Raw genomic sequence first — 144179 nt, forward strand, 5'->3', positions numbered from 1 at the left:
GGAAAGCGTGCTGGCGCGCTGGTAAAGCTCCGCAAAAGAGGACTTCGCACACCACTGCCTTCAATCCACCTGGCAAATGTCCGCTCTCTAAACAACAAGATGGATGAGCTGCTTCTCCTCACTGGTAAAAACAGGGACCTCTGTGGATCAGCGGTTCTCTGCTTCACCGAGACATGGCTGAGTGAAAACATCCCGGACTGCGCACTGCTGTTGCCGGGCTTTCAGCTGCTCAGAGCGGATCGCAGCGCGGAGCTATCGGGGAAGAAGCGAGGAGGCGGAATCTGCTTTTATATAAATGAAGGTTGGTACAAAGACGTAAAAGTGCTGGGAAAAACATGTAGTCTGGATCTGGAGTCATTTTCCATAAACTGTAAACCGTTTTATTCACCGAGAGAGTTTTCCTCGTTTATAATAATCGGCTCATATTTTCCACCGCATGGCTGTACCTCTGCTGCTGAAAAACATCTTGCTGAGCTGATTACAGACCTGGAGAAAAAATACACGGACTCTTTCATCATAATACTGGGAGATTTTAACAGAGCAAACCTCTCCCATGAACTCCCCAAATACAGACAGCATATTAAATGTCCCACCAGAGACAAAACATACTGGACCATTGTTACACAGCTTTAAAGGACTCATATCATGCTGTTACTAGGGCTGCTCTGGGTTTTTCGGATCATTATCTAATCCACCTCATCCCAACCTACAGACAGAGACCAAGAGCTTCCAAACCCAAGGTTCACACTGTTAAGAAGTGCACTGAGGAATCAAAGCAAATGCTACAGGCCTGCTTTGAATGCACAGACTGGACTGTTTTTGAAACTTCAGCCACTGACCTAAACCAACTAACTGATGTGGTGACATCAGTTTCTGTGAGGACATGTGTGTGCAGACCAAGACCTTCTGCACCTTTGGGAATAATAAGCCATGGTTTACTCCACACCTCAGGAATCTGCGCAGGGAAAAGGAAGAAGCTCACAGCAGTGGAGATTGGGTGCGGTACAGGCAGGCCAGGAACAGACTTACAAAGGCGATCAAAGCAGCCAGGAGAAGCTACAGTGAGAAGCTTAAGAACAGCCTTTCTACTGGTGATACCTCGGCTGTATGGACCGGTCTGAGAAACCTGATTGCCTATAGGCAGAGTCATCTGCTGGCCAACCGTCTGAACGGCTTCTACTGCAGACATGACAAGAAGCCATTCACACCTCAAATCATCCCCTCCACATCCCATTCAGGAACAAGTTCTTCCCACAAAGCTACCAACCCCCTACCTTCAGATCCTCTGCCTGCACTAAAAATCTCAGAGGAAAATGTAAACAGGCTCTTTCAGCGCATGAAAACAAAGAAAGCTGGAGGACCTGATAACATCTCCCCATCATGCCTGAAAGCCTGTGCAAATCAACTCGATCCGATCTTCACAAGGATCTTCAACAAATCCCTGGAGAAATGTGAGGTCCCCTCCTGCCTCAAACGATCCACCATCATCCCGGTTCCCAAGAAACCCACCATCCTAGGATTAAATGACTACAGGCCTGTAGCCCTGACGTCTGTGGTCATGAAATCCTTTGAGCGGCTGGTGTTGAAGCACCTGAAAGACATCACAGGCCCCTTGCTGGACCCCCTGCAATTTGCATACCGAGCAAACAGGTCGGCAGATGATGCTGTTAACTTAAGTCTACACTTCATCCTGCAACACCTTGACCACCCAGGGACGTACGCCAGGATCCTGTTTGTAGACTTCAGCTCGGCCTTCAACACCATCATACCAGACATCCTCCACCAGAAGCTCACCCAGCTCAACGTCCCAGCCTCCACCTGTCAGTGGATCAACAGCTTCCTGACGGACCGACAGCAGCAGGTGAGACTGGGGAGCATCTTCTCCCGATCCAGATCAATAAGTACTGTTGCCCCCCCGGGATGTGTTCTATCCCCACTCCTCTTCTCCCTGTACACAAATGACTGCACCTCATCGGACTCGTCCATTAAACTCCTTAAGTTTGCAGATGACATCACTGTCATTGGACTGATCCAGGACGGTGATGAGTCTGCATACAGACAGCAGGTGGATCGGCTGGTACACTGGTGTGGTCAGAGCTACCTTGAACTGAATCCACTCAAGACTGTGGAAATGGTGGTTGACCTTCGGAGAACACCACCCCCATACACCCCCCTCACCATCCTCAACAACACTGTATCGGCCGTGAACCATTTCAGGTTCTTAGGAACCACCATCTTTGAGGACCTGAGATGGTCTTCGCACATAGACACTGTTCGAAAGAAGGCCCAGCAGAGACTGTACTTCATGAGGCAACTCAAGAAGTTCAACCTTCCACAGGAGCTGCTGGTCATCTTCTACACTGCCATCATTCAGTCTCTCTTGTCTTCATCCATCTCAGTGTGGTTTGGCTCATCCACAAAACAGGACAGGTCCAGACTGCAACGAATAATCAGGAATGCAGAGAGAATAATCAGGGCTGACCTTCCCTCCATCCAGGACTTATACAGGTCTAGGGTCAGGAAAATCTCTGCAGACCCCACACACCCTGCACATAAACTGTTCAGAGTTTTACCTTCAGGCCGCCGCTACAGAGCACTGTTCACTAAAACCAGCCACCACAGAGACAGTTTCTTCCCCCAGGCTGTTTCTCTGTTGAACATTCAATAGAGTACAAAACAACAGCATACAGATGTTGCAAATGCACCATTTTACTATAAATGTGTATATTGTACATTGTAAATATGTATATTCTGTAATACAAAAACAAAACCAAAGAACAAAGAGCAAAGTGTACCGGAGTCAAATTCCTTGTTTGTATGTACGAACTTGGCAATAAAGCTGATTCTGATTCTGATTCTTGCGTAATGCCCTATTTTGCCACACCTCAGACACACATTGCTTTGTGTGTTTCTGAATCCTCCCCCTCCTCTGCTCCCACAGCCTCTAAATCTTCCCCTCCCCCTTGATGAGTGTGCTGCCACTTGTTGCAATGCTATTAAGCCATCTTGCATTGTGAATGTGTCTGTTTTCCTGTGTGGCTGCGTTTTGTGTGCATGTTGTGCATACTCCAACGCCTGGGTGACAGTACCTGTATCCTGATGAACCCAATGTTGATCTATGCACCGTCTTAGCTCAGGTTTTAATCCCTGCAAAAATGCTCTCTTCAGCTGCTGTTGATATGCCCCGCCTTCTAACTCATTGTATGGTATGGCAGAGTTTGCCCTGAAAACGCATCTCATTCTATCCAAAAAATCTTGTGGGTCTTCCTCATCTTTCTGTTTACATTGTGAGATTTTGCCGTAATCTGCTGTTTGTGTGTATTCTGTTCTGATCCTGTTGTAAAGGATGCGTAAGGCATCTGTTAAACCAGCTGAATTGTGCGCCATTGAATTCCCCTGGGCATCATTTCCAGTGAAATCTCCGGCTACTCTACACCAGCGATGGCCGAACAACTGAGTAAAACACTGGAGCATTTATCTGTCATTAAGATGAAAACTTCCTCTGAGTTCTGTGATGGCTGCTAAAAACTCCTGTACACCTTCCTGTATGGGTGGAATACCTTTTAAAGCGGCAGTTCTGTCTTCCTGTGTCTATGGCCTATACACTATATGGTTTGTGGCAGTGGATTATTAGCGTTACCTATGTTTGGATTTGCTACTTCAACAAGAGGAAATGTGTCTTCCTCTATATTTTTCCCGGATGGGTGATATTTCCGTTCGCAAGCCAGTAGGACATCATTTGGGTATAAGCCGGGGTCAGTAGTGGTTTTCATTTTTTTACTCCTAGTTCGTACGCCTGTGCTGCCCCAGAAATTAGGAGACCAGGAGCTCTGTTCTTCTGTTTTAAAAGGGTTGCTTGATTTATCTGGCTTTCTCTCAGGGGTTTGAGGAGGTGGTGCGGCTGCGCCTTCTTCCTCCTCCTCACGCTGCACCACTGCCTGTGGAGCAGGCGGCTGCGCTCCTGGAGGCTGCCGCCTTTGCTGTCTGAAGGCAGCTGTAGTCTCCTCCTCTGGCCGCACTAAAACTGCGGCTGTTAACTTTTCTTTTCGCTTCTCCCTCTTATCCTGCCTCTGTATGTCTCTCAGCTTGCTCTGTTCCAACCATTTTTCTGAGAGTTTATATTCAACCTTCCTTTGTTCTTTCTTTTGTGTCTTTTTGGTTTTCGTTATTTCTGATTTTAGATCCCCTGTAATTTTAAAACATCCTTTGTGTCTAGTTTGCCCAAAAACCCATGTTTTTTATTCTACCTACAGCAGATCATGCCTGCTCCCTCCCCATAATTCTCCATAAATTTTACATCTCCCTCCAAATTATTTTTCTGTTTACTTTGTTATTTTCCCATTATGTTTTGTGTTAGTTTAATTATAGTATGAATGTCCCAGATCTGCTGTAAGACGGAGCGCTACAGGAGATCCTTCCTGCCCACAGCCATTAACATCTACAACGGCTCTTTGAGGAAACCTTCATAATATGAGCTATAACAACATTTAATTTCCCTTTGGGATTAATAAAGTATTTTTGAATTGAATTTGAATTGAATTGAATAAAAGATCACTGGCATGAGACTTATGGAGAGGACATTAACACGCCCTTCTACTGCGACTAATTTGCAGCGGTGTTAATTTTCTGGAATGAAATCCGACCTTAATCTCCAAAGTCACCAGTACGTAGTTTTAATCTGGGCAAAAGAAAACACAGGACTAGCAGAATCCTACTATGATTCTATTAATATGCTTAGTCCTCCATACACACACACAACATAGTCACACAGTTACTTTCAGGTACCATACAACAGATTTCTGATTTATTTTAACACCATGAGCTCTATCTTCTCCCCTTAACCTATTTTTATAGCGCTTATTCTATCCCTTGCTGGGGAGCAATCCTCAATCGTTTTATTTGACCCCCTTCCTGGCGGGGCCCTACCTAATTTATCGCTATTCCCTTCACGGCGGAATAAAACCTTCCCAATGCAGTGTCCTTAACGGCGACACACTACCAACGACTTTTTCTTATCTTATGTATTGTATTTTCAAACTCTCACCTCGGAGTTGACTTCTTGGTGATTCTCTGGATCCTGTGAGAGTCACCCCGCGCCGAGGAAGGCAATAACCCACTGGCCAAGTGTGAATTCACACACCGGGACTTTCAGCCACTCCGGCTAATGGAGGCTGTGCAGCAGTGCTTCACTCGACGTCAGGCTTCCCCCACGGATCCCAGAGTCACTGTTAAAGCAAAGAAAATAAGGTTATTGAATCTTTCCGGCTGCGGAGGACCAAGTTAATGTTAGGTATTATTAAGTCAACTCAGAGCCAAGAACGATACAGAGTCAGTTTTACTTGCAGCAAGGGTAGCTCACTTTGCAGTGCAGACTACAAAGTTTTGACACCTTATTTCTTTATTTATGTGCACAGTTCAACAGACAGTTCAGACAGTGTGTGTGTGTGTGTGTGTGTGTGTGTGTGTGTGTGTGTGTGTGTATGTGTGAGGCTGAGAAGAGGCTGGTTCTCACAGAATGTGATTCAGCCTCTGGTGTGTGTGTGTACAAATAGATAACGAAGATCCCACACACACAGGGAGGACTGCGTACCAGAGCATGATACAAAGCAGAGTTCAGCTGCACTTAGCACAAAGTTTTTACATGAGTGATAACAAGTTTTCGCACCCATCCAACAATTTACTTAAATTTATATTATTTACATCCATTGTCATGTCTTAAATTTTCAAGATTCTGTTGACTCAAATATTTAAATTTATTCCAGTCTGCCTTATAAAAATTCCATTTCTTATTTATCATTATTTTCTTAACATTTTAGGTCAAACCTGTTCTGATCTTAATGGGATAATTAATGATCACTCCCTATTGTTTTTTTTTTTTATCAATATCCCACTCACAGAACCAGCTAATGAATTTGAAACAAAAGGTAAATTGATAGAAATAAAAGATTTTGTATGTCTTATTGATTGAAGGGGAACAATAATTAATTCTACATTTGAGCAGATGCTCAGCAGAGTCAGTAATTCTATGACCTGTCCATTTTTATCATTTCATTTTCCCCTTAGTGTGCTATCAGCACTAACGTCCCCACACACACACATTCCCCACATTCCTTCCTTCCTTCCTTCCTTCGTTCCATGCATTACAATTCCTCCATCAATTCAATTGATAATGTTTTGCGTGAACAACTATATACTCCAAACTTCACCTTTTCCTGATATTTGATATTGAACTCCTTGCTTTATAAGTATCCTACACCACCCTCCACTTCCTTCTGGTCCATCCCTTCTTAAACTGTCGTAGCCTTTAATAACAAAATCTAATGTTGGTTTTAACCATGTTTTCTGTATACAAATCACCTCTGGTTCTCTTCAAGTCCAATAATATAACATTTAAATTCATGTCCATTAGCTACCAAACTTCTTGCACTCCACTGTAATATTATCATGCATTATCCCCTGGGTTTCCTGTTCTCACCTCTGTTTCCAACCTCTTATTAATATTCTGCCAAGATCTCTCTTTGAAACCCAGAATTTTTTCTCAATTCTGAGTAGCGCTCAGAATGATGGGCAATGTGAGAATACTGGGAAACAAGCTGAATTAACTCCATGCCCTACAAAGGACCCAGCCAGAGTATCAGGATTGCAGTATTATGTTCTCAGTGTTTCTTTTTTTTTTCTACCGTGTCCTGTCCAACGGAAGAGCGCTTGTTGTCTGAGTGCAAAGAAAAAGCCCAACAGATTTATTTTCACAAGTGGGGCATTAAAGCTAACCCTTTAAAGCTCTGCTTGATATTTATAAATTAAACTTTATTTATTTTGGGATTATTTCAATTGTTACAGACTTGGAGACAGAAACGAAAAGGAAAAAAATAAGAAGCACGGAAGAGAGAGAGGTGGGGCAAAAAGGAAAAGGGGAGAGAAGGAGAAAAGAATGGAGGAATAAAAGAAGGATGAAGAGAATACAAGATAACACCCTGCTGCTTGCTTCTACACCTGCAGAAACATTCATATTATTCATATTATCATTCTACACCCGAGCAGATGCAGCCATGGACCCAGAGACCTGAGACCTCAGGACACATCACTCCCCAAGCAGAGGCCAAGGGTCCAGGCCCCGGCAAGCAGCCACCGGAAGTGAGCCAGCACGCACCAAAGCACCCAGCCCCCAGCCCCCACCCCCTGGACACCGAGAACCACAAGTACACCAGCGGGCAGAGACACCAATCACCGGCAGAGAGTGTGGCGGAAATTAACTGATCCAGGAGAGGGAGCAGCGCAAGACCCAACCTGACACAAAAAACAGGCACACAGTCACAATCTCACATTCCCACCCTCATGCATACACATAAAAACACTCACACCCATGCAGCCAACGTAAAGACAAACAACAATGGATATCGTACACTCACTCACACTCCCCATACATACTATATACTCCCAGGCCCAGGTGCCGATACCCCATAGGGACAACCAGACCCAGGAATGTGTGAGGTCTTTGATGTGTAACTCATAATACAATTTGTGCACTTGTACTTAAGAATCTGAAGATGTGTAACTGCTGTTTTGTATTTGTGAAAGACTGAAAAAAAATTCTACAGATACAAAATTCCTATAGCATTACTGTCTGTTATTTCAAATTCACAGTTACGATGCACAAATAGGTGTGCCCCAAAATTACCTTCATGGACAACAGTATGCAATGACAAAGACATTTCGTATGTATTATGTGATCAGATGTTTTTCTTTTTCTTTGCTGGATTGAATGAAAAGCCATTTCACTTTGAAATGTAATTTATTTTGGTTTGATTTTGTAACAGTCTAACCAATGTGTGTGTGTGTGGTGGTGGTGGGTGGGTTGGAGGGTTGGGGGTGGGGGGGTGTTGCAGTATCATTGAAATGTTCATCATACAGTGTACTGTCTATCTTCATGCTTTTGTACTGAGATAGATAAATGTGTATAAGAGGAACTATAAATGAACCAGTTGTTTATTGCTGTCATTTTTATGAGCTACTAAAAAAAAAAAAGTCTAATTAGCCTTTTGGCAACTGGCTCAAAAATCTTACTAAACATGACCACATGCAAAGACAGTCATGCTTTTAAACTGCATACAGTTTATATAGTTTTGTCTTTGTAGTTTTAATGCTCTCAGCCTTGAAAGAGCCTGTGTGATGATAAATTGAAACCACAGCCATCCTTCCTTTCCATTTAGCTGTAACGCTCAATAGAAAAAGCCCCCGAGTCACTTGACTTGAAGGGTGTTTGTCTGAGAGACAACTGGGAGCGATACAAGCCATTACTTTGGGAGTCCAATGAACTGTCTGACACCTACAGAAGAAGAGAGAGAGAGAGAGAGAGAGAAAACTTGAATTTATTTACACACTTACAAAAAAGTTGCGATACATAAGACAGGGAGGTAATAAAATATATAATAAATGGATTCAATGTAAAAGAATAAATCTGCTCATCAGTATCATGAACATACATTCATAGCAACAAAGATAGGTGTGGTTTACAGGTGTATAAAGACTAAAACTCAAGGCAAATTTCTGTTTAGAATAAATACATTTCATTGTACCTTTCGAGCTGTCACCAAGCCTTTTATTAAAAAAAAACCACAAACATATCTGCAAAAATATTCAGTCAACATACTGTATTCTAACACAAACAAGAGAAACTTCAAAAAGTCCAAATTAGAGAAAAACTACATCAAATAAAAAATCAATGGTAACAGCTTTTCTAGTATTTTTATACCTACATGCAGAGGCGTACTTATAATCATAATAATTGGTTTCTTTAAAGATACCTTGGTCATTAATCTACTTTGGACAACCCGGTGCCTAAGTATGTACTAAGATAATGAAGAACTTGGTTACTCTCAAGAATGAGACTTGGACACTAGATTTAGACAGCCTTCTTCTCTCTGTGACTTACATAGCCCATTCAAACGGATTGTGGAAAATTTGAAAGCCTTCTTCAGTGTGTTTCAGTGCTCCTTTGACCCACAGGACCCACAGCTGTCCAGTAACACCACATTTTATCTTCCACCTCAGCCCTAGACCCTTCTGCTTCTACATGTTTGCCTTCAACCATATCAGAACATGCTGATGCTTCCTTTGCCACCCAAGAAGTTAGGCGAAGATGCAACTGGAGAGACTGAATCGGAATAAGGCTGCAGGTCCAGATCATGTCAGCCCTAGAGTCCTGAAGGGCTGTGCAGAGCAGCTCTCTGCAGCACCTCTTCAATCTTAGCCTGGCCCAGAAGAAGGTTCCGGTGTTGTGGAAGACCTCCTGTCTTGTTCCAGTACCCGTCAGTCTTCAATGACTACAGACCTGTTGCCCTGACATCCCACATAATGAAGGTCCTAGAGAGACTCCTGTTGGCCCACCTGAGTAAGCAAACAGTAAACCATCAGGGCCCCCTTCAGTTTGCTTATCGCTGTGGAACTGGAGTTGAAGATGCCATCATACACCTGCTTCAACAAACCCACTGTCATCTGGACAAAGCCAGTAGCACTGTGAGTATCATGTTCTTTGATTTCTCCAGTGCAATCCAACCAGATTTGCTTTGCCAGAAACTCCAGAAGATTGAGGTGGAAGCCTCAACAATCTCTGAAGGGTTGTGAGTCTAACCAGGTAGTCAGCAGCACAGGAGCATCACAGGGGACTGTACTCTCAACATTCCTTTTCACTCTGTACACCTCGGACCTCCAGTACAAGACAGACTCCTGTCATCTGCAGAAATACTCGGATGATTCTGCAGTTGTGGGGTGGATCAGAGATGGACAAGAAGCTGAGTACAGGAAGGTGGTGGACCGCTTTGTGGCATGGTATGGAAACAATCATCTCATCTTGAACATGACTAAAACAAAGGAAATGATTGTAGATTTTAATAGAAACAGGAATAAGTCAAAAACTATTTCCATCTTGGGAGAAGAAGTGGAGGTAGTGGAGGAGTATAAATACCTCGGTGTTCGCCTGGACAACAGACTAGAGTGGAGATGCAACTGTGAAGCCATCTACAAGAAGGGATAGAGCAGACTGTACTTCTTGAGGAAGCTTAGGTCCTTCTGTGTTTGCAGCAAGATGATGTATATCTTCTATAAGTCTGTTGTGGAGAGTGTGATCTCTTCTGCCATCATCTGTTGGGGAGGCAGAATCAGAGCCAGAAATGTAAAAAAGCTCAACAAGCTAAGAAGGCTTGCTCTATTCTCGGGAATCCTCTGAAGCCTCTGGAGATCATTCCTCAAAAAAGGATTCTTCATAAAATAAAGAGCTTATTGGAGAATTTTGAGCATCCTCCTTAAGAGACTCCTGCCATCAGAGAAGGGGAAGCAGCATCAGAGCCAGGGACTTAAAAAAGCTCAACAAGCTGATAAAGAAGGCTGGCTCTGTTTTGGGGACTCCTCTGGAACCTCTGGAGATCATTGTGCAAAGAAGGATTCTTCATAAAATGAAGAACATTATGGAGAACCCTGAGCATCCTCTTCATGAGACTGTTCTACAACAACAGAGTGTCTTCAGTCAGAGGCTTCTTCAGATGTGCTGTAAGACGGAGCTCTACAGGAGATCCTTCCGGCCCACAGCCATCAGCATCTACAATGGCTCTTTGAAGAAACCTTCATAATGAGCTACAACAACATTTAATTTCCCTTTGGGATTAATAAAGTATTTTTGAATTGAATTATTCCCACACTATCTGTAGCCACTTGCTTAATGTTTTTTTGTGTATTACATTTTTTGTAGTTTTGGAGCCGAGGGTGTCAGAATTGGGGGCCCAGCTGCGCTGTTGAAAAACTAGCAGATAGCCGAGGCCCCTTAGCCCTCACGAGACACCGAGGGTAGCTCCACGTACCAGTCCTTCAGCAGAGCCAGCACAGCCAGGACCTCAGGTTGGTTGGGTGACGGTACGTAGAAAGCATAGTCCTAGATCACTGACACAGCTCTGCTGAAAGTTAGTCATTTTCTACCGCCTATTCCATAGTGGGTCACGGGGGAGCTGGTGCCTATCTCCAGCAGTCTATGGGCAAGAGGCAGGGTACACCCTGGACAGGTTGCCAGTCCATCGCAGGGCAATACACAAACAACCATGCACACTCATTCATACGCCTTAGGGTAATTTAGATTAACCAATTAACCTAACAGGCATGTCTTTGGACTGTGGGAGGAAGCCGGAGTACCCAGTGAGAACCCACGCATACATGGGGAGAGCATGCAAACTCCATGCAGAAAGACCCCCGGCCAGGAATCAAACCCAGGACCTTCTGACTGCAAGGCAACAGTGCTACCAACTGCGCCACCGTGCAGCCCAGATCTGCTGAAAGTCACTATTGATATTCTTATGGCCTCAGATAATGGACGTGTGTACTTGAATGACTTTAAATTTTCTGCTTCTAAATTCAGACAAGACAGATGTTGTCGTCTTTGGACCGGAGTCTTTAAAAAAGAAACTGCTTGGTCAATCACTTAACCTGGATGGCATTGAACTGACCTCCGGTAAATAATAAATAACCTTGGTGTTATTTTTGACCAGGATATGTTATTTAAATCCCATATTAAACAGGTTTCTAGGATTTCCTTCTTTCACCTCCAGAACATTGCCAAAATTAGAAATATCCTATCCAGGAGTGACACTGAAAAACTAGCCCATGCATTTTTTACTTCAAGACTGGACTATTGTAACTCTTTACTATCATGATGTCCACAAAATGCAGTTAAAAGCCTTTAGCTGATTCAAAATGCTGCAGCAAGAGTTGTGATGAAAATTAAAAAGAGAGATCATATTCTCCTACTTTAGCTTCCCTTCATTGGCTCCCGGTTAAATCCAGAATAGAATTTAAAATTCTCCACCTCACATATAAACCCCTTAATGATCTAGCTTCATCATACATCAAAGATCTGATTGTTCCATATGTTCCTAACAGAGCAATTCGTTCTTAAAGTGCAGGTTTACTGGTGGTTCCTAGAGTCTCTAGAAGTAGAATGGGAGGCAGATCCTTTAGTTATCAGGCTCCTCTCCTGTGGAACCAGCTCCCAGTTTTAGTCCGTGAGGCAGACACCCTTGTCTACTTTTAAGGCTAGGCTTAAAACTTTCCTTTTTGATAAAGCTTATAGTTAGAGTGGCTTAGGGTATCCTGAGCTATCTCTGTAGTTATGCTGCTATAGGCTTAGGCTGCTGGAGGACATAAGGTAAGGTAATGTAAGTTTATTTATGTAGCGCTTTTCAGCAACGAGACACTCAAAGTGCTGTACATACAATTACAATACAATCACAAAGCAAATAAACACAGATACGGACACAGAAAAACAAATCAAATGATAAAATCAAACAACAGAGGTAATTTAAAAAAGTAAAATAAAAGAAAGAGAATAGAATGATGGACAAGAAAATGAAAGGAAAATTGGACTGAAAACGCAACTAATCATGCCTAGATGGCACAGTCAAAGGCAACTCTAAACAAATAAGTTTTTAATCTTGATTTAAAGCAACTTAGGGTTTCGGTGCTTTTACAGTTTTCTGCCAGTTTATTCCAGATTAGTGGAGCATAAGAACTAAAAGCTGCTTCTCCATGTTTGGTTCTGGTTTTGGGTACGCAGAGTAGATTTGAGCCAGAAGACCTGAGAGGTCTGGGTGGTTGATACACTGACAACAAGTCTGTAATGTATTTTGGTGCTAAGCCATTCAGTGATTTATAGACTAACAGAAGTATTTTAAACTCTATTCTCTGAGCTACAGGGAGCCAGTGTAAGGACTTTAGAACCGGGGTGATGTGCTCCATTTTCTTAGTTCTAGTGAGGACGCGGGCAGCAGCATTCTGGATCAACTGCAGCTGTCTGATCAACTTTTCAAGCAGGACTGTGAAGACACCGTTGCAGTAATCAATTCTACTAAAGATGAATTAGTTTTTCAAGGTCCTGCTGAGACATTAGTCCTTTAATCCTGGAGATGTTCTTTAGATGATAGAAGGCCGACCTAGTTACTACCTTTATGTGCCTCTGAAGGTTCAGGTCTGAGTCCATCACTACACCCAGGTTTCGAGCCTGACTGGTGGTTTCTAGCTGTATTAACTGAAGATGTGTGCTAACTTTTAAATGCTCTTCCTTTGGTCCAAAGATTATTACTTCAGTTTTGTTTTGATTCAGCTGAAGAAAATGTAGGCCCATCCATGCATTGATTGCTTCTAAGCATTTACCCAGCGCTTGAATGGGTTCATGGTCACCTGGTGACATCGTAACGTATAGCTGTGTGTCGTCTGCATAGTTATGATAACTTATGTTGTTGTTTATTAAAATCTAATGAATAGGAGGGGCCCTAAGATGGACCCTTGGGGAACGCCACATGTGATTTTTGTGCTCTCTGATGTAAAGTTACCTACTGACACAAAAAAGTCCCTGTCCTTCAAGTAGGATTTAAACCAGTTGAGTGCTGTACCAGAGAGGCCGACCCAGTTTTCCAGGCGCTCTACTAAAATGGAGTGATCAACAGTGTCGAATGCTGCATTAAGGTCCAATAATACCAGCACGGTGGTTCTTCCACAGTCTGCATTTATACGGAAGTCATTGAACACCTTGACAAGAGCAGTCTCTGTACTGTGGTGAGCACGCAAGCCTGACTGGAAGACATTGAAGCGGTTGGTCGTTGTCAGGAAGTTGTTTAACTGCTGAAACACAGCTTTTTCAATTATCTTACTGATGAAGGGGAGGTTTGATATAGGCCTGTAGTTCTGTAGTAGCAGCTTGTCCAAGTTGCTCTTTTTCAATAGAGGTTTCATAATTGCTGTTTTTAGGGCCTGGAGGAAAACACCTGACAAAAGGGACGTGTTTATTATTTGAGTTAAATCAGATGTTATTACAGGCAAAGCTTTCTTAAGGAAAGCTGTGGGTAAAAGATCGAGACAGCAGGAAGAAGAGCTTAGTTGCTGTACGATTTCTTCTAAGATTTTGCAGTTTATTTGGTGAAATTGGGAAATTTTGTCAAAATCAGTTCTAGTTGGAGACAACAGTGGTACTGGAGTTGATGGTTAAAGGTTTCAGCAGCACTGTCCTTAAAGATGCATTTTCTTATCATCTTTCTTTGGCAAACTGAGTCATTGCAGATGATGCTTTCAAAAATAACAGAAAAGTGGTCAGATAGAGCAACATCAGTTACAGACACCTTGGAAATGTTTAGACCCTTACTGATGATCAAGTCCAAAATATGTCCCTGTTTGTGCGTTTGCTGTTTAAAATGTTGAGTCAAACCAAAATTTCTAAGAGTGTCACATAGATCTATTGCCCCTCTGTCTTCAGGATTGTCCATGTGAATGTTGAAGTCTCCCACAATAATTAAACAGTCATAGTCAACACATATCACAGATAAAAGCTAATTAAAATCACTGATAAAGTTTGTTGTGGACTTAGGAGGCCTGTAAATATTCAAGAACATGGTTCAGACAGGGCTCTCTACCTGGAGAGCCAAATATTCAAGAGTCAAATTTGCTCAGAAATACTTTTTTACACTCTAATAAATCTTTAAACAAAGTGGCCACCCCTCCACCTTTCCTTTGCTGTCTGCTCTCACAAAGAAAATTGTAGTTCGGAGGCGTCGCCTCTATCAGAATGGGAGCTTCATTAAATTCATGTAACCATGTTTCTGTTAAAAACATAACATCAAGATCGTGGTCAGTAATGAAGTCATTGATTAAAAATGATTTTCCTGACAGAGATCTGATGTTCAGTAAAGCCAGTTTATATGACTTAGTTGTTAATATTAACTCTGTGTCTGGTTGTACCTGACAGTTTATGGCTTTTGTTGATTGTTTATTACTGTCTATTATCCTTTTGGATTTGTTCTTTCTGTCACGTATAAGCACAGAGATTTTACAACTATCTCCTATTAGGGGCCCAAGTTTTTCCTGGACATGCTCATTTCTGATAGAGTTACCACTGGGGCCCAGATTGTATCACAGAGAAGTGATTTGAAGGTCCTGATTAGGAGGAGATAGATTAGGAGGTGCTGGACCTCGGCCACGGGGGGTGTTTAATGGAGAAGATGTCAGAGCCATTTGGGTCCCGATTTTAAGAGCTCCTTTCATGTTATCAGAATCCAGTAAAGCAAAAAGCGGGCTCAGTGGGGAGTTGGGAGAGTTCTGTGCGGTCTGGGTTGGGGTCTGGGGTGACGGGGGTTTACCGGGGTTGTCGGTCCGGGTCTGGGTTTGGGGGGATGGGGGTATAATGGGGGGGGTCCACTTCTCCTGTGGATTTCGACGGGGAGACCTTTTGTGATAACTTCTCTTTCTCAGCCAACTGGCTGATTGTTTCTGCTGGAGCTGTTGGAGGCAGCGTTATCATTGTTGTTGATACTCCATGTTCTCTGCTGAAGGTCGAAGCTGCTGGCAGATTATTTACTGAATAGAAGAGATTAAATGAGAGACGTCTGGCTCCTGGTTTGTTCAAACAGAAACCATCTTGCTTGAAGAGTTGTCTTTTTTCCCAAAAAATATTAAAGTTGTCGATGACGTTCACAGGTGTGGTGGCACGTGTTTTTTTCAACCACTTATTAATCATCAGAAGTCTGGAAAAAATCTCATCTCCCCAGACAATCGGTGCAAAGAGTCTGCTGAGAAACACCTTGATATTGAGACCTCCAACAATATTCAGAAGACGAGTGAAATCCTCCTTCAATCCTTCTGATTTTTTCTTAGCCACGTCATCCATGGCTCCACAGTGTATAATAAGGTTCTCTAGAGACGGGTGCTTTTCTGTGATTGCAAGAATATTCTCTAAGATATCAGACACCATGTTACTGGTACCAATCATAACTTCTGTGTTTTTCTTGTTGCAAAAGTTTTTAATCCCATCCACAGCTGTGTTGCCCACTATAAGGGTTCTTGGTCTGGTGGAGTACTTTTTCTCTGGCAGCTTAGGAGAAGACTATTTAGAGTGAAGGTTGTTCTCAAACCTTTTATTGTTCTCAGAAGATGGATCATTTTCCTGGTTTTTATTCTATAGTGGAGCAAGTCTGTTTTGGAGTGGAATTCCGTTGTTTCCAGCTGTCTCACTCCCATCAGTTGTTGTGACAGAAGCTCGCTGTCGAAGTCTCCTTTTCCCAGGGGAAACCGGGGCATTTCTCTGTAATTCTGGCCATTCTAATTTATTTAATTGCTGAGATCTTCCAGTGAGTCGTCCACCTTGATTTTTTGGGCATGCCCCTAAAACATGCCAGGGGGGTCTGCCGGTAGGTTTATTCTCAGTGTTCTGATTGCCGGCTGAGTTGTTGAGCTGGCTGTCACTGTTTGGGATCACAGGCAGAGTTGAATCATCGCTGTACCCCATATTCACCTCCACATTCACTTCTAGTTGGTGGATTTTCATCTCCAAAACAGCCAATTTCTGTAAAAGTTTGTCGAAGTCCTCTGTGGTGAATGGAGGCATTTTGTGCTGATTAGCTGGCATCAACTTGTCCTGCTTTCGAGTTCGATTATAAAAACATCAAAGTCCTTTAATAAAATCATAATAATAATAATAATAATAATCCTTGGGAGTCGCCGGTAAGAAGTTGTTTTAGTCCAATATTTCCGTAATTTTGGCTAAGAGATAAAAAGTTAGGAGTAAAAGAATGCAAGCAAGCAGGGAGCTTAGGAGAAAAGTGTCTGAGCAGGCAGAGAGGCGGAAGCAAAAAAACATAATGACCACTTTCACCTCTTCGCTACATTCTCACACTACTCTCCAATTTTGCATTATTTGCTGTTATTTCAGCTTCTAACTTTATGTTCTCTCCCTTTTCTCTTCCTAGAAGCTAGACCTGGCCTGACTCTGCGTCTACCTGTGACACCTTTCTGGAGAGGGGCATCGTCCAAGCTTCTGCTGGCAACAACTTAATGCTCACCCTCTACCGATGATCCACATGGCCGTGTCTTTCAGTGTTTAACCCTTTCTCTCTCCTAGACATAGCTACTGACTGAGCTTGTGCTGTGACTAACTCTATGTGCTTTCTTTCAGACTCTAACCTTGAAAACTGGCTCAGAGTTTATCTGGTCAGACCCTGTAATTTTCTCTGGTCCCCTTCCTGATCTGACCATTGACGACATGTTTAGCCACATGCTGTCATTCAACTGCTGGCTGTCTAGGTGGTGTCCTAAAAAGAATTTGGGCTACATTGATAATTGGTGAACATTTTGGGGAAAACCTGGTCTGATCCAGAGATGTGGCATCCATCCCACTTTGGATGGAGCAGCACTTCTTTCTAGGAATCTGGTCGAATTTATTGGTTCTCCAAAATTCTGACAACCCAGGATTTAGACCAGGAAGCAGGGTCGTAGTTTGACACTCCTCTCTGCAGCATCTATACTGTTACCCACTGTTTACCCTATTAAGACAGTGTCTTGCCCACGGCCAAAATTGAATACATTAAAGAATATTCTAAATGAGGAAACTATGAAAATCTTGTGAAAATAAATAAAACTCACACAGAAAAGATAAAGATAAAATGTGGGTTATTGAACATCTCTCTCTTCAAAGACTTTGTTAGTTAAGGACTTGATATGTGACAATCAGATTGATTTATTTTACCTCACAGAAACCTGGCTCCAGCAAGAGGATTATGTTACTATAAATAACTGAACTCCTACTAATTTAAAATTTTCATATACCTAAAAAAACTGGGCAAGGAGGAGTAGCAACCATCTTGCAGTTTGATTTATTGATTAGACCCAGATCAATTAATAGCTACAACTCTTTAATCCTCTTTAATCCTTAGTTTTCCTCATCCAAATTGCAAAGCACTAAAACCACTTCTGTTTGTTGTTTTGTAACGTCCACTAGGCCCCAATTCTAAATTTTTAGATCAGTCCTCAGACTTCTTATCTGATTTAGTGTTAAATACAGGTAAGGTCATTATAGTGGGGGATTTTAACATTCATGTTGACACTGAAAGTGATAACCTAAATATAGCTTCTAATGCCATCTTAGACACAATTGGCTTTGCTCAAAACTTTAACAAACCTACCCACCTTTGTCTTCATTCTCTGGACTTTGTACTGACATATGGAATTGAGTTTAATGAAATAACAATATTTCCAAATAACCCTGTCCTGTCCTGTTTCTTCAGTAGCCTTTAGGTTTAATTTAACAGAGTACTCCACACCTGAAAGAAAATTTTATTATAGTAGATCATTATCAGAAAATGCTGTAACAACCTTTAAATAATCTGTTCCATTTTTTTATTTCCACATTATCACAGAAAAACACAGATGAGGGCAATGATTTTGTTTAGTGTTACTTCCTCACTGTGTGGTGCATTAGCATCCCTGAAAAAGAAGGTAATTATTCATAGGAGACTGGCCCTGGTTTAATTGAGAGCTGGAGTCCTCTAAGTGTGTGGAGCGCCATGTTCTCTCCAATTTTCTAACATTGTGCTTTAATCTGACTATTAGTCTGTTGTATAAAAAAACACTTAGCTGAGCTAACACGGCTTATTTCGCATCATTAATAGAAGAGAATAAGAATAATCCGAGGTTTCCTCTTATGACAGTTGCTAAACTTACACAGACTCAGCTCTGTCGAGCCATCCATTCCCTTAGCTCTGAGCAGTAATGACTTTATGGGATTCTTTCTAAATAAAACTGATCCTATAAAAAAAAATCATTGGTATACTCTCAAACATGATTCATTCATCCTCAGTAAGTAAGACACCTGAAACTGTAGAACCTGATCTGTGTTTGGACTGCTTTGATTCAGTTGAGCTTCCTGAGCTATCATAAACATTAACTTCATCTAAACCTTCAACTTGTATGTTAGACCCACTCCCAACCAAATTATTTCAGGAAGGGTTCCCTATGATTACCAGCCCCATTTTAGATATGATAGTCTATCCTTAGTAAATGGATATGTACCACAGGATTTCCCCTCCTTGAACCGCCACCGTAACGTGGTGGAGGGGTTTGAGTGCTCAAATGATCCTAGAGGCTATGTTGTCTGGGGCCTAAATGCCCCTGGTAGGGTCTCCCATGGCTCTAGGTGATGGGTCAGACAAAGAGTGGTTCAAGAATCCCTCATGAAGAACAAAATATCGAGGCATGTGACGTCGCCCGGTACGGCGGAGCCGGGGTCCCACCCTGGAGCCAGGGGTAGTTCAAAGTACCTGGCCTTCTTGGCGTCCCTGTCGGGGGTGCTGGATAGTGCCCCTCCCGGGGACTCCATTATTCTGCTGGGGGACTTCAACGCCCATGTGGGGAACGACAGTGACACCTGGAGAGGCGTGATCGGGAGGAATGGCCTCCCGAATCTGAATCCGAGTGGTGTTTTGTTATTGGACTTCTGTGCTAGTCACGGATTGTCCATAACGAACACCATGTTCAAACATAAGGGTGTCCATCAGTGCACTTGGCACCAGGACACCCTAGGCAGGAGGTCGATGATCGACTTCGGCTGCATGTTTTGGACACTCGGATGAAGAGAGGGGCTGAGCTGTCCACTGATCACCACCTGGTGGTGAGTTGGATCCGCTGGAGGAGGAGAATGCTGGACAGACTTGGCAGGCCCAGATTTATCTGTCAAAACAAGGTCGAAGATGCTCCACTTTTGGAGAAGTGGTTGAATAAACAATGACAGTTGGTGGTTTTGGTTAATAATTTGTAATTATTAAAGGGCTTTGAGCTCATAATCACCACACCAGAGAACATCTCTGATTTCTATTCTGAAGTAATGATTTCTGGTCAAGAAATTAATTCTTTTTTTCTCAAATTATGATTTTAAATTATAATTCTTGATGAATATTAATTAATCAATAATCATAATCCTTACATAAGGTAGCTGTAATTAAACATTTACTTAACAAACCTTCGGTTGATCAAGATAACTAAATAAATTACAGACCTATATCCAATCTTCCGTTCTTATCTAAAATTCTTGAGAAAATAGTTGTTAATTAAATGTGTGAGCATTTACACAGCAATGATCTGTTTGAGTTTCAGTCAGGTTTCAGAGCTAATCATAGCACAGAAAAAGCACTGGTGAAAGATACTAATGATATTCTCATGGCCTCAGATAATGGATTTGTATATGTACTTGTTCTGTTAGATCTCAGTGCTGCATTTGATACAGTCGATCACAATATTCTCTTAGAAAGACTGGAATATGCTGTAGGGATCAGGGGAACAGCGCTAGGCTGGTTTAAATCTTATTTGTCTGACAGATTCCAGTTTGTTCATGTAAATGATAAATCATCTTTAATCTCCAGGGTTAATTGTGGAGTACCACAGGGTTCAGTGCTTGGGCCAATTCTCTTCACTATATATATGCTTCCAATTGTTAAAATTATCAGGCAACATAGGATAAATTTTCACTGTTAAACTGATGATACTTAGCTTTACTTATCCATAAATCCTGATGAGCCCAACCAGTTAGAATACAAGCATGTCTAGAAGACATAAAACTTGGATGACTTTAAATTTTCTGCTTCTAAATTCAGACAAGACAGAAGTTGTTGTCTTTGGGCCGGAGTCTTTAAAAAAGAAACTGCTTAGTCAATCACTTAAACTGGATGGCATTAAATTGACCTCCGGTAATAAAGTAAAAAACCTTGGTGTTATTTTTGACCAGGACATGTCTTTTAAAGGAACTTAGCTGAGGGGGAGTTGCTTATATTCGGGCGGCCCCAATAAACAGTCTTTTTATTTAATATATATTTAATATAAATAAACATTTATGTAACCTTTTAAATGAAACATCAATGTTGTTTATTAATACAAGAACAATGTCTTAAACAGTGACATGTAAGGACAGTGACACTTACATGTCTTAAACAGTGACATGTAAGTGTGCATCAGTGTAAGGATTATGATTATTGATTATAAATATATATTCAATTCCATTCAATTATTGATTATATTTATCAAAAATACTAATTAAAAATCGGAATTTAGAAGAAATACATTTTAACCAAAAATAACCTTTTACAAATAATAAGAGATACACTCTGGTGGTGTGATTTTTGGGCTCACAACACTTAATAATTACAGTTAGTTAATTATCATTATTCATTTGTAATTATTAACCAAAACCCCACAAAATGTCACTGTGTTATCAACTTTTTCACTGAATGGTGTGGAACCCTAGCCTTATTTTGACAGCTAATCTCTCTTACACAAAATAAACACAAACGCTGTCTCTTTTTCTATGTGAAATATGTTAAACCACTTGTCCCTCTTACAACCAACTTTTCTGGTCAACAACTTCCACCTAATTAAGCATGCATTATTCCACGCCCCAGACGCAGATCATCTAGCAGCCAGCCCTTTAGCCACAACTGTTAGCCCCTAATCTTAAACAAAGGGTTGCAAAACTTTGAGGCGGGAGCTCGGTGGAAATTCCTGAAGGGTAATAAAATGATGGAATGAACAATGGAGTGGCCAGGCCACAAGATACAGACTGCAGTCTGCTTCGAATGAAAAACTTTAGCTCCTGGCTGATTGGCAATCAGCAGGACAAACGCACCCAAACTTGAGCAGAACTAGTGGTGATCCTAATTCACTTAAACTATGCCTCACCCTGCCCAGACCTTTAAATACACCTATCGGATTTAATATAAAAAGAACAAAATTACTTTAACGTCAATTTCTTCTCTTCACCGGCTGGATGGGTTGTGGGTCTGAAGAAAAACAGGAGGTGAGCCAGAGTGTCACGCATCTGTGATTAGCTCAAGACGGTCAACATCTCCTCCGTCCAAAATGTGGAAAATATGAGAAACCATTGCAGTTGACTGAAAAACAAGGAGGAAACTCTATGGAAACCTCTGTGGATTTCACCTGTGCCTGAGTTGCATCTGGCAGTCTTTAATCGGTATGTAGATCTGATCTTCTTGTATCAGACTGATTTCCAGCTTTCAAGCTCTTCTGGGAATGGGCAGTGTGGAGGAAAAGTAAACCAGCCCCCGAGCTTCTGTTTCTCCAGAGAGGTGTCTCCAAGCATAGTAATGATACACTACGGCTGCTGATCAGGAGCTGATGAAATCAATGATGCGTAAAGAACAACAAAAAAACAAAACACTACAAAACAACAACAAAAATACATCAACAAAAATACTGTCTCTGTATTCCTGTTGGCAGTTCAGTTCGTTTTTCAAAGGCCTATGACATGGCAGGATAAGTGTAGCCTGGGCAGGGCTAAACTTATGACTAACTGTCTATATAGTTCGGTAAGGAAATACAAAAGTAACAATGCATTCACATCACCATCACATTCTTTTGGTCAACAGCTTTGGTAACCCTGAGACAATGTGAAAACAATAACAAGGGAACAAAATAACAAGATAACAAAATAATGGGGTCATAGCTTAGTCATCCAATTCCGGTCAGGCATGGGAATCAACAAGTGTTATTGGCAAAGGTGGTGCTATGAACCATGGGCAAAATACATCTGAGGGTGTCAATCCTGGTTTGTCACTGACTGACGTGTCTGTATGCGGTGTGGTGTCCTTTCAAAACCCAACACGGGTTCAAGTTTTACACATTAGCGCTTTCAAATGATGATAGGATTCTGTCATAAAGTGGTTTTGTGATGGACCAATGTGCAGTGAAGAAATCCTGAAGCTCAAGGTTTGCAGGTAAAACGAGTCTTTAATGTTCATGGCTGGACACAGACAGACTGGATAGCATGCACACAAACACAAGGACTAGTGGGGAACAAAGAAAACAAAATGGCTTAACTACAGAACTGAACTGCAGGGGAACCAATGACACACGAGACCAGACAATCAGGGGAAAACACAGAACAGGTGTGGGCTTGGGATGCAGGGAAACAAAGGACTAGACCAGGTAAATGAACAAAAACTCAAACTCAAGAACTTAAAAACACAAGATGGCTTGACATAGCCCCTCCCTTTAAGGGCGGATCCGAGACGCCCACAAAACAAAACCAAAATAAACATCCAACCAGGGTGGGCGGAGGGGCCTCGGAACGAGGGCAACAATTCATGCCTGCTGGGGACGGCCCAGAGACCGTCCCCAGCAGACCCTGTGTTCAGGTGGACGGCCAGTAGGCCATCCCTAGCAGACCCAGAGTTCAGGCAGATGGCCCGGAGACGTCCCCAGCAGATCCAGAGTTCAGGTGGACAGCAACAATGGACCTGGCGGTCTGGAGGATGGCGACGCAGGAGCTGGTGGTCTGGTGGCTGGCGGCGGGACCAGGAGAACCCACGGTGTTGCTCAGAGGCCCGATGCGGAAATCGCTGGAACCCAGACGAGCAGTGCAGAGACCGTTAGGATTTTCGGCAAGGCCGTGGAGATCTGCGGCAGAGCCGCCGAGGCACAGCAGGCAGAGAAAGTGCGTCCTCACACCCCTCAGGGACAGGAACAAGAAGTGGAGACAGCTCGTCCACGAACTCCTCCGTAATGGGAACCAGGGATAGAGGCAGTTTGTCCTCGGAGCCCTCCAGGATAGGACCGGGAACAGGAGCAGGAACTGGAGGCAGTCCGTCCACGAGCCCCTCACGGACATGAACAGAGTGTGAGGGCGGCTTGGCTTGGGACCCTTCCGGAACAGAAACAGGAACAGGATCTGGGTGTGAAGGGGGTTCATCCAAGAACCCCTCTGGAACAGGACCAGTACCCGGAACAGGATGAGAATCATGGTGTGAAGGCAGTTCTTCTATGAACCCCTCCGGCACAGGACCAGGAACAGGATTAGGAGCGGCAATGACTTATCAGGAGCAAAGCCATGAGCCGAAAAAAGTCTCCTCGAGCTTCGGAGGGAGCAGGAGGCCTCCTCATAGAGGCGACAATCTCACCCAGGACCCTTTGACGCTCGGCCTCGATGGCATGGTGAATACGAGGATCTTGGGGGAAAAAAAATCCTTCCATGCCTCCAGCCAGTCTTGAAGGTTGCCTCCTATCTCCAACCTCCTCCATGGTGAGCTGGGAGAGGTCAGAAGGTGAGAAAATAACTTAACGAGAACCTCACCACTTTTGAACTCTCTTTCAATACCTCCCGCTTGGTCCCGTTGGCTGGTTCCTTCTGTCATAAAGCGGTTTTGTGACGGACCAATGTGCAGAGAAGAACTCCTGAAGCTCGAGGTTTGCAGGTAAGACAAATCTTTAATGTTCATGGCTGGACACAGAAAGGGTAGCAAGCGTGCACACAAACACAAGGAACCAGCAGGGAACAAAGAAAACAAAAGGGCTTAAATACAGAACTGAACAGCAGGGGGATACAATGACACATGAGACCAGACAATCAGGGGAAAACACAGAACAGGTGTAGGCTTGGGGTGCAGGGAAACAGAAAATAAAGGACTAGACCAGGTAAATGAACAAAAACTCAAACTCAAGAACTCAAAAACACAAGCTGGCATGGCAGATACAGCATAAATCCTGTATATAACTATCTAGATTGAGGGAAAATATTGGAATTGCACTACTACTACAGATGAGCCAACTTCTCTGATATGATTTTGCATATTTTGTATTTCATATTTAGTTAAAGTTCTGGCAACTTGTGTGTCCATTAAGTCATTCTTAATCACTTCTGTAAGAGTCTTGGGACTGGTCCAACCCAATTGGTCTGTATGTGGGACCAAAGGAATGTTACCCCCCTTCACTAAAGCAGAGGTTGACTGAGTGACTGGGATGGCTGGAACTGGCAGCAGGTTAAGCATCTTTGGATGTAGACCTGAGTGTCGTGAGACAATGGAGGCCAGTACGCCATCTCTTGGAGGGTGTGGAGTGTGGGTTTGTAGCCCCTATGGCCCCCTACAGGACAGTAATGGGCTTAGGCCAATATGATCCCCATTTGGTCTTTTAGGACAATGCTGAAAGCCTGGGAGAGCTGTTTTATGCCAATCTGCACACTGAAGGTACACACTCCAGCAATCTTAAATAAACGGCGGAGGTTGTCTGCTGGAAGGAGTATGTGGCTACGTTGTGACTCAGTTAAAAGGGAATTTTCTTGGCACAATTGGTCATATAGCTCTCTACTGAATAATGCTTTTTCCTTGCAGAAGGCTAGGAGCACTTCGGGAATAAAAGTTGTTTCCAGGTGCACACCTTCCACCACTTTGGGGTTGTAAGGTTTCACACCTGTGTCCTTCAAAGAGCAAAGAAATGAGGCATGACTGCGGGGAGAGGAGTTTCCTGGGTGGCTGGGTGGAGCTGTGCACCAAAGGTGCCTGAGACTGGATCTGATGAGGGCCTGATGTACTTCGGGCTCCTCCCAGCTGGTAACCTGGTTGGTCATGAGGGGGGGTTTGCTACTTGCACCCAGGGGATTTGACACCTCCAGAGTTGGTCCTGGTGGCAGTCAGTGAGCGGGGCCTTCCTATCCAGCAGGTTCTGGCCACCTAGGAAAGGCTTTGTGTCTAATATGCACCTGTTGATGGGGTCCACCAGAGTGATGTCTTGGAGTGTGATGTCCAGCCCCACCCAACTAGTGATGCACAATCAATCTTGGGTGTAGCTGGTGGATGAATGCTTGAATCACAAGCCTTGACCTGAAATAATTTACAGATGGAGAGCATGGCTCTACTCACCTCGTCTGTATGACCGGAATTGGTCCGGCTACTTGGACTTAGGTTGGTATCTAGGAACTGTTTTATCCATATTAGCTAAAATGCACAATGACAAAATAAAGACAATACAAAACGAACAAGCTGTTGTCCAGCTATGAACAAACGCTAAAGTCGATTAGCAACAACACAAAACAGACCAAGCGGTTGTAGAATATAAACTATCTTTGTGTGTAACTGGAATGTGCGGATAGAGATCATAAATTGGTGAGGGACCGGAGAGCAGCGGATAGGGAGTGAAGGAGACAAGATAGGAACCTGCTGGAAGTAATAACAGGAAGCACTCCTTATTTGGACATAAGGAACTGTCATGTTGTACAACTAAGTGATATGATATATGTAAAAAAGGAAATGTTGTACACACCCTGGAGACCTAATAAAACGAGCTGGAAGCGGAGAGAGGGCAGAGTTATTGCTCGCAGGTGTTCGCTGGGGCATCTCTCTCCCTCTGCGCAGAGGCGAATTTAATCTGTTTGTACTTTGTGTTTTTTTCACTCTTTTGAAACCTGTGCCCAAAACAATGGACCTATGGAAGCAGAGACGGCTTCGACAACTTGGGGTCGTCGTCCGGGATTTGGGAAAACAGGTGAAAATTGGGATCACTGACAAGGTGACACAGGCTAGCCAAAAACTACAGAAAAGGTAAGAAGAACCTGTTTTATCAAACTCTGCTTTTTGATTTTTGATAGGCTAAATTAATATTGTGTCCGATGTCTTAGTAAGTCTGAGTCTGCTAAAACTTAAGAAAAAGAGAGTCATAAATGTTGACTAGGATTTAAACTGGTGAATAGGATGTTGTTTTTAGAAAATTACAAGACTTAGTGGTGGTGTTGTGTGGAAAAATATAGTAGTTTCTCGAATGTGGCACTTCAAAGTACGTCCTCGACGGTGGACTACTGTTAGCTGGGTTAGAGGCCCGAGGAACTGAGAAACCTCAAATTCTACATATAACTGAGAACAAGACCAGGCAAATACACTGTGTATGAATGCTGATGAGTAACGGAGATATTTCTCTGCGAAAACTCAGATTACAGACGTCTGCATAAGCACAGAAGGAACAATATAAGCAGTGGAAATAACACCATAAAAGATAGAAAGTCCTGTGAGTTTGAGAGGTTAAATAAATGAGCTGTGAGCTGGACACATCCCTGGCAAGACCAGACAAGATTTACAGTTTAAATGAATGAGCTGTGAGCTGGAATCATCCCCAGCAAGACCAGACAAGATTTACAGTTTAAATGAATGAGCTGTGAGCTGGACCCACACCCCGGCAAGAACAGACTAATTGGGAAAACACGAGTGAATGAAAGCTGTTGTGTGAGTGGGGAAGGACGCCAAGCAGCGAGCGACTCCCATTGCGGGTAAAAAAAAAAACGGTGTGAAAGGCCCGGGGACTGGATAAGTGTTCGGTCTGGTAACCTGACGGTGATAACAAGGACCGGCCACTGAAAACAGGCTCCTGGGGGGTGGATGTGTTCTGGTGTCTTGAGGGTCGATTAGAGAACCTTCAATTAGACCGGGATCTCGGGACATAGCGTGCCATACGTCCTGGTCGGCCAGAACTGAATGAGTGAGTGACTGAGATAACGCATTAAATATATCTTTTAGAAAAAAGGATAGTAGTTGTCATAAGATGGAAGGTGAATTTTATAGAGAAAGAGATGATAGTGGATGGGGACAGAATGGTCCATGAAAGAGCATAGAGAACCAGCTGCTAATAATGAAAGCTGCTATTAAAAAAATCACATGAACATAAAGAGGAGCAGAAGTTGGTTAAACGGATGGATTCTAAAATAAATGAAGAATTGTCAAAAGATGGAAAAAGCAAGACAGAGAATGTTGGCAAGTGGTTCTGGTTGAAGATGAAACAGTCAAAACAGGAGACAGAGTTGGCTGACAAACAGTGTAGAGACAGCAGGTGGTTGGGAAGAGGAAAGTGGAAAGAACTTAGAGACAAAGCAGAAAAGGATGAAAAATGTTGGTCACAGATGGGTTTGCTGTGGCAAAGTAGTGACCATGCTATGACTGAGAAAAGAGACAGGAAAAGCAGACAGATTAAAGATAGCAGTACAATTGAAATGCACCCACCTTATACACTTTCCACTACCCCACTCCTCACCCCGCAGGCTTATACCCCACGTTGCAAGTTACTGGGGGATACGTGAGCGTGTGTGATCTGCCGCCAGTAAATGGCCAGTCACCTCCTGGCCCATCACTGCCTGCTCCCTCCCCCTCAGCCCCCGCCTCTCTCAGCTCACATTCCACTGCTGGGTCTGAACTGTCCTGTGGAGGTTCATTCATTTCACAGGCTCCATTAACTGACCCATTTGCTGACCGGGTACTACGGGACAAATTGCACGTAGCCTCTGGCCCAAAAAGATGTTCCACCCCGTATACTTCCCATTCACCTAGTGATATGGAGTTGGTTACACCTCTGAAACCAGATGTAACTGAGGGCTCAGTTATTATGTCAGTGTCAGGGAAATGGGTAAAAGAAGAACCACTGACTGCGGTAACTTATTATGACGCTGCTATGCAGGCACCACCTATTACAGTACAGAATCAGTTACCAATTGAAAATGAGGAAGATATGTCATCTCCCTCAACCCCATTGCCACCAGTACCTGAGGCTACTCCTCCCCCTGCTGGACATGGCTATAACATGAGACCCCGAACCCAGCCCAAACCTTCTTATATGGGTCCACTGTTCCAACAACAATTTGGAGGAAACATATACAAACCATTCACCCTGGGAGATCTTACCACTTTGTGTGAGAAACTTCCCCCTATCACAGAAGGTGCCTCTATATGGCTACAGACACTGGACTCCCTGACAGCAGGCACCACTTTAGCTCTAGGTGATTACAGGGCCATTACTCTCATAGGCATAGTTCTTAGACAAATTTATCCAGTAACCAGAGGACGTACCATTCCAAAATTTGAGTGGAACGCAAACACAAATCCTAGAGAATACTTAGATCAGTGCAAATCCATGTGGCAAACACAGACAGGAACTAATCCAAACAGAGCTGGTCCCCAAAGGGACTGGTTCCGGGATGCTGTCTTAAGAGGGTTACCGTTGCAGGTTAAAACTAATATGGAAGATAATCCCGACCTACCTGGGGCAGAGACTGGAGTATGGGAGCACCATGTGAGGCATCATTTATCTAAAGTCAAAGAGGCAAAACAAAATGAGGAGAGTGAATTAAAAACGTTACAAACTCAGCTCCTGAAAATGCAATTAGCAGAAGCTAAACAGAAGGTGGGGGAAAAGAAAAAGGAGGGTAAAACACCTAAAATTATGTATGAAGGTGCAGTGTCTCAGCCCCCTCAGGCTCCTCCATTTCCTGGAAATCGAGAAACAGCAGGAGAGTAGCATCAGGCCCCGGTCCCATATCAGGGACATGCTGGTCGTTTTGGGGGACGGGGAGGGCCGAGAGCAAGGGGATTCCAGAGAGGACCACAGAGGAGACTGGGTAGTGCTAATGTGTGTTACTACTTCAATGAGCCTGGACATAGGGCCCGAGATTGCCCCCATAAGAATGGTCCACCCGGAGGGTATGGATGTTATGGTTCCGCCATGGCTCCTCCGGCCCGTCCATACAGAGGCAGAGGTGGCCCCGCACACGGACCACAACTCCAATTACCGGCCTGGGACGAGCCTAGTCTCTGGCCTGAGCACCACTGAAGGTCCCCACCGACCCCAGAAGACAGCGGGACTGCGGACCCCCTGCTCTCTGTGACTGTGTCTGGAAATAGCCTTCCTTTTCTGGTGGACACTGGGGCCACATGTTCAACCATCAAGCAGGCTCCTCCAAACACACTCTCCACCAGGACTACAACTGTCATGGGGTTCTCGGGGGCAAAACAGGTTCTGCCATATACCAAGCCCTTAAAGACTGAAATTGGTGGACAGACACTGAATCACAGTTATCTAGTCTCCACTGACACACCAGTAAATTTACTGGGTAGAGACATGTTGATAAAAATGGGAGCAACCATTTTATGCGGGAGTGATGGACTGCAGGTTCACCTGCCCAATGGCACCCAGTTATTTTGTGGCAATAACACGTCTTTTTCACATGGACAATACCTCCTCCAGCCACTGCAGGACTCAATGGCTGACATATACTGGGTTTTGCTGCAACCTGAAACCACCGCGCACAGAGGCATTCTCTCGGCTTTCCATCGATGGAAATCCTGGGTCTCCACTCTGGCGCCCTATGTACCTCCTCCTGACCCCCCGCATGTCACCTTGTTTTATGATAGAAACAATTGTGAATGCTACCAGGAAAGCTTTGCTGACGAGTTAGATTGTACGCACTTGGACATTGTCACCACAATTATGTAGCACTAGAAGGAGTGGTGGCCGAGGTTCACTTGGCTGAAGAGCAGGAAGTGTGGTTTAGGATGTGGTCTGATGGCGTGCCTCATGTCTCTTTGGCTCTCCACCCAGGTCATGAAGCACGTGAACTTGGAGGTGTGTTAAAACGCTCCCTGAACTTACAGGATTGGCAGGATTTACTCGCCCTCCGGTAATACTTATCGCATATTCAACCACTCCACGGATGTGGGCACACTGGAGCATGTTCAGTTAGACAGACACCATGGTAGGGAAAAAACAGACCATTCGCTGGCAGCTGCTATTGTGAAAAAAATGCCTTCCACCCTCTGGGCAGAGGGACCCACAGATGTAGGCCTGATTCAATGTTCCCCCATTACCTTTCAGTTGACCACCGACCAACCAATATGGAAGCCCCAATACCCTCACAAACCAGCAGCAGAACTAGGCATTAAAGATACATTGGAAGGCCTCTGGAACTCAGATATTTAGAGTCCGCACATTCCTCTTCTGCCAGTGGAGAAAAAAGGGACATGATTTACGGGCCATAAATGCAGCTTTGGCCACCCCTACCGTTCCCGTGCCCAATCCCTATGTTGCTCTGACAAATCTCAACCCTGACCATTGGTGGTTTACCTGCATTGACCTGGCCAATGCATTTTTCTGCCATCCTTTAGCTGAGGAATGCAAGGACATTTTCGCATTTACCTATAAATCCCATAGGTATATAGATACACTCGTTTGCCGCAGGGATTCGCGCTTTCTCCAGGAATCTTCAATCAGGTTCTGAAAGACTCTCTCCAAGATTGCCCATTACCACCAAACACCACTCTGATTCAGTACGTGGATGACATTCTCCTCGCAACACCCACTGTGGCTGAATGCCTTGAGGCAACAGAAATTGTCCTGTCGCATTTGGCCACAAATGGCTACAAGGTTAGCAAAGCCAAACTCCAAATCTGCAGATGCCAGGTTGACTTTCTGGGCAGAGTTGTTTCCCAACCTGGCACGGGGATGTCCCCAGCTCACCAATCTGCAGTTTTGTCCCACCCAAAACCACTCCTGGTTAAGGACATGTTGTCTTTCCTAGGACTCACAGGGTATAGCAGATATTTTGTGCCCGGCTACACCAACCTCAATGCACCCCTTAGAGATCTTGTCAAAAAACAGGGCTTGAGAAACCTCACTGCCCCGCTTGAATGGACCAGAGAAGCCGAAGAAGCGTTCATTAACTTAAAAACCAGCCTCTCGCAAGCTGCACATTTGGCACACCGAGATTACACGTTGCTCTTCCAGTTGGATGTTTCTGTCACAGCACACACGGCAAATGGTGTGCTGTTCCAGAAAAAAGGGGGAATAAGAACAGTGCTAATGTACATAAGTGTAATGTTGGACAATATGGAACAAAGACATCATGAGTGCACCCGACACGCAGCAGGGATGGCTAAAATAATCCAAAAAACAGCTCATGTAGTGATGGGACATCCTCTTAACATATTGACATCACATGGTGTGGTGGCCTTTGTGAACTCTCAGGCTTTCACACTCACCATTGAGACAACAGAGGCTAAGTAAGGTGCTGGAGGCCCCAAACATCACATACACACATGAAGGAATAAACAATTGGAGATAGAATAACTACCGGTACACCACATGTCTGCGCAGAAAAAGTGGAGTTCAATGAAAAAATCAGATCAGATCTACAAAGTACATCCCTAACAGTCGCCCGAAACCTGTACACAGACAGGTGCTGCTTCAGACATGACACAGAAGGACTTAAGGCAGCATACGCGGTGGTGGAAGACACAGGGACAGATTTTGTCACAGTACAGGCAGAGGAACTGACAGACGCACAATCAGCGCAGAGAGCAGATGTTTTGGCAGTAATAGCTGCTCTGGAACTAGGAGCAGGACAGAAGGTTAACATCTACACAGATTCTGCATACGCTACAGGAGCGGTACATGTAGAACTCAAACAGTGGCTGAGGACAGGATTCATAACTGCAGGACAGAAACCCATTAAACATGAACAGGAAATGAGAAAGTTGGCTGAAGCTCTGTTGCTCCCTCAAGAAGTAGCCATCATTAAATGCAAAGGACATGACAGCAGTAACACCAGAGTAGCACAAGGGAACCAGGCAGGTAATCAGGCAGCTAAACAGTGTGCAGGATATCAGCCCAGGCACATAATGCTGTGTTCAGAAGCAGGGTGGACACCAGAACCCACCCTGGAACAAGTAATGAAATTACAAAAGGGGGGCCTCTCCCGAGGAAAAATCAGTTTGGAAGGCCCGAGGGGGCTCAGAGGATCAGAGTGGTCTCTGGAGAAGCCCAGACGGACGTCTCATCTTGCCACCAGGTCTTACCAAAGTAGCCCTAGAAGAAGCACACGGAGTAGGACATGTGGGAACAACGCAAATGTTGAAAAATCTCGAACACTGGTGGCACCCTTTTTTGAAACCAATGGCATTGCATTGGATTAATTCATGTGAGATGTGCAGGCAGTTCAATGTTAGACCAACGTTGAAGCCAGCACCTGGAAAGTTCCCAGTAGACCCAATAGCAGGAAAAGAGGTTATCATTGATTATACAGACATGACTGAGAGAGTAAATGAGTTCAGATATCTGTTGGAGTGTGTGGATGCATTTACTGGATGGCCGGAGGCATGGCCTAAAAAAAAGGAAGACAGCAAATCTGTGGTGAAGTGTTTGATAAATCATTATATCCCTAGACACGGTTTTCCAGCTAAAATAAGGTCTGACAACGGAACACATTTCAAAAATGAGGAACTCAAGGAAGTGGAAAAATTCCTGGGACTGAAACACTCATTTGGTACTGTGTACCATCCACAGTCACAGGGGAAGGTTGAAAGAATGAATCAAACCTTTAAAACCAAATTGGCTAAAATCTGTGCACAGACCAAAATGAATTGGGTTACTGCCTTACCATTAGCTCTGATGTCTGTACGGAGTTCTATAAATCAGAAACATGGTTTGACCCCACATGAGCTGCAAACAGGGAGGCCATTTCCAGGCCCCCAAACAAGGTTTGGGGGCCATTTCTCACTGAGTGTGAACAATCTATGTCTCATCGTGATTATTACAGATCTCTCCACAGTCTTGTTACAGCTTTCTCCAAACAGATCCCAGCAGAACCAGAGACCACGGTCGGAACCACCACCTCGGAAGCCGAGTGGGTCCTCCTGAAAGTCATCAAAAAAAAGGGGTCAGAGCCAAGGTGGACCGGTCCATTTCAGGTCACAGAGAGGACAACCCATGCAGTCAGGCTGAAGGGCAAAGGCGCTACTTGGTATCATTGGAGCCAGTGTGCAGGAGCAGAACCACCTCAATGATCCCTTTCTCAGGTCCAGGAAGATCTGAGCGAAAACACAGGAAAAGACAATCTCACTTCTCCCACCCAAGAAGGGGCAGAATAATCCCCGGGTGAGAGAAATTAGCCCAGGGTCAGTCTGCCCTGAGAGCTGAAGACAGAAGAAGAACAGCAGAAGAAGAAGAGGCAGAAGTGATTGAGTTTCCCTCTCACTAGGAGTGGTAGAGCTTCCCTCCCACCCCAGAAGACACTGTTCGGCGAACATTTTATATTATATACTACATTTTGATTTTTCTGTATCTTTTTCAGGTTATGATTTAACTTTATATGTTTATGTTTTAAGTTTCATAAGTTTTAAGATAAAATGAGTACCCAAAGCAAGGGAACTAGACTCTCTAGGAGTTTCATCATAGGTGGAGTGTTTCTCTCAGTATTCATTGTTACGTTTATCTTAGGGTATTTTTGTGAACTTCCATTCCAGACATGTTCTGAAAACCACTCCGGGAAGGTGTCCAAAAGGTCTAGGGTAACTCCATCCAAGGACGTATGTGTTAAATATTATGGGGGATTAGAACTAAATTACATGTTAGGGGCAACTACCACTTTTCAGTTTGACCTGTGTGAAGTCATAGATTGTGGTAAAAATCCAACAGTATGGAGAAGATATGACGTACAGGGGTTGGACAATGAAACGGAAACACCTGTCATTTTAGTGTGGGAGGTTTCATGGCTAAATTGGACCAGCCTGGTAGCCAATCTTCATTGATTGCACATTGCACCAGTAAGAGCAGAGTGTGACGGTTCAATTAGCAGGGTAAGAGCACAGTTTTTCTCAAAATATTGAAATGCACACAACATTATGGGTGACATACCACAGTTCAAAAGAGGACAAATTGTTGGTGCGCGTCTTGCTGGCGCATCTGTGACCAAGACAGCAAGTCTTTGTGATGTATCAAGAGCCACGGTATCCAGGGTAATGTCAGCAAACCACCAAGAACGACAAACCACATCCAACAGGATTAACTGTGGATGGAATAGGAAGCTGTCTGAAAGGGATGTTCGGGTGCTAACTCGGATTGTATCCAAAAAACATAAAACCACGGCTGCCCAAATCACGGCAGAATTAAATGTGCACCTCAACTCTCCTGTTTCCACCAGAACTGTCCGTCGGGAGCTCCACAGGGTCAATATACACGGCGGGCTGCTATAGCCAAACCTTTGGTCACTCATGCCAATGCCAAACGTCGGTTTCAATAGTGCAAAGAATGCAAATCTTGGGCTGTGGACAATGTGAAACATGTATTGTTCTCTGATGAGTCCACCTTTGCTGTTTTCCCCACATCCGGGAGAGTTACGGTGTGGAGAAGCCCCAAAGAAGCGTACCACCCAGACTGTTGCATGCCCAGAGTGAAGCATGGGGGTGGATCAATGATGGTTTGGGCTGCCATATCATGGCATTCCCTTGGCCCAATACTTGTGCTAGATGGGCACGTCACTGCCAAGGACTACCAAACCATTCTTGCGGACCATGTGCATCCAATGGTTCAAACATTGTATCCTGAAAGCGGTGCCGTATATCAGGATGACAATGCACCAATACTCACAGCAAGACTGGTGAAAGATTGGTTTGATGAACATGAAAGTGAAGTTGAACATCTCCCATGGCCTGCACAGTCACCAGATCTAAATATTATTGAGCCACTTTGGGGTGTTTTGGAGGAGCGAGTCAGGAAACGTTTTCCTCCACCAGTATCACGTAATGACCTGGCCACTATCCTGCAAGAAGAATGGCTTAAAATCCCTCTGACCACTGTGCAGGACTTGTATATGTCATTCCCAAGATGAATTGATGCTGTATTGGCCGCAAAAGGAGGCCCTACACCATACTAATAAATTATTGTGGTCTAAAACCAGGTGTTTCAGGTTCATTGTCCAACCCCTGTATATCTCTGTGCTGGTCCTTCCCTACACATTGACTGTTACAAAGGCAGGGCATGCGATTTTATGATGTGCCCTAACATATGTCAGCATTGGGGTTTGTCTGTAGCATAGTTCGAACATGGATATGGTTTGGTAGAACAAGGAAAACAAGTTAGTTTGGTAAGACAGGCATTAACCCATGACACAGAGGGGGGAGTAAATCCTCTCCTGCTATCTCTAAAAGCTTTACAGGGCAGGCTGCAGCCAGACTCACATTATGGAAATAAAGTGATCTACTTTGCCATAGGTGTAGAGGTATCAGGAACAGACCCTAAGGCAATGATAAAAGTTTGAATGAATAAACTTCTCAGGTGCAGGCCACCAGGGATCCTGCTGTCCCAGAACCACCAGTCCCACAAGGAGGGGTAGTAAAAGTAGACTACTCCACCTTGCAACCTTTAGAAATAATACAGATTGCCACAGGTTATGCAGAGGATAATCCTTGGTTGCAGTGGATGGCCCAAACTGCGAAGGAACAATGTAGGTCTGACTGCATTGCATGTGCATCTGCAAGACCACACTTAACCACTGACCCAGCCCCTTTGTACCCGGAAGATGCTTGGGGGTACAATTGCATGTTACAACTAACTAAAGAAGCCACCCCAGCCAACTGTACCACGCTAGCTAGCATCTTTCCACCCATCCCAAACAATATCAAGACAGGACCATTCACTCCCCAGAGGCTGAATGAGACATGTTCTTGTTTCAGTTTCACCTCAAATACCCCAAAGGTGAATGTAGGACAAATTCCCTCGGACTGGTGTAATACCACCACATCTGGGAAAGTGATAGGACTTTGGGCACGATCAGGATTATATTACTACTGCGGAGGACATAGACTTCTCACTAATATACCAAATAACACCATAGGAGTATGTGCAGTGGTCAGATTGCAGGCCCCGTTGATTTTAATTGGCCCTAATATTACCTCTGTGACATATCAACAAAATAAGGCACTGGCACTTACTCGTAGGAGGAGAAGACATATTATGAAAAGAAGCGCTCCAACCACTTTTGACTTGGGTCATGGTTCCCCCACCTATATAGATGCAATTGGAGTTCCGCGAGGAGTCCCGAATGAGTATAAACTTGCGGACCAAATATCAGCTGGATTTGAAAACATCCTTATTATAACTGCCTTGTTCCCAGTAACGCCCAACAAAAACGTAGACCGCATTAATTATATTCATTATAATGTTTTGCGTCTGGCCAATCTAACTTGAGACGCTGTAGAAGGCTTATCTGAACAATTGGCCCCAACTTCCCTCATGGCAGTACAAAATAGGATGGCATTGGATATGTTGTTAGCTGAAAAAAGGGGGTGTGTGTGCCATGTTTGGAGATATGTGTTGTACCTTTATTCCCAATAACACTGCACCGGATGGTTCAGTGTCAAAGGCTTTAGAGGGACTTAAGACCCTCTCCGCCACCATGCATGAACATTCTGGAATTGATAATCTCCTGGAGGAGTGGATGACAGGCATGTTTGGACACTGGAAGGGTTTGATAATGTCTTTGATGATTTCTATTGCAATATTTGTAGCGATAATGGTGACCTGTGGATGTTGTTGTGTACCATGCATTCGTTCTCTGATGGTGCGCCTCATCACCTCCACAATTGAGGGGAGGGATCCAAAGACAACGATGCCACTGTTGCAAATTGACCATAACCAGGATGAGGACTCAGAGTGTGAATTCATGGACGCATAATAAGATGGATGCAAGTTTTCTTAATGATTTTCTCGTTTTACAGGTGGTACAGTAATATTTTTACTTATTTCTACTAATTCTTAGAAGTACTTGGTTGAAGGACATTTTAGGGTGTGAACTCTTATGAGAGTTCAAAAGGGGGGGTTGTAGAATATAAACTATCTATGTGTGTAACTGGAATGTGCTGATAGAGGTCATAAATTGGTGAAGGACAAGAGCAGCGGATAGGGAGTGAAGGAGACAAGATAGGAGCCTGCTGGAAGTAATAACAGGAAGCACTCCTTATTTGGACATAAGGAACTGTCATGTTGTACAACTAAGTGATATGATATATGTAAAAAAGGAAATGTACACACCCTGGAGACCTAATAAAACGAGCTGGAAGCGGAGAGAGGGCAGAGTTATTGCTCGCAGGTGTTGGCTGGGGCATCTCTCTCCCTCTGCGCAGAGGCAAATTTAAGCTGATTGTACTTTGTGTTTATTTCACTCTTTTGAAACCTGTGCCCAAAACAACGGAGCTGGGGAAGCAGAGACGGCTTCGACACTGTTCAGCTATGAACGATTGCTGAATAAATTAGTGATAACACACACTCAGACCTGTAAACTCAACTAGTTTTATGGCTTCAAACATACATTGCCGGTGTAGAGGTGTGCTTAAAATGGATGCAAAGGTTATCATTCAACACGGTGGTGTACCCAAGTCTATGCTTGAAAGGGAAAAAAAGAAAAAGGAAATAAATTAAAATGGAATTAATTAATAAAAACAAAATGTCAAATGATATGTTTCACTTCAAATGACTGTTAGTGGTGCAACACTACGGGTCACTTACCTTCTAGTATGGCCTACATAGTTAGACAACTAAAGTTAGTTGTATGAGTCTGAACAAACATGCTGCACACACAAAGAAAACCCAGCAAAATGTTTAAAATTTTAAGAAGTGGTAATAAATAATGAATAACTTCAGATTTTAGCTCAAGTTATTTCCTCTGATCACAGTTCCAGCCGCTTAAAAGCAGTCGGCTTGATTACCTCTGATGATTCTTAGCTGTGTGCAAACACCGGCTGATCAGTTTAAAACTTCTCCTCAACTTCTCCTCCACCCAAACAAAATTGTGAAAAAAGAAAAATCATGAGGAACCGTTGCACTTGACTGAAAAACAAGGAGAAGACTCGTCTCCTTGTAAACAAAACCTCTCTGGGTTTCACCTGGGCCTGGGTCTCATCTGACGGACTTTGATCACGATATGGATCTTCTGACCTTCTTGTATCAGACACATTTCCAGCTTTAAGGCTCTTCCAGGAATGGCCAGTGTGGAGGAAAGGTAATCCCGCCCACAAGCTTCTATTTCTATTTCTATTCTGAACAAGATGGCGCCGACGATGGCAGCCTCGGAGCTTCGCTCTCTCTTTGTTTTTGTATTTTGTGTGTTTTTATGTTTTTTGAGCCACAGTTCTGTAGTGTCGGGCCACAATCCCGTGGTCTCATTCAGTAAAGAGGAACTTCTCAACATCAGAGAGTCTTCTCTTGGGTTTTTTTCACCATCTTTCATCGATCCGAGGTTCACTGAGCTCCTGGCAAGCGGAGCTGCGGCTCTATATGGGATCCTGCGCCAAAAACGTCGAAGGGGAAAGCGTGCTGGCGTGCTGGTAAAGCTCCGCAAAAGAGGACTTTGCACACCACTGCCTTCAATCCACCTGGCAAATGTCCGCTCTCTAAACAACAAGATGGACGAGCTGCTTCTTCTCACCGGTAAAAACACGGACCTCCGCGGATCAGCGGTTCACTGCTTCACCGAGACATGGCTGAGTGAAAACATCCCGGACCACGAACTGCTGATGCCGGACTGCTCAGCTGCTCAGAGCGGATCGCAGCGCGGAGCTATCGGGGAAGAGGCGAGGAGGCGGAATCTGCTTTTATATAAATGAAGGTTGGTGCAGTGACGTAAAAGTGCTGGGAAAAACATGTAGCCCGGATCTGGAATCATTTTCCATAAACTGTAAACCGTTTTATTCACCGAGAGAGTTTTCTTCGTTTATAATAATCGGCTCATATTTTCCACCGCATGGCTCCACGTTTGCCGCGGAAAAAAATCTTGCAGAGCTGATTACAGACCTGGAGAAAAAATACACGGACTCTTTCATCATAATACTGGGAGATTTTAACAGCGCAAACCTCTCAAATGAACTCCCCAAATACAGAGAGCCTATTAAGTGTCCCACCAGAGACAAAAACACACTGGACCATTGTTACACAGCTTTAAAGGACTCATATCATGCTTTTACCAGGGCTGCTCTGTGTTTTTCAGATCATTATCTAATCCACCTCATCCCAACCTACAAACAGAGACTAAGAGCTTCCAAACCCAAGGTTCACACTGTTAAGAAGTGGACTGAGGAATCAAAGCAGATGCTACAGGTCTGCTTTGAATGCACAGACTGGACTGTTTTTGAAACCTCAGCCACCGACTTAAACCAACTAACTGATGTGGTGACATCATACATCAGTTTGTGTGAGGACATGTGTGTGCAGACCAAGACCTTCTGCACTTTTGGGAACAATAAGTAAGTCATGGTTTACTCCACACCTCAGGAATCTGCGCAGGGAAAAGAAAGAAGCTCACAACAGTGGAGATTGGGCACGGTACAGGCAGGCCAAGAACAAACTAACAAAAGAGATCAAAGCAGCTAAGAGAAGCTACAATGAGAAGCTTAAGAACAGCCTTTCTACTGGTGACACTTCAGCTGTATGGACTGGTCTGAGAAACCTGACTGCGTACAAGAGCCCCTCCACCCATCCTGAACAGAGTCGTCTCCTGGTCAACCGTCTGAATGGCTTCTACTGCAGACATGACAAGAAGCCATTCACACTTCAAATCATCCCCTCTACATCCCATTCAGGAAGCTCACAGCAGTGGATGCTCACAGCATTCCTCCCATAAAGCAACCAACCCCCCACCATCAGATCCTCTGCCTGCACTAAAGATCTCCGAGGAAGAGGTAAACAGGCTCTTTCAGTGCATGAAAACAAAGAAAGCTGGAGGACCTGATAACGTCTCCCCATCATGCCTGAAAGCCTGCGAACATCAACTCGCTCCGATCTTCACAAGGATCTTCAACAAGTCACTGGAGAAATGTGAGATCCCCTCCTGGCTCAAATGATCCACCATCATCCCGGTTCCCAAGAAACCCACCATCGTAGGATTAAATGACTACAGGCCTGTAGCCCTGATGTCTGTGATCATGAAGTCCTTTGAGCGGTTGGTGTTGAAGCACCTGAAAGACACCACAGGCCCCCTGCTGGACCCCCTGCAATTTGCTTACCGAGCAAACAGATCGGCAGATGATGCTGTTAACTTAGGTCTACACTTCATCCTGCAACATCTCGACCGTCCAGGGAAGTATGCCAGGATCCTGTTAGTAGACTTCAGCTCAGCCTTCAACACTATCATACCAGACATCCTCCACCAGAAGCTCACACAGCTCAACGTCCCAGCCTCCACCTGTCAGTGGATCAACAGCTTCCTGACAGACCGACAGCAGCAGGTGAGACTGGGGAGCATCTTCTCCCGATCCAGATCAATAAGTACTGGTGCCCCCCAGGGGTGTGTTCTATCCCCACTCCTCTTCTCTCTGTACACAAATGACTGCACCTCATCGGACTCGTCCGTGAAACTCCTTAAGTTTGCAGATGACACCACTGTCATTGGACTGATCCAGGACGGTGATGAGTCTGCATACAGACAGCAGGTGGATCGGCTGGTACACTGGTGCGGTCAGAACTACCTTGAACTGAACCCACTCAAGACTGTGGAAATGGTGGTGGACTTTCGGAGAGCACCACCCCCATACATCCCCCTCACCATCCTCAACAACACTGTATCAGCCGTGGACCTCTTCAGGTTCTTAGGAACCACCATCTCTGAGGACCTGAGATGGTCTTCATACATAGACACTGTTCGAAAGAAGGCCCAGCAGAGACTGTACTTCCTGAGGCAACTCAAGGAGTTCAACCTTCCACAGGGGCTGTTGGTCATCTTCTACACTGCCATCATTCAGTCTGTCCTGTCTTCATCCATCTCTGTGTGGTTTGGCTCATCCACAAAACAGGACAGGTCCAGACTGCAACGAATAATCAGGACTGCAGAGAGAATAATCAGAGCTGACCTTTCCTCCATCCAGGACTTATACAAGTCTAGGGTCAAGAAAAGAGCTGCCAAAATCTCTGCCGACCCCACACACCCTGCACATAAACTGTTTAGAGTTTTGCCTTCAGGCCGCCACTACAGAGCACTGTTTACTAAAACCTGCCGCCACAGCGACAGTTTCTTCCCCCAGGCTGTTTCTCTGATGAACATTCAATAGAGTACAGAACAACAGCATACAGATGTTGCAAATGCACCTTTGTTATTAGATATGTGTATATTGTACAATGTAAATTGTAAATTTGTATATTCTGTAATGCAGAATATTGCATTGTACATTGTATATTGTATATTGTAAATTGTAAATTGTAAATTTGTATATTCTGTAATGCAAAAACAGAACCAATGAGCAAAGTGTACCGGAGGCAAATTCCTTGTTTGTATGTACGAACCTGGCAATAAAGCTGATTCTGATTCTATTTCTCCTGAGAGGGGCCTCCGAGCGTAGTATCTGTCCACTACGCCTTGAAATGGCTCTGATGACGTCAGAGCGGCGACACCCGTTGCTGTGACACAAGCTCAGTTGCCTAGTAGTCTTTTCTGACCAAAATGGATAGCCCAACAATCAGTCACCAGAAAATGCAGAGTAATTATGTTCAGGTAAGCATAAACTTTAGCTCATACATTGCAGAAATGTTAGAAACGAATCAGCACTGTATTATAATCATTGTTTTTAAAACACATTAACTCCAGAAACCTGAAGGCAACTGTACCTTAACTGAGGAGATGTGGAAATGTTTATTTTTTTAACTGAAGTTTTTTACTTTTTTTTGTGCACAAATCTTAAATGCAAATAAAGACGTTCTGTGGAAAATCCTTCATCAAACATCATCAAACACAAATATGGGATTTTCTGCCTGTTTTGATCTAATACAGCTGCAGTCTGCTTTTCCCAGATGAATGAAACCTTCTTAATAGTATGTCCTTCCATTCTGTCTTGCATTTCCTGGTCAGGTCCTTCTCAAAGACAAGTTGTTTCAAATCTAAAGCTCGCTTTGGACAGAGCACTACGCAATCACGCTGCCTCCATCATTGTGTCTGCTGGAAATTATGCTGTTTTTATTAACTTGATCCTGCACTTCAAGCAATCTCCAGAAAGGATTTCAGAATAACCTCCACTGTAGCCAGGTGTCCTGTCCAGCACTGTTCAAGTAAGCGCTCCAGTGTGTTTCCCTGATATAGCTGCAACAGTGGGCTTTCGTGAGAACCTGTAGAGGGTATTGAATAGATCTTCAGTAGTGCCCTCAGCAGACATGATATGAATTATAACCAAGTTAAACTGGTGATCAACGGAGTGTACATAAGTGAGTTCTCTGCCAAGTTTCTCTTGCAGAAGTGCTTAAACCCCACAAAATTTCCCTGACAAAAGAGAGGCTCCATCATACACCTGGCTGATTATTGTGTCTGTCGTCAGGCCAGCTTTTCTTATTTCTGAGATAAGATTCCGTGTGAGAGTTTTAGCATCACCTGCTTCTGCTGTAGCAATTATCAGTAGTCTCTCTTTTATAGTATAACTGTCATCAACAAAGCACAGTACAATAGAGAGATTTCACATCCTGTTGGATCTTCGGTTCCATCCACTTTAACTGTGTAAAGAGAGTTGCCTATTTCCTCAACAATATGCTCAGTCACCTGTTGACTCATGAGTCTTATGATTTAATTTTGGATCTCATGGCATGTGTATGTCGCATTCCTGTGAATAGCAGGGATTAATTTAGCCAACTCTGGATCTTTTTCTATGGTATACTGAAACACAGATAAGAATAAACCACAGCCAGTCTGTCCCATTGATTCCTATGCTTCAGTGTCATCTCTGAAAGGCAGGCGATTGATAGGTATAAAAGTCAGAATGTCAATGGTTGAGCTCACATAATATCTGTTGATGGCCAGCTGCTCTTTGTGCACCAGTGTTGTGATTTCAAAACCAGTTTTAATGTGCATCATTTTCTCTTTCCAAAGCCTCTCACACAATATATGGAGCCATGCTTGTTCAGTCCTTTATCCTTTTCTTGAGCATGTTTTCAATCTCTGAAGCCTATTTCTTTACATGCTGAGTAAGGCAATGATGTGTGAGAACAAAACTGTTTGCAAGGGATACAGTATGCTGCATCCGCTTTCACTGAATATTCTAGCCAGGGTCGGTTTTGGTACCATGCAGAAGAAAACTGCATTTTTTTCCCAGAGAAATGTCAAACAAGATAACTTTCACGGCACACTTGTTTTGGTGTATCAACTCCGAGATCATCTGGATATGAGTGATGCATGCTGCTGCTGCTGCCATCCGGAAGTGGACTGTCTCACGTGGGCTGCGGCGACTATGGTGTCTGTCTCTGGTTGAGATAGCTTTGCTCTTATTTTTGTTAAGCCAAGTTCTAAAGTCCATTTTTGCATCCTACCGTTTCAAAGTTTCTTCTTTACTGCCTTTAAAAATTTTGTTTAATAGCCTACAGCATTCTCTGCTGGTTGTTTTGGGTCAATACATTGTGTAGTTGCAACTTAAAACTCTGACTCGATGTAACCTGCTGGGTTTCCTTAGATAGAAAAACTTTTTAACCAATTTGAATAAATAACTGAATCTGACTGCACTGTTTGATAGTTAGGATTAATTGGAATGTATGTACCTGACTTGAAATCTGTATGATTCGACTGAATTGACTTAGCCCATTTTAAAGTTACCCACCTTTCACACAATGCAACAGGAAACAACACTCAGGAATTATTTTTACCTCTGCCTTCCTCCCTCCCTGTTGGATGGAATAAGGGGGAGTCAGGTTTAGCGTAAACGGCTCAGTTATAGTTGAGGTGCAAACACACCCTCCATTTCTGCTACCTGTATGACCCCTTCTCTTTTCCAATGGTTATAATCAGTCTGACAGAGAGAGGTATCCCCAATTCTTGTGGTTTTTAGTATAACAATGGCCACCAGTGGGCTGTAGATGGACAAACTTAATCAGTTTATTATTTTACTTAATACTCCTACACATATGGAAGCAAATGTGTCCCAATACTCAAATTAAAATTTATTAATGCAATGCTTTTTCATTTTCAATATGAAGCTGCATTTTTTGACTCATAAATAACAATAAAAATAAATCATTCAAACTCCATGTTCATTCTCTTCTTCAAGACTGCTTATTCTGTTACTTAATTAAAATGATAAATCAAATTTCAATTTCATTTTCAAAACATGTCCCAGCAAAAAGTGATCAAAATTCATTTTGAAATTTGAAATTTGAAAATTAAATGTATAGACAGAAATGCGTTTTCATTTTAAAGTCATAGCTGCATTTTTTGACTCATAAATGAAATTGCTAATAGATCTTTTGAAATGCGTTTTCATTTTCTTTTTCAAGACTGCTCATCGTGTAACACAACTAAAGAGTAAACTAAGAGCAAAATGCTTTTTCATTTTCATACCACAAAAAAAAGTGTTCCATAAATGAATTTGACTTCACAATTCCTAGCGGCGCAAGAGTGACGTCAGTGGCAACTCTTCTTCTCCTGCCCTCCTTCAAAATGAATTTTGGTCACTTTTTGCTTTTACATGTTTTGAAAATGAAATTGAAATTTGATTTATCATTTTGATTAGTTTACAAATTGAGCAGTCTTGGAGAAGAAACTGAAAATGCAGATTGAATTATTTATCAAGTCAAAAAAATGCAGCTTCATTTTGAAAATGAGAAAGAATTTTATTAATACATTTTAATTTGAATATTAGGACACATTTACTTCCATATACACATAGCCCATTCTAAAATGGCCAAACTCTAGCACTCAGTAGTTTATTCAAACCTCCCCAACAACCCCGTACCATTCCAAACACTTTGTGAAGTGCCTTGAGACGACATGTGTTGTGAATTGCCACTTTATAAATAAAACTGTATTAAATTGAAGTGAGTTGGCATTATATAAATAAACTAAACTCAATTGAACCTCCCACAGTCCAAAGACATGCCTGTTAGGTTAATTGGTCTCTCTAAATTGCCCTTAGGTGTATGAATGAGTGTGTGCATGGTTGTTTGTGTGTTGCCCTGCGATGGACTGGCGACCTGTCCAGGGTGTAGCCCGCCTCTCGCCCATAGACTGCTGGAGATAGGCACCAGTTCCCCATGACCCACTATGGAATAAGCGGTAGAAAATGACTGACTGACTGACAATTGAACCTATCTTACAAAAGTGATATCCCTTTTTTTTTGCTATATCATTGTTAAGACCTCATTCTTGGCATACAGCTATGTGTCATTCAGGTGACTAATGGTGGCTCAATGTCCACTGTCTGTCTGTCTGTCTGTCTGTCTGTCGTACAAACCTTAAATAGTATCACCACATCAACACCCAACCAAATTTTCGATAAGGCATGCCTGTCTTTGAGCATTTTTGTCAAAGGCATACACTTTACATTAATCCATGATAATAAAAAATTTTACCTCTTCAAACTTTTTAGCCTTGTACTGCTCTGCACCCTTCAGGAAGTTTAGCAGTATTATATCACATAGCACGGTGCCCTACAAATCAACAACAATAGTGTAAATAATAATTAACTATAACAACAAGATGAAAGAGAAGAGGAAGAAGAAATAAGACCTCGATTAAACATGACATGCATATCCAAATGAATAAAGCCCATTGTATCTTGAACAAAGTATACTTTTTTGGTAATTTTGTAACATAACTACCAAAAACATTGAAGAATGCATCAATGCATTAATTTTTAAATTCTGGCAAAGGCGCAAAATGTAATATGTAAACAAATAAATGAAACATATCGGAATACCTTACCACTCCCACTGATGTGAATGCTGCCACCATATTTATGATTGTAGGGATCATGTTAAACTTCCCTGCCTAAAAACAATGATTTTCATTAATATCCACATTGTTCCACTCACTTGGGTAGCACAAACACTAAGGGCCTGATCTTCAAAGATCTCAAATAAAGGGTGCTTAATTGCTTGTGCGACAAAAAAGTCGCAAAAAAAAGTGGCAGTGTTGCAAGCAATCTTCAAAGATTATGCATGCACTTGATAACTGGTGCAAAAGAGGTGCAGACTGCCCTTTTTAATGACGAAATTGCGTTTGCTACTGGCTGGCTGCTACTGCACCCCAGGGAAACTAGAGGAATAGCAAACAGATCCTCTCTCCTGTGTTGCTTGAAACATGCAGTTGTTGTTGTGCTTCATCATTATATATGATCCAGTTGCTGATTTTGTCCTCCTGTTCTATTCTGCTCCTGCTTTTCTGGACTGTTACAGTTAACCTTTCTAGTCGCTATTCACAGCAGCAGGTTTGTCATCCCAGCCTCTGCCTTGACGAGATTATTTCCTCTTTCCATTCATTTGTGCAGGGCACCTCTGAGTGCGTAATTGCGCATGCAGAAGGCTGGGTTTGAAGTTGTTCTGTGAGCAGATGCTTTATGTTTGTGGTCCGGATGGACCCAGTGAGACAAAGACTACATCCTGCTTTGCCTTAAATCAAAATATTGAATAACAGGAGAGCAGAGCTGTGTCCAAAGTAATGTGTGCCCTCCGCCATCGGTGCACACACGGGGCAGCTGTTCAGTGCTCCATCTGGGCTGACAACACTACAATGACGCAAAGCTTGTTAACTGTGTGGTTCGATGTAACTCGCAATGGTTGTAGCTTAAAGTTGACGAATCAATAACAACAACAAAAAAACTATTACTATTAGAGGCTTGCCTCCCTTAATCTTTTAATTATTTTCGGAGACTTACTTTGTTTAAGCCTGAATTTAAGATAAGCAACATAAAAATAGTTTGTTTTAGGAGTTTGCAATCTGTATATTATAACTTTGCTCATTTTAAAACATAATGTCACATAGCTGCTCTGCAAAGAATTTAAATTGGACAGTTATGTACATAAAAATAATTTTTTTCCAATGATTTTACTGAATTAATTTTGTTTGTTTTGCCAATATTTTAATGACGAGTTTGATTGTTTTAATTGTTTTTTGGTCACACAAAGTATCTTTTATCGTATAAAACCTCCCCTGGCATATGTTCACATTTAAAGAATATAATAAAACTGATCACTAATGATATTTCCTTTGTTTAGTGACAAGGTTAAAGTGTATTTCTCACCACTTGGAAAACCACCTTAAAAGGGTGATTTTTCAACTTCTAAGAAATGATTTTAACATGCAGTTAGCAAATAGAAACCTCTATTCTCATCTATTTGTATTTTTGACAACCCAAATCTGTTGACACATGTACAGACGATTCTCCCTCTAAGTGGTCTGTTATTCTATCTATGCCTACTTCTCGTCAAAGTGACTGCAGACATTTTTGCTTCCCAGTTAGCACCTGCATTTCAAAAGTGCTAAATCTGGACACGAAAACAGCACCCTTGATCTGTTTGAGGTTTGATAAATCATATTACAGGTGATAAGGCATTACATTTGCACATCCCTTTCCCATAAATTTGCATGTTTGGGTCATTATCAAATGTTTTGCATATTCATGAAGGCAAACACGCTAAATGTTTTCACCCACTGCTGATTTTACACATGCAATCCGATAAGCACCTAGGTTGTAGATTAACTTTGCAGATGCAAACAGGTTTGCGCGGTGGTTTTGTACACAGAAACCTTTTAAAGATCAGGCCCAAAGTCTACAAACAGAAGAAATGTTTTCCCTTATGTCATTGAAATGTCCCTGTGTTAATTGGGAATAGATTGCATGCACCAAAACTTTGACAGATGTTAAAATATATACTCACATTTCCATTGACAATAACATCAAATCGAATGGCATAGGCTTTCACCAAAGTGCGGTAGTCTGTCCCATTTTCCATCTTATAGAATTTTGCAAACCTGTGCAAACCAAACAATTCTGTTTCAATTTATTTATCTCTCTACACTTTCTAAAGTTCTTTTTAAAATGAAAAATATTTCTCAAAGTAATTTACAAATAAGTTTTGATTAATTGATTGATTGATTGGCACTTTGGATGGCATAACCTGATGATCCAAGGTGGTCTCCTTTCACATCCATATATGCAAAGACCTACGTCTTTTATGGGAAGAAACTTGTGCCATTAGAAACTGAATTTTAATTGCTCTGACTGAATTTGTATTTGTGGAATTTGAAATTAAATGCATTGGTTTGAAAATGAATTTCACTAAACTGAAACTTAATTTAATGGTTTGAAACTGAATTAATTTGCTTTTAAAATGTATTTCGTTGTATTAAAAATTCAGTTTGACTACTTTCAGGTCTGAAATCCAATTTCAGTTCCAAAATTCAGTTTTTTGTGTCACACATCCGGGTCCTTGAGGATAGCCGCAAATTAATCAAACACAGATTCATCAATTTACGTTTCAAATCAGGTTAAACTTCCTTTACGGCATGTTGAGCTGGAGCAGTGCAGCATACATGAGCTTGGCAGATGTCAATCACCAAGTCAAATGAGCATCTAGAAGAAGCGTGATGTAAACAAATGATGGTTAAACAGTAACACTTATGCTACCTGTAGCTATTAGATAAACATGACAGGTTAGCATAGTGTGCCGCCGGTGTTACGTCGGTCTGCGTTTCTCTTGCCCTTCCCTCAGCATAACGTCTGTTGCCTAGCAACCATGTTAGCGTGAAGCGCAGAGCTGTGAAGCCGAACAAATGGAGCCTGAAGGTTAATAATGCTGTTTCTACTGTAAATAACTACACGGTTTTTATTTACCCTTTTACATATTGCTGATGGCTTATATTGCTGTTTTGTTTTAAAATGTTACTGTTTTATGATCTTGTTCATTATTCAGCTGTTTAAAATGTTTAAAATATTGTGTTCATAGATATAAAAATCTAACACTAGAGAAAATACATTGATGACAAATACCATTTGTTTCATTTATTTGTAAAGCTTTCAACAACTTAAACACTAACATATTAACTTTAGAAACAAAGTTTAAATGAGTTTATTTGCAGAGCATAATTATTATTATTATTATAATAAATAAACCAAACATTAATATTAGATTTCATCTGACTGAATTATATCTGTTTAATTTCCACCCATTGGAGAAACCCAGCGGGATTTTAAAAACAATGTGCCGGGGTTTAGCACACCTCAACCTCCCGGTCAGCTGACAGCTGGCGAGGCAAGCGGCTGTTGTGGCAGCGGACGAACACATCGGTGCATTTGTGTAATTAAACGATAGCTTGATCAACTGATCAGATATTTTAGGTTTACTACATTCTCGTCTAAAAACATTGTAAAAGTTCAGTTGTTTAACAGGATGTGCAATATATCCAATTTTATTCACAGCTTTTTTTGTCCCCCGGCCTTTGCTACGTCCGTTTCAACAATCTACTTCGACCCACAATGAATCATGGGATAGGGTGGGACACGGAGGATACACAGGACCCATCCTTCAAATCTGGGGACAAGAAGAACGCATTTGTTGGAACCTTGGAGATTGGACAGCATTTGTCGCCTCATCCAGGATGTTATTGGCCTACAAATGCATCCTTCAAAGGATGCAGTCCTGAATTTTGACACAGCAATAGTGAATGACATCCGTGAATCAGTAAATCTGTGTGTGATTAATCTGTGGCGTCAAGGACGTGTGACACAAAAAACTGAATTTTGGAACTGAAATTGAATTTTCAATACAAAGCAAAGCAATTTTCAAAGCAAACAAGTTCAGTTTTAAACCATTATATTCAGTTTCAGTTTAGTGAAATTCATTTTCAAACCAATGCATTTAATTTCAAATTACACAACAGATTCAGTCTGAACAATTCAAATTCAGTTTCTGATGGCACACGTTTCTTCCCATAGTCATTCACCTTTGCAGCACTACAATTACTGAACAAATTGTCTTTTTTTTTTTCAATGTGGATATGTTATAATTCTGTTATCATAAACAGATAGCAATCCTTTAAAAGTACACCTGCTGACACAAAATGCATTAAAAAGTTCTGATGTGACTTAGCTTATCTCTAGTGGCTATCAGTAAAATAGAAAAAAAATAATTTATAACACAAAGCTCTTAAGTTCTTCCTTTTCTATTATATACTAATCACATGTTCTGTCTCTGCTTTCTTTACCATCTGAAGAACCTGCTAGCAGAAGCAGTAACATATTTGTGAAGTCTTACCTGCATGCACCAGTGTGGCATAGTTATCAATGGATGTTTTTCTTTGTAGGAATGCATGTTTCATCCAACTGGGATGAAACATGCATTCCTATAAATTGTAGACTGATTCCTGACAGAGTCAGCTGTGATTTAAATGCTAAATGAATTACTCAAACATGCATTCAATTTAGTGATGAGGAGGAAGGTGGAGTATTTAGAGAAAAAAACAAGCAGTGGCTCATAGGGTTTTAACATAAATTCAGTTTGCCCAACTTAAAATCCTCAGAGACAAAAACATGTTGTAGTTGGTCTACATTTCTGACTGCACTGGGCCACATTAAAGATATTGTTCATAATTACACATGACACTGTCCAAACCCTATTCACCTGCATCCCCTCATGCTGCTGATAAGATAAAAATATTGATACTGTTTCCTCCTCTACAAACTGAAACTGATGCTTGAATGGCACAAATGTTCCACACATAAAGGGGAATTTATAAACTAACTATATTCATCCTATAGTGTATAGGATGAATATAGAGTGTTGCCTTGGTCTACACTTGTGCCCATTAACAAGAAAGTTCCTGCTTCAGACAAGTTTCGCGGTTGGTAATTGTAAAAAAAAAAAAAATAAATTACCTGAAATTGTAGCCAGGAGAAACATTGTTCTGCTGTGACATGGCATCGAGTCGGGTAAAGGAGTATGATGGTTTACAGTCATCATCTGACTTGTCCAGATCACACATCCAGCTGATCATTATTCCAATTACTCCACCCTAACAAATTTATGTGAAGAAAGGAGTATGTGGATAAATAAAAAAGAAGAAATAAAACTGAATTGAACTGACAGAACCATTCTAAATTATCAACCATGAGGACCTGAGCACATAACCCATACTCAGCATCTTCTAAAAAAAACAAAAATTTAGAGCTGTTTTCTTTGAATTAAACTAAAACAAAACTACTATTTCATTTACTTTACAGACAAAGAATATGTATTATATATTCAATTTATCTTTCACCACTGTGTAGGGATAATAGGTGTGAGGCAGATTGTAAGTAACAATAAAATATAGTTGTTTAGACTGTTTGTTAGTAGTATTAAGCTTTCTGATGGATCAAAAACATTCACTCCATCTATCCTGTCTGCCGAAACCCATCCTAGCCTAGCTGTTTTGGGAGGTTTTTTCTTAGAGTAACTCTCCAACTTTGAAACTGATCAATCTATTCTTAATAAATGTATATTCACTCCAGACTTAAGTATTAACTGTAAGTGAGTAAAGTTAAGTATTGACTGTATCATCATTTACACAAAGATATTGTCCTTGAAGATTTTTGGTCATGATGATTTTAGAGTTCATACTAGCACAGAAATAGCACTGAAAACAATACATATTTTTTTAGATTTTTTTTTGCACATAAAAGATGGTTGTATATGTTCAAGACATCGAACAATAAGAACTCCCTTTGCAACTAGGGAAAGTTCCTGTACATTTTAAAGCGGAATTACATAAACTGGAAGCAAAAGGTTTAGCTGTGCCATACAAAACTTATAGCAGCAAATGAGTTATGATTACTGCAGCCAATGTAGGACATAAGCCAGGGACTTGGAGACAAGGCACATTTTGTGTCCTCTTAATCCCAAGCCCACATAAAGTGGTTAGGATTGCTAAAGAAAGGCACCCGTGTAAAGTAAATTTGCAAAAGTGAATGTCAGATCAGTGGAGGTATGGGTTCAAGAAATGCACCGCTTAATGTTAGAGTAGCTCTGGAACTTTCATTGTGATACAATCTTTTTAAGAACTTCAATTCCTCTTGTTGTGGATAAAAAATTATTTTTTTGGATGATTATCTTCTCCGGTATTGGATGTTGTGAAGCTGGAAGGATTTTTGCTGAATTTCACCTTTGTAAATTTGTTATGATGCAGAACCATAGCAACCAGGGGAGCAGCTGATTAATATCTCAAAAGCTCAAATAACACTTCAACTACAACTCCAAATCCCCGATGAGTTGAAAGGGAGGAACCATGGGTGCAGAGCAGGAACACGGAGAAGAGAAAGAAGGAGGAAATTCAAACCATCTCTTCCATTGATTATGATGTTCAATGTGAGAATACTGGGAAATAAGTTGAATTAACACCAAGCCCTACAAAGGACCCAGACAGCGTATCAGGAATGCAGTATTATGTACTCATTGTTTTTTGGGTTTTTTTTGGAACAAGGAGTTATTCCGGTGGAATAGAGCTTAGAATTGTTGTCTGAGTGCAAAGAAAAAGCCTAACAGATTTACTTTCACAAATGGAGCATTACAGCTAAAGCTTTAAAGCTCTGGTTGATATTTATAAAAGAAACTTTATTAGAAACTGCTTTGGGAGTATTTCAATTGTTATGGACACGGAGACAGAAATGAAAAGGAAAAAAATAAGAAGCACAAAAGAGAGAGAGGTGGGGCAAAAACGAAAAGGGGAGATAAGGAAAAAAGAATTGAGGAAAGAGAGAAGGATGAAGAGAATACAAGATAACACTCTGCTTGCTTCTACACCTGCAAAAACGTTCATATTAACAGCTTTTTTTTTACTAAAAAGTGCACGGTACTTATGAATGCAAGATGTATTTAGTGGTAAATGCGGCTCAATATAGAACATTTGTTTATTTGTTAACACCTGAATCTAAACACCTGTGGATCTGAGTGTGTATACAATGTTTCTCCATAAAAAATATGCAATAGCGAGTGTGAGGAGCCACAGACCTGCCCCCCTGGACCCGGGACAGATACGGAGGCAATCCGAGCCACAGACATCCAAAGGCCCCCCAGAACACAGGAAGCACAGGAGAACCCCGGCCGGGACTACCGCAATCCCCCCAGAGAAGAGCATGGGAGAGTCCCAGGGAAACAACCCAGCAGCCACAGTGCAGAAGCCCCAGGGAGCTGCAGTGACGAGCCCACGAGCCCCGCCGGCAGCCGTCTACATCCGAGCAGATCCAGCCAGAGACCCGAGTTTTGGTTTTGTTTACTTTTTCAGTTAGGTGTTTCTATTTCTTTGAGTTTAGTAGTTATGTTTGCTTATTCCTTTTGTTATCCTGATTAGTTGTGCTCTCTCTCCTGCCTCCTAGTTTTAGTAGTTCTTTCTCCCTACGCCCATAGTTCCCTTGGTGGTTGTTTTCTCATTTATTTATTACTTAGAATGTTTTTCTCCTCTGGTTATTGTTATTATTATTATTAGTACAGTTCTCATTGCTTTTTTGGGTTTTCTAGTTTTATTTCTTGCTTAGTGTTTCTGTGCTTGTTTATTGCTAGGTTATTTGTTCTTGCTGCATTCTTCTGGTTTATTAGTTTGTTTTCTCTGTTCCTCCCCTTGTCCTTAGATCACCTTCAGTTATTATTTACCCACAGGTTTGTGTCCCTTCAGATTATTTGTCATTCCTGATTCCTTATGTTTGTATAGTTCTATGTGTTTAGTTACTCTTGGCAGTTGTAATATTATTGGTAAATGGTAAATGGACTGAACTTATATAGCTTTTCCAGTCATACAGACCGCTCAAAGTGCTTTACACTAGAGCCACATTCACCCAATCGCACTCACTAACACTCACACATTCATACACCGATACGCAGATCGGTAGGCAACTTGAGGTTAAGTGCCTTGCCCAGGGGCACATCGACATATGACAGGAGGAAGCTGGAATCGAACCCACAACCTTCTGATTGCAAGACAACTACTCTTCCTACTGAGCCACAGTCGCCTCTATTGGTCTATTGGTCACTTACCTTTACGTTCTTGTTGGGGCTTTAGATAGTTTTAGTGTATTTGGTTTTCGCTTCCCTGCTCCTCCTTGTGAGTTAGTGTTGTTTATCTTTTGATCTAGTTTTCCCTTTGGTTTATTTTATAGTCTTGTTTCTCCAGTGTCCCTGTGTCAGTTTTCACAGCCAGTTCTCGGACCTGTTCCCACTTCTCTGATTACCTTAGCTTTCCTCTCAATGGTCCACTCTCCTCTTCTCCTTGCTTATATTCCTGGTTATTCTAATTATTCTCTGCTGGTTCCTCCCGTTAACTACCCCTGTTTAAGTTCTGTTGGTGTTATGTTTTCCCTCAGGGGACTCTTGTATGTTTTGCCTTGACTCAAGTAAGTTTTTGCTAGGATTCGCTCCAGTTTGCCTCCAACAGCCTCAGTCACCTCCACCTCCTCACGTCGCCGCCGTCACCGCCACAAGCTCTCCTCGCCACCCGCACCCAGCGAGCCTTCCTCGCCACCAGCAGCCAGCGAGCCTCCTGCATCAGCGGCTTCCATCAAGCTTTCCAGGCTGATGGCAGCCAAGGTCTTATTTCCGACATTCAATGCAGCGCTCGAGGCTTGCCTGTCCTCGGGAACTGCACCCCCATTCTCCCTAGCTCTAGCCAGGTGAGAGCTAAGGAGAGGTACAGTCCTGAGCGATCTGTTCATTCATCTCTTGGACTCACCGAGCTCGCAGGGAGAGAAACTGAAAGCCCTCGACCAGTTAAAATGCTGGGTTACAGACTGGGAGGAGTTTTTCCAGAGCCCGTTTACGGTGGAGATTTTAGAGCATCAAAGAATTTAGGAGCATCAAAGGATAATCCAAGAGAATCGCTGTCCTGAACCCGTCTGCACAGCTGATCCCGCGAACGGCCACCCGGTGCCTCTGCATTAACCTCCGCAGCGGGTTGGCTCCCAGCTACCGCATCTACCTCTCCATAGTTCCTCCTGAACACCTCCGCTTCTCACTTTCACGGAGGGTCGGCTCCACGCCCCGGTTTCAGCGGCAGCTCATTCCGACGCTTCCGCATATGTTTTTGTGGAGGTTCGCCTCCTTGCCCCGGCCTCAGCAACTGCTCAGCCCGACGATTCGGTCTCCGCCTCCACGGAAGCTCAACTCGACGTCCCCGCTTCCACAGTATCGGGAGCTCAACTCGAGACTTCAGTTTCTGTAGCTCCAGGAGCTCAATTTGACACCTCGACCACAGAGCCTCCGCATGCAACCAAGCCTCAAGAGCCGTAGGCATGCAGCCAAGCCTCAAGAGCCTCAACAGGCAGCCAAACTTCCAGAGCCTCTGCTTGTTGCCAAGTACTCTGAGTTTCCAGAGGGGTCCGAGAATGGACCGCCTCTACTGCCTGTTCCAGAGAGGTTTGAGGACGAACCGCCTCTACTGCCTGTTCCAGAGAGGTTTGAGGACGAACCGCCTCTAATGCCTGTTCAAGAAGGGTTCGAGGACGAACCGTCTTCTTCGTCGCCGGCCTCCGGATCGCCTGCTCCTACATCGCCAGCCTCCTGGACTTTGTTTCGCTCGGACTTTGGATTATGGATTCTAGTTTTTCCCTGTTGGATTGTTTTTTGGGCTTTGCCCTCCTTCCGAGGCCCCCTCCCCCCACCCTGGTCAAGTTGTTTTTGTTTTGGACTCTTACAATGGTTTTTGTCCGCTGGTTATTGTTATTATTAGTACAGTTCACTACAGTATTATTATTAGTACAGTACACTACAGCCACAGACTGTGACAGCTTCACTCTCTGCTACACTTCTAACATTTCAACAGTTTGTCAGCCGCTCTTCCAGAGAAAACAAAACATTGGATTTGTTTTATAAAAATGTCAAGGACTCATACACCTGTAAAGGAAGACCTCCTCTTGGCTAATCAGATCACAATCTTGCTTTTCTCTGTTTGAAATATAAGCCCCTTGTTCAGAGGCAGCCTGTAGTAAAGAGAACTGTGAAAGGATGGTCACAGGAAGCTGAAGAACCCCTGTGAGGGTGCTTTGAGGCTACAGACTAGGCTGCACTGTGCCAGCCACATGGAGAGGACATCAATGCCATGAATGACTGAGTGTGCAACCGACTACATAAACCTCTCACCAGAATGGTGAGATGCTTCCCTAATAGCATACCCTGGATCTCCAGTGACCTGAAGGACCTGCTTAACAAGAGCCTTTAGAGTGGGAGACAGGGAATTATTGAGGAGTGTACAGAAGCAACTTAAAGTCAAAATAAGAGACAGCAATACAGCAAAACAATATGTGTGGTCAGGAATGAAGAGGATCATAGGCTTAAGGCAGAAGGAAGATCGATCCAATGGATGTCTGGACAGAGCCAATGAACTAAATACATTCTTCAATAGGCTCAGTTCAGAAACAAGCTCAGCATCCTTGCCTACTCCTCACAGGCAAACAGACCTCCCACCCTCCTTTGACCCACAACTTTCCTGTCACACCTCAAATGTTATATCTTCCACCTCAGCCTCGGACCCTTCTGCTTCTAAATGTTTGCCTTCAACAAAATCAGAGGATGCTGATGCTCCCTTTGCCTCCCCTTTCACCAATGTGTCTCATGAAGTCAGGTGAAGAGACAACTGGAAAGACTGAATCAGAATAAGGCTGCAGTTCCAGATCATGTCACCCCTAGAGTCCTGAAGGCCTGTGCAAAGCAGCTCTGTGGGATTCTGCAGTACCTCTTCAACCTTAGCCTGACTCAGAAGACAGTTCCAGTGTTGTGGAAGACCTCCTGTCTTGTTCCAGTAAATTGGAAATGGCCTGCACTTGTATAGTGCTTTATCAAGTCCACAGAGACCCCAAAGCGCTTTACACTACAATCAGTCATCCACCCGTTCATACACACATTCTCAGTCTTCAGTAACTTTAGACTTGTTGTCCTGACATCCCACATCATGCAGGTCCTACAGAAACTCCTGTTGGTCCACCTAAGTAAGCAAACAACAAACTATCAGGACCCCATTCAGTTTGCTTATCGCTGTGGAGTTGGAGTTGAAGATGCCACCTTCTTCAACAAGCCCTTTGTCATCTGGACAAAGCCAGTAGCACTGTAAGGATCATGTTCTTAAATTTCTATAGTACATTTAACACAATTCAGCCTAATTTGTTTTGTCAGAAACTCCAGAAGACTCAGGTGGAGGCCTCAACAATCTCCTGGATCAAAGGCTACCTGACAAACAGACCCCAGTGTGTGGGACAGAAGGGTTGTGTGTCTAAGCAGGTAGTTAGCAGCTCAGGAGCACCACAGGGGACTGTACTCTCAACATTCCTCTTGACTATGTACACCTCAGACTTCCAGTATAAGAAAGACTCCTGTCATCTGCAGAAATACTCAGATGACTCAGCAGTCGTTGGGTGTTTCAGAGATGGACAAGAAGCTCACTACAGGGAGCTGGTGAATCGCTTTTTGGCATGGTGTGAAAAAAACAACCATCTCATCTTGAACATGAATGAAACAAAGGAGATGATTGTAGATTTTAAGAGAAACATTAATAGGTCAACAGTATTTCCATTATAGGAGAAAAGGTGGAGGTGGTGGAGCAGTATTAATACCTTGGTGTTCTCCTGGACAACAGGCTGGAGTGCAGATGCAACTGTGAAGCTGTCCGCAAGAAGGGACAGAGCAGACTGTACTCCTTAAGGAAGCTCAGGCCCTTTGCTGTTTGCAGCAAGATGCTGCATATTTTTATAAGTCTGTTGTGGAGAGTGTGATCTCTTCTGCCATCATCTGTTGGGGTGGCAGCATCTCATATGGCAGCATATGAGTGGGGCGTCAGCGATTTTGCAAGTTTAGACTTTGTTAGACTCTTATTTCCCATTACAGTATTTGCTCAAGTGCTGTATTAATTTGTTTAAAATGTCTGGTTACTCTGAGCTTTTTAATTTGTCCCATTTTAACGTCTTGAATATCTTATATACCTTTATAAAGTGAACTTGTATTTATCATCTGGTTGGAGCTCAAAAGGCAATGAATTATTTTGCTAATGAAATAACTCATGATGGCCATCAATGTTTTGTTCAGTAGCTGTTTAATTTTATAGCTTATTCTAATTCAATTTCAGAAATACGTTATTAGTCCCCAATGATTAATAAACTAATTTGGCCAAATTTTTTTATTTTATTTATTTATTTTGTTTAATTTTTTTTAAGATTCGAGAGATATTTGGTTATTCTATGTTTTGTAAACAGAAAAATTAATTTAATTCATCTAAGTGAATCTTTTCAGCACATCTTGCAATTTATCTTTACCGCCTCTGGTCTGATCTGGCTGGGCTGTTCAGTGAGGCTTTGTGCTGCTCTGTCCAAAGCCTTGTTAACATGTGTGGAGACCATTCCTTTGCTAGGCCTTTTATTTTCTCGGGTCCAGCATTCTTCTCTGTCATCTGAGGTCTGAGCAGACCTTGCGCCAGTGCTCCGTTGTCCACGCAGGCTCTGCTGTGGATGTTCAGTTTGGTTCTCCATGTTAACAGGCTGTACTTCCCTGAGTAATTAGTCAGAAAAAATACCAGGCAGCTTCCTTCATGAGACTTTGCCTCGATACAACAGACACAATATTTTCAACCCTTCTGCCATAACAGAACATTTCCATTCTTTAATGGCTGCATTATTGCTTCTGCAAGATGAGATCATTTGTTTGTTTATTTATTTATTCTTAAGCATAACAACTTTGTATTTGTAAATTATTATCATGCCACTGTTTGTAAAACTTTGAGAAACCGATTAAATTTCATCTTTCTAATATTAATTATGTTGAGGTACTTGGCAAAATTGGCAAAGTTCTCCCAATAGCAAAATCTATAACATTACCATTGTAATTTTTAAATGATAAGTCGATGTAGCACATATCATAAGCCAGTAACTTACTATTCATATTCCTTTTTAACTGTTCCTTATTTTTTTTATTTTTTATTTTTTTCATTGCGTCATTGTATCATTCTGTCCCCTAATGTTTAATCTAAAGAAACAATAATTCTGGCGTGGTCCCCGTACCAATATTTGGGAGCGAGCGGTCTAATCACTGAGCTAAATAGTTATCACAATACTCAGGAATATCTCTCAACACACAGCCCTCACGAGAGGGGAACTTTATTCTTCAAAAGCGCACAGAATCATCTTCATCAAAAATTCCAGAAGTCTCCCTCCCCTTCAGTCTTTACGGGGCGGTTTTTATACAGATACAAAGCATTGGTGCGTATTTGGATTCTCTTGACCAATTGAAATACATCATATATGTATTTTTCCAAGCAATTTAGTGTTCTTTAAAAATATTTATTTTCCTATTATTGTTGTTAGTTTTAGTAATTATTTAATATTGTCTTATTCAAATCAAATGAGTCTTGATTTTACTCTTTGTATCCTAATCAAGCCATATGCATTCCAGATACTTATTTCAATAATATTAAACTTAATAAGCAACTGGTTGCTTCGTATTTTTAGTTTGATTGAATGGTATGCTTTTTTAATGTAAAACAAAATTGGTAACGTAAAGTAAACGCAAGTATGTTTTGCTCACAGTGCTTTTTATCATTGAGTGAATTATCTGAGCGGGGGGCGGAAAAATTGGGGGAGAGAGAGAGAGAGAAAAAAAAGGGAGGGGGGTGGTGGAATTGGGACTGTGTGTATGTGTGTGTGCTTTCCAGGCTGAGAAGAGGAAAACACACTTAATTTAGACACACAGTTATCATTCTGAGCAGAACAATGGAAGCCCGAAAGCAATACACATTCAGTATGGCCAACACATGCACATTTTCATATGCTTTACATGCCTCACACACAAAATACCAATCGACACACTGCCTTTCACAGAATTATCTTCATCAAAAATTCCAGAAGTCTCCCTCCCCTTCAGTCTTTACGGGGCAGTTTTTATACAGATACAAAGCATTGGTGTGTATTTGGATTCTCTTGACCAATTGAAATACATCATATTCATTTACGTAATACATCTGGCATCCACAACATTGCTTTCTCTATTTTTCCGAGAATACACATTCAGCCAACATCTGGAAGACATCAGATTGGCGTACGTGACATTTTATAACACTCTCATGACTTTATGTGGATGCAAACTCTCAGGTCAAATTGACTTGGCAGAGTCAGAATATCACAAGATCTCCTGCAATAACAAACTCATTAGTCTTCCCTCTCGCCAAGAACTTTTCCCTAATGTAATCTGTTTTCCATACAGGCCTGGACCAGGCTGCAGGGAACTGAGGGAATAAGTGAAACTAATTAGCAGGGGTAACCAGGAACATGAGGAGCTGGGCAAGATACTAAACTACCTAACGTAACCAGGGGAAAACAGATCTAAGCAAAACTATAGGCAAAGATAAATAATCATATGAAGCATAAGAATCTAGAATAACCATTAACTAAACTAAACTGAGAAACTAGAAGGAACAGAAGAAACACCTGACTGATAAAAAGTAAACAAACAATAAACTAACTGGGAGGAACAGGGAAAAGAACCCTAAACATAAGCAAACATAAATAGTAACTCTAGAAAGAACTAGACGGGGGCATGGGGAAAAGCTAAACCAATGGAAAACAGACCTAAGGAAACCTTTATAAATATAAACCCTAACATAAAACTCAAAACAAAATCTGGAAGGAACACTAACTAGACAAAGCACGGACATGAGGAACTATACTAAATGAAAACCCTGGGGAAAAACTAAATTTAAAGTAACAATAAACAGAAAGGAAAAAAAGACTTGGGGAAAAGGAACTAACAAAACTAAGTAGCGCTGACCTGCTGGAAAACCAAATACAAGAACCTAGTTAAAAGTAAACAAACACAAAGAACAAAATGGCAGATCCTGACAGAAGCACCGAAAGTAGTTCCAAAATGTTGTACTATCGCATAGATAGGGGGGTATGAAATATGAATAATCTAGAAAGACTGTTTGGAACAAACTAGATTAAGTGGTTGAAAGTGTCCCAGGAGGTTAGAGGGTTGTGATAGGTGCTGGTTTTAGTGGTAATGTGGGTAAAGGAAAAATGGGTGAACAGGAAGTCATGGTTGGTATGGTGTGAAGGAGAGAAACACCATTGTGCCAACCAAGTGGTTGGCTGAATGACAGATAGAGCTAGAAAGGATGTACAGCAGGTTGGGCTGATAAAGGGGATAAACAGATGGTTGAGAAGGTGAATGGAGTACTAATTTTCAAGAGCAAGTTGTAGGAACAACAGAGGAAAGGTTTATCCACCACAAGATGAAGATAAGGAAACAAGTGGTTGAAAAAAAGCAGTTTACATTGGTGAGCAATGAGCTGTTGTGATTAGGAATCTGAAAATATTATTTAATATTTAATAATAATATTTTAATATTTTATCAAATAATATTGCGGTCTGTTAAGGGTTGTCCTGTGAATACCAGCCCAGTAAGGCTATGGTATTAGGACAAAATAGAAAGGTGTGAGCCAAGCTCTGACATTGTTGAACAGCAAAACTCTGAACACACATGGAATGAATTCACACAATTTCTTAAAATACAAGAATGTATTAACAAAAATAAGTCAACACAATGTCAAACATATTTCAGTTAACAAACTCTTTACTATGCTAAAACAATCCAACTAAACTACCAAGCAGAATTAAACAATAAGGAAGACTAATGAGTTATGTACAATATAAACAAATTATGATTAAAGATGGATGAAAATCATGACTGAAGGAGTGATACAACATTACTATGCAATGTTTATGTTTGAGAACCAAGGATTATCTTGAAGAATCTGGAAGTGAAGTTAAGTTAGTCTTGGAGCTAACTTAGCATACCTTTAGAAAACCATTCACAATGCAAGATCAGATAAAATATTATTTTAATAAAATAATGTTTTAAGAATGATCTGCTGAATAAAACCAACCTTCTGGGTGACTAATTCTCAATGGTGTCTCATTAGCTGCCTTTACATATTAAAATAATATTCAAAGAAATATTATTAAGGGGATGGTAAAATATTTAAGGAAGTATTTTGGAAAATGGCCAAATCTTTCTGGAGAACTGGAGCTTAATGGTGTTTACTTAGTTATCAGATTTAGTAAAATAACGTTTAGGGAACCATTAGTTACTGGATTGAAAACTAACAACCTTTCTGTGTAAATATTCTTTAGCAGGCAAGCATGCGTCCTAAGCCGTTAGCAGTTAAAGCTAACAAATAAGCTGATAGCTTAGCACCAGAATCAAACACGCTCCTTTAAAAATACCGTCAATAAAAGGGTTAAAATGCATAAGCGCGGACGCCGCGTTATGGCCGATCTTCTGTTTAAAATCACCCTTTAAATAAAGTTTGTCTTAACTTTAAAAACACACAAACACAGAACACAAAGCTGAGCACGTGTGCTGCAGATAGCCTGCTAGCACCAAGATAGCTGAGTTCAACACAAACAAAACCAAACTTCATAAAATGAAAAACGTTTAGATCATTTCATCCTAAATATCCCTCTGCCCAAATCCTGACCTCGTTTGAATTGTGTTGAGGAGGAGTTGTCCGGGTGACGACGAAGTTTAAAGAAAGCTTTGTGAACAAAGGGTTAGCTTCCAGCTAACCTTCGTAGCTGTGGATGAAAGACAGCTCGTTCTGTACGCCAACCAACTGCACATTACCGTAACCACGGTGATGCAGGGCCATTGTCCTTCCTTTAGACTCGGCTTGTAGAGACAGCGTCTCTACTGGGGACTTCTCTGGAACACAGTTTTCTTCTGCAGGCCTCAGAGAGAGAAAGTCAAGCCAGGCTTGTATCTTAATTCCCGTTCATGAATGAATCTACCGGATACACAGACAGTGATTCATTTGTACTTATCTTAGTGCATATGATCGATGATCGTATGACACTCTCGGATCCAGGTGAAGAGTTTATGTCTTTTTGCCAGCAAAGAGACATTCACGCGCTGGGTCTCTCTGTCCAGGTCCCTGTGTGACCCGCGTAGAAGAGGCAGGATGTTGCAAGAGCGGTGCTTTTATTTGGAGAGTGACGTCACAGCAAGTCCGCAGTAACAGTTTGCTTGGCTGTGCCGGAAGTAGGTTAAATGCAGTTTATTTTGAAAGTTCCAGGAAAGTCTGTACTGACCTTTCACGTTGTAACCATGGCTGTGGTCCCAACAGAGCAAAGATGGAACATAGCCAATGTGAACAAGATATGTTAAGACCAATGAGAAAAAAATGGAGATTTCACCTAAAATTATTTATTATTTATTATTTTGTTTTAATTTTTTGCTCTTTTTTGGACTCTGAGAATTAACACAATTTTTCCTTTATAACAGATTGATTGGGGAGCTGTGGTGGAGCAAGGAGTCAAGTGGCGACCATTGTACGGAGGCCTTGGTCCTTGATGCCGCTGTCACGGGTTCAAGTGCCGCCCCATAGATCCCTTCCCTCTCTCTATACGCCATTTCCTGTCATCTTACATTTGGAAAATATTAAGAAATGTAAAGGCCACTAGTACCCAAAAAATATTAAAATAACATGACTGCTACAGTCTGACAATGAAATTATTTGTAATTTGTCTTTAAAAATAGCTATCGTGGACAGTGCTCTTTCATTATTTTTAAAATTAAAGATGTGTCCAGTCAAGCTTAACTGACAAGCTAAGAATGCTAACTTATATAACTTAAAGGATTAAGCATGTATTCATGAGCTCTATTCCACCGTTAATGTAATCATGGATTGAAAATGCAGGCTTCAGCGCAGTTTAATTTTGTCCTGTATAATGATATGAAAATTGTGAATGACTAAGTAGAAGTTGCATATAAGGACAATACTGAGTTATATGGAAAATAACAGTCAAAGGTTATATTGGATAGATTTCATGCTGCAATAATACTGCCTTTTAAAATGACTGTAAGTAGTCAATAAGACCTTACTATATTTCCTTAGGATTATTATTATTAAAGTTTCCTGTACCAGGATTAGAAGAATGTAGTATAGCTTCTACAAATCCAGAGTATGAGAAGTGTAAATTAAAAATTACCACATTTAATTATTTATAGTATATGTTTTACCCTGCTTTTGACTTGTGCTATGATTCTTTGTTTGCCATATTAATTCAGTAATCACCTACCTCCAGAACATATACCTCCAGTGCATTCATCTCCAGTACATCTACTTCAAATGCATCCACAAAACACCAATGCAACCAACTTCTTCAAGTGCTTACATTGATGTCTTTGAGATCTAAGTGACAAGTTCACCCTTTCAGCTTAATCTTGGCTCTTTTCTTAAGGAAATTGACAAACACTAAAAGCTTATATTAACAATCTGTGAAATACACCCCTGCCCATGACTTGTTGCCATAGTAATTGTTTGTATTCACTCGTCAATTTTTCATGTTCTAAATTATTACAACATTGGCAGCACTTTGTTAACCAGTCAAAAACGGAGAGAGCGCTGCAGGTACTTATGAAGTGCAGTGGGCCAATTGTTCCTTATCTTGTTATAAGACTGAAACAATTAACACTGCCTATTCCATTACATAAATGTGACGGGCTCTACAGTAAAAATCAAAGGTTTAATTGGACACCTTGAAAAAAATAACTATTTGTACCGTGTTTGCCAGCTGAGTAAAGTTCTGCTCTGCATCTTTAAGAATGTCCCCCACTTTGAAGATAGGGCAGTAGATGTCAGTTACTTTGTGAAAGTTACACTTTTTGATGTACTCCTTAGTTATTGATGGAAGAAAGTTCCCTCTGCAGAAAGAAACATCAGGATATAAGAATTTATGATAAATTATTATGACAGTCATATTTAAAAAGGCTCCACTAGCCCAATATTATCCTAATTCAGGGGGATCCAACACCAAAACTTGAACTAGTCACAGGCATTCTGAATGACACATTCACAACTGTAATAGTCAGCTTGGCCCAGTGAGAGTTGGATTGCCTAGAATGTGAATTAATATCAGATGTAAATGAATAACACAAAGGGTATTGTACTTGGTGTAGTTAAAACTTGGGAAACGGATGCTGTTCTTAATGAAGATTGTGAAGTTCTCCACATCCTTCATGGGTTCACTGAGAAGAGAAAAGCAAAGAAAATTATTTTTCTCAGAAATGGAGTTTGAGAAAAATATATATTTTTAAATGCACCACTTTAACATATTAAAAACAGATCATAATATTAACGTCCTACCATAAAGCTTGTAAATAAAGTGTAAAAACAATATAAAAAAAATTAAATGTAGTCAAAACATTTGTATTTATTTTGTATTGAAGACTGAACTCTCAATACAGTATTTCTTCAATATTTGGTTCTTTGCAATATTAACACATATTTAGTGAGTCCGTATGTAACCAGAAACTGTACACTCTAAGTTCTAGGACAGAGAAATCAGCTAAAACACCCTACTGATGTTGGAATTCTCGCTTGAAAAGTTCGTCAACATCTCCAGGGGTTAATTGGGCAACGGAAGAACACTGGTAGATAGGTTAAGGCTGCACCATGGATCATATCAGAAGCAGTTAACATGGGCAGAAATATTTTCAGCCAAAGAGGGACTCATGAAACCTTTATTCTACTTGAGCAAACGAAAAAAGGTTTTGATAAAATTCATTTTATGGCAGCATTGGTTAAATAGAGGATAAATAAAGATCATTTAATGAAATTTCATGAAATTCAAAGTCAGACCTATAAGGTTTGAGATAATACAATCTTTTTTGAGAGAACACAATCTTTTAAATTATTTTCCTATAGCCAAGCCTAATTCAGTCCTGTTTCTGCAAAAATTTTAGATCACAAACTAGAGCTGATTAAAAGCAAATTAGATTCCTTAAAAGCAATAAAATAGCTCTTTACTCAAGCTATGAATAACTTCTTTGAACCTAGATTAGTTGTCATTATTACAGTAGCACTCACAAACATGTGGATGATATACACATTAATATCCTGGTATCAGCATTGGCAGCTTGGGGTTAATGGGGGGGGGGGGGGTATTTGAGTTTGAGTTTCTTTATGTATCTGTTTCCGCCGTTTTTCCCTAGTTGCTGGTATTTACTTATTTCCTGTGTTCTGTAAGATTCCTTTCAATGTTTCCTGCTCATTAGCCTCCCTCATTCCCTCAACATGCTTCCTTGCACCAGCTGCTCCACTTGCTCTTGATTAGCTCTTCTAGTTCATTGGCCATTTCTCCACCCTGCCTCTGTATTTAAACTGCTTTTCATTGTTCGCCACTAGATCCGTTTATCTTGCCCAGTCTGTTCATTACTGTTTATCACTGTAAACTGCTCCATGTCTGTAAACCTGCCTGTGTTCCATGCCCTGATGTCTCCTGTAGGTTTACCAGTTTATTAAATGTTTCCGCTTACCATGTGGCTTCCGAACTCTTGCTTGCACGTTGGTTGTGCTGAAAACCTCTGTATCTTGACAACATCAACATGTGGCAAAGGTGAAATCAAACTTAACACTTTCTATTTACATGACGACTATTTTTCATTTTGTGCCAAAGTTGCCCTAGTGGTAAGGAGGGTTAATATGTTTTCCCTGAACACACAGCCAGAATTGTAGAGATTTTTTATGTGAGCAGTGTAAAACCTGGGGAGGTTGTCTGGCTGCAGAAATCTCATTAAGCAAAGCTCTGGAGAAAGCAGAAACAGCTTCACCGTAAATCTGAAATATTTAGTCTCTGAAGTGGAAACACTACCAATTTTGAGAGAGCTATTTGCTCAATAAAGTGAAGCCAAAAATGTTGTTAAATTCTTATGAAAAGGTCTTGACAAATACAGAAATTGAGCAAGTACAAAACCATCCTAATTCTAGAGTGAGAATTTTAAAGCTGGTGATGAAGAAAAAAAAAGAGCAAAGTTCACAAACATTTTAGTGCTATATATATGCATACATACAGTACAGACCAAACGTTTGGACACACCTTCACATTCAAAAAGTTGTCTTTATTTTTATGACTATGAATATTGTAGCTTCACACTGAAGGTCTCAAACCTATGAATTAACACATGTGGAATTATATACTGAACAAAAAAGTGTGAAACAACTGAAAATATATATATTAATGTGTATATTATATTCTAGGTTCTTCAAAGTAGCCACCTTTTGCTTTGATTACTGCTACACACACTCTTGTCATTCTGTTGATGAGCTTCAAGAGGTAGTCACCTGAAATGGTCTTCACTTCACAGGTGTACCCTGTCAGGTTTAATAAATGGGATTTCAAGCCTTATGAATGGGGTTGGGACCATCAGTTGTGTTGTGCAGGAGGTGGATACAGTACACAGCTGATAGTCCTACTGAATACACTGTTAGAATTTGTATTATGGCAAGACAAAAGCAGCTAAGTAAAGAAAAACGAGTGGCCATCAGTCAGTCCGAACAATTGGGAAAACTTTGAAAGTGTCCCCAAGTGCAGTTGCAAAAACCATCAAGCGCTACAAAAAAACTGGCTCACATGAGGACCGCCCCAGGAAAGGAAGACCAAGAGTCACCTCTGCTGCGGACGATAAGTTCATCTGAGTCTCAAGCCTCAGAAATCACAGGTTAACAGCAGCTCAGATTAGAGCACAGGTTAATGCCACACAGAGTTCTAGCAGCAGACACATCTCTAGAACAACTGTTAAGAGGAGACTGTGTGAATCAGGCCTTCATGGTAAAATAGCTGCTAGGAAACCACTGCTGAGTACAGGCAACAAGCAGAAGAGACTTGTTTGGGCTAAAGAACACAAGGAATGGACATTAGACTAGTGGAAATCTGTGCTTTGGTCTGATGAGTCCAAGTTTGAGATCTTTGGTTCCAACCACCGTGTCTTTGTGCGGCGCAGAAGAGGTGAACGGATGGGCTCTACATGCCTGGTTTCCACCGTGAAGCATGGAGGAGGAGGTGTGATGGTGTGGGGGTGCTTTGCTGGTGACAACAAGTGCTAAGCATCTCTGGGAACTCCTTCAAGACTGTTGGAAAACCATTTCAGGTGACTATCTCTTGCAGCTCATCAACAGAATGCCAAGAGTGTTCGGCTCAGCTCTCTCTTCACCACAATGGACTGGTACAGTGCCCCCATTACTGCGGCAGCCGCACCGATCCGTCTATCGCTCTCCCGCTCCATTCGTCCCTCACTCGTGAACAAGACCCCGAGATACTTGAACTCCTCCACTTGAGGCAGGAACTCCCCTCCAAGCTGAAGAGGACAAGCCACCCTTTTCCGGTCGAGTACCATGGCCTCTGACTTGGAGGAGCTGATCTTCATTCCAGCCACTTCACACTCGGCTGCGAACCGCCACAGCGCATGCGCTAGGTCTTGGCTAGAGGGGGCCAGCAGGACCACGTCATCTGCAAAAAGAAGAGACGGAATCCACTGGTCCCCAAACCAGACCCCCTCCGGCCCTTGGCTGCGACTAGAAATCCTGTCCATAAAAGTTATGAACAGGACCAGTGACAAAGGGCAGCCCTGCCGGAGTCCAACATGCACCGGGAACAGGTCCGACTTAGTGCCGGCAATGCGGACCAAACTCCTGCTCCGCTCGTACAGGGACCGGATGGCCCCTAATAAAGGGCCCCCGATTCCATATTCCTGGAGCACCCCCCACAGGGCATCACGAGGGACACAATCGAATGCTTTCTCCAGGTCCAAAAAACACATGTGAACCGGTTGGGCAAACTCCCATGAACCCTCGAGTACCCCGTAGAGGGTATAGAGCTGGTCCAGTGTTCAACGGCCGGGACAAAAACCACACTGCTCCTCCTGAAGCCGAGGTTCGACTATTGGCCGGACTCTCCTCTCCAATACCCTGCCGTAGGCATTACCAGGGAAGCTGAGTGTGATCCCCCTGTAGTTGGAACACACCCTCCGTTCCCCCCTCTTATGAAGAGGGACCACCACCCCAGTCTGCCAGTCCAGAGGCACTGTCCCCGACCACCATGCAATGTTGAAGAGGCGTGGCTACCATGACAGCCACACAACATCCATACTCAGGGCGGATCTCATCCACCCCCGAAGCCTTGCCACCGCGGAGCTTTTTAACCACCTCAGCGACTTCAGCCTGGGTGATGAAAGAGTCCAGCCCCGAGTCCCCAGCCTCTGTTTCCACCAGGGAATGCGTGATGGCAGGATGGAGGAGATTCTCGAAGTACTCCTTCCTTCATAATGTCCTCAGTCGAGGTCAGCAGCCTCCCACCCCCACTATAAACAGTGTAGGCGAAGCACTGCTTCCCCTTCCCGAGGCACCGGACGGTTTGCCAGAATCGCTTCAAGGCTAACCGGTAGTCCTTCTCCATGGCCCCACCAAACTCCTGCCAGGCCCGCGTTTTTGACTCTGCCACAGCCCGGGCTGCTGCACACTTGGCCTCAAGGTACCCGTCACCCGCCTCAGGAGTCCCACAAGCCAACCACAGCCGATAGGACTCCTTCTTCAGCTTGACAGCATCCCTTACTGCCGGTGTCCACCACCGGGTTCTAGGATTGCCGCCGCGACAGGCACCGCAGACCTTACGGCCGCAGCTACAGGCAGCAGCATTGACAATAGATGCGGAGAACATGGTCCACTCGGACTCTATGTCTCCAACATCCCCCGGAATCTGGTCAAAGCTCTCTCGGAGGTCAGAGTTGAATACATCCCTGGCCGAGGGCTCCGCCAGGCGTTCCCGGCAGACCCTCACTATGCGCTTGGGCCTGCCAAGTCTGTCCGACTTTCTCCTCCTCCAGTGGATCTGTACTGTACTGTATATATACATATAAATATACACTGCGGCCCTCCAAAGAAATGCCAACCCACACCATTACTGACCCACTGCCAAACCGGTCATGCTGAAGGATGTTGCAGGCATGAGATCGCTCTCCACAGTGTCTCCAGACTCTGTCTCGTCTGTCACATGTGCTCAGTGTGAACCTGCTTTCATCTGTGAAAAGTACAGGGTGCCAGTGGCAAATTTACCAATCCTGGTGTTCTCTGGCAAATGCCAAGCGTCCTGCACGGTGTTGGGCTGTGAGCACAACCCCCATTTGTATACGTCGGGCCCTCACACCATCCTCATGGAGGCGGTTTCTAACCGTTTGTGCAGACACATGCACATTTGTGGCCTGCTGGAGGTCATTTTGCAGGGCTCTGGAGGTGCTCCTCCTGTTCCTCCTTGCACAAAGGTAGAGGTAGTGGTCCTGCTGCTGGGTTGTTGCCCTCCTACGACCTCCTCCACATCTCCTGGTGTACTGGCCTGTCTCCTGGCAGCGCCTCCAGGCTCTGGACACTACGCTGACCGACACGGCAAACCTTCTTGCCAAAGCTCTCATTGATGTGTCATCCTGGATGAGCTGCACTACCTGAGCCACTTGGGTGGGTTGTAGAGTCCGTCTCATGCTACCACGAGTGTGAAAGCACCACCAACATTCAAAGGTGACCAAAACAACAGCCAGAAAGCATAGGTACTGAGAAGTGGTCTGTGGTCCTCACCTGCAGAACCACTCCTTTATTGAGTGTGTCTTGCTAATCGCCAAAGATTTCCCCCTTTTGTCTATTCCATTTGCACAACAGCATGTGAAATTCATTGTCAATCAGTGTTGCTTCCTAAGTGGACAGTTTGATTTCACAGAAGTTTGATTTACTTGGAGTTATATTGTGTTGTTTAAGTGTTCCCTTTATTTTTTTGAGCAGTATATATATATATATATATATATATATGTACATACATTATATATATATATATATATCACATGCAAAGTGTTATCATCTTACGTCCTTATGGTGTCGATCTCTGCAGGACACCACCCTTTTATCTCACACATCTTGGTGCCAGGCTTGAAAGGAACACAGTTCCCGGTTAAAATTCCTAGGCAGGGGTACAAAAAACATTATAATGGGATTTCAAAACAATAACAAATGTAATGAGGTTTTCTATTTCAAATAGTAAAGAAAATGAAATGACATAAAAAATTTTAAACTTGAAAACATGTTACCATAGCCTCCTGGTTTGTTACGGTGTTTTATGCAGTCGCTGTTTTTGGTACAGTTGTATTTCTCAGTCTAAATGGCATAAAGAAATTTACACAATGTTAAGAGAAGTAATGTACACCATGAATAGATTAAATAAAATGATTATATTCTGAAAGACCTCTTAAGAACTCCAGTACAAATTTTTTTTAAACATCACCCCAGTTGCAGCGAGGATGTGGACCGCAGTGTTCTGGATCAGCTGCAGTTCAATCCAGTTCAGTTCAGTTTTATTTGTATAGCACCAATTCACAACACATGGTCCATCAAAGCCCTTTACAATGTTAAGTTTAGAAGAATCATACAGATTTTAAGTCGAGTACACATATTCCAATTGTTGTAATTATGAATATGAATATATTATTTAATATTTAATATTAATACTTTAATATTTAATGAAATAATATTTCGGTCTGTTAAGGGTTGTCCTGTGAATACCAGCCCAATAAGGCGGAGGTATTAGGACAAAATTGAAAGGGATGAGCCAAGTTCTGACATTATTGAACAGCAAAACTCTGCACACACATGGAATGAATTCACACTATTTCTTAAAATACAAAAATCTATTAACAAAAGTAAGTCAACTCAAGTCAAACATATTTCAATCAACAAACTCTTTACTATGCTAATACAATCCAACTAAACTAAACTACCAAGCAGAATGAAAGAATAAGGAAGACCAATGGGCTATGTACAATATAAACAAGTTAATCAAAGATGGTTGAAAACCATGACTGAAAGAGTGATGCAACATTACCATGCAATGTTATTTATGTTTGAGAACCAAGGATTATCTTGAAGAATCTGGAATTGATGTTCAGTTAGTCTTGGAACCAACTTAGGGAATAATTGGCATACCTTTAGACAACCATTCACAATGCAAGATTAGACAAAATATTATTTTAATAAAATAATATTTTAAAGAATGATTTGCTGAATAAAACCAACCTTCTTGATGACCAATTCTCGACGGTGTTTAAGTAGCTGCCTCTTTTATTAAAACAATATTTAAAGAAATATTATTTTGAATAAGAACCAAATCTTTGAGAAATGGTCTTTATTGTGTTACTTAATTATCAAGTTTAGTAAAATAATATTTAGGGAAATATTATTTTACTAGATTGAAAACTAACAACCTTTTTGGGTAAATGATCTTTAGCAGGCAAGCACATGTTCTTAGCTGTTAGCAGGTAAAGCCAACAAGAGAAGCTTATAGCTTATCATCAGAATCAAACACATACCTTTAAAATACCACTAACGAAAGGGTTAAAATGCATAAGCGTGGACAGCGCGTTAAGGCTGATCTTCTGTGTTCAAAATCACCCTTTCATTAAAGTTTGTCTTAACTTAAAAAAAAAAAAAACACAAACACAGAACACACAAACTGAGCGCATGTGCTGAGCAGATAATCTGCTAGCATTAAGATGGCTGAGTTTTCAACATAAACAAAACCAAACATCATAAAACGAAAAATGTTTAGATTATTTCATTCTAAACTACTACTTTCTGCCCAAACCACCTCTTATGTGAACTGTGCTGAGGAAATGTTGACTGGGCGACGAAGTTGAAGAAAACATCCACAGTGAACAAAGGGTTAACTTGCTAACCTCCGTAGCTGTGGGGTGGGGTGGCTCGCAGCCAAACTGCACGTTACAGCTGTAACCACGGTGATGCAGTCCCGTTGTCCTTCCTTCAGACCGGGAAAACTGCTCCACTCAGCGTCGTAGAGACAGGCTTTTCTCCATATTATCTCCTCTATGGGCAATCCACACATCTGCCTATTGAACTCCTGTTTAACATACAGCCGAGTGAAGCAAAGCAAAGTTATGCTGAGTATGTTAAAGATTGGCAAAGCAGAATGCATCAGGCTTATGAAATTGCATCCAAAGCCACCACTCACGAAGCGACCAGAGTAAAAAATAGTTCCAACAAACAGGTTTATTGGGCTGACCTGCAGCCTGGAGGGCGGGTGCTTTTACACAACTTATCAGAGAAAGGAGGTCCTGGTAAACTCCGATCCTTTTGGGAGGATAAAGTACACATTATCACAAAGAGAAGGAGTGATATCAGTCCAGTATATAAAGTAGTCCCTGAAGGAGGTGGCAAAAGTCATAGGAACTTCCTGCTCCCCTGCGACAGCCTGTGAGTGGAAAATCCTGTGATAAACCCAAAAGTGGAAAAAAGGACTAGAAATACCAAGTTGAATATACAACCATGTCATCCTTGGCGACTAGAAGAAACCTCAGACCGTGAGAGTGGTGAAGATATGGAGCTAGTATGCCGATTTCTTCCTGCTCAGCACCGTGGTCACCCACCTGGCAGCTTAAACCCCGATGCTGAACCATTTATATCTGGCCTGCACAACCAAGAGGAGGTGCAGAAGGTGAATGAAACTCAGCCTGACTGGATGAGCAGCATACCAGAGGGAGATCACGGAGGACAAGATGTGGAGCTGAATCTGGATCTTCATGAACCATCTGCAGAAAAACAATTTTTGAGGAGAAAGGGGATCCAACTGTTCCACCTGCATCCGGCTATCCAAAGAGGGAGCATCGCCATCCAAGGATGTTGAGTTATGGTGTTTTGGGTGAGCCAACCATGATGGAAGTACGTGTTAAAGAAATACATGTGAGTATGACTCCAACCTGCATAGGACTTTGGCGACCCTGGTTAGTTCCAGGTGTTGAAGTACAGAGTTAAAGACACACTGTAAATACATTTAAGAACTGCATCCAAAAGGTAAAGACTATAAATAGACTCTCCAAATAATACATAATGACTGTGGTTTTCAAACAAAAGACTGGTAACAGAACAGAAGAACTGTGGCCGAAATTATGGTTCTGTTGTAGTGAAGAATGGATCTGAGTAGATCTGGAATTACTGAAATATGTAAGCTGAACTGACTACAATACCCTCCATTAGTCGTGGACACTATCAGAACAATCATGAGGGTAACGAATGTCATGTCAAGTATCTTACTGTTAATCTTTCTTTCAGTAAAAAAGTCAGTATAGATATTAAATGCTCTGTTAAATGTCACAAGACAAGACAAAATAAGGGGGAGAGTGTGGCACAGAGAGCAGGTTAACGTAATACTTTATGTGAAATTAAATTGTTAGTGGTGTTCTGTGTTCTTTATGTGTTATATTTTTGGTATTGAAGCACAAAGATTTGTTGAATTTTTTCTTGTTAAATGCATGATATGTTTCTGTTCATCACCAGTCACCGTCAGTAATTTTCCAGTAGGGGTCAATATCGCTCCACCAATGAAGAAGAAATTGAGGGAGAAACGGAGTTCTCAGGGAAATATTGCATTATTGGACCAATAGTGAGATGACCGTTACCAAGATTACATCAGCGCTGTGTAGCGACTGTGCTACTAAACTGACATATTTGTATGTTACAGATACGTTGGTGATGTTAAGGAGATACCCTGTGTTATAACACTTAGTTCTGTGAAATATAAAGTACCGCATTGAGATTTGCATTCATAAGATTGTTAGTTCGCGGCTACTTTTACCTTGTGTGCTGCCGCCGGCATTACTTTTTGGAGCACGGGAGAGTAACAAACTTTAGTGTGTGTATGTACAAAAAGAAGCCCGCCTCCCATCTGAATTAGATGATTGGTTGTATTGAAGTTCCGGTAGAACAGAGGGAATATGTGTCATGTTCAGTGAGATGTTTTTTTCTTGTCAATTGGAATATCGCGCTGTTAGACCAATAGTGAGATGACACTTACCAAGATTACATCAGCACTGTGTAGCGACTGTACTTCTAAACTGAGATATTTGTATGTTACAGATACAGTACAGACCAAAAGTTTGGACACACCTTCTCATTCAAAGAGTTGTCTTTATTTTCATGACTATGAATATTGTAGCTTCACACTGAAGGCATCAAAACTATGATTTAACAAATGTGGAATTAAAAACTGAACAAAAAATGTGAAACAACTGAAAATATGTCTTATTTTCTAGATTCTTCAAAGTAGTCACCTTTTGCTTTGATTACTGCTCTGCACACTCTTGGCATTCTGTTGATGAGCTTCAAGAGGTAGCCACCTGAAATGGTTTTCCAACAGTCTTGAAGGAGTTCCCAGAGATGCACTTGTTGGCCCTTTTGCCTTCACTCTGCGGTCCAGCTCACCCCAAACCATCTCGATTGGGTTCAGGTCCGGTGACTGTGGAGGCCAGGAATGTAGGGTACTGGACCAGTTCTAGGTTTGCTAGTAGTAAATTTAGGGTAGTAGGAACCAGGATCAGGGCCTGATTAAATATAAACTGGCAGTTTATTTAGAACAAAGGACAAGATAACAGTTAACAAATAGCTTCATGCACATTAATTTGAATGTTGGTACCCTTAGAGCGATACTTTTGTTATATTCCACCTTATTTTGTATTAAGGATTGAAATATAAGGGTTTTAAGCTCAAATGTATTTCTGGTCTAATATCTGGTCTTATATTTTATTTTAATGACCGGTCATTTAGTTTTATTTTGATGCTGTGTGCTTAATTTTAGGATTAAGCTCACTTTCAAAGTCACACAATTCACCCAATTGATTTCCTTAGATCAATTGTGACACAAACTGTTGTTACAGTTACCCTTTAAAGCACACAATAATACCAAAGATTCAAATAAAACTGCTTAATAACAGAACAGTGCTTCCAGTGCTCCTTAGCTTAGCAAATACTTCAAGTGTCCATCAGCTGTGTGATGAGTTGCACCTCATCTCCTTTGAAGTTCAGTCAACCCAGAGAAAATCCCAATTCCTACCGCGTCCTTGGTGCAGCAAGGTAAGGTAACGTAAGTTTATTCATATAGCGCTTTTCAGCAACGAGACACTCAAAGCGCTGTACATACAATTACAATACAATCACAAAGAACACAGAAAAACAAATCAAATGCTAAGAAATCTAAAAATCTATGAATCCTTTTGAGAAATCTAAAAATCTCTGGTCAATATTACAATGATACAGACAAGATGGCGCCGCAGATGGTCGCCTCGGCGTGTTGGTGCGCATTGTTTTGTTTTGTTTTTTGCTTTAAAATGGTCTTCTGTGATGGTACCCGAAGCTCTCTCACCAGAGAAGAACTCATGAACATCAGGGCTACTACACCAGAGGAGTTATTTCCCACTTTTCTGCCTACTGCTCTGGAATTTTTGGACATTCTGGTCAAAGGTGCGCTCACCTTTGTTCACGCGGTGAAACGCCGGAAGAGAGGGAAACGGGCTGGGGTGCTGGTACGTCTTCGCCAGCGTGGACTACGAACACCGTTACCTGGAATATTTCTCTCTAACGTGTGCTCACTTCCCAACAAAATTGAGGAACTACAACTGCTGTTGGGGAAAAACAGGGACTTTTATTCATTGGCAGTTTTGTGCTTCACGGAGACGTGGCTGTGTGGATTAATACCAGACTCTGCGCTGCAGCTGGCAGGATTCCAGCTCTACAGAGTGGACAGAGACACGGAACTCTCCGGCAAAGCGAAAGGTGGAGGAATCTGTTTTTACCTCAACAGTGGTTGGTGCAACGACGTGACAGTGATTCAGCAGCACTGTTCTCCAGACCTGGAAGCCTTCATTATAAAATGTAAGCCTTTCTATTCCCCCCGTGAGTTTGCTTTGTCCAGCCTGCTTCAAGTCCTCCACCATCGTCCCTGTTCCCAAGAAGCCAAGGACCACAGGGCTTAATGACTTCAGACCCGTCGCCCTGACCTCTGTGGTGATGAAGTCCTTTGAGCGCCTTGTGCTCTCACACCTAAAAGACATCACCAACCCCCTCCTGGACCCCCTGCAGTTTGCCTACAGAGCCAACAGGTCTGTAGATGATGCAGTCAACCTAGCCCTTCACTTCATCCTCCGGCACCTGGACTCCACAGGAACCTATGCCAGGATCCTGTTTGTGGATTTCAGCTCTGCCTTCAACACCATCGTCCCAGTTCTGCTACAGGAGAAGCTCTCCCAGCTGAGTGTGCCCGACTCCACCTGCAGGTGGATCACTGACTTCCTGTCTGACAGGAAGAAGCGCGTGAGGCTGGGGAAGCATGTCTCTGACTCCCTGACCATCAGCACCGGTTCCCCCCAAGGCTGTGTTCTCTCTCCTCTGCTCTTCTCCCTGTACACCAACAGCTGCCCCTCCAGTCACCAGTCTTTCAAGCTTCTGAAGTTTGCGGACGACACCACCCTGATCGGACTCATCTCTGATGGTGATGAGTCCGCGTACAGATGGGAGGTGGACCATCTGTTGGACTGGTGCAGCCAGAACAACCTTGAGCTCAACGCTCTAAAGACAGTGGAGATGGTTGTGGACTTCAGGCAGAACCCAGCCCCACCTGCCCCCATCACCCTCTGTGACTCCACAATTGACACTGTGGAATCTTTCCGCTTCCTGGGAACCATCATCTCCCAGGATCTCAAGTGGGAGCCAAACATCAGCTCCCTCATCAAGAAATCCCAGCAGAGGATGTTCTTCCTGCGGCAGCTGAAGAAATTCAACCTGCCAAAGACTATGATGGTGCACTTCTACACAGCCATCATTGAGTCCATCCTCACCTCCTCCATCACCATCTGGTATGCCGCTGCTACAGCCAAGGATAAGGGCAGGCTGCAGCGTGTCATTCGGTCTGCTGAGAAGGTGATTGGCTGCAGTCTACTGTCGCTCCAGGAACTGTACACCTCCAGGACCCTGAAGCGGGCAGGGAAGATTCTGGCTGATCCCTCCCACCCCGGTCACAGACTATTTGAGACTCTCCCCTCTGGCAGGAGGCTGCGGTCCATCCGGACCAAAACCTCACGCCACAAGAACAGTTTTTTCCCATCTGCAACCAGCCTGGTTAACAAAGCCCAGAAACCACCCTGACACTCTCCCTTTCCCCCACACCCCCCCTTTTTTGCTGACAGGACACCCGTAACCTGTAACTCTATGCGTTACATTAACGCTCAGCATGGACTCCTGCTTTACTTGCACTGCCATACTTGCACAATGATCACCTGCACTGTTGTATTGCTCTTGCATCTTATACTGCTCTATATTTACTCTCACTCACTTAAAACTGTGCACATATATTTATATTATATTGTAGACATGTTTATACTGTTTAATTTGAATTGTATTGCACCGACTACGCCAAAACAAATTCCTTGTATGTCCAAAAACGTACTTGGCAATAAAGCTTTTCTGATTCTGATTCTGATAACATTAATAATCCTTTGGGTTTTACTGGTAAGAGCTGGTTCTAAACCAATCTTTCTAAAGAGGTAATTATATCATTAAGTCCTCTATGTAGGGGAAAGCATCTTGTGCTAAGAAATCTCATCATTCCACTGAATTCTAACTAGTGAAGCTGAGTCACTGGTACAAAACAGCTATAATCCACATTTTCAGGTGCTAATAATATATTGCTTTTACTGGTGCTGAAGTTGAACTAAGTAATCTAATTAAGAAAGCTGGGTCATTGGTGTAAGAGCAGCTAAAGTCCAAATTACTAATAATGTTTGGTTTTCGCTGGTAAAATCTATGAAAAGTAATGAAATCACACATTTAGGTAAAGTAAGATAGGAGGGGGAAAAAAATCATATTTCAGACTATTCTTAGCAGAATAGAGTCCGAAACAGTATTAAAAAAACCTCAGCAGGGGTAAGCAACACACACATAAGTAAAGATTCAGCAAAGGTACGGTGGAATCTTGAGGTTGCAAATGTAAGTCTGAGTGTGTTTGCAAGAATTAGACTGTCAACACTGATAGAAGCGCCATTGTCCTTGAGAAGAGAGGTGGAAGTTTTATCAATCGGCCGCATAGTCCTATCAGCACACAGCTGGTAGGGGAGTGCTGGGGAAGAGCGTCGTGTTTATATAACATCCAGGAGATATTTTGTCGATAGCCAGTTAGCAGAAGTTGCCAAGGCCACATTGGGGAGCCAGATTTAGAAAAACAAGAAATGTTGTGGTTCAGGCAGTTGTGAATTTCCAACCACCTTAAGAGTTTTACTGGTATGTCTCAATTGCGAATCCAAATACCCAAATTTCTGGTATTTTCCGCAGATCTGGAGCGTACAACTTCTCCAAGATTATATCCTTTAACCTCTGAGTCCAACCGCTGCCAGGCTGCGATTCTGTTCATGAATCGTGTCCAGCTTGCGATTCTGCTCTCTTAACATTTCAGTCTGTGTTGATTGCTCTACAGACTCCATCCAACATCGCAGGCAGCTTTGGAATGCTTTGAACAGCCGCCCACGTTTTGCGAATCACTCGATAAGCCAGGTAACCACCAACTCCAAAAAGCAGAAATCCTGTTATCAAAAGTCCAAATATGTACACATCTTCTACGTCCTCGACTGACGTCGTAGTCAGGTACACAATCTTCCACTGCTGCCAAGAATCCATTGTGTTTCCAGAGAAGAATGTCCCACCTGGACAAGCCGTCCAACCTTCCCGTAGGAAAATGATTTTTTGACCAATTACGTTGAGAGTCCAGCTGACCAAATCCATAATTTACAAGTTTGGAGGATATGAAAAGCGAGGCTCTGAGAAAAATACAGACAAAAAGCAGAAGCAGGGATCAGCAGGGAGGGAGGGAGAGAAAACGCGTGTGTCTTCCACCGAGAACAAGAGAAAAAAAAGTGAATTTACGGTGCAGACAGGAACATGCATTGTCCAGATAGTGGTCCTAGGGATCACATTACAAGGGTAAGCCTGCCACTCAGGTCTCTGAGGTTCAAATACAAAACACAAGGTCTTCTCTGCTGTGAATTAAGACCTGGCCTGGAGGACAGGCCATGAGGAATATAATTTTTGTCCATTTAACAAAAATAAAAATTAAACCGTTTACAGGACTACGTGACTAAAGAAAACCATAAAATGGCGGCCGCTATTTCACTTAAGCCACCTGTATCCACAACCAGACTGGGCCAGCCTCCACACAAAATAAATCAAAATTGCAAAAAATAAATAAAAATATGCACAGAAGCATTAAGTATTAAAAAAACATAAATCATTTAGTCACCATTTTCTGCTTTTTGTGAACCCTTATGGAACTTAAGCGTGGCTTAATTACCTTGTTGCAAACACACAAAAAGTACATTTTTCATGAAAGGACACGTTTTTGGTAAGTTTTCTATCAAGGAGTTTAGTACTTTATGGTTCACACCCGTCCTTCAGTCAAGAAAGAATCAAGGATCCCGCTGACAACTTACATTGCCTGTGACATCAAATTTTCATGATAAATCCAATTACATATGAAAAGGAAACAGTAGCTATGTTTGCATGCACAAAATTTCATGATTGGGTTGAAATGTATTCGGACTAGACACTAAAAACTAATCAGATTGCATCGTTTATAAGAGCACACAATCAATCAATCCGATCATGATGTGCATTTATATGTACATGGCTTTATTCAGAATAGAAACACTGGGATGCGCAGTTATCAAATTTCCATAAAAAAAAAAACACAGAAGAAGTACTTCCGTATTTACTGAACAACAAAAAATAGCAAACAAAGCAATAGTGCAGCAGTTTGCTTGTCTTCTGAGTGCCCAGGATGTAATCGCACCAGGTTCTAATCATGGTTGAGATGTTACTAAAGTCCCTAATTAAGCTGCGGGCTCCTTAACACATACTGGTGGTCTATCTGTGTTACAGGATGAGAGAGCGGAACGAAATAAGCATCCTTTAAAGTTCTGTAAATGGTAAATGGACTGAACTTATATAGCGCTTTTCCAGTCATACAGACCACTCAAAGCGCTTTACACTAGAGCCACATTCACCCAATTGCACTCACTAACGCATTCATACACCGATACGCAGATCGGTAGGCAACTTGAGGTTAAGTGCCTTGCCCAGGGGCACATCGACATATGGCACATCGACTCAGCCACAGTCGCCTCATACTTCAACGCTGCTGGCCCTCCTTCACGTTAACGTGGGGCACACATGCGCACTCAAGTCAGATTGTCCCGTTCAGAATAACTTGATCCTGTCAAGTCTTTACAAGCATGTTGATCGGATTGTCAATCAGCATTAACCACCGCTCTCAGTTGGATTACAATTTCATTCCGATCCTGCTGAATTTGATCAGAATATTCCAACTGACATGACACATTTTTAGTCTGATCGGGCGTTTATTCTGATTACCTATGTGCATGTGAACCTAGCTACTGATAAAATATTTATCAGTAGCTACGTAAATTTACTTACGAAAAAGTAAATTCATGCCACTGAAATGAACAGGTGTTGATTCATAATTTATGCATGGTCATAAATTTCACTAAAGGCATTTCCAGATTACTCCTTTGCGATTTGTAGTGCTCTTTTATGACATCAAAGTGGAACCCCCACACGTAAACTGACTACAATGGCCAGCTACACAGACAGCAGCGAAGAATCAGATATTTCTTTATATATATTTCTGTCACTATCAGAGAGAAACAAAGATGACATAAACAGAAATTGAATTGAATTGAATTATATATTAGCATTTGTTATCATTAGATTAATTTGACCAGTTACTCGGTTAACTAAGGTATTATAACTGAGCAAATTAAGAAACAAATTTATCTTCACTGCACTCACTGTACTCACCATTGTAAAACAAAATACATGAAAATATCTGAATGCATAAGACAAAAAATGAAGCATTTTAACATGTGTAACTTCCACAGAATTACTTGTTTTGGACTTGCTACCGGATTTATCACTGGCATTTATTTCACAATCTCTGTATGGTTCTTGGAGCTCCTCCAGGCCTTGCAATGGACTGGATCAGAGCAGATACAGATACAGAAACTTTTAACCAATTTGAATAATAAACTTAATCTGACAGCACTGTTTGATAGTTAGGATTAATTGGAATGTGTGTACCCGACTTGAAATCTGTATGATTCCATTGAATTGACTTTGTAAAGTGCCTTGAGATGACGTGTTGTGAATTGGCGCTATATAAATAAAATTGAATTGAATTGAATACAGTATAAATCCAGGGTTACAAGTATATATAAGGCACTGAGTGAAACAACTGGAGGCGATGTGAGCAGCATGGAGCAGCAGACACAAGGGATGATTCAAGATCTGTGTGTACCTGTGTGTAACTTTTTTTTTACTTTATACAGTGCCTTGCGAAAGTACTCGGCCCCCTTGAACTGGTCAACCTCTTGCCACATTTCAGGCTTCAAACATAAAGATATAAAATTCAAATTTTTTTGAAGAATCAACAACAAGTGGGACACAATCGTGAAGTGGAATGAAATTTATTGGATGTGTCAAACTTTTTTAACGTATAAAAAACTGAAAAGTGGGGCGTGCAATATTATTCGACCCCTTTACTTTCAGTGCACCAAACTCACTCCAGAAGTTCAGTGAGGATCTCTGAATGAACCAATGTTGTCCCAAATGACTGATGATGATAAATAGAATCCACCTGTGTGTAATCAAGTCTCCGTATAAATACACCTGCTCTGTGATAGTCTCAGGGTTCTGTTCAAAGCGCAGAGAGCATCATGAAGACCAAGGAACATACCAGGCAGGTCCGAAATACTGTTGTGGAGAAGTTTAAAGCTGGATTTGGATACAAAAAGATTTCCCAAGCTTTAAACATCCCAAGGAGCACTGTGCAAGCAATCATATTGAAATGGAAGGAGTATCAGACCACTGCAAATCTACCAAGACCCGGCCGTCCCTCTAAACTTTCATCTCGAACAAGGAGTAGACTGATCAGAGATGCAGCCAAGAGGCCCATGATTGCTCTGGATGAACTGCAGAGATCTACAGCTGAGGTGGGAGAGTGTGTCCATAGGACAACAATCTGTCGTACACTGTACAAATTTGGCCTTTATGGAAGAGTGGCAAGAAGAAAGCCATTTCTCAAAGATATCCATAAAAAGTCTCGTTTAAAGTTTGCCACAAGTCACCTGGGAGACACACCAAACATGTGGAAGAAGGTGCTCTGGTCAGATGAAACTAAAATCGAACTGTTTGGCAACAATGCAAAATGATATATTTGCCATAAAAGCAACACAGCTCATCACCCTGAACACACCATCCCCACTGTCAAACATGGTGGTGACAGCATCATGGTTTGGGCCTGCGTTTCGTCAGCAGGGACAGGGAAGATGGTCAAAATTGATGGCAAAATGGATGGGGCCAAATACAGGACCATTCTGAAAAAAAAAAACCTGTTGGAGTCTGCAAGAGACCTGAGACTGGGATGGAGATTTCTCTTCCAACAAGACAATGATCCTAAACATAAAGCCAAATCTACAATGGAATGGTTCACAAATAAATGTATCCAGGTGTTGGAATGGCCAAGTCAAAGTCCAGACCTGAATCCAATCGAGAATCTGTGGAAAGAACTGAAGACTGCTCTCCATCCAACCTCACTGAGCTCGAGCTGTTTTGCAAGGAACAATGGGCAAGAATTTCACTCTCTCGATGTGCAAGACTAATAGAGACATACCCCAAGCGACTCGCAGCTGTAATTGTAGCAAAGGGTGGCGCTACAAAGTATTAATGCAAGGGGGCCGAATAATGTTGCAAGCCCCACTTTTCAGTTTTTTATTTGTTAAAAAAGTTTGACACATCCAATAAATTTCAATCCATTCCATTGTGTCCCACTTGTTGTTGATTCTTCACAAAAAATTTGAATTTTATATCTTTATGTTTGAAGCCTGAAATGCAGCAAGAGGTTGACCAGTTCAAGGGGGCCGAGTACTTTCGCAATGCACTGTATTAGAATCTTTCATGGGCGTCACAACTGTGGGGGATGTGGGAAGCTTTTTATTGTCTTTTTGTCACTTTTTTGTGTAAACTGAGCCATAAAGTATTTCAAGCCTAAGGAAACCTCTGACTGAAGACACTCTGTGGTTGTACAACAGTCTCATGACGATGATGCTCAGGGTTCTCCATAATGTTCTTCATTTTATGAAGAATCCTAATTTGTACAATGATCACCAGAGGTTCCAGAACAGAGTCAGCCTCCTTTACTAGCTTGTTGAGCTTTTTCAAGTCCCTGGTTCTGATGCTGCTACCCCAGCAGATGATGGCAAAACGTGGGCTGGCACTCTCCTCAACAGACTTACAGAAGATATGCAGCATTTTGCTACAAACACCAAAAGACCTAAGCTTCCTCAAGAAGTACAGTCTGCTCTGTTCCTTCTTGTAGACAGCTTCACAGTTGCATCTCCACTCCAATCTGTTGCCCAGGTGAACATCAAGGTATTTATACTCCTTCACCACCTCCACTTCTTCTCCCATGATGGAAATAGTGTTTGTCTATTTCTGTTTCTTTTAAAATCTATAATCATCTCCTTTGTTTTATTCATGTTCAGGATGAGATGATTGCTTCCACACCATGCCACAAACCCATCCACCAGCTCCCTATACTGAGCTTCTTGTCTGAGCTTACTAAAAATTGGAATGCAACAAATAATGCAAGAAGACTCATCAATTTTATGGACTTGTCTAACACCAAAATAAAGTGGTTTATTTGTTACCTGATGTTGGAAACATCAGGTACTTGTGCATCAATATTTCTAACAGGCTCTAAATTATACCCCATTACTCAAATTAATAGAAGATGAACTCTCACTTTGTCACTCATGGGAAGCATCTCTGCAATTAAAATGATGATCCTCCCTAAAATAAATTATATGTTCTCTATGATCCAAGTTAAATGACCCCAGACTTGGATTAAAAGCTTAGATTCTATCATAGCAAACTTTTATAAACATCCAAGCATACGTTTAAAGACTATACAAAAGGCACAAAGTTTAGGAGGCTTGGAACTCCCAATTATTTTTGAAATATTAACTAGCAGATGGATTAACAATATGTCATAGAAATTAAATCAACCCTATATTGTCAGTATCTGGCAGTCTGGGCTTTGTGTTTGTTTTGGTTTTGCTGTGAAGTGTTTTTGTTTTCCTTATGTTGCACATCTTAGTTTGCTTAGTCCTGTCATTTATTCTTTTTGCGTCCACCCACTAACTGGTTTATTTATGTCCTTCTGTTTTTCTGTGTTCTAACTTTCCTTCACTCGTGTCCCTTTGTAGTTCTTCCCCTTGTCCTTAGATCCCCTTCAGTTATTGTTTACTCTGAGCTTTGTTTCCCTTTAGATTAGTTGTTCTCCCCAGCTTTACTTGTAGAAGAGTTCCCTCCCGCATTAGTTCTTTATATTTATATTGTCCTCCTCGGTTTATTTATTCTAGTATAGTTCTCTGTGTTAGTCCCTTATGTTGCCATTCCTTTCTGGTAGTTAGTTGTATTTGATTATTTATTCCTGCAAGATTTAGTTTCCACTTATTGTTTTTGTTTAGGTTATCTATTATCTTAGGTCTTACAGCCGGTTCTAAAGCCTTCCTCTCATTGGTCCATTCTCCTCCTCTCCCTGCTTATATACCTGCTTGTGCTCATCATTCCCCGCTGGTTCCTCATGTAATGTCCCCGTCTCTCCTCAAGCTCCTCGTGTTTTCCTGCATTTGTGGTAATGGAGTATTTCTCTCCAGCGAACCTGTAAGTGTTGACTACGAGGCTTTATTAAAGCTGATCTACTTTGCAACATGCAGAGCCCTAGTCCCTGTTTGCGATTTTTGGTCCAAACCTACCTCAGACTGTGACATATATATGGATATCTATATCTTGGAAATTTAATTTATCAACCCTTTAGTTAAGCAGCACAGCTGTTTCAAAAATATCATAATTAGTACTCTGACAGACTGGTGGGAATATCTCAAAATTAACAGATCTTTAATTCTCCCACGCAGATGAACACCCATTTGGAACAACCCTGCCATACTGCAAAATAAAAGGTTCTTACCTATTCAACAAGGAACAATTAAGGAATAAATCATTTAGAGGACATATTTTATGGAAAATAATTAATTTTTTAAAATGTTTTACTATAATCATAGAACATTGATAAAATGTTATTCTTTGAATGTCACTAACTAAAATCTATTATCCAGTCCAAATTTAAGATTTAACAAATTAACATAGAACTTACTCTAATAATCACTAGCTTCTTTAAACTTCAACACCCAAAGTAACTCTCCAAAACCTACAGAAAACGTTTAGAAGTAGACTTAGCAATCTCATTTCCTATCAGATAATTGGATCCTGATTTATCTAACGGTACAGGTATTAACTATTGGAGTTAGATTTGCTTAAATGCTTTTCGAATGACTTAAAATACCAACTTTCAGCTGATGCAATACAAAATGCTTCATAAAATGCACTACACAGGAAAAAGGATGTTTAAAATGGGTTTCTCATTCACCAGCACATTTCCAAACTGCATGGGAGATTTACCTGACGACTATCTATATGCTCCATGCCACTGTCTGCCTGTCTATGGATTCTGTTGAAAAGTGCGTGAAGAATTATCAACATGCCTAGATCATATACAGTTCCAATTTGCCCCTCACTTTTCCTTCTTGGTGATATTGGTCCTGGATTACTGCCAGTGGGTTCACTTCTCTTGGCTGGCTCAGTCGGAGGACTGCCCTTGGTGCCCACCCCTTTCTTACCACACAGCAGTAGGGTTTCGGGGTATGGGACAATAAGCTTGGGAGCTTGGAGGAAAGGACCATGCGCCTGCCTTAATGGGGTGTTGTCTATGTGGGTGCTCGGGCCAAATCCCAAATTGGTGGGCCCCAATCTGGTGGCATGTGGCTCCTGAAGGTGTGCTGGGCTGGTTGAGGGCCACAGGGGCTGCAATGGGGTCTGGTTGGTATCACTCCCTCAAGACATCTCAGTGAGTGGCCCCCCAGAGTGAAATACAATGTGCCCCTTCTACATTGGTACCTCTGGGTTCCGACTGTTGCGGAGCTGGTGCCTGCCCATTATATGGGGGGGTGGGGAGTTGTCTCTCCTGCTTGGAGCCTGGCGGTCTGCTGCCAGGGGCAGGGGTTGGTGCAGGGCCTGGCCCCCTGGGGGGAACGGCTCCCAGGCTTAGCCTCCGCGGCTGGGGTTGGTGATGTGGCGGCTGGGTTGGTAGGGGCTGGTGCCCTGCATCTCAGTCTGTGCCTCTTTGACCTTGGGGCTGCAGCTCCTGTGCCCTGCTGGTGACCTACTTCTGCTTTGGGCATGTGGCTGGCCCGGGGTGATGCTATCAATCTCGCCACACCACTTAAATATATACACTTTCAGGTTAAACCTCGAGCTCACCCACGCCTACTCTGCACACAAACACCTATGGTCACCCCCCCCCCACCCACCACCCCCCCCCCCCCCCACACACACACACACACACACACACATACAACAACAACACAAAATTACTAACAATTGTTGAAGGTCATACAAACACAGGCTGCTTCAGGTAACATCAATTTAGCCTGCCTATTCTGATGCTGGATCAAATCTGGAATCAATAAAGTTAATGATGCAATTACGATGCTGTCTTGAGATACAGTGCCTTGCCAAAGTACTCGGCCCCCTTGAACTTTTCAACCTCTTGCCACATTTCAGGCTTCAAACATAAAGATATAAAATTCAAATTTTTTGTGAAGAATCAACAACAAGTGGGACACAAACGTGAAGTGGAATGAAATTTATTGGATGTGTCAAACTTGTTTAACAAATAAAAAACTGAAAAGGGGGGGCGTGCAATGTTATTCGGCCCCCTTGCGTTAATACTTTGTAGCGCCACCCTTTGCTGCAATTACAGCTGCAAGTCCCTCAGGTTATGTCTCTATCAGTTTTGCACATCGAGAGACTGAAATTCTTGCCCATTCTTCTTTGCAAAACAGCTCGAGCTCAGTGAGGTTGGATGGAGAGCATTCATGAACAGCAGTCTTCAGCTCTTTCCACAGATTCTTGATTAGATTCAGGTCTGGACTTTGACTTGGCCATTCCAACACCTGGATACGTTTATTTGTGAACCATTCCATTGTAGATTTGGCTTTATGTTTTGGATCATTGTCTTGTTGGAAGATAAATCTCCGTCCCAGTCTCAGGTCTCTTGCAGACTCCAACAAGTTTTCTTCCAGAATGGTCCTGTATTTGGCCCCATCCATCTTCCCATCAATTTTGACCATCTTCCCTGTCCCTGCTGACGAAAAGCAGGCCCAAACCATGATGCTGCCACCACCATGTTTGACAGTGGGGATGGTGTGTTCAGGGTGATGAGCTGTGTTGCTTTTACACCAAATATATCGTTTTGCATTGTGGCCAAACAGTTCAATTTTGGTTTCATCTGACCAGAGCACCTTCTTCTGATAGTTAGGTGTGTCTCCCAGGTGGCTTGTGGCAAACTGTAGACGACTTTTTATGGATAAGTAAGGGATTGTTGAGCTGCATCATTATAAACGATCCCGTTGGTGACTTTTTTCTTCTGTTCCGTTCGGCCCTTGCTATTCTGGACTGTTATAGTTAGTTAAGTTTTGTTGTGCCACTCACAGCAGGTTTGTCATCTGCTGTGACTAGATTATTTCTCTTTTCTTGCTCGATGTAACTCGCAACAAATTGGTGGTCAATATTAACAGTATAAAAGGAAAATATGTATTTTAATTAATGTTTCTCCCTTGTCCCTCGTGGTGACCTGTGGGGGGTGCTCCAGGAGTATGGAATTGGGGGCCCTTTATTAGGGGCCATCCGGTCTCTGTACAAGCGGAGCAGGAGTTTGGTCCGCATCTTTGAGAAATGGCTTTCTTCTTGCCACTCTTCCATAAAGGCCTGATTTGTGCAGTGTATGACAGATTGTTGTCCTATGGGCAGACTCTCACACCTCAGCTGTAGATCTCTGCAGTTCATCCAGAGTGATCATGGGCCTCTTGGCTGCATCTCTGATCAGTCTTCTCCTTATTTGAGATGAGAGTTTAGAGGGACGGCCGGCTGTTGGTAGATTTGCAGTGGTCTGATACTCCTTCCATTTCAATATGATTGCTTGCACAGTGCTCCTTAGGATGTTTAAAGCTCGGGAAATCTTTTTGTATCCAAATCCAGCTTTAAACTTCTCCACAACAGTATCTCGGACCTGCCTGGTGTGTTCCTTGGTCTTCATGATGCCCTCTGCACTTCGAACAGAACCCTGAGACTATCACAGAGCAGGTGCATTTATACAGAGACTTGATTACTCACAGGTGGATTCTATTTATCATCATCAGTCATTTGGGACAACATTGGATCATTCAGAGATCCTCACTGAACTTCTGGAGTAAGTTTGCTGCACTGAAAGTAAAGGGGCCGAATAATATTGCACGCCCCACTTTTCAGTTTTGTATTTGTTAAAACAGTTTGACACATCCAATAAATTTCATTCCACTTCACAATTGTGTCCCACTTGTTGTTGATTCTTCACAAAAAATTTGAATTTTATATCTTTATGTTTGAAGCCTGAAATGTGGCAAGAGGTTGAAAGGTTCAAGGGGGCCGAATACTTTCTCAAGGCACTGTATCCTTTTTGCAGAGCAAAACTGCCCTGGTATATGTGGGTAACCGTCTGTTCCATGCAGTATGGATTGTCTGAAACGCCGCGACCGGACACATTTAAAAAAGGTAAAACCAAAGTAAATCACTTTAGCGTGAGGTTATTATGAACGCATAATGTGGAGTGACATATATGTTGGACACAGACATTTATGAGACAAATAATATGCCACACTTTCATTTCATGAATCCATGAATCCTGACATAACAAAATGTTAAAAAGTGAAAAATGTAGCTGATTTCAATGATAGGACTAATAATGTTTCGGCATTTTATTTGCCAACAGAATATCCCTACAGCATTCTCTAGAAAAGATGTCTCCAGCCATGTTTTGTTCTTCATCTGATCCAACTGTTTGCCTGCTAGCTATTTATCATGATTATTGAAGCCTTAAGGAATCCTTTTGTTTGTTTCTGTTTGTTTTTAGTATTTATTTCACTGTGCAATATGTCTGGAACTGATTGAACTGCCTAAATATGTCTGCCTTATTTTAATAAATCTCATGTGTAATATTGTTTTTGCAGGGTAAATAAAATAACTTATTTGGGGATTCGCTCAAGTAAAATCAATTTTCATATTTGGACATTGGATCCTGTCATGGAAACACTGGAAAATCTAACAGTACCATACCTCTGACAATGGGCAACACATTTATAGACATGCAGAAATAAACTTAAAGGCAGCTGACCTCAGGACAGTATCCTTGTACTTGGTTCTCTGTTGTAATCATTTTGGTGATGATGCAAAAGACTGAACCTCCCTAGAGAACAATGACATGAATATATGAGCTCATCATTTTCATGCATCTGTCTGTCAGTTACTTAAATCCACTGATCCTTACCTGTGTAGGAGTGACATAGTCTGCAACATCCATAACTCTGTTATTGTAGTTTCCAAACCCTTTGACCTTGGTCATGACTGATGACTCTATTGCTGTGTCTCTCACTTGGTAGGCCTTTTCCCAGAGAAACACCCAACTGAAACACATGAAAATAAAATGTGACAAACAAACAAACCTATTAACATTCCATTACTTGAAAGCCCATACCAGACAAAGTTGAAATACAAATTTATAATTGACACAAATAATTGGTTGTCAGTATCTCAATTACATGTCATGTGCCCTTGAGCATCAATTACAGCTTGGCATCGCACTCTTCTTGAAGGGTGGCTCTCAGGTCACTGAGGTTCTGGGCTACATAGTTGCGAGCCTCTAAAAAGTAACCAAGCAGATCTCATATGTTTTATGCAGGATTCAGCATTGGTATGTGGTGAAAGAAAATCCACTTTTATCCCTTTCTGTGACTCTTCCAGTCTCCCTTTATCTCTGTTGCAACCTGCTGTTGACACTATGATTCTCTAAGCTCAGTGGCCACTTACATTTGAGAATATATTCCCAAATATACATATTTGAGAATACATTTGTTTGAAGCAACAGTGAGGTACTGTTGATCAATTATAAGGTGTAATCTTTGTCTCATGATTTCAAAATGTGAACACCATGATGAGGAGGACTATTTAAATACCAATTCTGATTGATTGAGAATATGTGTTGGTCGATTCATGAATCAAATACCTATTGTGAGTTTTGCCGTTAAACTCCTTGTTAAAGAACAGCAAGTTGTGCAGAAATTACTGGAACATTGAACTGATTGACATGGGCATTCAAACGTGTAGAGAAGCTCACATTAAATCAATCTGTAAAGGTTATAGTGTATTTTTGGTTCATCCTGGAATTTCACCCGAAAGTCGAATATCCTTTACTTTTTGTTAGTGCAAATAATGGGACACGGAGTTCCATAGTATTTCCTCCTTTCCAGGGAAAAAAGTTTGACTTTATGTCAAGAAAGTAAGGGTCTAAACACATTGGATGTGTGTTAAAATGGATCAAATGTTATGAGTTACCTGCAGAAGGTTTCCTTAGGCCTACAATATTACAAAAAAGTTGACAAAGAGTTTAAGCATTATAGGGGACATTAGAGAGGGAAAAGAAAGTAGTTTAGGAAAGAGTACAGTGTGTTTTAAGTGTTGGAAGGAAGAATGTGGGAATGCAGAGAAAGCAGAACTCGAAGGAAATGGCAGGTAGACAGAATGAGGATAAAGATGTGTGTGGACGACTGACTGACAACACTTCTTTTTCTGCAGTATCTGAACCATTGTAGCTAGCTGGTTTAACATAAAAATCAAGTTCACCACACTTACACTAATTCAAGATATCTGCAATATATCTGAAACATACATTTCAGATATCAACAATTAAATTATGACTAGGCATAAAGTATATTTGAGATATCTCGCTTTTCGTTCTAGTCATAATTCCAGTTAAAGATATCTTAAATGAACTGTATTTTTGACTAGTCAAAATTCCTTTTATAAATTATTTGACCAGAACATGCAACAGCAAAACATACTTCAATAAATGGACAATGTGTACATGTGAGTTATCTTTTAAAGGTTGATTTTAAAGTACTTTTAGATTTCAGGACACAAAGCTGGCAAAAGTATTGTTGCGTCTATCATGTTTGGTGCATACTTGGGGGCCTTACGCATAATTTCTTTAATTCAGAAATCTACCAATGGAATTTTGACTAGAAATTTGAGATATCTTAAATTGTAACTATGGATGTGTGTTCCTTCAAATGACGAATCCAGTGACATAATTTGAGATACCTTGAAAGGTATTTTGATCAGTCAAAATGTGATTGAAGGTTGTTTTTCTAACTAGTCAGAATGTAAATGCAGATATCTTAACTTGTCATTTTTGATTGTGAAAATGCAGTTGTGACTAGTCAAAACTCGGTTTTAGGTATCCAGAATGCAAATGCAGATAGTCAGACAAAGCAGATTTTATGTTAAAAATTTAGCACCATACACTTAATGCTTTTTTGCCTTTTTATGCACGCACACAATGGAACTTGAGCCCTCCGTGGTGAGTCCTGCTACCCCCCAGCTACACCAGAGAAATTTCTTCTGCCTCACCTGAATTTCTTGTTTGTCTCACGGTAGATGTTTCATCAGAACAAAACTCAGAAGAATTCTGGCCAAAAAGCTCAAACCTGCTGATTTGGGGAAAAAAAAAAATCCATGCAGTTCGCCAAAGCCAGGAAAGCGTTTAAACTAGACTTGCACTGATAGCACATCTTATACAGGCATTAGAGGACCAAGGAGGAGCAGAGGTCTTCCTCCCTCCTGTGAAATTTAAAGAGTGCAAGGGAAGAGCAAATGTTCCACAAACAGGGCTGAAGGGCCTGGTTTTGGACTGGTTAAGGGGCTGCTGGGTATTCTTAGATAGAAAAACGTTCGTTCGTTCGTTCGTTCGTCGTCTTCCGCTTATCCAGGACCGGGTCGCGGGGGCAGCAGACTCAGCAGAGACGCCCAGACGTCCCTCTCTCCAGACACCTCCTCCAGCTCCTCCAGGGGGAGCCCAAGGCGTTCCCAGGCCAGCCGAGAGACATAGTCCCTCCAGCGTGTCCTGGGTCGTCCCCTGGGCCTCGTCCCGGTGGGACGTGCCTGGAACACCTCCCGAGGAAGGCGTCCAGGAGGCATCCGGTATAGATGCCCGAGCCACCTCAACTGGCTCCTCTCAATGTGGAGGAGCAGCGGCTCTACTCCGAGCTCCTCCCGGATGGTCGAGCTCCTCACCCTATCTCTAAGGGAGTGCCCGGCCACCCTACGGAGGAAGCTCATTTCAGCCGCTTGTATCCGTGATCTCGTTCTTTCGGTCATGACCCAAAGTTTTTGGCCATAGGTAAGGGTAGGAACGTAGACCGACCAGTAAATTGAGAGCTTTGCTTTTCGGCTCAGCTCTCTCTTCACCACAATGGACCGGCACAGCGCCCCCATTACTGAGGCATCTGCACCGATCCGTCTGTCGATCTCCCGCTCCATTCTTCCCTCACTCGTGAACAAGACCCCGAGATATTTAAACTCCTCCACTTGAGGCAGGAACTCCCCTCCAACCTGAAGAGGACAAGCCACCCTTTTCCGGTCGAGTACCATGGCCTCGGACTTAGAGGAGCTGATCCTCATCCCAGCCGCTTCACACTCGGCTGCGAACCGCCACAGCGCATGCTGTAGGTCTTGGCTAGAGGGGGCCAGCAGGACCACGTCATCCGCAAAAAGAAGAGACGAAATCCACTGGTCCCCAAACCAGACCCCCTCCGGCCCTTGGCTGCGTCTAGAAATCCTGTCCATAAAAGTTATGAACAGGACCGGCGACAACGGGCAGCCCTGCCGGAGTCCAACATGCACTGGGAAAAGGTCCGACTTAGTGCCGGCAATGCGGACCAAACTCCTGCTCCGCTCGTACAGGGACCGGATGGCCCCTAATAAAGGGCCCCCAATTCCATACTCCTGGAGCACCCCCCACAGGGCATCATGAGGGACACAGTCGAATGCCTTCTCCAGGTCCACAAAACACATGTGAACCGGTTGGGCAAACTCCCATGAACCCTCGAGCACCCTGTAGAGGGTATAGAGCTGGTCCAGTGTTCCACGGCTGGGACGAAAACCACACTGTTCCTCCTGAAGCCGAGGTTCGACTATCGGTCGGACTCTCCTCTCCAATACCCTGGCGTAGGCCTTACCAGGGAGGCTGAGGAGTGTGATCCCCCTGTAGTTGGAACACACCCTCCGGTCCCCCTTCTTATAAAGGGGGACCACCACCCCAGTCTGCCAGTCCAGAGGCACTGTCCCCGACCGCCACGCAATGTTGAAGAGGCGTGTCAACCATGACAGCCCTACAACATCCAGAGACTTGAGGTACTCAGGGCGGATCTCATCCACCCCCGAAGCCTTGCCACCACGGAGCTTTTTAACCACCTCAGTGACTTCAGCCTGGGTGATGAAAGAGTCCAACCCCGAGTCCCCAGCCTCTGTTTCCACCACGGAATGCGTGATGGCAGGATTGAGGAGATCCTCGAAGTACTCCTTCCACCGCCCAATAATGTCCTCAGTTGAGGTCAGCAGTCTCCCGCCCCCACTATAAACAGTGTTGGCAAAGCACTGCTTCCCCCTCCTGAGGCGCCGGACGGTTTGCCAGAATCACTTCGAGGCCAACCGGTAGTCCTTCTCCATGGCCTCACTGAACTCTTCCCAGGCCCGAGTTTTTGCCTCTGCCACAGCCCGGGCCGCAGCACGCTTGGCCTCACGGTACCCGTCAGCCGCCTCAGGAGTCCCACAAGCCAACCACAGCCGATAGGACTCCTTCTTCAGCTTAACAGCATCCCTTACTGCCGGTGTCCACCACCGGGTTCTGGGATTGCCGCCACGACAGGCACCGCAGACCTTACGGCCGCAGCTATGGGCAGCAGCATCGACAATAGATGCAGAGAACATGGTCCACTCGGACTCTATGTCTCCAACATCCCCCGGGATCTGGTCGAAGCTCTCCCGGAGGTGGGAGTTGAATACATCCCTGGCCGGGGGCTCCGCCAGGCGTTCTCAGCAGACCCTCACTATGCGCTTGGGCCTGCCGAGTCTGTCCGGCTTTCTCCTCCTCCAGCGGATCCAACTCACCACCAGGTGATGATCAGTGGACAGCTCAGCCCCTCTCTTCACCCGAGTGTCCAAAACATGCGGCCGAAGGTCTGATGATACGACAACAAAGTCGATCATCGACCTCCTGCCTAGGGTGTCCTGGTGCCAAGTGCACTGATGGACACCCTTATGTTTGAACATGGTGTTCGTTATGGACAATCCGTGACTAGCACAGAAGTCCAATAACAAAACACCACTCAGATTCAGATCGGGGAGGCCATTCCTCCCGATCACGCCTCTCCAGGTGTCACTGTCGTTCCCCACGTGGGCGTTGAAGTCCCCCAGCAGAATAATGGAGTCCCCGGGAGGGGCACTATCCAGCACCCCCGACAGGGACGCCAAGAAGGCAGGGTACTCTGCACTACCACTCGGCCCGTAGGCTGAAATGATAGTCAGAGACCTCTCCCCAACCCGAAGGCGCAGGGATACAACCCTCTCATCCACTGGGGTAAACCCCAACATGAGACGGCTGAGCTGGGGGGCAACAAGCAAACCCACACCAGCCCGCCGCCTCTCCCCGTGGGCCACTCCAGAGTAGAAGAGAGTCCAACCCCTCTCAAGGAGATGGGTTCCAGAGCCCACGCTGTGCGTGGAGGCGAGCCCGACTATTTCTAGTCGATATCTCTCGACCTCCCGCACAAGCTCAGACTCCTTCCCCCCCAGCGAGGTGACATTCCACGTCCCTAGAGCCAGCCTAAGCATCCGGGGATCGGGCCGTTGAGGTCTCCACCTTCGTCCGCCACCCAATCCTCTTTGCACCGGTCCCTTACGGTTCCCCCTGCAGGTGGTGGGCCCACTGGAGGATGGCCTCGCGTCTCTCGTTCGGGCTTGGCCCGGCCAGGTCCCGCGAGGAGCAACCCGGCCACTAAGCGCTCTCCGACGAGTCCCGACCCCAGGCCTGGCTCCAGGGTGGGACCCCGGCTCCGCCGTACCGGGCGACGTCACGTGCCTCGATATTGTGTTCTTCATGAGGGGTTCTTGAACCATTCTTTGTCTGACCCATCACCTAGAACCTGTTTGCCATGGGAGACCCTACCAGGGGCATTTAGGCCCCAGACAACATAGCCTCTAGGATCATTTGAGCACTCAAACCCCTCCACCACGTTAAGGTGACGGTTCAAGGAGGGGATAGAAAAACGTTTTAACCAATTTGAATAATAAACCGATTTTGACTGCGCTGTTTAATAGTAAAAATTAATTGGAATGTATGTATCTGACTTGAAGTCTGTATGTTTCGATTGAACTGACTTTGTAAAGTCCCTTGAGAGGACATGTAGTGTGAATTGGCGCTATAAGTAAAACTGAATTGAACTGAATTGAATTATGCTCACTTGACACTTTCCAGTTAATTATTTTAGGAAAGGATGTTTCTGTAACTTCTGCAAAGTTTGAAGTAATTTGGAGCAGTTGTCTTCAACCTAAAGCTTGCCTGGACCCCTGAGGTCCATGAGCCATAGATTGTGGGTCCATGTTGAAAATTGCAATAATTTAATAAGGTTATGCCATTCAGTTAAGGAAAAACGGAACCTAATCAAGAATAATATAATATTACATTAAATAGCATTCAAAGCCAATAATGGGTTCTGGCTTTAAGATTTGTTACTTGAAAATTAATAATGCAGAGTTTTAAACTATAATCTCAATAATTTTGAAAGTGTAAATGTGAAATAAATGTTTAATGGTTAGGTTTATAGGGTTAAAAACTAAAACTCCCTACTCAATCTAGTACAAAAGGAGTACAAAGGAGTACAAAAGACAATTCTGGAGAAAATAAATAATCCTAAAGAATATCAGCATGTGGATTATAATGATAAAGATGTTTTTTTTTTACTTTTGAATTACCATGGGCCTCATCTTCAAGGATCCCAAATATGGGTGCTAATTTACGTTTACTATAAATAAATCGCACGTGCAATAAGTGGCCGTGTTGCGTGCGATTTTCAAAGATTGCACGTGCAATGGATAGCAGGTTCAAAACAGAAGCAGACCACCCTATTTAAATTAAGAAATTGCATGTGCTACTGGCTGGAACAAGAGGAAAAGTAAACGGATCCTCTGCTGTGTAGCTAGAAATATGCAGGGATTGTTGAGCTGCATCATTATAAACGATCCCGTTGGTGACTTTTTTCTTCTGTTCCGTTCGGCCCTTCCTATTCTGGACTGTTATAGTTAGTTAAGTTTTGTTGTGCCACTCACAGCAGGTTTGTCATCTGCTGTGACTAGATTATTTCTCTTTTCTTGCTCGATGTAACTCGCAACAAATTGGTGGTCAATATTAACAGTATAAAAGAAAAATATGTATTTTAATTAATGTTTCTCCCTTGTCCCTCGTGGTGCCCTGTGGGGGGTGCTCCAGGAGTATGGAATTGGGGGCCCTTTATTAGGGGCCATCCGGTCTCTGTACAAGCAGAGCAGGAGTTTGGTCCGCATTGGCCTCAATAAGTCGGACCTGTTCCCGGTGCATGTTGGACTCAAGGGACGGAGGGGGTCTGGTTTGGGGACTAGTGGATTTCGTCTCTTTTTTTTGCAGATGACGTGATCCTGCTGGCCCCTCTAGCCAAGACCTACAGTATGCGCTGGGGCAGTTTGCAGCCAAGTGTGAAGCGGCTGGGATGAAGATCAGCTCCTCCAAGTCCGAGGCCATGGTTCTCGACCGGAAAAGGGTGCCTTGTCCTCTTCAGGTTGGAGGGGAGTTCCTGCCTCAAGTGGAAGAGTTCAAGTATCTCGGGGTCTTGTTCACGAGTGAGGTGTTGGACCACTTGTTGCTGAGTATTGGACTATCTGCACGTTGTTGGACGTCACTGTGCCTCTCCAATGGCATCGGCCATTTTGTATCCAGGACAGCCCGCTCCTACATATCCCATCGAGCATTGCGACTGATATGACTGGGCGTCCCAAGTCTGACGTCACAGGACGCTATATAGGAAGGCGCTCACCTTGAACATACGCCTTCTGCTAGGACCGGACTAGTGACTGAAGTGCGCCACTTCAAGAGAAGAGCTCTTTTCAGAGTTCATTCATTCTCTCTCGTTGGAAAACAAACAATTCATAACTGAGGTTTCTGGACTAGGAAGGCCAGAAATTTCACTTTGCCGATCGAAAACGTGAGTTTAACACGTAACTAAAAACACGGAGTTCGAGGAACGAACCGCCACCGTGTTTTCATCCCAAGTCGACTTTGATGGTCAGATAATATTTTTTATTTTTGTCAAGAAGGCCAAAGGACGGGGACTGACCGCTTTCCTGGAGTTGAGCTGCGGACGCGCACAACGCTTCAACCCCCCATCTTTCCCTCCCACTCGCTGCCCCAGAAGGAAACTTCACCAAGTAAAACCCATCCTTTATTTTTATTTCTTTATTAGAAGGCCTGGGCAGGGTCAGAGGTTGTAGAAGCGATCAGAATCGCTAGTTATGATCTCATGTGTTCTGAACGATATGTGCATGTAACCTTGTTATTGAAACTTTGATGTGTTATTTTGATATCTGGAGCCGCCGCGCTCCTAGCTCTGTGCGTGTTTTACCACATGAGAGTCAACGCAGGTGTGTGGTAAGACTGGACTGTTAAAATCACCTTATGGTGAAATTCTCCATTTTTCTTTGTCTCCAATCTCACTGCTCGCTAGCTTGCCGCCAAAAGCTTTATAACTCTTGGTCTGCTCAGGAGTTGGGGGAAGTTTTATGATCAGGACATTGCCATAAATGCTGGTTGATTCAACACCCACTGCTGTGTTGTTTATTTTGCTTATTTAGATGTGTTACCCTTGTTATGTAGAATTTTGCATGTTGAGTAGGAGAAGATTAATAAATATTCACATAGATAAAGAGAGAGCGTTTTGTGTTCATTGTGTGCAAAAGTGTCCACACGTTTCGGCAGAAACGGTCGATTAAACAGTGACATCAATGGTTATTAATTATTACGGAGCATTTAACGGTTGTAATTGTCAAAGGCGTTGAGCCATAATTACAACACCAGAAACATCTCTGGTCTCAATTAATAAATGAGGATTTTGGTTAAGAAATTGATTTTGTCAAATTATGATTTGTAATTATAATTATTGATCAAGATTAATCAATCAATAATCAGAGCCCCCAACATATGGCGTCCCTGAGTGGGCCTTAAAAAGACAGACATCAAATCACTGTTGCACAGAATGAACAGTTGTGATCTCCGTTAACTAGGACGTTTTATTGTGAAATTTTTTTGAGTTTCGCACAGAACGTTTGTGAATTAGGGGATATTTTGACTAGATTGTGCTCAGTTCTACTGCAAAGGATAACATTATCTTTCAGAGGTGTTTGTTGTGGATGCAAGGTGAAAGTTGGTTTAACTTGTGGAAAAGTTAAAGTTGTAGAAAACCAGCGCTGATTAGCAGCAGACCTGCCCCAGTGTCCGCTGGGCGTAATTACAGTTGTGACCAACATTCTCCCAGTCAGGTAGAGAACAACACCTACATCTGGTGGCCATTTAATAAATTACAGTTGCAGCTGGATTTCCCAAACAGCAGACCTGCACTCAGTACCATCTGGTGGTCACTAGTGAGAATTGCATTTCCTACTTTGATTTTTTTTTAATCACTCAATTCATTAACACAGGCAGATAATTCCATCACCTATGATCAAAAGGGCATAACTTAAAGTTGAAAGTTGAAGTTACAGATCATTCATTACCACATTTGGATAAAATTTAAGCATGTTTGCTGGGTTTTATTGTGTGAAGCATGTTTTGATCTGACTCATAAAACTAACTTAGTTGTCTAACTGTTGTCTAACAGGAAGGTAAGTGAGTTTTGACTTGGTCCCAAGCCTCCTGAGTTCCTGCTTGGTCCAAAGCCTTCTAGATCATCCCGAGGGTCCTCTACTCGGCTTGGCCTACCTCTGAGATACCGGCCTCCCCATAAGCATCTTCGTGGATCCTCCTGGTCTAGGCGCCGGCCTCCCAGACTCCTGCTTCGAGGGTCCTCTACTCTGCTCGGCTGACCTCCTGACCGAGGGTCCTCTACTCTTCTCGGCCCCCACTGGTCATCCAGGTTACTGCCTGGTCATCACCGGCCACCTGACAACCAGCTCCTTCGCCGTCGGACCCCAGATCATCAGCTTCTTCATCGCCGGCTCCTCTGCCGCAGACCTCCAGATCGTAAGCTCCTTCATCGCCGGCCTCCTCATCGCCTGCTCCTTCGTCGCTGGCCTCCTGGACTTTGTTTAGTTTAGACTTATGATCTGCCCTTTTGGCCAGTTTTTGTTCAAGTCATGGACTCTAGTTTTTTTTCCCCTACTGGGTTGTTTTTTTGTTTGTTTGGACTCTTGACCTTCTTCCGAGGCCCCCTCCGCCCGCCCTGGTCAGGTTGTTTTTGTTTTGGACTGTTTTTTTGGACTAACTGAAGGTCGTCTGGAAGCCGTCTTTGAGTGGGGGGGGGGGTTACTGTCAGGATCTGCTGTTTTGGTTTTGTGTTTGTTTACTTTTTCCAGTTAGGTCTTTTTTCTTGTGCTTCTGTTTAGTAGTTATGTTTTCATTTATGTAGTTATGTTTTCATTTGCTCCCTGTTGCCTCGTCCTGTTAGATACCTGCGATTCACCTGTCTTGCTTTTGGGTTTTGTTGGTCTGTTTTTCTGCTTATTTTTCTGGTCCTGTTTTAGTCTTGTTCATGTTTTGTCAAGTTTGGTTTTTGGATCTGGTTATGCTTTCGTTTCATGTTTTTCTAGTTCTGTTTCTATTAGTTTGTATTCTTGAATTCCTGTTTTGCTTCAGTCACGTTTGTTCTCTCCTGTCAATTAAGTTTATTCGGTTCACCTGCACCTAGTTAATCTGTCTTGGTTCATCTGGTTCACACTCCATAAATATACACCTGTTCAGTTACACATCGCGGAAACATTTTTCATGCTCAAGTCTTGTTTTCAGATCATGCCTTTGTCCTGTTACTCACGCCAAGCCTGTTTTGCCAACCTGCCCATGTCTGTTTTTGCATATCTTGCCTGTCCGTTGTTGTGGTTTCTGCCTTCTTCTGTGAGTGAGTTTTTGTTTTTTAGTTATTAAATCCTTTTTCACCTACCGTCATGCTGCCTGCTCGTCTGGATTATTGGGTCCTATTTCGCAAGCCATAACATACTGCAATGTTCTTCACTTGCTTTATTTCTGTTAATTCAGATTTATTAGAATTATTCCATTGTTTAGTTTTGCTACTTTCCTGGATTCCTGTGTTAGATGTGTTAGTTTTTATTTTCTTATAGATCTGGTTCCCTCTTTTAATCTTCTTTAGTTAGTGTCATTGTTTACTTGATTCAGTTCATTTAGATGTTTTCTGTTATCCCCCAACACTCCATGTTCCTCTGTGTTGATTTGTCACTTGCCCACAGTTCATTTCAGTCGCTTCCTTTTTCTCTCACACCAGTTGCAACTGATTTTCTCCTTGATTAGCTCCCTCAGTTCACTGATTTATTTTCCTCTTCCCTCAGACTTTATACTCTGTTTTTTTTGTTTTTGACTGGAGTCTCCTGCTTGACACCTGATGTTATTCCTGATCTCTCAATGCCATAATCTGCCAGATCTGTATGAGCCTTGTCTTTTCCCACCTGTGTTCCAAGACCTGGAAGGATTGTAAGCATTTCCTTTATTTTATTGAAATACTCTTAACTCACCATGCCGCCTCTTCGTTCCACTCTGCACTTTGGTCCAACACAAATTCAGCCATCCCTGACACTCCCTGTATCTAAAGGCTATTTCAAAGCTTGCCCCTTCATTCCCGTTAAAAGTAACCCACTTCTTTCCAAACCACCCAGATCCAAAGCAAACATGTGTTCCAACTAACATGGAATCCCTCAAGAAATCCCGTCCGATCTTGGCCCTCAATTTATCTCACATGTCTGGAAAAAGTTTTGCTCGGCCCTAAACAGCAAAGTTAGTCTCACTTCTGGTGTCCACCCAAAATCCAGTTGTTAAACAGAATGCATCAATCAAGAACTAGAAGAAGCCCTCAGATGTGTCACTTCCTCCAACCCTGCCAACTGAAGCCACTATCTCCCCTGGATTGAATATGCCCACAACTAACACATCTCCTCTGCTGAAGTTGTTTCCCCCTTTGAAGCATAACTTGGCTATCAACCTCCTTTTTTTCCCTCTGCTGACAAAATCAAAGAATCGCTGACTGTAAAAGAATCTCTGCACCCCAGTATACACCAGGACAAAAAGTTTGGCTCTCCTTCTGAGATGTTCCTCTGAAATCCATCTCCAAGAAACTCTCTCCCAGGTTTATTGGCGACAATGAAATAGAGTCTATCATGAGTCCCATTTGTCTCCACCTCCCTGACCCAGCAGGATCCTTTTCTCTTTGAAGCTTTGTTAATTTGCTGTTCAAACTTACTCGAGACATAATCTCCTAATCTCTCATAATGTTCTTTGACCTCCAAGCCTAACTTCTCCAACACTCCACCATCTACAGGGCTTGGACAATGAAACTGAAACACCTGGTTTAATAATTTATTAGTATGGTGTAGGGCCTCCTTTTGCGGCCAATACAGCGTAAATTCATCTTGGGAATGACATATACAAGTCCTGCACAGTGGTCAGAGGGATTTTAAGCCATTCTTCTTGCAGGATAGTGGCCAGGTCACTACGTGATACTGGTGGAGGAAAACGTTTCCTGACTCGCTCCTCCAAAACACCCCAAAGTGGCTCAATAATATTTAGATCTGGTGACTGTGCAGGCCATGGGAGATGTTCAACTTCACTTTCATGTTCATCAGACCAATCTTTCACCAGTCTTGTTGTGTGTATTGGGCTGTGTGTATTGGGCTCAATTCCAAGACGAATTGACGTTGTATTGGCCGCAAAAGGAGGCTCCACACCATACTAATACTAATTATACTAATTATTGTGGTCTAAAACCAGGTGTTTCATTTTCATTGTCCAACCCCTGTAGACTACAAGCATGTCTTGAAGACATAAAAACTTGGATGACTTTAAATTTTCTGTTTCTAAATTCAGACAAGACAGAAGTTGTCGTCTTTGAAAAGAAACTGCTTACTCAATCACTTAACCTGGATGGCATTAAATTGACCTCTGGTAATAAAGTAAAAAACCTTGGTTTTATTTTTGACCAGGACATGTCATTTAAATCCCATATTAAACAGGTTTCTAGGATTTCCTTCTTTCACCTCAGGATCACCCCTCCTTGAACCGTCACCTTAACGTGGTGGAGGGGTTTGAGTGCTCAAATTATCCTAGAGGCTATGTTGTCTGGGGCCTAAATGCCCCTGGTAGGGTCTCCCATGGCAAACAGGCTCTAGGTGATGGGTCAGACAAAGAATGGTTCAAGAACCCCTCATGAAGAACAAAATATCGAGGCACGTGACGTCGCCCGGTACGGCGGAGCCGGGGTCCCACCCTGGAGCCAGGCCTGGGGTCAGGACTCGTCGGAGAGCGCCTGGTGGCCGGGTTGCTCCTCGCGGGACCCGGCCGGGCCAAGCCCGAACGAGAGACGCGAGGCCATCCCCCAGTGGGCCCACCACCTGCAGGGGGAACCGTGAGGGACCGGTGCAAAGAGGATTGGGTGGCGCACGCTGGAGGGACTATGTCTCTCGGCTGGCCTGGGAACGCCTTGGGTTCCCCCTGGAGGAGCTGGAGGAGGTGTCTGGAGAGAGGGACGTCTGGGCGTCTCTGCTGAGTCTGCTGCCCCCGCAACCCGGTCCTGGATAAGCGGAAGACGACGAACGAACGAACCTCCAGATCATTGCCAAAATTAGAAATATCCTATCCAGGGGTGACGCTGAAAAACTAGTCCATGCATTTATTTCTTCAAGGCTGAACTATTGTAATTCTTTACTATCTGGATGTCCACAAAATGCAATTAAAAGCCTTCAGCTGATACAAAATGCTGCAGCAAGTGTTTTGATGAAAATTAAAAAGAGAGATCATATTTCTCCTATTTTAGCTTCTCTTAATTGGCTCCCTGTTAAATCCAGAATAGAATTTGAAATTCTTCTCCTCACATATAAAGCCCTTAATGATCTAGCTCCATCATACATCAGAGATCTGATTATTCCATATATTCCTAACAGAGCACTTCGTCCTCAGACTGCAGGTTTACTGGTGGTTCCTAGAGTCTATTGAAGTAGAATTGGAGGCAGATCCTTTAGTTATCAGGCTCCTCTCCTGTGGAACCTTCTCCCAGTGGCCTACTTTTTCCACAGCACCCCCTAAAATATTTTTTAAAAATCAGCCCCAAGCTAACCCCATGGGAAGTCGGCCATTTTGGTTTGAAGTTGTGATTTTGACCCCATTTTGGCCATTTCTAGCCCGCATATCTGAGTGAAATCCTCCTAGAGATTTTGCCTTACAGACTTCAAAATTATTCTGGTTGGTCTGAAGGCACTGTGGATCAAAAGTTATCAAAAGCTTTTCGCTACATGAAAGCATGTAGGGTGGTCAAGCCTCAAAATCTGACCTCTTGCCATAAAAGACGAAATTGATATAGCTCCTATAAGGAAAGTCACAGAGACATGAAATCTTCTGAGACTGATCTGTCTCTGGCCCCGAACAATATTCACTGATCAGATGCTGACATCATCAAAGCCCTTCCCCCTTGAGAACAGGAACTGTCATGTTTTCTTTTTAAAGGTCCATATTTGATGTCCTTCACCTAATTAATGTTAAACTGTCCCAGGTGACAGATAACAAGATGGCCTAAGATAGAATCCAGTATTGACTTGTTTGGATGGAGGGTGTGGCCGTGGCTGTGTGACGAAGTCTGATGTTACGCCACGGCCATACGTTTGGCTCTAAATTACACATGCATGGTCCGATTCACTCCAAAATAAATATGGTTGATTTTTGTCAGCCACCAAACAGCTCTATTGGATTACATTGTATTTTGGATCAACAGCTCCCCCTAGGACATTTCAAGTGCTCTATCTCCCTCATACATCATCGGATCCACTTCAAATGTAGAATACATCACCAGGGAGCAATGCCAAACATGTTGACACGGTCAATTCATTACATAATTTTAGCTCCTCCCACTAATAAACAAGTAAGTGCAGCTTCCATGTGGAAGGTTCTCCCCCCAAATTGGAATGCTTCTCCCCAGACCAGAACTCTGCATGTCCGAAGATCATATGACGTCGCTCACAGTCCCACCTAATGGCGATGTGTGGAATTGAACAGTGGCCTTGTCGGTGGGGTGTTGGCGGCGATGCCAGGCTTCCGCGGTCACTGTACAGGTCAAGTTGCGCTGAGTTTCGAGGGCCTTCAATGCTACTTGCAGCTTTAATTAGGCCCGAGCAGGAAGCCTGCAAGGGCCTATTGTAATCGTAAGGTTTCTTATTCTTTCTTTTTTCTGTTTTTGTGGGGCAATTTGGGGGCTTTGCCATGCACCAAAACGTGTATGATTTTACCCATAATTGTCCCCCGCATGAAATTTTTGTTCCTTAATGTCGTCATCAGTGGGCGTGTCCAAACCTCTTAGCCAAGCCCCCAAACGTGAGATAGGCCGAACCGTAGGTCGTAGAGATCTGAAATTTGGCACACTGCTACAGCTCCTCAAAACAAGAAAAAAAAACTATGGGTATGGCCTAAAATGCATAGGAAGTCGGCCATGTTGGGTCAAAGGCAAATATTTGGCCGTTTTTCACTCTTAGTCACCTCGAACAAACTCCTCCTAGGGATTTTGAGCTATCGTCTTCATATTTGGTCAATATGCAGTTAAGGCATGGGGGATTGAAAGTTATCAAAATTATGAGTTTTTGGCTGAGTTTAGGGGGCGTGGCCGGGGCACGAACTTGGTGTCCGCGCCCAAAGTAAAAAAATGCAATGACTTTCCCAAAGAAATGCAAAATCACATCAACGTTGGCATGAAGAAGGACCTTCGGGCTCCCGACGATCATATGGAGTCATATGCTGACATCATCTAAACCGCACCCCCTGATAACAGGAACTCACTTTTTTTCTGGGAAAGGTCGCTATCTGGGTGTCTACACTCAATCCGCTTTAAACTGTGTCAGATGACTGGTAACTAGTGGCTCTAACTTAGTTTGAAGCACAGTGACTTTTCATAAAAGGACGTGGCCGTAGTGCCGCGGCAAATTTGGACGTTACGCCATGGCCATACGTTTGGCTCTAATTTCCACATAGATCATCTGATCTGCACCAAATTTGATATGATTGATTCTAGTCCGGTCCCCAGCAGAGATCTGATGAGATATTTAGTGGGCGTGGCCTATTTCCTCCACAGCGCCCCCTAGAAAATAAAAATAAAAAATCAGCCTCAAGCCATGGTTTGACCGAGGATTCTGAAATTTAGTACACATATGTATCTTTTCAGGACCTACAAAAAAGTGTCTTGGAGCTTTGCTCCAAACCTCACAGGAAGTCAGCCAGTTTGGATTGAAGTTGCCATTTTGACCCCGGTTTTACCCTTTCTAGCCTGCATAAGCTGAGCGAACTCCTCCTACAGCTTTTGATTTAGAGACTTGAAAATCACTCAGTATACTCTTAAGGAACTGGTAATTAAAAGTTATCAAACGCTTTTTGATATATGAAAGTGTGTAGGCGTGGCCAAGCCTCAAAATTTGACTTCTCGCCATGAAAGACAAAATGGATATACCTCTTACAAGAAAAGTCACAGAGACTGAATCCTTCTGAGATTGACCTGCCTGTGGCCCTGAACAATATTTACTGATCAGATGCTGACATCAAAGCCCCGCCCCCTGAGAATAGGAAGTGTCATGTTTTCCTTTTGACGGTCCATATTTAGTGTCCTTCACCTAATCAATGTGAAACTGTCCCCAACAACAGATAATATGATGGTCTAAGACAGTCTCCAGTAATGACTGGTTTGGCTGGAGGGTGTGGCTGTGGCGGCGTGGCGAATTCTGATGTCACGCCACAGCCATACGTTTGGCTCTAAATTACACATGCATGGTCCGATTCACTCCAAAATAATTTGGTTGATCTTTGTCAGCCCCCAAACATCTCTATTGGATTACATTGGATCAACAGCGCTCCCTAGGACATTTCAAGTGCTCTATCTCCCTCATACATCATCAAATCCACTTCAAATCCACTTCAAATGCTGAACATGTTGCCATAATCAGTTCATGTCATCATTTCAGCTCCACCCACTAATATAAAACTGAGTGCAGCTTCCATCTGGAACGTTGGATTTCCCCCAAATTTTAAATGCTTCTCGCCGGAAGATAACTCTGCATGACCGAAGATATGTCGCTCACAGTCCCACCTAGTGGCGATGTGTGGAATTGAACAAAGGCCTCATCGGTGGCGTGCCGCTATGTCGCTACATGCTCATCCAGGAGGCGTGACTGTTACAAGTTTCTGACTCGATGCAATCTGCTGGGTTTCCTTAGATAGAAAAACTTTTTTTCCAATTTGAATAAATAACGGAATCTGACTGCACTGTTCAATGGTTAGGATTAATTGGAATGTGTGTACCTGACTTTGTGAAGTACCTTGAGACGACGTGTTGTGAATTGGCGCTATATAAATAAACTGAATTGAATTGAATTGAATTACAGGACTTACTGGGAGCTGAACAGGAACAGAAACTAGACTGGCATGGAATCTGGAGCATAGCAGGACGTGGCGACGGGGAACAAGTGAAACCGGTGAGCTTGTATACAGAGGGAAGTGAATAGTAAGACAATGGGAAGGAGAGGCAGGTAATCAGGGTGAGTACTAGAGTAATTAGAAGAAAACCTACTTTTGTTAACTTTAAAGCTTTTCAATTGCACATTTTATTCATTCACTTTTCCAGTTTGTGAATAAAAACCACTAGTCAAGAAACTGATCTTTTTCAGTGTTGGTTAGTTTCAAAAAGAAGATTTTCAGCCAACTGGCCTATAAAGAATATTAAAAAATCTTCTTGGTAGATTTTTTATATTTATTTTGCATTACAACAGTAGCAGAGCCTGTTGGTTGTTACTAATGGCCCAAATTGTTAGGCCAGCCTTATTAATAATGATGAACTAAATGACACAATTTAAAATATTGACAGAAAAATGTTCTTGCTTATGGATGCAGTGGTGGTTGTTCCTGAAAACCCATTGAGAATCCCTGCTTTAAATTGCTTATTTCCACAACTGGTCACACTTACACCAAATAAAGCTTGTAAAGCACTTATTATTCCAAGCTAATTCAAGTAGCCCGGTTGTGTTTTATTTAAACTTATTTTCTGACATTTAACTCTAGCAGATAAGATCGATCGATCGATCTTATCTGCTAGAGTTTATCTATCTATCTATCTATCTATCTATCTATCTATCTATCTATCTATCTATCTATCTATCTATCTATCTATCTATCTATCTATCTATCTATCTATCTATCTATCTATCTATCTATCTATCTATCTATCTATCTATCTATCTATCTATCTATCTATCTATCTATCTATCTATCTATCTATCTATCTATCTATCTATCTATCTATCTATCAAATATATTACCAGGGCAGAAAAGATGTCTTGAAATGTGTCATCAGTGAGAATAGGAGTATCATCCATAGTAATACAACACTGAGTCAGATCATACCTGATTCACCATTAATTAGATACAAGAGACATCAATAAAACTGAACAGGTCTCAATGAGGCCCTGAAGTTTGCTTTTTTTAAACATTAGTAAAGTTGAAACACTGTAAGTCACAAATGAATAGATGTTTGGGGAAGTAATTTATATTTACAGGCTCCATCTACATTAATTCTATCATATAAGTTCAGCTATGTTAAACGTTAATGATTCTTGAGTGGTTATGGTGTAGCATAGCAGTAGTGGTTCCACCAGCAGACCTAAAGGTATTTAATTATTCAGGCCTTGTGGTAATTTATCAAATCATTGAAAGTATTAAAAATGACCAGATAAACACTCACCCAACGAAGTAAGTAATGATGATAAGCTGAACAATCCGGTTGATGATGCCAATAGTCCAACTTTTTACAACCACCGACTTCGTTGTTTCATAAGTGAAGAAATTCTTCATACACGACCACATCTTTGCAGTATGTTGATGGATAATGCAAAAAAAAAAGCTCTTTTGTGTCTTTCCAGTGTGGTATGAATCTTTTTACTGTGTAAGATTTTAGTTGGAAATTCAAGAAAATAAAATCGCTGCAGTGTTGGTCTGTCCAAAAGGGAATTGCAGATTAAGGTCCCCACAAAAAAGACCAAAACCAAAGCCCCGGCAAAGAATAAAATGCTGTGAAATTTTTAAAAGATGTTTCTAATCTTAATGAAGTTGTTGCTCTTTATAAAATTATTTTCTCTCATTGATTACAGTCTTCATCTGATGTTCTGTTTCTGTAGACTTCAAACATCACGGTGAGAGAGAGAATAAATAATGAGCCAGTGGTCTTCTTTCTTCCTTCTGTCAGCTCTGTTTGGCTCTGATCTGAGAGTCTTCCTAAAAGCCTTCTAAGAACACCCCTCCTCTCTCTGCTCAGAGCACTATGGTTGCACATGATATGTGCATGTTGAGTCAAAGCTATCCAGTCAATGTTGCACTTTTTTAAATCCACCAATGAACTCATTCTAATTTATCATCTCCTTAGTTTTGGATGCAAGCTTTACTTTGAGTAACTTCCTTTCTTATCCATTACTAATTTTGTTCTTGTGTCTTTCATTTGCTGTTGGTTTTCAGCTGTTTCCATTTAAGCCAAAAGGGAAGCTGCATGGAGTAGACTGCATCTAGTTTGGGCAGCAAGTAGAACAGGTTGTGACAGTAATAAAGACAAAAAGATGATTAGCTAGACAGGGAAAATAAATTTGTGTGTAACAATAATTAACAATAATACACACTTACCAGAGGTGTTCCCAAGTATCAAGTCTTTTGCTCTACTTCCAGGTCAAGTATCAAGTCTCTAATGACTGAAATAAGCATTTTCTCATCAAATCCATTACATCTAAGTCACTCCTAACGCTGCAGTTACAAAACTTTACCAACAAAGGTTTTGTAATGAAGAAGTTGACACCTGTTCATCACCTGTTTATATATATACATAAATATACATATACATAAATACACACACACACACACACATATATATATATATATATATAAATCTAACTGAACAGGCAGCAGAAACTAGAATACATGCAAACAGCATAGACAGATACATACAATGATCAATGAAGAATGAAAGAATGAAAAATTACTCACATTACTCTTACTTTACTCTTATCATTAAGGGACACAGTTCTGCTGCTTTTAGTTGATTCTGCTTTGTAATGCTGCAAGCCAATCTAGTTATGGGGGATGCTTATTTTCTTTTAGCTAATAATTATTTGATTATTTTAATTAAAAAACAACCATAAAAACAATCTAAAACCAATCTTCTGAGATTGTTCTAGGACTTCTTAACACAGCTAACATTAAACAGACAATGTAATGTTGCTAAGGAAAACAGAAACCACAGAAAATCCATTAAGAGAGAAGTAGACCACACTAAGAGAAGTCATTTTGTGTAAAAGGCGGCTATTAGCCTCATGGCTGAGTCTCCACATCCTAAGACACACATCTAACGATATCCGGAATATAACATTACAGACTTATTAACTTACTGCGCCTTTTAGTCTAATGCCATCAGAACCCACTGAAAGCTTCCATTAAACACCACTAGCTCATCACAAGCTTGTCAGTTTAGCCTGCCAGTTTATAGACTCTTTCTTTCTTTCTTTCTTCCTTTCTTTCTTTCTTTCTTTCTAACATATGGAATCAGAAGATATTGATAAGATATTGATTGAACTGATATTGCTGTTGCCAGTTAGACTAACTTCTTGGATGTTATGTCAAAGGTTTATATTGTCACTGTATACTGAAGCCACAACTGGAAGGTTGATACAACATCAACAAATCTTCAATGTATTTTGGTGTTAAGCCTCTCAGTGTCATAATCTGTCCATGTTTGGTTTTAAGTTTGTGTTCTGCTTACTTTATCTGCACTGCCATGTTCTTCATTTGCTTTATTTCATTTCAGGTTTATTAGATTATTTTTCTTGATCCTATGTTTTATTTTTTTTGTTTGTATATTTCTATAAATATAGCTCCTCCCTGTTTGTGTTGTCTTTGCAGTCTCATTGTTTACTTATTTCAGTTCACTTTGATGTTTTCTGTTACCTTCCTGCACTCCCTGCTCATTAATGTTAATTAGTCACTCTCCCCCAGGCAGTCTCTTTCTCCCCAACAGTCCCTGATTCCTTCTGGTTGCCCCCCTTGGTTCACTGGTCCATTCTCCTTTCTCCCTCATTACTTATACTGCCTTATTTTCATTGTTCCCCACTGGTTCCTCCTGATGTCTACCCTGGAAACTACCCAACTGACTTCCCTGTACCATGTCTCTGTGTTCCTGCCTGTTTACCTGCCTAAGTTCCATCCTGTAGATTACCTGTTTTTCATCTCATTAAAAACAATTGTCTACTCACCATGCTGTTCCCTTGCTCTTGCTTGTACTTTGGTCCTACATCACACTCACTCAGCCTGACATCCAGTGATTTATAACATAACAGACATATTTTAACATATATTTATATGAGATAAAGGGAGCCAGCGTAAAGAGTTTAAAACTGGAGTGATCTGCTCTACTTTCTTAGTTTTTCTGAGGATATCATTCTGGATCAGCTGCAGCTGTATGATTAACGTTATAGGCAGACCTGTGAAATAACACTATTACATTAACCATTTTGATTAAACATAAATGCATGAATGACTTTTCGAGATCCTACTGGGACCTTAGTTTTTGAATCCTGGAAATGTTCTTCAGGTGATAGAAGGCAGACTTAGTGATGTCTTAATGTGCCACTGGAGGTTTAGTTCCATTACTGAGTCCAGCAAATTCACGTATTGATTATTTTTATGCAACTAGCCAGCACTTGAAAAGGTTCACCTGTTGACATTGTAATGTAGAGGTATGTATCATCTGAGTAGTACTTGTTGTTTGCTTTGATCTGAGCTATGGGGAGCATGTAGATATTAAAAAGGAGAGGTCCCAGGATGGAACCTCAGAGAAGCCCCGCATGTGATTTTGGTCAACTCTTATATAAAGTTACCTAATGACAAAACAAAGTCCCTGTCCTTCAAGTAAGACTCATACCAACCAAGTACTGTAACAGAAAGACTGGCTCTGATCACCAGTCGCTCACGTAATATACTGTAATTCACATTGTCGAACGCTAGGCTGAGGACCAATAATACCAGCACTTTGGTTCTTCATTTATGCGGATTGAACATCTTGAAAAGGACAGTCTCGGTACACTCTAAAAAATGTAACGTGATATTGCCAAGCTAACTTTAATTATTCACCTATTAAAGCATTAAAATATGCCCTGTTCTATAAAATTAACTATTTTCGTTGTATCAACAAAACTAAATTTGATAAGGATCAAAAGTTGGTCTCTGTTAAAATTTTTTGCTGGGAAAATGAGCAAATTCTTGTTTTGATTCAGTTCAGCGAAATGTTTTTACTGTGCATGTGGGCGCATGCGCCACTGATTCTTTTCCGTTTTACAGGGTTTCCTGATGGATTTCCCACTGAACTGGTCCACCATTACCATTCACGAGGTGACCACCACCGCAAAGCGAACTTCACATAATTAAGGCAAGTATTTTGTCTATTATTATAATCAAACTAAAAATTTAAAAATAAATAAAATAAAATGAAGCAAAATCCTGATTTTGGTGGATTGTAAATTCCACTGGCGGAATTCACCATTTTTGAAAGTTACATTTTCTGCTTGTCTCACGGCTTCAATTTCTGCCAGCCTCCCTTTGCTTTATTGATCTATATGTCCGCAGATCTAGTTTGCGTGTTTCCTTGATGATATAATGCTACGAGCGCGGCCTTTCGGACAGGACGGTTTGCCCTAGCTCAGTGTTGCTGGACTGGCTGTTTGGTGCTGTGCTGGCTTGTGTTGTCAGTAACAAATATGCATCTAAGAAAAAAGCGCTAGCACTAGCCCTACTAGTTAGGAGAAAAAGACCAGCAAGGAAGAAGAGGCTGCGGGTGCACAAAACCCTCAGGTCCAGGGATCAGCTTGTGAAAGATCTTTGTTTCCACAGTGACCGTTTCCAGGTCTATTTTAGGCTCTGTGTGGAGCAGTTCGAGAGTTTGCTGTGGAGAGTCTGACCAATGATCTCAAGGATCAATACAAATTACCGGGAGCCTACAATACAATTCACCGCGGGCTTCTCCTCCATAGTTGTACTTTGACCGCGGCGTGTGTGGGAGATCATGAAGCAGTGCTCTGCACTGCACTTGCGCTTTGCTTGATGCAGCACTTTTGTGTCCTTGCGCGGTGCGTGCCGTTGGGTTTCAGATAGCAGTGGTGTGCGCCGTGTCTGGTCTGAAAAGCCCATTGTGGGGAAGGGTCAGAGAGGCATGAGTTATATGGATCAGTTTGAAAGGAATCTTTTTTGCTCACTGTTTTTGAATTATTCAAATGCGCCCAGATATGTAAGAAAAAAGTTTCAAAGTGCTGTTGATTTAAAAAAAAAAAAAAAAAATTTCACTTTGAAAATGACGTTTTCAAAGTTCAAAGTTTTAAGAGCCACTTTCAGTCTTTTTTTGAGAAAACCCACTCTCTTGCCTGTCATGTACGACAGTTGTGCTAAAGTTTTTTAAGAAATGGTCTCATTGTCTTCAAGGTTTGTATTTTTGGACAAATTTAAAGTTAAACAATTTTTTTCCCCTTTAATCCATCGCTTTGACCTGTATATATATATATATATATACACCTATATATATATATATATATATATATATATATATATATATATATATATATATATATATATATATATATATATATATATATATATATATATATATATATATATATATATATATATAATGTGTGTGTTCAAGTCCAAGCTCAAACTAATTAAAATGTATCAATCTTTTACTTTACTGTAGGCTGTCTGTATAAAGCAGAAATTAGAATAACTTGACAATATATATATATATATGCACGGTGGCGCAGTTGGTAGCACTGTTGCCTTGCAGCAAGAAGGTCCTGGGTTCAATTCTCGGCCTGGGGTCTTTCTGCATGGAGTTTGCATGTTCTCCCTGTGCATGCGTGGGTTCTCACTGGGTACTCCGGCTTCCTCCCACAGTCCAAAGACATGCCTGTTAGGTTAATTGGTAACTCTAAATTGCCCTTAGGTGTATGAATGAGTGTGTGCATGGTTGTTTGTGTGTTGCCCTGTGATGGACTGGCGACCTGTCCAGGGTGTAGCCTGCCTCTCGCCCATAGACTGCTGGAGATAGGCACCAGCTCCCCTGTGACCCACTATGGAATAAGCGGTAGAAAATGACTGACTGACTGACAGCTTTGCACTGAAGGCATCAAAACTATGAATTAACACATGTGGAATTATATACTGAACAAAAAAGTATGAAACAACTGAAAATATGTCTTATATTCTAGGTTCTTCAAAGTAGCCACCTTTTGCTTTGATTACTGTTCCGCACACTCTTGGCATTCTGTTAATGAGCTTCAAGAGGAAGTCACCTGAAATGGTTTTCACTTCACAGGTGTGCCCTGTCAGGTTTAATAAGTGGGATTTCAAGCCTTATAAATGGGGTTGGGACCATCAGTTTTGTTGTGCAGGAGGTGGATACATCATCACTACATCATTACTTTAAGAAATGAAGGTCAGTCAGTCCGAACAATTGGGAAAACTTTGAAAGTGTCCTTTGGTTCCAACCACCGTGTCTTTGTGCGGCGCAGAAGAGGTGAACAGATGGACTCTACAACCCTGGTTCCCACCGTGAAGCATGGAGGAGGAGGTGTGATGGTGTGGGTGTGCTTTGCTGGTGACACTGTTGGAGATTTCTTCAAAATTGAAGGCATACTGAACCAGCATGGCTACCACAGCATCTTGCAGCGGCATGCTATTCCATCCGGTTTGCGTTTAGTTGGACCATCATTTATTTTTTCAACAGGACAATGACCTCAAACACACCTCCAGGCTGTGTAAGGGCTATTTGACCAAGAAGGAGAGTGATGGGGTGCTGCACCAGATGACCTGGCCTCCACAGTCACCGGACCTGAACCCAATCAAGATGGTTTGGGGTGAGCTGGACCCCATAGTGAAGGCAAAAGGGCCAACAAGTGCTAAACATCTCTGGGAACTCCTTCAAGACTGTTGGAAAACCATTTCAGGTGACTTCCTCTTGAAGTTCATCAACAGAATGCCAAGAGTGTGCGGAGCAGTAATCAAAGCGAAAGGTGGCTACTTTGAAGAACCTAGAATATAAGACATATTTTCAGTTGTTTCACACTGTTTTGTTCAGTATATTACAAGTCCTTCTCAAAATATTAGCATATTGTGATAAAGTTCATTATTTTCCATAATGTCATGATGAAAATTTAACATTCATATATTTTAGATTCATTGCACACTAACTGAAATATTTCAGGTCTTTTATTGTCTTAATACGGATGATTTTGGCATACAGCTCATGAAAACCCAAAATTCCTATCTCACAAAATTAGCATATCATTAAAAGGGTCTCTAAACGAGCTATGAACCTAATCATCTGAATCAACGAGTTAACTCTAAACACCTGCAAAAGATTCCTGAGGCCTTTAAAACTCCCAGCCTGGTTCATCACTCAAAACCCCAATCATGGGTAAGACTGCCGACCTGACTGCTGTCCAGAAGGCCACTATTGACACCCTCAAGCAAGAGGGTAAGACACAGAAATAAATTTCTGAACGAATAGGCTGTTCCCAGAGTGCTGTATCAAGGCACCTCAGTGGGAAGTCTGTGGGAAGGAAAAAGTGTGGCAGAAAACGCTGCACAACGAGAAGAGGTGACCGGACCCTGAGGAAGATTGTGGAGAAGGGCCGATTCCAGACCTTGGGGGACCTGCGGAAGCATTGGACTGAGTCTGGAGTAGAAACATCCAGAGCCACCGTGCACAGGCATGTGCAGGAAATGGGCTACAGGTGCCGCATTCCCCAGGTCAAGCCACTTTTGAACCAGAAACAGCGGCAGAAGCGCCTGACCTGGGCTACAGAGAAGCAGCACTGGACTGTTGCTCAGTGGTCCAAAGTACTTTTTTCGGATGAAAGCAAATTCTGCATGTCATTCGGAAATCAAGGTGCCAGAGTCTGGGGGAAGACTGGGGAGAAGGAAATGCCAGAAGTCCAGTGTCAAGTACCCACAGTCAGTGATGGTCTGGGGTGCCGTGTCAGCTGCTGGTCGGATGAAATATGCTAATTCTGTGAGATAGGAATTTTGGGTTTTCATGAGCTGTATGCCAAAATCATCCGTATTAAGACAATAAAAGACCTGAAATATTTCAGTTAGTGTGCAATGAATCTAAAATATATGAATGTTAAATTTCCATCATGACATTATGGAAAATAATGAACTTTATCACAATATGCTAATATTTTGAGAAGGACCTGTATACTCCACGTGTTAATTCATAGTTTTGATGCCTTCAGTGTGAACTACAATATTCATAGTCATGAAAATAAATAAAACTCTTTGAATGAGAAGGTGTGTCCAAACCTTTGGTCTGTACTGAATATATATATATATATATATATATATATATAAATTGTTAAAGAACTGCCATGTATGAAACAATAATAAGCCAATTTCTGAAGCATAACTTTTCATCTTCAGTTTCCGTCTTTACTTTTGAACAAAGAAGTTATTGTTCTCTGCATTGTGGTCAAGTTTTGATTTCATTTAAATAAAACATTTGAAAGTTATGTTATTTTCACGTTTTTTATTTAAAAGTCTGTAGATGGTAAGTGATTTATTGTTCGTCCTTTCCTAATGCAAGGGGTGTTTTTTTATGTCTGTGCACCACCTGTGTAAAATTTCCCAGTCCATTAAATCGAACGCACCGTAATACACAGTAATACGTGCTGAAAAACCTGTCTCCCTTATAAGGCTGAATTATTAAAGCTGATTGCATGGTTATCATTGTTCTCTTTCTTTAGAAAATAAAAATTTTCTTCAACAATATGTAATTGTTTTGTTTATTATGTTTGCAACATTCAGTTAAATGTTATTTACTGTTAGCACAATCGAACATTTACTGTTTTCTTTATTTTACCTAATCCATTCAATCCGAATCTGTAAATAGGCTCTTCCACTTGATAATATTGTGTTCACTTGTTGTTCTAGTTATTGAATGAAGTGTCGCCTCTTGTGTGGTCAACCCAAGCCGTGCTTCTAAGGCATCATCGACTTCAAAATAGAAGAGTATTCCACTAGCCGTGTATTCACACTCACTGTGTGTTCACATTCAGGAAACAAAGTGGATTGCAATCTGATCTCAGCAAATCACACAGGACTGTGAAAAGGCAGGAATTATTGACTTACTTTTGCAATTTCTGTGAATTTCAGGAAATCTGCTCACAGAATACTTATATTTTGCACCTTCATAGACATGCAAAAAATCAAGAAACTGTGTTCTGTCCTTTCCAGCATTGTAAATTTACCATTAACAATCCAAAAACATTTGCTCACAAGTAAGAAGCACAGAAATCCAACACTTATAAAACAAACTGTATTCGTCAATCCCTAGAGACTAGTGGCAACTCCGAAAGTCACTCCCCTGACCAGACAGTAAATGTATCCAAGGAGGCTGAGGATTTACAGTGTGTTTCAAGTCTACTTACAAACTGTGAGGAAAATGACGCTGCAAATTATGAGTTTGTTGAACACAAACTAGCTCGTCTTTTTCTGTGCACTCTTGCATGTTTCGAAAAGTGCTTCACAGAAAATTATTGAAGATATTATTGACATTTTGACCGATTCTCAATTTCATTCAGTTGAAAGACTTAAAGAAGTGCTCTCCCAAAATGGGATTAAAGCAGAGGATGATGTAATTAAAGATATCAATAAAGCACTTTTCAAAACCAATCCATTAGTAATATCCACTAAATCAAGAGGTACCTTGTCAACTGATAACTGTTTATGATGTTTATGATGATTTATGATTATTGATTAATTAATCTTTATCAATAATTATAATTAAAAATCATAATTTGACTAAATTAATTTCTTAACCAAAATCCTCATTTATGAATCGAGACCAGAGATGTATTCTGGTGTTGTAATTGTGGCTCAACGCCTTTGATAATTACAACCGTTAAATACTCAGTAATAATTAATAACTATTGCCAAAAATTTACTGTTTTCTTTATTTTACCTAATCCATTCAATCCGAATCTGTAAATAGGCTCTTCCACTTGATAATATTGTGTTCACTTGTTGTTCTAGTTATTGAATGAAGTGTCGCCTCTTGTGTGGTCAAGCCAAGCCGTGCTTCTAAGGCATCATCGACTTCAAAATAGAAGAATATTCCACTAGCCATGTATTCACACTCACTGTGTGCGTTCACATTCAGGAAACAAAGTGGATTGCAATCTGATGTCAGCAAATCACACAGGACTGTGACAAGGCAGGAATTATTGACTTACTTTTGCAATTTATGTGAATTTCAGGAAATCTGCTCACAGAATACTTATATTTTGCACTTTCATAGACATGCAAAAAATCAAGAAACTGTGTTCTGTCCTTTCCAGCATTGTAAATTTACCATTAACAATCCAAAAACATTTGCTCACAAGTAAGAAGCCCAGAAATCCAACACTTATAAAAAACTGTATTCGTGTGCAATCCCTAGAGACTAGTGGCAACTCCGAAAGTCCCTCCCCTGACCAGACAGTAAATGTATCCAAGGAGGCTGAGGATTTACAGTGTGTTTCAGGTCTACTTACAAACTGTGAGGAAAATGACGCTGCAAATTATGAGTTTGTTGAACACAAACTAGCTCGTCTTTTTCTGTGCACTCTTGCATGTTTCGAAAAGTGCTTCACAGAAAATTATTGAAGATATTATTGACATTTTGACCGATTCTCAATTTCATTCAGTTCAAAGACTTAAAGAAGTGCTCTCCCAAAATGGGATTAAAGCAGAAGATGATGTAATTAAAGATATCAATAAAGCACTTTTCAATCCATTAGTAATATCCACTAAATCAAGAGGTACCTTGTCAACTGATAACTGTTTATGATGTTTATAATGATTTATGATTATTGATTAATTAATCTTTATCAATAATTATAATTAAAAATCGTAATTTAACAAAATACATTTCTTAACCAAAATCCTCATTTATGAATCGAGACCAGAGATGTCTTCTGGTGTTGTAATTGTGGCTCAACGCCTTTGATAATTACAACCATTAAATACTCAGTAATAATTAATAACTATTACCAGAGATGTCACTGTTTAATCGACCGTTTCTGCCGAAACGTGTGGAACTTCAACCTTATCTTGACTGACGAATCACTCTTGCACAAAATAAACACAAAACGCCTTCTGTTTATCTATGTGAACATTTATTAAATCACGGCCCTGATACAATCCGTTCTTCCGATTTAATAATCTTCACCTACTCAAACATGCAAAGTTCTACACAAAAGGGGTAAAATATCTAACTAAACAAAATAAAGCAAAACAGCAGTTATGGCAAAAATGATAATATGACAAAGGGATGTGTGGTGAGTGGAGGTTGGGGCGCAGCTCAAACTGTAACTCAGTGTTAGGGTTTGAAAACGTTTGTATTGTTCATCACTCATGTCTGCTCTAAGTGCTTTTCTCTCCTACATGCCACAGAAAGGGATATGGGGGAGACGAGTGAGTTATGCTTTTATCAGCAACATCTAGGGGCTGGTACCGAGTCCTCACTCCCTCTCTGTTTAAAATCAAGACACATGTACCCTAACCTTTCTGACCCCACACACACACACACACACCCTGAATGTTTGTTGAACTGTGTGTGAACCAGCATGTATAAATAAAGAGAGAGGGGTGCCAACACTTTGTAGTCTGCAGTGCAAAAGTGAACTACCCTTGCTGCAAGTAAATCTGACTCTGTATCGTTCTTGCCTCTGAGTTGACTAATTAATACCTAACAATAACTTGGTCCTTCGAGCGGAGAGATTTCAATAACCTTCAATAGCTCTTCCGAATGATGATGGGTTTTAATATGACTCCTGTCTCTAAACTATCTAGATGTGAAAAGAGGGAAGAAAAGAATAAATGATTTGCAGTACCTAGGCTATAAGCCAGGTGTGTTTGTGGAGGTTGCAAGGTGTCTGCTGTGGTGGACTTAGGATTTCTCTACTAAGTTCAGCAGAACTAGGCCAATGGGTATCTGTGCTTCGGTGGGACTGTCTACAGATGAACCAACCTCCTTTAATAAGATTTTGCATGAAATCTCTGACAGCATGTGTGTTCATTACATCATTCCTAATCACTTTTGTGAGGTCTGCTGTGCATGCAGAGTGTTATGGAAAATTATCGTGCCAACTTTCAGTTTAAGACTGTGTCCTAGAAGATAGTTCTATGTTTAACTGTTTCTGTTGAAGAAAGTTGTTAGTGATTAGTGCATGTTAGTGTGAGTTCATGAAACATGCACCTATTTAACTGGTCCTACGCACTAGTCTCTCCTTTCCCGGACATGGAGACAAGCTCTGTTCTTGGGGAGGAGAGTTCGATGTAGGACTTTATCTGGTTCAGCAAAAGTGCAGCAGCTGGGATGATGGTGTCAACCTTTTCTGACAAGCATCCAACCCACTTGATGAAGCTGCATGTCACAGTTAGGAGGAATTTGTTACCTCCTGTTAATTTTGAAGCTGGTTCGACCCAGTTGGTCTGAAGGTGGAACCAAGGTAATGTAACCCCCCTTCGCTGAAGAGGAGGTTGACTGGTTGGCTGGGATGGCTGAAACTGGCGGCAGGTTAAACATCCTTTGATGTAGATCTGGGTGTCGTAAGACGTTGGAAGCCAGTGCGCCATCTGTTGGAGGGTGTGGAGTGTGGCTTTGTAACTCCTATGGCACCCTACAGGAGAGTAATGGGGGTAGGATAATGTGACCCCCCTTTGGTCTGTTGGAACAATGTCCACAGCGTGGGAGAGCTGTTTGATGCCAATCTGCACACTGGAGGTGCACACTCTGGCTGTCTTGAGGAGAGGGCAGAGCCCATCTGCTAAAAGGAGTGTGTGGCTGTGTTGTGCCTCAGTTACAAGGGGTCTTTTCGGCACAAACGGTCATACAGCTCTCTAATGGTTGATGAATGTCCCAGCCAGAATGCTAGTAGCACTTCTGGTATGAACATGGTTTCCAGGTGTACACCTTCCACCACTTTGGGGTTGTAATTGTCCACACCTGGGTTCTTTAAAGAGCCAAGCAATGCATGACTGCATCTGGCAGGAGTTTCCTGGATGGCTGGGTGCAGCTGTGCCTCAGAGGTGCACATGACCGGTTCTGATGAGGGCCTGAGAGGTTCTTCGGGCTCCTCTAAGCTGGTGATCTGGTTGGCCACAAAGAGTGGTTTGCTGCTTAAACCCAGTGGGTTTTGCACCTCCGCCTGGACCCAGAGTTGGTTCTGGTGGCAGTCAATGAGTGGGGCCAGCCTGTCCAGCAGGTCCTGGCCACCAAGAAACAGCTCTTTGTTTAATGTGCACATATAGATGGGGTGCACCAGAGCCGTGTCTTCGAGTGCGATGTCCAGCTCCACCGAGCTGGTGATGCATGATCGGTTTTGGGTGCGGCTGGTGATGTTTACATCACAAGCGTCGGCCTGAAATGGTTAATTGAAGGAGAGCATGGCTCTACTCACCTCCTCAAACACGATTGAGCACATCAGGTTGATCTCTGATCCTATTTTAAAATAGAAACTCAGTGGGAAACGTCCTCCTATCATGATCAGACAGTATAGACGACGTGCATGTCCATTTTGATTCAGTTCACCTGAGAACATTGGAAAGATAGTTTGTGGTGTTTCTCCTGGGGAGGTCCCAAGGGGTACTTGGAGTTTCCCAGGTTTGTCTCCCCATCCGATCAGGTAGATTCTGATGGCTGTGGAGACTGGGTCCACGTCTAGTCATGCTGACGGGAAGTTTGGGTCTGGTTTAACTGGAGGGTCGGCTTCCTGTTTCAAGGGTTGTGGGGGCGTGGTGGCCTGACGCACCGCTTCTGTCACCATCTTACTCAAGGCCTCCTCCATCTCTTTCCTCATAATCCCTTCTGCGTGTCGGTTCCACCCTGTTCCATCAGGTCTATCTTTAGGCTTCACGTGATGGTCAGGTCGTCTGTTCGACCGGAAGTGTTCCGGCAACTTTGACTGTGGTTGGTATTCAGTACCACCCTCCCAGTCCAGCTGACCAAACCTACGTTGTTCCCTGAACCTGTTCTTCACATGGGTTGAAGGCATTTCCTGACATTCTAACGCAAGGCTGGTTCTTTCAGTCTGGACCTGTAAAACCCTAGCCTCGCTTTCCGATCCCTTGGTCGGGCGAGCACATGTTTCCCACGCCATCTGAGCATATTTGCGGATCTCTTGCATACTCATGGCCTTGGTTCTGCAATACATAGTAACATTGTATCGCACACTTTAATGAAGGTTGTGGAGGAACAGGGATTTAAAAGCATGTTCCTCCTCAATGCATTGCGTCCTTGGAAGTAAACGGCTCTCAAGCGCCGGTAATACTCCCTGGGTGCTTCGCTTTTCTTTTGCTGGATCGTGAAAGCACCAAGTGTGGCGGAGGCCCGGTCCGTGTACACAGAATATTCTTCCCTTAAAGCTTCGCAAAGGGTTGAATAACGGTCTCGGACTGCGGATGTCAGGCTCTCCATGAAAACATGGACGCTCCTGCATGTTGTCTTCCAGATGAGCTTCCGTTTCTCCCGTGGTGATGGGCAGTACAAATCTAGAAGACAGCGTTCCACTTCCCTAAGGTAATCATCAATGTTTGATTCTGCCTTATTAGGTTCGAAACGCTCTATGTCTTTGGCAAGGGACTCAAGCTGGCGGGTGTGCAATCCATTCTCAGGGATTGGTCCCGGCCCATCTGAGTCATCATCGATCATCGGAGAGTTCACTCCGGCTGCACTCAGGGGGTATCAGTCAGTGCATCATGCCTCATCCTTGGAGGAGGCAGTGGAGGCTGCTCCCGGTATAACGGTGGGCCCTGTGCTTCCCGGACTTGAGTCCTGGGCAGCAGTTGAGGGCGGTAGGAACCACCTGAATCCCAGGGGCGGCACTCCTGTCGCCTTGGCGGAGGTGAGGGATCGTAGAGGACCATGCTGCGAGTCACGTTTGACGGCTGCTCGCATCTGAGCCGTGAACTATTTACACCTGCTAGTTACCGTTCATGGCTGCTGATTGCAGTGGGGTGGGGCACCGCACCTATTCTGACTACTTACACCTGTTCTTGCCTCGGTGGATGTATGGGGAACCCTATGAGCCTGGAAAGGTAATCTCTGGAGAGCAGCTTCTACATCCTCCAGATCTGACCTGCAGGTTCTCTCAGGGTTTCGCAGGTGTGGCTCACCTCCAAAGGTTTCAACCTGTGAGGTGGGTTTCGGTTCGTCCCCCCATTCTTCCAGGGGTGGAGGGGTGGCATTGCTTCGAATCTATTTCCAACTTCTGTTATTTCACCTCTAAGGACATCCACTGTCTGCAAAGTATCATTCAGTTCAAACTGCAGTTTAACGCGCTGGTCAACTTCCAACATTAACCTTCGCTGATATAACAGAGTGAGCTGTCCTAACACATCTGAGACCCGTCTGTTCTTCGGGGGCTTTTTAATGACTTGGAGCAACTCCTGAATCCTGTCTTCACATTGCTCAATGCCATAATCATTGAGACCTTTACGATCCTCTGGGGACAACAGAATCAATGACCCAATCACCTCTTGTGCCTGCATTCCTATGGGGTCCTCCACCATACACACATCTCCAGCTGCAGTCTCGGATGTTCCCTCCATCTTTTGCCCAAAATGCACAATGCAAACACACAAACTGTTTATCTATGAACCACCACTAAAAGACATTACCAGCAATGCAACAGGCTAGGCTGTTCAGTGGTTAAAGGATTGCTAAAATTAATTAGCCGCACACAACAGGCTAAGTTGTTCAGTGATTAAAGGATTGCTAAAATTAATTAGCCGCACACAACAGGCTAAGCTGTTCAGTGATTAAAGGATTGCTAAAATTAATTAGCCGCACACAACAGGCTAAGCTGTTCAGTGATTAAAGGATTGCTAAAATTAATTAGCTGCACACAACAGGCTGAGCAGTTCTGTGGTTAAAGGATTGCTCAAATTAATTAGCCGCACACAACAGGCTAAGCTATTCAGCTAGCTGTCTGATTCATACCTGTATCTTCCAGGTGTATGGGTTTGCTTAAAATGGGCACACAGGTTTGACCGTTCAAACTGTGGCTTACCCAAGTCTATGCTTTAATGGGGGTAATCAAGCAAACACACAAAAAGGGGAAGAAAGAAGAAGGGGAAGAATTTTGAAATAACCCAAAACCAAATTCAAAAAAACATTTTAAAAATGGGAACCGAAACTAAACATTCAATGCTGTTCTTAGCTTCAAATAAGTGTTAGTGTTCTCTAATATGAATCACCTACCTTCCTGTTAGACAACTAAGTTAGTTTTATGAGTCAGATCAAAACATGCTTCGCACAATAAAAATCCAGCAAAAAAAATGCTTAAATTTTATCCAAAAGTGGTAATGAATGATCTGTAACTTCAACTTTTAACTTTAAGTTATGCCCTTTTGATCATAGGTGATGGAATTGTCTGCCTGTGTTAATGTATTGAGTGATTAAAATCAAAGTAGGACATGCAATTCTCACTAGTGATCACCAGATGGTAGTGAGTGCAGGTCTGCGGTTTGGGAAATCCAGCTGCAATCTGTAATCTATTAAATGGCCACCAGATGTAGGTGTTGTTCTCTACCTGACTGGTAGCCCACTGTGACATCAGAGCTGCGACGCACGCCCCTGTCCTATCAGCCGTGGTACCCACTGGGATTTGTAGTAGCAGACTATCCTGAGGTACAAAGTGGCCGATGATGCTGAACAGCATAGTGGCGTCCAGCAGCGTACAAATGTCCAATATTCAGCAAACAAATGGTCCAACAATAGGAAAACCTCGAAGAAATTAGAAAGCACTTGAGGAAGTGCATACAAATAGGTTAGATTGGATATCTTTTGACTTAACATTTCATTTCCAGCTAACACATCATAAATGTGCTTGTGGAATTAAATTAATTTATTCCAGTAAGCATAACGTCATAAGGTAAGATTAACTCATCTTTTTGCTTTCAACTAACAAAATACAATTATGTGGAACATGTTTAATAAATTTTTGAGTGGGCTGGGTTACTTCAACTGAGAGAATGTGATAAAGAAATTAACAATAAAAATTCTATTTGTTGGGTTAAAGCTTGAAGGAGTATGTCCCGGTAAATTTGAAAGGAGGTCACAAAATCAAAAATCACAGAGCGGAGAAAAATTTCTAAAGTAAAATTGTGTGAATAATCAAAAAACAGATGTTTACTTCTGTGAATGTGGGAAATTGTTGAATAAATTGCATGAAGGGTTAAAGGAGTGTTCAAGTATTTAATCAATTCAAACAACTTCATAAATAGAAGTTATAGCTTCCCATGTGCTTCTAGGTTATTTATTTATAGATGATGTTGTTTGCAACTTAGAATGTAAATTAACTTGATACAAGGTCTTGAACTTGTACTTGCTGCTGAAGAGATCTGATTTATGGGAAATAATTGCTTTGGGGGTGACTACCTATTGACTGGACTGGTTACCCTCTCCATCCAGAATGCCTTGACACCGATTGGTCCACTTCATCAGGAGGAACCTTTCAGAAAATGTGTTTTTGAATTTGATATGTCTGCTAGAATATAAACTGCTTCCTGTTGGAACCGATTCTAATCTTTTAAATGACGCCAAGGCAAAACATGATAGACAGCTGAAGACTGTGTAAACAGGATGTTGAAATTATTTCTTGTCAAAATAGAATAGCTTTGGATATGATCCTAGCAAAAGAAGAACATTTGTGTGGTGTTTTTGGAGAGGCTTGTTGTTCTTTTATTGACAACAATTACAGCACCTGATGGATCTCTAACAAAGGCCCTAAAAGTCTTGCAATCACTATCCATTGAATTAAAATCGCACTCAGGAATCGATGAACAATTCACAAACATGTTTGAGACGTGGTTTGGAAAATGGGGAAACCTACTGGTGAGTATATTCACTTCATTGACTGTTGTTCTGGTGATTGCAGGTTGTGTACGCTGTTGTGCACTGTGTATTTGAGCTCTCTTCCTCAGGTGTATTGATCATGTGATTGGTTCCATTGATACCAGAGGTTTGAGATTACCAGAATATCAAATGGATGTGGTGCCAGAGCACATACTGATGTTGTCCACTGAATATTTGAGCACAAGTGATGATGTGGATCCCATGGAACCAAACCAAAGTGTTGGAGAAATTATGATACTGTGCTGTGAGGAGGAGATCAAAACCCATTCTTCAGAGCCAGCCTGAAAATGGGAGCAAAATTAAATCACAGCCATAAACTGAGGATACAACACCAGACGTTGCCCAAGGCCAACCAGAAATGGGGAGCCAAGGATCCCACACCAGGAGGATGACCAACCCTTTCCTGCGGCCTAGAAGGGGACCGGACCAGACGACTGCAATAAATAATTGAACAGGGTCTACGATTCAGGGTCTACAATATACTGATACACATTGTGCTTGCTCATTTCCGCTGCTTTCTAGGTTTTTATTATTTTTGTTGTTTTTAATTTTTCAACAGGGTATTATTATCTATTTGTGATGTTTTAATCAATTAAATGTCAGACACACATCAGCATAGGTCTGTTCTATGGGAAACAGAGGGGGTGCACACACTGAGGGGATGGGGGGGGGGGGGGTGGACTGAGCTGCCTGCCATATTTTAGCTTAGGTCCATATGCACAAGACACATTGATTGATGTGAGGTGGGTTTTTCCCACCTCAACAGGGGGATTGTTATGGATGTATGATTCTGTGGCCTTTTCTAATCATCTCTTTGCTGTCCTAATTAAATATATCTGCCCTTGGTGCTTATCTGCCGCACCGCTCACTGCTATAGCTTACACAACATAACTGTTGATATCGCATAAGACGCAACACATAGTCAAGGATAAACTGATACAAGAGGATGACACCCAATAGGAGGGTTAAGAACAGGCAAAGATAAAAGCTGGACTCACGTTCCATTCTTTGCTCCTCTCGGTTCATCCCTAAGATGGGCTGAGGGGGGCCTGGTATCGAAGGTGAATGTCACTCTGTATCTGTTCAATTGTATACTCTGTACAGTGATCATTTTGGCATTAAATCTTGATTTTATACCATTTCTCATTATTTCACACTTTGCTGGTTTTACTGGTTGGGTCTTGGAACTGAAGAGAAATGGACCCTGTGGTGCACAGGGAGGAAAGAGAGTAAAAACCCATTTTACAACACACAAGATAAGGTAAGTAACAGATGTAAAAAAAAAAAATTTTCTACATTAATACATTACCTTACAAAAAACTCCAAACAGAAAAAAGTGCTGCTTTTAAATTGTCAACCATGTTTACCAAATTCTTAATTTCTCTCCTTTTTGATTTTTCCAAGAAAAGTCAAGTCAGTCATTTATGTTAGTAATCCTAAGAAACAAGTATAATTAATTAGGAAAATCACACCCCAATAGAAAGGTATGTTATTGTACAGTAGTTTATGAATACGTCATTGGTATATCATCCCAAATGGGGATTTCGTACTCGTACTCGTACTCGTCGTCTTCCGCTTTATCCGGGACCGGGTCGCGGGGGCAGCAGACTCAACAGAGACGCCCAGACGTCCCTCTCCCCAGACACCTCCTCCAGTTCCTCCAGGGGGAGCCCAAGGCGTTCCCAGGCCAGCCGAGAGACATAGTCCCTCCAGCGTGTCCTGGGCCGTCCCCTGGGCCTCCTCCCGGTGGGACGTGCTTGGAACACCTCCCAAGGAAGGCGTCCAGGAGGCATCCGGTATAGATGCCCGAGCCACCTCAACTGGCTCCTCTCGATGTGGAGGAGCAGCGGCTCTACTCCGAGCCCCTCCCGGATGTCCGAGCTCCTCACCCTATCTCTAAGGGAGTGCCCGGCCACCCTACGGAGGAAGCTCATTTCAGCCGCTTGTATCCGGGATCTCGTTCTTTCGGTCATGACCCAAAGTTCATGGCCATAAGTGAGGGTAGGAACGTAGACCGACCAGTAAATTGAGAGCTTTGCTTTTCGGCTCAGCTCTCTCTTCACCACGACGGACCGGCACAGCGCCCCCATTACTGTGGCAGCCGCACCGATCCGTCTGTCGATCTCCCGCTCCATTCTTCCCCCACTCGTGAACAAGACCCCGAGATATTTAAACTCCTCCACTTGAGGCAGGAACTCCCCTCCAACCTGAAGAGGACAAGCCACCCTTTTCCGGTCGAGAACCATGGCCTCGGACTTGGAGGAGCTGATCCTCATCCCAGCCGCTTCACACTTGGCTGCGAACCGCCCCAGCGCATGCTGTAGGTCTTGGCTAGAGGGGGCCAGCAGGACCACGTCATCTGCAAAAAGAAGAGACAAAATCCACTGGCCCCCAAACCGACCCCCTCCGGCCCTTTGCTGCGTCTAGAAATCCTGTCCATAAAAGTTATGAACAGGACCGGTGACAAAGGGCAGCCCTGCCGGAGTCCAACATGCACTGGGAACAGGTCCGACTTAGTGTCGGCAATGCGGACCAAACTCCTGCTCCACTCGTACAGGGACCGGATGGCCCCTAGTAAAGGGCCCCCGATTCCATACTCCTGGAGCACCCCCCCACAAGGCATCACGAGGGACACAGTCGAATGCCTTCTCCAGGTCCAAAAAACACATGTGAACCGGTTGGGCAAACTCCCATGAACCCTCGAGCACCCTGTAGAGGGTGTAGAGCTGGTTCAGTGTTCCACGGCCGGGAGGAAAACCACACTGCTCCTCCTGAAGCCGAGGTTCGACTATCGGTCGGACTCTCCTCTCCAATACCCTGGCGTAGGCCTTACCAGGGAGGCTGAGGAATGTGATCCCCCTGTGGTTGGAACACACCCTCCGGTCCCCCTTCTTATGAAGGGGGACCACCACCCCAGTCTGCCAGTCCAGAGGCACTGTCCCCGACCGCCACGCAATGTTGAAGAGACGTGTCAACCATGACAGCCCTACAACATCCAGAGACTTGAGGTACTCAGGGCGGATCTCATCCACCCCCGAAGCCTTGCCACCGCGGAGCTTTTTAACCACCTCGGTGACTTCAGCCTGGGTAATGAAAGAGTCCGACCCCGAGTCCCCAGCCTCTGTTTCCACCAGGGAATGCGTGATGGCAGGATTGAGGAGATCCTCGAAGTACTCCTTCCACCGCCCGATAATGTCCTCAGTCGAGGTCAGCATTCTCCCGCCCCCACTGCTTCCCCCTCCTGAGGCGACGGACGGTTTGGCAGAATCGCTTCGAGGCCAACCGGTAGTCATTCTCCATGGCCTCACCGAACTCCTCCCAGGCCCGTGTTTTTGCCTCTGCCACAGCCCGGGCCGCAGCACGCTTGGCCTCACGGTACCCGTCAGACGCCTCAGGAGTCCCACAAGCCAACGACAGCCGATAGGACTCCTTCTTCAGATTAACAGCATCCCTTACTGCCGGTGTCCACCACCGGGTTCTGGGATTGCCGCCGCGACAGGCACCGCAGACCTTACGGCAGACCTTACGGGCAGCAGCATCGACGATAGATGCGGAGAACATGGTCCACTTGGACTCTATGTCTCCAACATCCCCCGGGATCTGGTCGAAGCTCTCCCGGAGGTGGGAGTTGAATACATCCCTGGCCGATGGCTCCGCCAAACGTTCCCAGCAGACCCTCACTATGCGCTTGGGTCTGCCAAGTCTGTCTGGCTTTCTCCTCCTCCAGCGGATCCAACTCACCACCAGGTGATGATCAGTGGACAGCTCAGCCCCTCTCTTCACCCGAGTGTCCAAAACATGCGGCCGAAGATCTGATGATACGACAACAAAGTCGATCATCGACCTCCTGCCTAGGGTGTCCTGGTGCCAAATCCACTGATGGACACCCTTATGTTTGAACATGGTGTTCGTTATGGACAATCCGTGACTAGCACAGAAGTCCAATAACAAAACACCACTCGGATTCAGATCGGGGAGGCCATTCCTCCCGATCACGCCTCTCCAGGTGTCACTGTCGTTCCCCACGTGGGCGTTGAAGTCCCCCAGCAGAATAATGGAGTCCCCGGGAGGGGCACTATCCAGCACCCCCGACAGGGACGCCAAGAAGGCCGGGTACTCTGCACTGCCACTCGGCCCGTAGGCTGAAATTATAGTCAGAGACCTCTCCCCAACCCGACGGCGCAGGGATACGACCCTCATCCACTGGGGTAAACCCCAACACGAGACGGCTGAGCTGGGGGGCAACAAGCAAACCCACACCAGCCTGCCGCCTCTCCCCGTGGGCCACTCCATAGTAGAACAGAGTCCAACCCCTCTCAAGGAGATGGGTTCCAGAGCCCACGCTGTGCGTGGAGGCTAGCCCGACTATTTCTAGTCGATATCTCTCGACCTCCCGCACAAGGTCAGGCTCCTTCCCCCCCAGCGAGGTGACATTCCACGTCCCTAGAGCCAGCCTAAGCATCCGGGGATCGGGCCGCTGAGGTCTCCACCTTCATCCGCCACCCAATCCTCTTTGCACTGGTCCCTCACGGTTCCCCCTGCAGGTGGTGGGCCCACTGGGGGATGGCCTCGCGTCTCTCGTTGCCCGAACGAGAGACGCGAGGCCATCCCCCAGTGGGCCCACCACCTGCAGGGACCTCGCGGGGTCCCGCGAGGAGCAACCCGGCCACCAGGCGCTCTCCGACGAGTCCCGACCCCAGGCCTGGCTCCAGGGTGGGACCCCGGCTCTGCCGTACCGGGCGACGTCACGTGCCTCAATATTTTTTTCTTCATGAGGGATTCTTGAACCACTCTTTGTCTGACCCATCACCTAGAGCCTGTTTGCCATGGGAGACCCTACCAGGGGCATTTAGGCCACAGACAACATAGCCTCTAGGATCATTTGAGCACTCAAACCCCTCCACCACGTTAAGGTGGTGGTTCAAGGAGGGGTATATACATACATATATATATATATATATATATATATATATATATATATATATAGATGGAACCCCAACCGTAAGTTACAACAATCAAAGGCCGTTATGAACTTTTATGGAACTTTGAAAATAAATCACATTAATCTTTTTACTGCTCACCCCAGGAAGAGGAGGAGTCAGAGCTGAACAAAAGCACTGTTTTCCAACACGGCGGTTTCAATCCGGCTGCAAGCTGGCAAGTAGGCACTCTTTAACTTGGAAACCAAAGTGTCTACGATCATGCTGATCGTGTGCAACAAAGTTATGTAACTACTTGCATTTCGATTAGGAATCCTTTATCCAGAGAGGTTTTTAGTTCCAATCTAGGAAAATAATATTTTCCTAAATATTATTTAACTAAATGTGATAGCTAATTAAACAACACTTAAGAATCATTTATACAGGAAGGTTGTTGGTTCTATTCAAAGTGATATTTCCTAAATATTATTTTATTATTTCATTAATAATATTTCCTTGTACTGAAAAAAGATTGATAATTTATCACCGTTGAGAATTAATCACTTAGAGGGTTGGATTCATTCAGCAAATTATTCTTTGAATATTATCCATCCATCCATCATTTTCCGATTATCCAGGGTTGGGTTGCGGGGGCAGCAGCCTAAGCAGAGAAACCCAGACTTCCCTCTCTCCAGCCACTTGGGCCAGCCCAAGACGTTCCCAGGCCAGCAAAGAAACCCCAACGTGTCCTGGGTCTTCCTCTGGGCCTCGTCCCAGTGGGACGTGCTCTAAACACCTCACCAGGGAGGCATCCAGGAGGCATCCTAACCAAATGCCCGAGCCACCTCAACTGGCTCCTCTTGACGTGGAGAAGCAGCGGCTCCACTCTGAGTCCTTCCCGGATGAGCTTCTCACCCTATCTCTAAGGGAGAGCCCAGACACCCTGCGGAGGAAACTCATTTCGGCCGCTTGTATCTGTGATCTTGTTTTTTCGGTCATGACCCAAAGCTCGTGACCATAGATGAGGTTAGGAACATAGATGAACCGGTAAATCGAGAGCTTTGCTTTTAACTCAGTTCTCTCTTCACCACGACAGACCGGTACATCACTGCTGACGCAGCACCAATCCATTTATTGATCTCCCACTCCATTTTTCCCTCATTCATGAACAAGACCCCAAGATACGAACTCCTCCACTTGAGGCAGGACCTCCCCACCCGACCCGGAGTAGGCACTCTACCCTTTTCCAGCACAAGACCATGGCCTCGGATTTGGAGGCACTGATTCTCATCCTGGCCGCTTCACACTCGGCTGCAAACTGCTCCAGTGAGAGCTGTAGATAACGAGTTGATGAAGCCATTAGGACCACATCATCCACAAAAAGCAGAGATGCAATCCTAAGACCACCAAAACCAACACCTTGGCTGCGCCTAGAAATTCTGTCCATAAAATTTATGAACAGAATTGGTGACTAAGGGCAACCTTGGCGGAGTCCAATCCTCACCGGAAACGAGTACGACTTACTGCCGGCAATATGTACCAAGCTCTGACACCGATCATACAGGGACCTAACAGCCCATATTGAAGGTCCTGGTACCCCATACGTCCAGATTGCCAACCACAAGATTCCCCGAGGGACATGGTCAAACGCCTTCTCCAAGTCCACAAAGTACATGTAGATCCCGTTGTGGTCCCCGTTTTCAAATAGGGGGACCACCACCCCGGTCTGCCAATCCAGTGGAACTGCCCCCAATGTCCACGCGATGCTGCAGAGTCGCGTTAACCAACACAACCCTACAACATCCAGAGCCTTAAGGAACTCATCCACCCAGGGGCTTACCACCAAGGAGCTTTTTAATCATCTCAGTAACCTCAGCACCAGAGATTGGAGAGCCCACCACAAGGTCCCCAGGCTCTGCTTCTTCAGTGGAAGACGTGCCGGTGGGATAACCCTAGCCCTTCAACCGAGTGTCCAAGACATGCGGCCGCAGATCAGATGACACGACAACAAAGTTGATCATCGAACTGTGGCCTAGGGTGTCCTGGTGTCAAGAGCACATATGGACCCACTAATGCTTGAACATGGTGTTAGTTATGGACAAGTCATGACGAGCATAGAAGTCCAATAACAAGAACAACTCGGGTTCGGAACGGGAGGGCCATTCCTCCCAACCACACCCCTCCAGGTCTCACTGTCATTGCCAACGTAAGCGTTGATGTCCCCCAGCAGAACAAGGAAGTCCCCCGGAGGGTCGCTCTCTTACACCCCATTCCAAGGACTCCAAAAAGGGTGGGTAGTCTGAACTGCCATTTGGTGCATAAGCACAAACAACACTCAGAACCCATCCCCCCACCCGTAGGCAGAGGGAGGCTACCCTCTCGTTCACCGGGGTGAACCCAGGCGCCAAGATGGAGGGCAACAAGAATGCCCACCCCAGCTCAGCGCCTCTCACCAAGGGCAACCCCAGAGTGGAAGAATGTCCAACCCCTCTGAGAGAGACCGGTTTCAGACCAAGAGCCATGCATCGAGGTGAGCCGGAACCTCTCTACCTCTTACACCAAACTCAGGCTCCTTCCCCATCAAAGAGGTGACACTCCACATCCCTCGAGCCAGCTTCTGCAGCCGAGGATCAGACCGCCAAGGACTCCGCCTTCAGCTGCCACCCATACCACATTGCAGCTGACCCTTTTGGCCCCTCCCACGGGTGGTGAGCCCATCGAAAGGGGGACCCACGTTTCCTCTTTGGGCTTTACCCTGACCCAAGCCTGGCAAGGGACCACTGTTTCCATCTATGGTAATCGTCATAAGGGGTCTGTGGGCTGCGCTTTGTCTGATCCTCACCTTGGACCTGCTTGCCTTGGATGACCATACTCTCCACAGCTACTAACAAACCTTTACAGGGCCAAAGTGGAAAGCATCCTGTATCTCAGCATGACAGTGTGTTACGGAAATGCACAGCACAGGAGAGGACGGACTTAGCACGGGTGGTAAAGACAGCACAGGTGATTGTGGGATGCCATCTGCCTGTACTCGGTTTATGTTACACGAATCAAGAAGAAGGCCAGACGCATTGTGACAGATCCCACCCAACCAGGCAATGAGCTGTTTGTCCCACTTCCATGGCAGAAGGCGGTTCAGCTGCATTAATTCTAAAACACTTCTACTGAGCCACAGTCGCCTTCACCTTAGGGATGTTTTTCAGCTGCTATAAGTGCTCCAATTTTCCTCCAGACGTGCCTTATAATTTTTATTTGTGTGTTTTTCGACTCTTACTCTCCATGTTTTTAATTTTGTCTGTATTCTATATATGTGTATTCTGAACCGAGTGTCTTGACAAAAATACATTATGGGTCCATAATGACAATAAAGATTCTTGATTCTTGACCAGCAGGCGGGGCACTGTATTTAATAAATTTCTAAACCAGCTGATTGAACACAAAATCAGCTGGTTAGACACAAAAACATTTCCCCCAAAATGCAAAAAAAAACAATGCCACCATGAAGCAGTGATTGGTTCGGACATTTATCGACGTCCTTAAGCAGACTGTCTACATCAGATCAAATTGGAGGAAAACCTTGGTTAATTCGCAGAGCACAAATAGTTAATATCCAACCTAAAAGTAACTTCACCGTGATTAGAAGTCTGTGGTTATGGCTTGTAAAGTCCTTGTCCTCATTACTGCCATGGATGAGACAAAAACTTCCTCATAAAGCCCAAATTTCCGCCTTCTTCAGGCACACTTTGGAGCTTCACCAGTCCAGACAGCAGCGTCTCTTCTCTCTGCTTCTCCTGCCACACCCCCTGACATTAGAACCCCTGACCCTTGTAAGTTCTTGCATATACAATAATACAAAAATATTTGTATTTTGTTTATTTATGTTATTATTTTCTATTTATTTATTTTGTTACGTGCAGATTACTTTAATAGGACAATGTCACACAGTGAAGTTAATAGCAGCACAGCGCACTATACTGACGGCTTGAAGCGGGTCTTATGCCACCACAGCTCCAGCTGTCAGTGGGACAGTGTAAACACAACTGGTACCGCACTGAGTAGAGCAAAACTGAGTGGAGCAGAGCTGTGTCCTGCGCAGAACGAAGCCCCTTAAGTAGGTTCTGGGCTGAACCAAGGTGAGGAACAGTATAGGAGAGCCAGGTCTAGCTGTTTTTTTATTGGTTTATGGGGTTAGTATTTATCTTGGTGTTAGTTTTAGGGTTTATGTATGTAGCGTGGGTTTTTTATTTGGTTTATGGTTGTGGTTATAGTTAATGGAGGGTTTTATTTAGTTTTATGTACTTATACTAACAGGTGCTTCCCTGGGAGAGTTTCAGTGGTTTTAGCCAGTTAGTACAGTATATAAGGCGCCTATTTAAATCACTTTCTGTTTTTTGCTGCTACTGGAGAAGACTGCCCCAATTTGCAATTGCACTTTTGGCATATGCAATTGTTTTTTTAAAATAGGGATTATCGGTTGAAGTGTTTTGCCGAATTACACGACTGAGATGGAAAGAGCAAGGGTTCGAACTGGCAACCCAATGGGTACAGGATGAACTCCTACCACCTAAGCCACAGCCACCCCAATATAAGAAAACAAAGTCACACACATATGCTGTTAGCAGAGGCATCTCCACTACTTCCTAAACCTGAAGTGACATCTCATATTCAGCATGCCGCTACTGCTGCATTGTCTGCAAAAGCACCATGCTTGTGGTCCATCTGGTCCTTTAGACCTGGACCCCCCAACAGAGGGTAGGGACCACAAAGAGGATGGGCATTTGGAAGAAGAGCAAGAGAAGTTTGCCATAATTGTGGATAGCCAGGACATTGAATTGCATCATGTGTCAACATGAATTATCCACAATCACAAAACTCCTTCAGAGGCAGAGGAGGACCTTTAGCATCTCCCAGGGGAAGGGGGAGAGTATTGCCTGTTGTGAATTGGCTCTATATAAATAAAACTGTATTGAATTGAATTGAATTGAATTGTTTTGTAACTCCCAAGGCATTCTGGGTATATATAAACTGTTGTGGAATTTTCTTATCAAAGTGGAGAGAAGTTGACTCACAAGAAGAAAAAATCCGGACTTTGTCTTTATAAGTTTTATTCAAAGGCATTCAGCATTTGAATGACTCTGTCACCGAGCAAGTCAGTTGAACAGAGCTCCGAACGCCATTTACACACAGTATTTATACCAGAACATGACAGTGTTATCTCAACTTCAAAGAGTGTGTTTTGCGACCCTAGACCCTTCTCGGGTTCAGAGGTGACAAGGTTACCTAGGAACAACCATCTACTCTCCCCGAGGCATCACCCTAACAAATGGCCTTAACCATTAAACTTCTGATAATGGCTTTTACAGCTTGCTCCAATAACACAGATGTTCACAGGAGTGAGGTAACCCAAAGGTCATACACTGTGGAATGCTTACTGCAAGAATTTCCATCACATTCCCCCTTATGATCATAAGACAATCATACAAAAAATTCTAGCAAACCAACACCCAGAAAAAGAATCAAAATAAAACAAAAAAACGAAAAAGAAAAAGATATATAAATCAAACGTCGTATAGTCATGGCCCTCACGAAGAGCTAAGGTTCGCAAATTACCAGGAAAACAAAACTGAAAGAACAAGAATAACAACACCGCAAAAAAAAAACCTACCAAAACTCCATGTATACCACTAAAATACTGAACATCAGTAATAACTCCCCAAACACTTTAGAGTTAGCACATCATTAAAGCATCTTAAGCAACATAAAATCCATCGGTATCCATACCTTCTGTCACCTCAAATGCAGAATCATCACAATCATGACAAACAGAAATTAAGTTCACATCCTTATCAACATGTAACATGGAAAAATGTATCAGTCTCATTACCATTCCCCTAACCATTGGAATAATACAACATGAAAGAAACATCAAAATCAAAAAGAAACATAAAAGAATCAATCCAATCTTTACTAACCAAGATGTCCATCCACCAGCAAAGAACCAAGACCAAGGATTCCAAGAGGAACTCATATTTTCCTTCCGTTGGGTCGTCAGCAAGAGCTCAAACTTATCATGGATACTTGTCATGTTATTAGACACATCAGGAATAAAAGTGCAACATTGTTCCCCAATTAAATGACAAACACCACCCCTCTCAGCTAACAGATAATCCAAAGCCATTCTATTTTGCAAACTTATAGTTCTTATAGCCTGCTGCTCCGTAGTTAGAACAGTGAAACCTTCCTCAGATAAAGCAGTAAGATTTTCTAACTCAACTGACAACTCATTAATCCTATGGGCGGCATTAGCAGCACCATAACTAGGAAAAATTGTACCCAAAATCTCTTTCCAATGTGGGATCCTAGCTCTCTTTTGCCATTTGAGCATTGTCTTCCTCTCTAATAATGGGCTGATTGAGTCATAAGTTGTGACTGTAGGTAGTAAGATATGATCTGTTTCCACACATCCAAACCATGTTCTTAGGACACGAGAACCCATCTCTACTAGGAAAAGTAACAAGAACCCTGGTTAATTTACCTGCCATGCCATACAATTGACTTCCATTCGGTAAGGCTGTAAGATTAAGAGTTAACACAAAAGGATCTGAAGCCAAAGATTCTGAAATAGTATAAGGATCAGTTCTGACAGGACAAGGTCTAGATGTATTACTGTGGGTCAAGGCACATGAAACTGGTATAATAGTTTTACAACCCTCCGTCTTTCCAAGGAAATAAGGTGTGCTTTCCTCCTGAGCAATACAAATATCTGGATCTTTAATCGGATTTCTATTACCCCAAATTCTATAAAGAGTTCCTGTAGACGCACACGTTAAATTAGTCTCAATAGAAAATTTACTAACATTTCTGCTTTCCCGTACAGTATAATTCCTCACCCAAGGAAAAATGACCTCCACTAACCGGTTATCTGGAAAGAAAGTAGCTAGAGTATAAGCAGTATCAATAGGAACTGGTACCAAAAATGGTTGATCATTAATAGCATGTGGAATCAAACAACAAACATAGCAACTATCATTCCTCATCTTCCTAACGGTTTGATGCATTAGTTGCCACCAGACATTATCAGCTTGATCATAGTAGTCAGAAAAGTGATGAATCTCTCTTCGAATCCGCTGATGAGTATTATTAGCACAATTCCTCAGTTTAGCCACATATTGTCTTTGCTGTACCTTTTCCCAAATGAACATGAGTTATAAAAATACTTGCAATACCAATCATTAGCATCAGAACAGACCATCTTCCATTTAACTGCATCATGACCTTGAAGTGGAATGTCCTTTCTTCTGGTACAGAAAGCAAACTGTTTTTTCTCAAAGAAAACAAATTATAAACAACTTTAAAAAAATCCTGCTGCCTCTCCTGAGTGGCTTCTGCGCTTCAAGCTGCCCTGTTACCAGTCTGGTACAGGTGGGTGGTCGTTGGAAGCTCCTCTAGGTAGGAGGTTCAGAACCAGGATGCTGCTCGGGTGGTGTTCCAGTGAACACCTTGCAGTGCGTAAAATGGACCGAGGTGTCACGTTCCTGGACCTTTACGGCAGTGTGAGTCACCAGCAGAATTTGAAACGGACCTCTCCGCCGCTTGTCTCTCCAGTGAGGTCTCCTGGTATCTCTAATCAGCACCCACTGTCCTGGCTGGAACTGGTGCAGGGGTCTGTCAGCCACTGGGGGTAAGGCAGCTTTCACCGTCTGATGAGAGAGAGAGAGAACGTGACAGAACCTTACAATATTCCAACATGGAATGTTGAAATGAGCAGTTGTTAGTGTGCTTAGGTTAGTACTCGGTCTTCCCCCTGTATTTGCAGGTCTCCCAAAAAGGATTTCAAAAGGACTCAAATTAGCTCTGGATCTATTTCTCATCCACATATACATAAGAACAAGAGGGAGAGCTTTTGGCCAGGACAAGCCTGTTTCTTCACAGCATAGGAACAATAAAAAGTAAGTTTAGCCAACTTACTTTTTATTGTTCCATTTTCTCGTTCTACTGCTCCACCTGATTGTGGGTGGTAAGCACAATGTGTCTTCAACTGGAAACCTAGAAGCTTACTAATTTCTTGCAAAGCTTTGTTAACAAAATGTGTCCCGTTATCACTGGAAATCACCTCTGGGATTCCCCAGCGGGGAAGAATCTCTGTCAACAAAGACTTCGGTACAGCACTGCTGTCTGCGTGTTTCGTTGGAAACGCTTCAACATATTTAGAAAACATGTCCACGACCACCAAACAATATTTCTTCCCTTCAGCAGGTGTCAACTCAATGAAATCCATCATCAAATGCTGAAATGGGAACCGTGGAGGTGGATGTGCTGCCTGTGATTGTGAAGGAACCCTCGAGGGGTTGTGAGAAGCACAGATCAAACATCTTTTACAATAATTTTCAGCTACCACTGAAAACCCATTTGTATACCAATATTTTTTAACCATATCCAGCATCCCCCCTTTGGACAAATGATCCAATCCATGCGTCCATTTAGCAAACCAGGGAAAAAAATGTTTAGGCAGGCATGGTCTACCATCAGAAACATGCCAGCCAGAAGTGCTGTTAAAGATACACCCAGCTCTTCGCCATTTTTCTTTTTCCTGTGAAGTAGCAAAAGATTGCATTCAGGAACAGTGACAGCTTGCGGATCAGTCAGAGAAAGAAAAGTTTCAGCTGAGGAGAAAGGCCTCAAAGCCGCGGTTTTTGCTGCCGAGTCCGCGGCTGCATTACCCCTAGAAACAAAATCAGACTGTCCTGTGTGCGCAGCACACTTAACCACAGCCAAACGTGCGGGTAACATAATAGCATCCAAAAGATCAGACACTTGTCTAGCATTCAAGATAGGTTTTCCATCTGATTTCAAAAAGGAGCGATGTTTCCACAAGGCCCCGAAATCCTGCACCACTCCAAAACAATATCTTGAGTCTGTGTAAATAGTCACAGTCTTTCCTTTTGCCAACTTGCAAGCTTCAGTCAAAGCAATTAATTCAGCTGTTTGAGCTGAGTAATGCGCTGGCAAAGGACCTGAGCGCAAAACAGCTAAGTCAGAGCACACTGCAAACCCTACTTGGTTCAGACCCACTGCAGAACGGGAGGAAGACCCATCTACATACAAGATAAGATCAGGGTTAGTCAAAGGGGTGTCTTGCAAGTCAGGACGAGGCGTACAAACAACATTTAAGACAGCTGCGCAGTCATGACTGTCACCATCCTCCTCAGTAGGCAGTAGTGTGGCTGGATTTAAAGTATTACAACGTTTAATTGTAATGTTGGGCATGTCCAATAATATTGAAGAATACCTCAACCACCTTGCTGCTGATAGATGAGACGTCTTTTGTTCCAGGAGGATGATGGAAACAGAATGTGGAACAAAAACTGTCAAAGGATTATATCCAACAATGTCACGTGATGCTAACACAGCTTTCTCAGCTGCAGCAATAGCTCGCAAACAACCAGGCAGCCCAGCTGCAACTGGATCAAGCTTACTGGAATAATAAGCCACAGGTCGCAATTTATCACCATGGGATTGCAACAACACAGATGACATGAAACCAGATTTTTCATCCACCATTTGAATAAATGGCTTGTCAGAGTTTGGTAAAGCCAATGCAAGCGCAGAAGACAGGGCTGTTTTTAAATCATTGAAAGCCAGTTCTGCCTCATCTGTCCATTCAATTTTGTCTGCAGCTGCCAAGCTCCTCCCATATATTAAACTGGCCAAAGGCGCTTCCAGCTCAGAGTAATTCAGAATATGAGCTCTGCAATAATCTGTCATACCCAAAAATGACATCATTTGTTTCTTGGTGACAGGTTTTGGGATTTTCAGAACTGCTTCAATGCGCTGAGGGGACAGTTTTCTGCTTTTATGTGAGAGAACATGACCAAGAAATGTCACTTCTTCCTGTACAAACTGCATTTTAGATTTTGAAACTTTGTGACGTGAAGGCGGTGTCTAAGGGGGGGTTTGAGCACCCTGGACACGGCGGTCAAGACCCCGTCTGGAAGCAACGCACGGTGTGGGCGGTGCAGGCAGTGCAGGCGGAGGGCCCTATAGGATCAGTCGAAGAAACACTTGTCCTGATGCACAGCATGGATTCACTCCTCTTAAGTTGAGTTCTGGTCAGTTCTGGCTATGAATCAGCACCTGTGATTTTGCACAGCAGGGACTCTGCTTTTCGATTTTCAATATATTTCAAAGTATAAATGCTGTACCACAATTGCTACTGCTGCTTCAGGGTTTCTGCAGGTGTCATTGGCTCAAAGTTAAGACTTGTTAAGAGCATTATTTATGACATTTAAGACCTATATCATGAAATACAGAAATGTCAATAAATAAAAAAAACAAATAACTATAGATAGATAGATAGATAGATAGATAGATAGATAGATAGATAGAAACAGCTTTTTCAATATCGACACAAACGGTGCTTGTTTTGTGTTCTAAAGACCAAAAACTCATTCTTTCAGGCTTGCGAAACAGCTTTTTCAACATCGATGCAAACGGTGCTCGTTTTGTGTTCTACACACCAAAAACTCATTCTTTCAGGCTTGCGAAGCAGCTTTTTCAATATCGATGCAAACTGTGCTCGTTTTGTGTTCTACACACCAAAAACTCATTCTTTCAGGCTTGCGAAACAACTTTTTCAATATCGACGCAAACGGTGCTCGTTTTGTGTTCTACACACCAAAAACTCATTCTTTCAGGCTTGCGAAGCAGCTTTTTCAATATCGACGCAAACGGTGTTCGTTTTGTGTTTGCGGGACCAAAAACTCATTCTTTCAGGCTTGCGAAACAACTTTTTCAATATCGACGCAAACGGTGCTCGTTTTGTGTTCTACACACCAAAAACTCATTCTTTCAGGCTTGCGAAGCAGCTTTTTCAATATCGATGCAAACTGTGCTCGTTTTGTGTTCTACACACCAAAAACTCATTCTTTCAGGCTTGCGAAGCAGCTTTTTCAATATCGATGCAAACAGTGCTCGTTTTGTGTTCTACACACCAAAAACTCATTCTTTCAGGCTTGCGAAGCAGCTTTTTCAATATCGACGCAAACGGTGCTCGTTTTGTGTTCGCGGGACCAAAAACTCATTCTTTCAGGCTTGCGAAACAACTTTTTCAAAATCGATGCAAACGGTGCTCGTTTTGTGTTTGCGGGACCAAAAACTCATTCTTTCAGGCTTGCGAAGCAGCTTTTTTAATATCGATGCAAACGGTGCTCGTTTTGTGTTCTACACACCAAAAACTCATTCTTTCAGGCTTGCGAAACAACTTTTTCAATATTGATGCAAACGGTGCTCGTTTTGTGTTCTACAGAACAAAAACTCATTCTTTCAGGCTTGCGAAGCAGCTTTTTCAATATCGATGCAAACGGTGCTCGTTTTGTGTTCGCGGGACCAAAAACTCATTCTTTCAGGCTTGCGAAGCAGCTTTTTCAATATCGATGCAAACGGTGCTCGTTTTGTGTTCTACACACCAAAAACTCATTCTTTCAGGCTTGCGAAGCAGCTTTTTCAATATCGATGCAAACGGTGCTCGTTTTGTATTCTTCACACCAAAAACTCATTCTTTCAGGCTTGCGAAGCAGCTTTTTCAATATCGAAGCAAACTGTGCTCGTTTTGTGTTCTACACACCAAAAACTCATTCTTTCAGGCTTGCGAAAAAACTTTTTCAATATCGACGCAAACGGTGCTCGTTTTGTGTTCTACACACCAAAAACTCATTCTTTCAGGCTTGCGAAACAACTTTTTCAATATCGATGCAAACGGTGCTCGTTTTGTGTTCTACAGACCAAAAACTCATTCTTTCAGGCTTGCGAAACAACTTTTTCAATATCGACGCAAACGGTGTTCGTTTTGTGTTCGCGGTACCAAAAACTCATTCTTTCAGGCTTGCGAAGCAGGTTTTTCAATATCGACGCAAACGGTGTTCGTTTTGTGTTCGCGGGACCAAAAACTCATTCTTTCAGGCTTGAGAAGCAGCTTTTTCAATATCGATGCAAACGGTGCTCGTTTTGTGTTCGCGGGACCAAAAACTCATTCTTTCAGGCTTGCGAAGCAGCTTTTTCAATATTGATGCAAACGGTGCTCGTTTTGTGTTCGCTGGACCAAAAACTCATTCTTTCAGGCTTGCGAAGCAGCTTTTTCAATATCGATGCAAACGGTGCTCGTTTTGTGTTCTACACACCAAAAACTCATTCTTTCAGGCTTGCGAAGCAGCTTTTTCAATATCGACGCAAACGGTGCTCGTTTTGTGTTCGCGGGACCAAAAACTCATTCTTTCAGGCTTGCGAAACAACTTTTTCAATATCGATGCAAACGGTGCTCGTTTTGTGTTTGCGGGACCAAAAACTCATTCTTTCAGGCTTGCGAAACAACTTTTTCAATATCGATGCAAACGGTGCTCGTTTTGTGTTTGCGGGACCAAAAACTCATTCTTTCAGGCTTGCGAAGCAGCTTTTTCAATATCGATGCAAACGGTGCTCGTTTTGTGTTCTAGACACCAAAAACTCATTCTTTCAGGCTTGCGAAACAACTTTTCCAATATCGACGCAAACGGTGTTCGTTTTGTGTTCGCGGGACCAAAAACTCATTCTTTCAGGCTTGCGAAGCAGCTTTTTCAATATCGACGCAGACGGTGCTCGTTTTGTGTTCTACACACCAAAAACTCATTCTTTCAGGCTTGCGAAACAACTTTTTCAATATCGATGCAAACGGTGCTCGTTTTGTGTTCTACAGACCAAAAACTCATTCTTTCAGGCTTGCGAAACAACTTTTTCAATATCGACGCAAACGGTGTTCGTTTTGTGTTCGCGGTACCAAAAACTCATTCTTTCAGGCTTGCGAAGCAGCTTTTTCAATATCGACGCAAACGGTGTTCGTTTTGTGTTCGCGGGACCAAAAACTCATTCTTTCAGGCTTGCGAAGCAGCTTTTTCAATATCGATGCAAACGGTGCTCGTTTTGTGTTCGCGGGACCAAAAACTCATTCTTTCAGGCTTGCGAAGCAGCTTTTTCAATATCGATGCAAACGGTGCTCGTTTTGTGTTCTACACACCAAAAACTCATTCTTTCAGGCTTGCGAAACAACTTTTTCAATATCGACGCAAACGGTGTTCGTTTTGTGTTCGCGGGACCAAAAACTCATTCTTTCAGGCTTGCGAAGCAGCTTTTTCAATATCGACGCAAACGGTGCTCGTTTTGTGTTCTACACACCAAAAACTCATTCTTTCAGGCTTGCGAAACAACTTTTTCAATATCGATGCAAACGGTGCTCGTTTTGTGTTCTACAGACCAAAAACTCAT

The 144179-nt window shown here is 42.8% G+C and overlaps 1 protein-coding gene across 1 annotated transcript; it reads right to left on the bottom strand.

The window, feature by feature from the left end:
* Positions 1-6927: 6927 nt before the first annotated feature.
* On the bottom strand, positions 6928-109205 carry p2rx3b (purinergic receptor P2X, ligand-gated ion channel, 3b). Its single transcript, XM_047366460.1, has 12 exons — positions 108727-109205; positions 90156-90291; positions 90003-90074; positions 70861-70927; positions 70640-70733; positions 64906-64983; positions 64518-64659; positions 50832-50968; positions 47836-47929; positions 45881-45946; positions 45529-45606; positions 6928-8326 (listed from the first exon to the last, which is right to left on the bottom strand). Exons 1-12 carry the CDS (start codon positions 108846-108848, stop codon positions 8207-8209), a joined length of 1206 nt encoding a protein of 401 aa, XP_047222416.1. The 5' UTR covers positions 108849-109205; the 3' UTR covers positions 6928-8206.
* Positions 109206-144179: the final 34974 nt, after the last annotated feature.

Source organism: Girardinichthys multiradiatus, chromosome 5, assembly GCF_021462225.1.
Source record: "Girardinichthys multiradiatus isolate DD_20200921_A chromosome 5, DD_fGirMul_XY1, whole genome shotgun sequence".
Classification (NCBI taxonomy): Eukaryota; Metazoa; Chordata; class Actinopteri; order Cyprinodontiformes; family Goodeidae; genus Girardinichthys; species Girardinichthys multiradiatus.

Excerpts from the sequence above, each read along its gene's own strand:
- p2rx3b (XM_047366460.1), bottom strand. The coding sequence starts at position 108,848 with ATGTGGTCGTGTATGAAGAATTTCTTCACTTATGAAACAACGAAGTCG. Across the intron at positions 70,928-90,002 it reads TACAAGGATACTGTCCTGAG|ACTGAGAAATACAACTGTAC; the intron begins GTCAGCTGCCTT and ends TATGCCATTTAG. Across the intron at positions 50,969-64,517 it reads TTACTCAGCTGGCAAACACG|GGTGGAGTAATTGGAATAAT; the intron begins GTACAAATAGTT and ends TAAATTTGTTAG.